This window comes from Scyliorhinus torazame, chromosome 25 (assembly GCF_047496885.1).
Source record: "Scyliorhinus torazame isolate Kashiwa2021f chromosome 25, sScyTor2.1, whole genome shotgun sequence".
NCBI classification, from domain to species: Eukaryota; Metazoa; Chordata; class Chondrichthyes; order Carcharhiniformes; family Scyliorhinidae; genus Scyliorhinus; species Scyliorhinus torazame.
This window is the reverse complement of record NC_092731.1, coordinates 44,156,504-44,300,682: the sequence shown is the minus strand read 5'-3', so window position 1 is coordinate 44,300,682 and position 144,179 is coordinate 44,156,504. Positions and strand designations below refer to the sequence as shown.

At 45.7% G+C, this 144,179-nt stretch overlaps 34 non-coding genes across 34 annotated transcripts; all 34 read left to right on the top strand.

The window, feature by feature from the left end:
* Positions 1-35,997: 35,997 nt before the first annotated feature.
* Positions 35,998-36,069, top strand: trnad-guc (transfer RNA aspartic acid (anticodon GUC)). The gene has a single exon. It is a non-coding gene; the product is annotated as a tRNA-Asp (tRNA).
* Positions 36,070-38,554: 2,485 nt separating this feature from the next.
* On the top strand, positions 38,555-38,626 carry trnad-guc (transfer RNA aspartic acid (anticodon GUC)). The gene has a single exon. It is a non-coding gene; the product is annotated as a tRNA-Asp (tRNA).
* A 1,291-nt stretch (positions 38,627-39,917) lies between these two features.
* Positions 39,918-39,989, top strand: trnad-guc (transfer RNA aspartic acid (anticodon GUC)). Its single transcript has one exon. It is a non-coding gene; the product is annotated as a tRNA-Asp (tRNA).
* Positions 39,990-44,944: 4,955 nt separating this feature from the next.
* Positions 44,945-45,016, top strand: trnad-guc (transfer RNA aspartic acid (anticodon GUC)). The gene has a single exon. It is a non-coding gene; the product is annotated as a tRNA-Asp (tRNA).
* Positions 45,017-46,308: 1,292 nt separating this feature from the next.
* Positions 46,309-46,380, top strand: trnad-guc (transfer RNA aspartic acid (anticodon GUC)). The gene has a single exon. It is a non-coding gene; the product is annotated as a tRNA-Asp (tRNA).
* Positions 46,381-47,671: 1,291 nt separating this feature from the next.
* Positions 47,672-47,743, top strand: trnad-auc (transfer RNA aspartic acid (anticodon AUC)). The gene has a single exon. It is a non-coding gene; the product is annotated as a tRNA-Asp (tRNA).
* Positions 47,744-50,392: 2,649 nt separating this feature from the next.
* Positions 50,393-50,464, top strand: trnad-guc (transfer RNA aspartic acid (anticodon GUC)). The gene has a single exon. It is a non-coding gene; the product is annotated as a tRNA-Asp (tRNA).
* A 2,335-nt stretch (positions 50,465-52,799) lies between these two features.
* Positions 52,800-52,871, top strand: trnad-guc (transfer RNA aspartic acid (anticodon GUC)). The gene has a single exon. It is a non-coding gene; the product is annotated as a tRNA-Asp (tRNA).
* Positions 52,872-54,161: 1,290 nt separating this feature from the next.
* On the top strand, positions 54,162-54,233 carry trnad-guc (transfer RNA aspartic acid (anticodon GUC)). The gene has a single exon. It is a non-coding gene; the product is annotated as a tRNA-Asp (tRNA).
* Positions 54,234-55,206: 973 nt separating this feature from the next.
* trnad-guc (transfer RNA aspartic acid (anticodon GUC)) lies at positions 55,207-55,278 on the top strand. The gene has a single exon. It is a non-coding gene; the product is annotated as a tRNA-Asp (tRNA).
* Positions 55,279-59,229: 3,951 nt separating this feature from the next.
* On the top strand, positions 59,230-59,301 carry trnad-guc (transfer RNA aspartic acid (anticodon GUC)). Its single transcript has one exon. It is a non-coding gene; the product is annotated as a tRNA-Asp (tRNA).
* Positions 59,302-60,593: 1,292 nt separating this feature from the next.
* Positions 60,594-60,665, top strand: trnad-guc (transfer RNA aspartic acid (anticodon GUC)). Its single transcript has one exon. It is a non-coding gene; the product is annotated as a tRNA-Asp (tRNA).
* Positions 60,666-61,948: 1,283 nt separating this feature from the next.
* On the top strand, positions 61,949-62,020 carry trnad-guc (transfer RNA aspartic acid (anticodon GUC)). Its single transcript has one exon. It is a non-coding gene; the product is annotated as a tRNA-Asp (tRNA).
* A 1,292-nt stretch (positions 62,021-63,312) lies between these two features.
* Positions 63,313-63,384, top strand: trnad-guc (transfer RNA aspartic acid (anticodon GUC)). Its single transcript has one exon. It is a non-coding gene; the product is annotated as a tRNA-Asp (tRNA).
* Positions 63,385-64,677: 1,293 nt separating this feature from the next.
* Positions 64,678-64,749, top strand: trnad-guc (transfer RNA aspartic acid (anticodon GUC)). The gene has a single exon. It is a non-coding gene; the product is annotated as a tRNA-Asp (tRNA).
* Positions 64,750-65,394: 645 nt separating this feature from the next.
* Positions 65,395-65,466, top strand: trnad-guc (transfer RNA aspartic acid (anticodon GUC)). Its single transcript has one exon. It is a non-coding gene; the product is annotated as a tRNA-Asp (tRNA).
* Positions 65,467-66,758: 1,292 nt separating this feature from the next.
* trnad-guc (transfer RNA aspartic acid (anticodon GUC)) lies at positions 66,759-66,830 on the top strand. Its single transcript has one exon. It is a non-coding gene; the product is annotated as a tRNA-Asp (tRNA).
* Positions 66,831-68,122: 1,292 nt separating this feature from the next.
* trnad-guc (transfer RNA aspartic acid (anticodon GUC)) lies at positions 68,123-68,194 on the top strand. The gene has a single exon. It is a non-coding gene; the product is annotated as a tRNA-Asp (tRNA).
* Positions 68,195-69,486: 1,292 nt separating this feature from the next.
* Positions 69,487-69,558, top strand: trnad-guc (transfer RNA aspartic acid (anticodon GUC)). The gene has a single exon. It is a non-coding gene; the product is annotated as a tRNA-Asp (tRNA).
* Positions 69,559-76,301: 6,743 nt separating this feature from the next.
* Positions 76,302-76,373, top strand: trnad-auc (transfer RNA aspartic acid (anticodon AUC)). Its single transcript has one exon. It is a non-coding gene; the product is annotated as a tRNA-Asp (tRNA).
* Positions 76,374-77,665: 1,292 nt separating this feature from the next.
* Positions 77,666-77,737, top strand: trnad-guc (transfer RNA aspartic acid (anticodon GUC)). Its single transcript has one exon. It is a non-coding gene; the product is annotated as a tRNA-Asp (tRNA).
* A 1,292-nt stretch (positions 77,738-79,029) lies between these two features.
* Positions 79,030-79,101, top strand: trnad-guc (transfer RNA aspartic acid (anticodon GUC)). Its single transcript has one exon. It is a non-coding gene; the product is annotated as a tRNA-Asp (tRNA).
* Positions 79,102-82,692: 3,591 nt separating this feature from the next.
* Positions 82,693-82,764, top strand: trnad-guc (transfer RNA aspartic acid (anticodon GUC)). The gene has a single exon. It is a non-coding gene; the product is annotated as a tRNA-Asp (tRNA).
* Positions 82,765-101,485: 18,721 nt separating this feature from the next.
* On the top strand, positions 101,486-101,559 carry trnad-guc (transfer RNA aspartic acid (anticodon GUC)). Its single transcript has one exon. It is a non-coding gene; the product is annotated as a tRNA-Asp (tRNA).
* A 1,290-nt stretch (positions 101,560-102,849) lies between these two features.
* On the top strand, positions 102,850-102,923 carry trnad-guc (transfer RNA aspartic acid (anticodon GUC)). Its single transcript has one exon. It is a non-coding gene; the product is annotated as a tRNA-Asp (tRNA).
* A 1,273-nt stretch (positions 102,924-104,196) lies between these two features.
* Positions 104,197-104,268, top strand: trnad-guc (transfer RNA aspartic acid (anticodon GUC)). Its single transcript has one exon. It is a non-coding gene; the product is annotated as a tRNA-Asp (tRNA).
* Positions 104,269-106,919: 2,651 nt separating this feature from the next.
* Positions 106,920-106,991, top strand: trnad-guc (transfer RNA aspartic acid (anticodon GUC)). Its single transcript has one exon. It is a non-coding gene; the product is annotated as a tRNA-Asp (tRNA).
* Positions 106,992-108,282: 1,291 nt separating this feature from the next.
* On the top strand, positions 108,283-108,354 carry trnad-guc (transfer RNA aspartic acid (anticodon GUC)). The gene has a single exon. It is a non-coding gene; the product is annotated as a tRNA-Asp (tRNA).
* Positions 108,355-109,646: 1,292 nt separating this feature from the next.
* trnad-guc (transfer RNA aspartic acid (anticodon GUC)) lies at positions 109,647-109,718 on the top strand. The gene has a single exon. It is a non-coding gene; the product is annotated as a tRNA-Asp (tRNA).
* Positions 109,719-110,992: 1,274 nt separating this feature from the next.
* trnad-guc (transfer RNA aspartic acid (anticodon GUC)) lies at positions 110,993-111,064 on the top strand. The gene has a single exon. It is a non-coding gene; the product is annotated as a tRNA-Asp (tRNA).
* A 1,293-nt stretch (positions 111,065-112,357) lies between these two features.
* On the top strand, positions 112,358-112,429 carry trnad-guc (transfer RNA aspartic acid (anticodon GUC)). Its single transcript has one exon. It is a non-coding gene; the product is annotated as a tRNA-Asp (tRNA).
* A 1,291-nt stretch (positions 112,430-113,720) lies between these two features.
* Positions 113,721-113,794, top strand: trnad-guc (transfer RNA aspartic acid (anticodon GUC)). The gene has a single exon. It is a non-coding gene; the product is annotated as a tRNA-Asp (tRNA).
* Positions 113,795-115,084: 1,290 nt separating this feature from the next.
* Positions 115,085-115,156, top strand: trnad-guc (transfer RNA aspartic acid (anticodon GUC)). The gene has a single exon. It is a non-coding gene; the product is annotated as a tRNA-Asp (tRNA).
* Positions 115,157-116,447: 1,291 nt separating this feature from the next.
* On the top strand, positions 116,448-116,521 carry trnad-guc (transfer RNA aspartic acid (anticodon GUC)). The gene has a single exon. It is a non-coding gene; the product is annotated as a tRNA-Asp (tRNA).
* Positions 116,522-144,179: the final 27,658 nt, after the last annotated feature.

Below are 144,179 nucleotides of genomic sequence, written 5' to 3'. Positions count from 1 at the left end.
AAAGATGTGCAGGGTAGGTGGATTGGCCATGATAAATTGCCCTTAGTGTCCAAAATTGCCCTTGGTGTTGGGTGGAGGTGTTGAGTTTGGGTAGGGTGCTCTTTCCAAGAACCGGTGCAGACTCAGGGGGCCGAATGGCCTCCTTCTGCACCGTAAATTCAATGATAATCTATGATTAATCTAGGACAACGGTTCGGCACAACATTGTGTGCTGAAGGGCCTGTTCTGTGCTGTATTTTCTATGTTCTATGTTCTATGAGCTGTAGGGAAATTAAATTCACATAAAAATACCCACTTTGCAAGGTTGTATTCTTTCTCCGTATTCACTGTCACTCCAATTTGTTTTAGTCTGCAAACTGTGCAATTATAATTCGACTTTCCTTCCAATTTGCAACCCTCTTTCACCTTTACAGGGTCCATTTCCGACAATTCCCAAGCCTTTCTTCACCTGACTATTTCTTATGACGCAATTAGGGTAGGCGGTGGAGTAGCGGTATTGTCATGAGAATAGCAATCCAGTGACCCAGAGTAATGATAGTGTCCTGGGTTCGAATCTCCCCATGGCAGATGGTGACAATTGAAATCAAAAGTAAAAGCCGATCTGGATCACTCATCAAGCAATGGCCTGCATGACTGCAGAAACATACCGCGAAGAATGTAACTCGTAACTGCTCCCCCACCCCACTCGGAAACGATCTGAGGAACCACTAAGATCAAGGGCAATTAGGGATGAGTAACAAATGCTGACTCATGCAGCAGCAGACACATTTCAAGAACAAATAAGGAAAGCCCACCGAATCCGAAGTTACCTTGTAGCCTCCTCTGATACGGAATCCCATTCCCGCAGTCTCTCCATCGTTCTCACGATGCCATGTTCGAAAGTAACCCTTCCGGCATGTCTTCCTTTTCCAATACCAGGACTCTCAACCGTATTCACTTCATTTCTGGCACCTATGCCCCCTCACACATTCCCTTCTCTCCCGGAAATATAACTGGATTCCCCTATCCTCACCTTCCACACCATCGGCCTCCGCATTCAAAGGATCATACTCCACCGGTTGTGCAACCTCCAGCATGATGCTGCCACAAAACACATATTTACCCCAGGTGAGATCCCAGATGACTGTAGAATAACTAATGCGGTACCCTGTTTTAGAAGGGAAGCAGGGATAATCCTGGAAAATATAGGCCGGTGAGCCTCACGTCGGTAGCAGGTAAATTATTGCAGAGAATTCTCAGGGACAGGCTTGATACCCATTTAGAAACAAGTGGATTCATAAACGATAGACGGCGTGGTTTTGCGAAGGGAATGTCGTGCCTCAATTACTTGATCAAGATTTTTGAGGAGGTAAAGAAGATGATTCATGAGGGGGGGGCGGTGGATGTTGTTTACATGGACTTTAGTAAAGCATTTGACAAGATGCCTCATGGCAGACTGGTATGAAAGGTGGAGTCACACGGGATCAGAGGTGTGATGGTAAGATGGATACTGAACTGGCTCAGTCACAGAAGGCAAAGAGTAGCAGGAGACGGGAGTTTTTTGAATGGAAGGTTGTGGCTAGTGGTGTTCCGTAGGGCTCTTTGCTTGGGCCTCTGTTGTTTGTGATGTACATAAACGATTTGGAGGAAAATGTAGCCGGTTTGATTCGTAATTTCGCGAATGATACCAGGGTTGGTGGAGTGGCAACTAGTGATGAGGATTGTCAGAAGATACAACAGAACATTGATTGGTTGGAGACTTGGGCAGCAAAATGGCAACAGGAGTTTAATCCGGACCAATGTGAGGAAATGCATTTTGGTGAGTCGAAATATATGGTAAATGATAAAACTGTCAGGAATATATAAAGTCAGAGAGATCTGGTCGTGCAGGTCCACAGATCTTTGAAGGTGGCAGCACAAGTGGACAAGGTAGTCAATAAAGCATGCAGAATGCTTGCCTTCATTGGACTGGAAATCGAGCACAAAAACTGGCATGTTATGCTGCAGTTGTATAGAACCTTGGCAAGGCCGCACTTGGAATATTGCGCACAATCTTGGTCGCCACACCACCAGAAGGATGTGGGATCTTTGGAGAGGGCGCAGAGGACATTTACCAGGATGTTGCCTGGCCTGGAGGGTGTTAGCTATGTGGAGAGACTGAATAGACCTGGACTGTTGTCATTTGAAAGACGGAGGTTGAGGGGTGACCTGATAGAGGTCTACATAATTATGTGGGGCTTGGATATAGTGGATGGGTAGGCATTCTTTCCCAGGGTGGAGGGGCCAGTCACCAGGGGGCATAGTTTAAAGTCCGTGGGGCAATGTTTAGAGGATATGTGCGAGGCAGGTTTGTTTACGCTGAGGATAGTGAGTGCCTGGAATGCGTTGCCAGGGAAGGTAGTGGAAGCAGATATATTAATGGTGTTCAAAAGGCATGTTGAGAAACACATGGATAGGATGGGTATAGAGGGATACGGCACAAGGAAGTGCTGAGGGTTTTGGCAAAAGTTGGTACTGCTTGGAAGGCAGAAGGGCCAGTTCCTTGTGCTGGATTGTTCTTTGTTCTTGTTCTCTCGCCAACACGACATTGTTTTGCATTCCTCAGATACTGCTCCCTCTTTGTCACCGTTGTCCACTTCTCCATCACAACAACACCCCATCCTCTTACAGCCGGTAGCACAAGTGGATAGCACTGTGGCTTCACAGCGCTAGGGTCCCAGCTTCGATTCCCCGCTGGGTCACTGTCTGTGTGGAGTCTGCACGTTCTCCCCGTATCTGCGTGGGTTTCCTCCGGGTGCTCCGGTTTCCTCCCACAGTCCAAAGATGTGCAGGTTACGTGGATTGGCCATGATAAATTGCCCTTAGTGACCAAGGCTAAGGTTAGGAGGGGTTATTGGGTTCCGGGGATAGGTTGGAAGTGATAGCTTAAGTGGGTCAGTGCAGTCTCGATGGGCCGAATGACCTCCTTCTGCCCTCTATGTTCTATGTTCTCCCTACGGCACCTACCTTTGCATTCACAGAGCGTGAAATATTTGTCGCTTTACGTCCTCCCGTCTCATAATTCTTGGCAGCAAACTGTCCTTTCTGGTGAAGCAGCTTTTCACTTGTGTTTCTTCAATTTGGTCTGCAGACTTCACTGTGCCCAATACCGTCTCCACTACATTCGGGAGTCTAAACATAGACTGGGAGACCGTTTTGCAGGACACCTTTACTCTGACCACAAGCATGACCCCAGCCTTTCTGTTGCGGCCATTTTAACTCAGCACCTTGCCATCATATCCACATGTTTGTCCTTGGCCTGCTGCAAGGATCCAGTGAAGCACAACGCAAGCTGCAGGAGCAGCATCTCATCTTCCAATTAGGATGTTACGGCCCTCAGGCCTCAACTTAAAGCTCAGCAACTTTAGACGTGGAACTTTTGAATCCATCTTTTTAAGCAAATGCAGTCTGGAGAGATTATATTTCTGGCAAGTGAATCCTGGGGAATGTCCAATGGCAGAGAGGGAAAATTCCTGAGAAATGCTTGTCCGGAATTCTTTCCAAACCGGGAGAGCATTCATCCCTGAGAATAATGTGATCTGTGGGTGTTTGGAACATGACAATGGAGTATTCCTGGGAGAGGGTGCATTACCAACGACTGAGCATGGAAAGGGTTTGCCGGGCGAATTTCCTGGACACTGAACAATCTTTATGCGTCTCATAATTATAAACGAGGGAGGACCTGCGCTGGTTTAATTTTTTCGATTGATCGTGGAGGATTGCAATAATCCAGGAGTGGTGTCGCACTACTTCAGGAATTTAGCACAGGGAACAGTCAAATCAGGGTGTGTTGCAATAATTGGGAGTGAGGAGGGATGACAATCTCTGATATATTTGTGTCCGATTTTGGAAACCCGCTCAGTCTGAGTTAATCATATATTTCAGAATAAATGAGAAATGTAACCTCTTCCAAAGCTATTTGAATTCTGAGCATTTTCCTCCCACTGCCATCAATCTGACAGGGTGGCAACTCACATTTTTCCCCGTCCCATGTCTTAAACACTCGGGGTACATTTGCTGTTACTTCCCTCTCTGCAATGTTAATCTCTGTGCCCACTCCGCTGCCAACACTCCCACCCACCCACTGCCCATTATATTGACACTGAAATCCTGTCCCGGTTCAGACACAGAGAATGTTTCATCAGTAATTTCCAGACACTTCTTCCTTCTCTCTGACAGCGAATTTACTGGGAATTGCGATTCTGAGTCGGGGCAAGTGTGGCCTCGCTACCTGCACCACTCGCTACCTGGTGGCCATGGCGGCGGCAGATCTGATGTTTATGATCACTCGTCCCATACTGAACAAGATCAATCGCTATTATTTCCCCTGGAATTTCCTGGACCTTACTTATGTGTGCCGTGTTAACGGTGTTCTGATGCCTGCAGCCGCGGACTGTTCTGTCTGGTTCACCCTCACATTCTCCTTTGATCGATTTGTGGCCATTCGCTGCCAGAAACTGAAAAGACACTATTGCACCGGGAAAACAGCGGCTGTGGTCCTGTCAATGAGCGGCCTCTTGCTCTGTATAAAAAACATCCCACGGTACTTTACAAATTAACCTGTACAGATAATCGACAATGTGCCGTGGTTCTGTCAGACAATGAGCAGCTATTACACTGATCCCGGATGGGTTGTATACAACTGGTTTGATCAGATTTTAACCCCATTGATCCCATTCTTTTTAATCCTGTTGATCAACACTCTGACAGTCAGACACATTTTAATCACAAGTCGAAGCCGGAAGGCACTGAGGGCTCAGAGTCAGGGAGACAATCGTAAAGACCCAGAGATGGAGAGCAGAAGGAAGTCAATGATTTTACTCTTCAGCATCTCCGGAGCTTTCATTCTCCTCTGGACTGTGTTTGTTATTAAATTTTTCTATATTGATTTGAGAGGATTATATTACCTCACCATTCCACAATATAATTTACAAGAAGTCGGATTTATGATGCGGGATTTAAATTGCTGCACAAACACATTTATTTATGTGGTGACTCAGTCCAGGTTCAGGGAGCAGATCAAGATCGCGGTGAAATATCCGGTTACAACAATTATCAAATTAACCAATAAATAAAACTGACCTACAGCCCCTCAGCCAATCAGGATCTCCAGCCGCTGCCGGACAGCCTTTCAGCCAATCAGGAGGTCCAACCACAGAATGATGCCCCCTGAGCCAATCGGCAAGTTCAGAACACTGACTAACTGAAATCCCAAACAATCAGAGACTCCGCTTGGATATGGTGATGTCCGCAGTTGACAAGCTTTAATCACCCCCAATTGAACAAAACGGCAACACTTTCTAATGCTGCTGTTTCCTCTTCTTTCGTCTTAATTTCCAACCCAAAGAAAAATGGTTCTGAGATATTCTGATCAATTCAGCAAACTGGAGGGAAGTTCCACATTCTGTTTAGTAAGTGGTGATAAACATGCTGCTGTATTTCGAGAGGAAATTATTAGTTTTACTCTCATCTTGTTTTCTTATCTAGATTTAGTCTGACTACAATTGGGAATATCTGGAGCTCTTCCCTAGAAATTGTGCGGCATGCGAACACTGTCATCAGATTACCCCTGTCCTTCCCTTTTCACCGTTTACACTTCATGAAATGCGCTGCCTCACATCTGAAATTGTGTTTGTGGATTTCGTTTGCACCTCAGCCAATGCATTTGCATTATTGCTACTCCTGTTATTAAAGTATAATCAGTAGTGCTATTAGTGGTATTGTTATAAGGAGACGGAGCACTCAAACAACGTACCCACCTTTTCAAGCACGTCATACGAAAGTGCTGATCAATGTTCATCTTCAATGCTTGCCATTGTTATCCCCCGAGAATCATATTTATAATGTTTTGAGCTTTATTAGGCTTGATCGACATATATTGGCTTGAACGCTGTTTGCTTTTTTCTATATTATGCTCTGAAAATGCTTTTCTCCATTCATTCATCTAAGCTCTTTTGTTCCAAATAAACATGTGGTCTCCATTTTCTTCATACCAATCTGCTCCATTTCCTTCAATATATATTGAGTGGCATTGAGGGAGTAAGTTGGATGGTGATGATAACACATCTGCTCTATGCAAATATACTTCCGATAAACAGCTGTATTCAATCACAATACCACTCAATTGCTGAGCTCCCATGGTCCTCTGGCATAGAAAATTTTGATTATTCAACAATCTTTTGAGTAAATATCGTCACCTTTCTACTAAATGGGTTGCTGCTTTTTGCTTTTGCTATTGTCCCACCGGTTCCAAACTCACAAACAATGGTTAACATTTTACCTGCAGCTAAGCTGTCTACCCTTATAAGTATTTTATATTTCTCAATCTTATCACCTTACTGCTCAAAATAAGAGGGAGCGGGAGAGAGAGAGTGAGAGAGAGTGTGTTTGTCAGAAATAAACTGTGCAAAATACCGGCCTAGCTTCTTCCATCTATCTTGATAGGACACTCAAAAAATTCCTGGAGCAAATCTGATGAAACTTCATTAAGAGAGAGCGAGAGATGGAGTGTGTCTGCGTCAGAAAGAGTGGATGACTGTCTGTGTGTATGAGAGGGAGAAAGATTGAAAGATAGAGGGAGTCAGAAAGTGTTTGTGTGTGTGGGCGAGAGAGGGAGGGAGGTAGGGGGAGATCGGGTGTGTCAGAAAGAGTCTCTGTGTACGTATGAGTGCGTGTGCGCGAGAAAGAGTGATTGTATATTTCAGAAAGCGTCTGTGTGTGAGTGTGTTTGTGTGAGAGGGAGAGAGAGGGGGGAAGAGAGCAAGAGAGTGTGTCAGAAAGAGTCTGTGCCTGTGTGTGAGAGGGATTAAGAGAGAGTGAGTGTGTGTCAGAAAGAGTTTGTGTGCGTGGGTTTGCGCTGGAGAGAGACGATGTGTGCCAGAAAGAGTCTGTGTCTGTGTCTGTGAGAGAGAGAGTAAGAGAGACGGAGAGCATTGTGTCAGAAATTGTGTGTCTGCGAGAGGGAGAGCATGTGTGTCAGAAATAGAGTGTGTGTGTGTGCGAGGGGGCGAGCATTTGCGTCAGGAATAGTCTGTGTGTGCAGGAGAGAGAGATGTGCATCAGACATAGTCTGTGTCTGTGTGCGAGAGAGAGAGAGATGTCCGTCAGAAATCGTCTGTGTTTATGTGCAAGAGAGAGAGATGTGCGTCAAAAGTGGTCTGTTTGTGTGTGTGTCCAAGTGTGTGCGCGGGCGAGAGAGATGTGCGTCAGAAATAGTCTGTGTGTGCGAGAGAGTGAATTTGTGAGTCAAAAGTAGTCTGTGTGTGTGCAAGTGTGTGTGCGGGAGAGAGAGATGTGCGTCAGAAATAGTCTGTGCGTTTGCGAGAGAGGGAGAGATTGTGCATCAGAAATAGTCTGTGTGTGCGAGTGTGTGTGCGAGAGAGTGAATTTGTGAGTCAAAAGTAGTCTGTGTGTGTGCAAGTGTGTGTGCGGGAGAGCGAGATGTGCATCAGAAATAGTCTGCGTGCGTATGCAAGAGGGAGAGCATGTGCGTCAGAAATAGTCTGTGTGTGCGTGCGAGAGAGATGTGTGCGTCAAAGGTAGTCTCTCTGTGTGTTTCTGTGCGAGAGAATGAACCTGTGACTCAAAGTTAGTCTGTGTGTCTGAGCGCAAGTGTGTGTGCGAGAGAGAGTTGTGCGTCAGAAATAGTCTGTGTGTGTGCAAGAGCGAGATGTGCGTCAGAAATAGTCTATCTGTGTGTGCGCAAGAGAGTGAACCTGTACGTCAAAAGTAGTCTGTGCATGCGTGTGTGTGCATGAAAGTGTGAACGCGCACGTCCAAAGTAGTATATGCATGTGTGTGTGCGAGTGTGTGCGAGAGAATGAACGTGTGCGTCAAAAGTAGTCTGTGCGTGCGAGCGTCAAAAGTAGTCTGTGTGTGCCAGAGAGTGCGTGTGCGTGTCAAAAGTAGCCTGTGTGTGCGCATGCATTAAAAGTAGTCTGTGTGTGTGAGCGAGTGTGTGCGTGCGTCAAAACTAGTCTGTGTATGCGAGCGAGTGTGTGCGTGCGTCTAAAGTAGTCTGTGTGTCATCAGCACTCCTATGCTCCTCAGCAAGATGCACAACGAGCCCATTGGCGACACTGGGCGAAGTGATGAGGAAGTGGACACTCGGAAAAGGACAGGAATTGAGACACTTCCAAATAAAACACCTCCTCCGCAAAGAGACTGTAGGGTACCCCGGGCCCCCAGAAAACACACGACTGGAGGACCTGAGAGGCACCAGCAGCGAGACGGGGTGGATGTTTATGTCAAAATATTCGGATAGCTACTGGATGGAGCTAGAACTCCACTGGACGAGACCAGACAAAAATGGGAGTAGGCCGAACTGGGGAGAGATAGAGATAGTGATGGAGACAGAGGCAGAGGCAGAGAGAGATAGAGAGGTAGAATGTGCCAGAAAGAGTGTGTGGAGGAGAGAGAGAGTGAGAGTGTTTGTGTCAGAAAAACGTTTTTGAGAGTCTGTGACAGTGTGTATGTGAGAGAGAGATTGAAAGAGATATAGCGAGGTAGAGAGAGAGATAAGGACAGCGAGAGAGAGCCAGAAAGAGTTTGTGTGTGTGCGTTTGAGAGAGAGAGAGCGTGTGACAGAACGGTCCTTGTCTGTCTGTGTGTGTGTGTGTGTGAAAGAGAGACACAGAGAGATAGGCAAACTCAGAAGCAATTTGTGTCTGTGTGTCTGAGGCAGAGAGCTAGAGGGAGTGCGTGTGTATCAGAGAATATGTGCATATGTGTGAGAGGGAGACAGAAAAAGAGAATGTGTTTTGGAAATAGTTTATGCTAAGCGCGTGCCTGAGGGAGAGATCGTTTGTCTCTGAAAAAGTCTGTGACTGTGTATGTGTGGCAGCTAAACGTTCCAGGATTTAGATGTTTCAGGCGGGATAGAGGGGGATGTAAAAGGGGAGGCGGAGTTGTGCTACTGGTTAGGGAGAATATCACAGCTGTACTGCGGGAGGACACCTCAGAGGGCAGTGAGGCTATATGGGTAGAGATCAGGAATAAGAAGGGTGCAGTTACAATGTTGGGGGGGTTCCTACAGGCGTCCCAACAGCCAGCGGGAGATAGAGGAGCAGATAGGTAGACAGATTTTGGAAAAGAGTAAAAACAACAGGGGTGTGGTGATGGGAGACTTCAACTTCACCAATATTGACTGGGACTCACTTAGTGCCAGGGGCCTAGACGGGGCGGAGTTTGTAAGGAGCATCCAGGAAGACTTCTTAAAACAATATGTAGACAGTCCAACTAGGGAAGGGACGGTACTGGACCTGGTATTGGGGAATGAGCCCGGCCAGGTGGTAGATGTTTCAGTAGGGGAGCATTTCGGTAACAGTGACCACAATTCAGTAAGTTTTAAAGTACTGGTGGACAAGGATAAGAGTGGTCCTAGGATGAATGTGCTAAATAGGAGGAAGGCTAATTATAACAATATTAGGCGGGAACTGAAGAACCTAGATTGGGGGCAGATGTTTGAGGGCAAATCAACATCTGACATGTGGGAGGCTTTCAAGTGTCAGTTGAAAGGAATTCAGGACCGGCATGTTCCTGTGAGGATGAAGGATATATACTGCAATTTTCGGGAATCTTGGTTGACGAGAGATATTGTAGGCCTCGTCAAAAAGAAAAAGGAGGCATTTGTCAGGGCTAAAAGGCTGGGAACAGATGCAGCCTGTGTGGAATATAAGGAAAGTAGGAAGGAACTTAAGCAAGGAGTCAGGAGGGCTAGAAGGGGTCATGATACGTCATTGGAAAATAGGGTGAAGGAAAATCCCAAGGCTTTTTACACGTACATAAATAGCAAGAGGGTAGCAAAAGGGGAAGGAAAGCTCATTGACAGTGTACTGAATATCATAATTGCCCCACGCAGACCCAGTCCCGCAGACACTGTGCCCTGGGCCGACACACTTCTGACACGAATGTAACCAGCGTCGACGTGATTCGTGATTTTGGAACCTGCCGATCCCACCTCTCTTCATACTGTGTCCTGATGGTGAACAAGACAGTTTAATTCAATGTGTTTTCTGGGAAAAGCAAAAATTCGCATCTCCTGATTTGCACAAAAGTCTGATGTATAATGTTGCTTGCTGACTATATAAGTAGTGGCCCTGTTCGGCAACGGGTTAATTGAAATCGTTTTTACTTTACATGGAGCCAAATATAATTTCCGATCTAATTTCTGCGGAATCTCATGCCACTGGAACTGATCGCGTGAATATTGCTGCCATGAGCCCGCCTGCAGATTTCAGGGTCTGAAGTGAACAACCGCCTCAATATTTACAGCTTAATACACGCGGAAGAGTTTGGGTGATCCTGCATCCAGTCTTCCAAAGTTAACACGGGACGATCTTCATTTCCACATGGTATTGAGTTGCTGCGATTGTACTGATTTCACAGACAAATCGAGCATCTTCAGTAAATGGAGTGATTTCAGAGGCACAGAAACCCTCAGTTGGCCAAGCGGGGCTCACAAAATAGCATTTACTCGTTAGTATAGTGGTTAGTATCCCTGCCTGTCACGTGGGAGACCAGGGTTCAAATTCCCGACTGGGAGAGTTTGTACCTTCCCAGAAAAATATTGCGAATTATTTTTTAGAATTGGTACATCGGCTGTCGAATCCGCCAAGGCACATCGCCCCAGAGATGCAATCAACAGGGCGGAATTGAGACTGCTCATCAAAACCGCCCGCACCAATATTTCTGTGCAATGCGTGGGTCAGCGAACCGGACACATTACCTTCTTCATTTCCCATATTTGACCCTGTAAAAGAAAAACGCTGCCTTCAACATGCGCCATTTGTCGCACACGATATGCACACGCAAAAACGATACAATTCAAAGAGATTTCTCCAATGGTCAACTCAAACAACTCGTGAATAATAAGACAATCGAGCAGGATCGGACAGTGACTCGCAGCTACTGGTTAGGACCAGATTCGCCGATACAGATGACCTGCACCCCGCGATATTAAACAACGACCTTCGAACCGCGATGAAAATGCAAAAACTGGACACAAAATGTATAAATTTGATGAACCGAATCATCTCTCAACACGCATCAGCCTCATTCCAAGAAATGTCTTGTAAAGTGACGCATAGTGGACCCTTCTGAACCGTGGTTCCTGAAATTGTCTTTCATGTCTTCTTTGCTTCACTACTCTGTCTATTATTACGAAGTAAAGGGGAACGAAATCTCATTGACAGTGTCCTGAATATCATAATTGCCCCACGCAGACCCAGTCCCTCAGACACTGTGCCCTGGGCCGACACACGTCTGACACGAATGTAACCACCGTCGACGTGATTCGTGATTTTAAAGCCTGCCGATCCCATCTCTCTTCATACTGTGTCGTGATGGTGAACAAGACAGTTTAATTCAATGTGTTTTCTGGGAAAAGCAAAAATACACATCTCCTGATTTGCACAAAAGTCTGATGTATAATGTTGCTTGCTGACTATATAAGTAGTGGCCCTGTTTAGGCAACTGGTTAAATGAAATTGTTTTTACTTTACATGGAGCCAAACATAATTTCCGATATAATTTCTGCGGAATCTCATGCCACTGGAACTGATCGCGTGAATATTGCTGCCATTAGCCCACCTGCAGATGTCAGGGTCTGTAGTGAACAACCGCCTCAATATTTACAGCTCACTACACGCGGAAGTGTTTGGGTGATCCTGCATCCAGTCTTCCAAAATTATCATGGGACGATCTTCCTTTCCACATGGTATTGAGTTGCCGCGATTTTACTGATTTCACAGACAAATCGAGAATCTTCAGTAAATGGAGTGATTTCAAAGGCGCAGAAACCCTCAGTTGGCCAAGCGTGTCTAGCGAAAGCAAAGTTCCTCGTTAGTATAGTGGTTAGTATCCCTGCCTGTCACGTGGGAGACTGGGGTTCAATTCCCCGACGGGGAGAGTTTTACCTTACAAGAAAAAAATTGAGAATGATTTTTTAGAATTGGTACATCGGCTGTCGAATCCGCCAAGGCACACCGCCCCAGAGATGCAATGAACAGTGCGGAATTGAGACCGCTCATCAAAACCGCCCGCACCAATAATTCTGTGCAATGCGTGGGTCAGCGAAACGGACGCATACCTTCTTCATTTCCCATATTTGCCCCTGTAAAAGAAAAACGCTGCCTTCAACATGCGCCATTTGTCGCACACCATATGCACTCGCAAAAACGATACAATTCAAAGAGATTTCTCCAACGGTCAACTCAACCAACTCGTGAATAATAAGACAATCAAGCAAGATCGGACAGTGACTCGCAGCTACTGGTTAGGAACAGATTCGCCGATACAGATGACCTGCACCCGGCGATATTAAACAACGGCCTTCGAACCGCGATGAAAATGCAAAAACTGGACACAAAATGTATAAATTTGATGAACCGGATCATCTCCCAACACGCATCAGCCTCATTCCAAGAAATGTCTTGTAAAGTGACGCATAGTGGACCCTTCTGAACCGTGGTTCCTGAATTTGTCTTTCATGTCTTCTTTGCTTCACTACTCTGTCTATTATTACGAAGTAAAGGGGAACGAAACCTCATTGACAGTGTACTGAATATCATAATTGCCCCACGCAGACCCAGTCCCTCAGACACTGTGCCCTGGGCCGACACACATCTGACACGAATGTAACCACCGTCGACGTGATTCGTGATTTTGGAACCTGCCGATCCCACCTCTCTTCATACTGTGTCCTGATGGTGAACAAGACAGTTTAATTCAATGTGTTTTCTGGGAAAAGCAAAAATACACATCTCCTCATTTGCACAAAAGTCTGATGTATAATGTTGCTTGCTGACTATATAAGTAGTGGCCCTGTTTAGGCAACTGGTTAATTGAAATCGTTTTTACTTTACATGGAGCCAAACATAATTTCCGATCTAATTTTTGTGGAATCTCATGCCACTGGAACTGATCGCGTGAATATTGCTGCCATTAGCCCGCCTGCAGATGTCAGGGTCTGAAGTGAAGAACCGCCTCAATATTTACAGCTCAATACACGTGGAAGTGTTTGGGTGATCCTGCATCCAGTCTTCCAAAATTAACATGGGACGATCTTCCTTTCCACATGGTATTGAGTTGCCGCGATTTTACTGATTTCACAGACAAATCGAGCATCTTCAGTAAATGGAGTGATTTCAGAGGCGCAGAAACCCTCAGTTGGCCAAGCGTGGCTCACCAAATTGAAGTTTCTCGTTAGTATAGTGGTTAGTATCCCCGCCTGTCACGCCAGAGACCGGGGTTCAATTCCCCGACGGGGTGAGTTTGTACCTTAACAGAAAAAAATTGGGGATTATTTTTTAGAATTGGTACATCGGCTGTCAAATCCGCCAAGGCACACCGCCCCAGAGATGCAATCAACAGGGCGGAATTGAGACCGCTCGTCAAAACCGCCCGCACCAATATTTCTGTGCAATGCGTAGGGTCAGCTAAACGGACACATTACCTTCTTCATTTCCCACATTTGCCCCTGTAAAAGAAAAACGCTGCCTTCAACATGCGCCATTTGTCGCACACGATATGCACTCGCATAAACGATACAATTCAAAGAGATTTCTCCAACGGTCAACTCAACCAACTCAGGCAGGATCGGACAGTGACTCGCAGCTCCTGGTTAGGAACAGATTCGCCGATACAGATGACCTGCACGCGGCGATATTAAACAACGGCCTTCGAACCGCGATGAAAATATAAAAACTGAACACAAAATGTATAAATTTGATGAACCGGATCATCTCTCAACACGCATCAGCCTCATTCCAAGAAATGTCTTGTAAAGTGACGCATAGTGGACCCTTCTGAACCGTGGTTCCTGAATTTGTCTTTCATGACTTCTTTGCTTCACTACTCTGTCTATTATTACGAAGTAAAGGGGAACGAAATCTCATTGACAGTGTACTGAATATCATAATCGCCCCACGCAGACCCAGTCCCTCAGACACTGTGCCCTGGGCCGATACACTTCTGACACGAATGTAACCATCGTCGACGTGATTCGTGATTTTGGAACCTGCCGATCCCATCTCTCTTCATACTGTGTCGTGATGGTGAACAAGACAGTTTAATTCAATGTGTTTTCTGGGAAAAGCAAAAATACACATCTCCTGATTTGCACAAAAGTCTGATGTATCATGTTGCTTGCTGACTATATAAGTAGTGGCCCTGTTTAGGCAACTGGTTAATTGAAATCATTTTTACTTTACATGGAGCCAAACATAATTTCCGATATAATTTTTGCGGAATCTCATGCCACTGGAACTGATCGCGTGAATATTGCTGCCATTAGCCCGCCTGCAGATGTCAGGGTCTGAAGTGAAGAACCGCCTCAATATTTACAGCTCAATACACGCGGAAGTGTTTGGGTGATCCTGCATCCAGTCTTCCAAAATTAACATGGGACGATCTTCCTTTCCACATGGTATTGAGTTGCCGCGATTTTACTGATTTCACAGACAAATCGAGCATCTTCAGTAAATGGAGTGATTTCAGATGCGCAGAACCCTCAGTTGGCCAAGCGTGGCTCGCCAAATCGAAGTTCCTCATTAGTATAGTGGTTAGTATCCCTGCCTGTCCCGCGGGAGACCGGGTTTCAATTCCCCGACGGGGAGAGTGTGTACCTTACCAGAAAAAAATGTGGAATGATTTTTTAGAATTGGTACATCGGCTGTCGAATCCGCCAAGGCACACCGCCCCAGAGATGCAATCAACAGTGCGGAATTGAGACCGCTCATCAAAACCGCCCGCACCAAAATTTCTGTGCAATGCTTGGGTCAGCGAAACGGACACATTACCTTCTTCATTTCCCACACTTGCCCCGTAAAAGAAAAACGCTGCCTTCAACATGCGCCATTTGTCGCACACGATATGCACTCGCAAAAACGATACAATACAAAGAGATTTCTCCAACGGTCAACTCAACCAACTCAGGCAGGATCCGACAGTGACTCGCAGCTACTGGTTAGGAACAGATTCGCCGATACAGATGACCTGCACGCCGCGATATTAAACAACGGCATTCGAACCGTGATGAAAATGCAAAAACTGGACACAAAATGTATAAATTTGATGAACCGGATCATCTCTCAACTCGCATCAGCCTCATTCCAAGAAATGTCTTGTAAAGTGACGGTTGTGGTTCCTGAATTTGTCTTTCATGTCTTCTTTGCTTCACTACTCTGTCTATTATTACGAAGAAAAGGGGAACAAAATCTCATTGACAGTGTACTGAATATCATAATTGCCCCACGCAGGCCCAGTCCCTCAGACAATGTGCCCTTGGCCGACACACGTCTGACACGAATGTAACCACCGTCGACGTGATTCGTGATTTTGGAGCCTGCCGATCCCATCTCTCTTCATACTGTGTCGTGATGGTGAACAAGACAGTTTAATTCAATGTGTTTTCTGGGAAAAGCAAAAAAACACATCTCCTGATTTGCACAAAAGTCTGATGTATAATGTTGCTTGCTGACTATATAAGTAGTGGCCCTGTTTAGGCAACTGGTTAATTGAAATTGCTTTTACTTTACATGGAGCCAAACATAAATTCCGATATAATTTTTGCGGAATCTCATGCCACTGGAACTGATCGCGTGAATATTGCTGCCATTAGCCCGCCTGCAGATGTCAGGGTCTGAAGTGAAGAACCGCCTCAATATTTACAGCTCAATACACGCGGAAGAGTTTGGGTGATCCTGCATCCAGTCTTCCAAAATTAACATGGGACGATCTTCCTTTCCACATGGTATTGAGTTGCCGCGATTTTACTGATTTCACAGACAAATCGAGCATCTTCAGTAAATGGAGTGATTTAAGATGCGCAGAAACCCTCAGTTGGCCAAGCGTGTCTCACCAAACCAAAGTTCCTCATTAGTATAGTAGTTAGTATCCCTGCCTGTCACGCGGGAGACCGGGGTTCAATTCCCCGACGGGGAGAGTGTGTACCTTACCAGAAAAAAATGTGGAATGATTTTTTAGAATTGGTACATCGGCTGTCGAATCCGCCAAGGCACACCGCCCCAGAGATGCAATCAACAGTGCGGAATTGAGACCGCTCATCAAAACCGCCCGCACCAAAATTTCTGTGCAATGCTTGGGTCAGCGAAACGGACACATTACCTTCTTCATTTCCCACACTTGCCCCGTAAAAGAAAAACGCTGCCTTCAACATGCGCCATTTGTCGCACACGATATGCACTCGCAAAAACGATACAATACAAAGAGATTTCTCCAACGGTCAACTCAACCAACTCAGGCAGGATCCGACAGTGACTCGCAGCTACTGGTTAGGAACAGATTCGCCGATACAGATGACCTGCACGCCGCGATATTAAACAACGGCATTCGAACCGTGATGAAAATGCAAAAACTGGACACAAAATGTATAAATTTGATGAACCGGATCATCTCTCAACTCGCATCAGCCTCATTCCAAGAAATGTCTTGTAAAGTGACGGTTGTGGTTCCTGAATTTGTCTTTCATGTCTTCTTTGCTTCACTACTCTGTCTATTATTACGAAGAAAAGGGGAACAAAATCTCATTGACAGTGTACTGAATATCATAATTGCCCCACGCAGGCCCAGTCCCTCAGACAATGTGCCCTTGGCCGACACACGTCTGACACGAATGTAACCACCGTCGACGTGATTCGTGATTTTGGAGCCTGCCGATCCCATCTCTCTTCATACTGTGTCGTGATGGTGAACAAGACAGTTTAATTCAATGTGTTTTCTGGGAAAAGCAAAAAAACACATCTCCTGATTTGCACAAAAGTCTGATGTATAATGTTGCTTGCTGACTATATAAGTAGTGGCCCTGTTTAGGCAACTGGTTAATTGAAATTGCTTTTACTTTACATGGAGCCAAACATAAATTCCGATATAATTTTTGCGGAATCTCATGCCACTGGAACTGATCGCGTGAATATTGCTGCCATTAGCCCGCCTGCAGATGTCAGGGTCTGAAGTGAAGAACCGCCTCAATATTTACAGCTCAATACACGCGGAAGAGTTTGGGTGATCCTGCATCCAGTCTTCCAAAATTAACATGGGACGATCTTCCTTTCCACATGGTATTGAGTTGCCGCGATTTTACTGATTTCACAGACAAATCGAGCATCTTCAGTAAATGGAGTGATTTAAGATGCGCAGAAACCCTCAGTTGGCCAAGCGTGTCTCACCAAACCGAAGTTCCTCATTAGTATAGTAGTTAGTATCCCTGCCTGTCACGCGGGAGACCGGGGTTCAATTCCCCGATGGGGAGAGTTTGTACCTTACCAGAAAAAAATTGGGAATGATTTTTTAGAATTGGTACATCGGCTGTCGAATCCGCCAAGGCACACCGCCCCAGAGATGCAATCAACAGTGCGGATTTTAGACCGCTCATCAAAACCGCCCGCACAAATATTTCTGTGCAATGCGTGGGTCATCGAAACAGACGCATTACCTTCTTCATTTCCCATATTTGCCCCTGTAAAAGAAAAACGCTGCCTTCAACATGCGCCATTTGTCGCACACAGTATGCACTCGAAAAATGATACAATTCAAAGAGATTTCTCCAACGGTCAACTCAACCAACTCGTGAATAATAAGACAATCAAGCAAGATCGGACAGTGACTCGCAGCTACTGGTTAGGAACAGATTCGCCGATACAGATGACCTGCACCCGGCGATATTAAACAACGGCCTTCGAACCGCGATGAAAATGCAAAAACTGGACACAAAATGTATAAATTTGATGAACCGGATCATCTCCCAACACGCATCAGCCTCATTCCAAGAAATGTCTTGTAAAGTGACGCATAGTGGACCCTTCTGAACCGTGGTTCCTGAATTTGTCTTTCATGTCTTCTTTGCTTCACTACTCTGTCTATTATTACGAAGAAAAGGGGAACAAAATCTCATTGACAGTGTACTGAATATCATAATTGCCCCACGCAGACCCAGTCCCTCAGACACTGTGCCCTGGGCCGACACACATCTGACACGAATGTAACCACCGTCGACGTGATTCGTGATTTTGGAACCTGCCGATCCCACCTCTCTTCATACTGTGTCCTGATGGTGAACAAGACAGTTTAATTCAATGTGTTTTCTGGGAAAAGCAAAAATACACATCTCCTCATTTGCACAAAAGTCTGATGTATAATGTTGCTTGCTGACTATATAAGTAGTGGCCCTGTTTAGGCAACTGGTTAATTGAAATCGTTTTTACTTTACATGGAGCCAAACATAATTTCCGATCTAATTTTTGTGGAATCTCATGCCACTGGAACTGATCGCGTGAATATTGCTGCCATTAGCCCGCCTGCAGATGTCAGGGTCTGAAGTGAAGAACCGCCTCAATATTTACAGCTCAATACACGTGGAAGTGTTTGGGTGATCCTGCATCCAGTCTTCCAAAATTAACATGGGACGATCTTCCTTTCCACATGGTATTGAGTTGCCGCGATTTTACTGATTTCACAGACAAATCGAGCATCTTCAGTAAATGGAGTGATTTCAGAGGCGCAGAAACCCTCAGTTGGCCAAGCGTGGCTCACCAAATTGAAGTTTCTCGTTAGTATAGTGGTTAGTATCCCCGCCTGTCACGCCAGAGACCGGGGTTCAATTCCCCGACGGGGTGAGTTTGTACCTTAACAGAAAAAAATTGGGGATTATTTTTTAGAATTGGTACATCGGCTGTCAAATCCGCCAAGGCACACCGCCCCAGAGATGCAATCAACAGGGCGGAATTGAGACCGCTCGTCAAAACCGCCCGCACCAATATTTCTGTGCAATGCGTAGGGTCAGCTAAACGGACACATTACCTTCTTCATTTCCCACATTTGCCCCTGTAAAAGAAAAACGCTGCCTTCAACATGCGCCATTTGTCGCACACGATATGCACTCGCATAAACGATACAATTCAAAGAGATTTCTCCAACGGTCAACTCAACCAACTCAGGCAGGATCGGACAGTGACTCGCAGCTCCTGGTTAGGAACAGATTCGCCGATACAGATGACCTGCACGCGGCGATATTAAACAACGGCCTTCGAACCGCGATGAAAATATAAAAACTGAACACAAAATGTATAAATTTGATGAACCGGATCATCTCTCAACACGCATCAGCCTCATTCCAAGAAATGTCTTGTAAAGTGACGCATAGTGGACCCTTCTGAACTGTGGTTCCTGAATTTGTCTTTCATGACTTCTTTGCTTCACTACTCTGTCTATTATTACGAAGTAAAGGGGAACGAAATCTCATTGACAGTGTACTGAATATCATAATCGCCCCACGCAGACCCAGTCCCTCAGACACTGTGCCCTGGGCCGATACACTTCTGACACGAATGTAACCATCGTCGACGTGATTCGTGATTTTGGAACCTGCCGATCCCATCTCTCTTCATACTGTGTCGTGATGGTGAACAAGACAGTTTAATTCAATGTGTTTTCTGGGAAAAGCAAAAATACACATCTCCTGATTTGCACAAAAGTCTGATGTATCATGTTGCTTGCTGACTATATAAGTAGTGGCCCTGTTTAGGCAACTGGTTAATTGAAATCATTTTTACTTTACATGGAGCCAAACATAATTTCCGATATAATTTTTGCGGAATCTCATGCCACTGGAACTGATCGCGTGAATATTGCTGCCATTAGCCCGCCTGCAGATGTCAGGGTCTGAAGTGAAGAACCGCCTCAATATTTACAGCTCAATACACGCGGAAGTGTTTGGGTGATCCTGCATCCAGTCTTCCAAAATTAACATGGGACGATCTTCCTTTCCACATGGTATTGAGTTGCCGCGATTTTACTGATTTCACAGACAAATCGAGCATCTTCAGTAAATGGAGTGATTTCAGATGCGCAGAAACCCTCAGTTGGCCAAGCGTGGCTCGCCAAATCGAAGTTCCTCATTAGTATAGTGGTTAGTATCCCTGCCTGTCCCGCGGGAGACCGGGTTTCAATTCCCCGACGGGGAGAGTGTGTACCTTACCAGAAAAAAATGTGGAATGATTTTTTAGAATTGGTACATCGGCTGTCGAATCCGCCAAGGCACACCGCCCCAGAGATGCAATCAACAGGGCGGAATTGAGACCGGTCGTCAAAACCGCCCGCACCAATATTTCTGTGCAATGCGTAGGGTCAGCTAAACGGGCACATTACCTTCTTCATTTCCCACATTTGACCCTGTAAAAGAAAAACGCTGCCTTCAACATGCGCCATTTGTCGCACACGATATGCACTCGCATAAACAATACAATTCAAAGAGATTTCTCCAACGGTCAACTCAACCAACTCAGGCAGGATCGGACAGTGACTCGCAGCTACTGGTTAAGAACAGATTCGCCGATACAGATGACCTGCACGCGGCGATATTAAACAACGGCCTTCGAACCGCGATGAAAATATAAAAACTGAACACAAAATGTATAAATTTGATGAACCGGATCATCTCTCAACACGCATCAGCCTCATTCCAAGAAATGTCTTGTAAAGTGACGCATAGTGGACCCTTCTGAACCGTGGTTCCTGAATTTGTCTTTCATGTCTTCTTTGCTTCACTACTCTGTCTATTATTACGAAGTAAAGGGAGGCGAAATCTCATTGACAGTGTACTGAATATCATAATTGCCCCACGCAGACCCAGTCCCTCAGACACTGTGCCCTGGGCCGATACACTTCTGACACGAATGTAACCATCGTCGACGTGATTCGTGATTTTGGAACCTGCCGATCCCATCTCTCTTCATACTGTGTCGTGATGGTGAACAAGACAGTTTAATTCAATGTGTTTTCTGGGAAAAGCAAAAATACACATCTCCTGATTTGCACAAAAGTCTGATGTATCATGTTGCTTGCTGACTATATAAGTAGTGGCCCTGTTTAGGCAACTGGTTAATTGAAATCATTTTTACTTTACATGGAGCCAAACATAATTTCCGATATAATTTTTGCGGAATATCATGCCACTGGAACTGATCGCGTGAATATTGCTGCCATTAGCCCGCCTGCAGATGTCAGGGTCTGAAGTGAAGAACCGCCTCAATATTTACAGCTCAATACACGCGGAAGTGTTTGGATGATCCTGCATCCAGTCTTCCAAAATTAACATGGGACGATCTTCCTTTCCACATGGTATTGAGTTGCCGCGATTTTACTGATTTCACAGACAAATCGAGCATCTTCAGTAAATGGAGTGATTTCAGATGCGCAGAAACCCTCAGTTGGCCAAGCGTGGCTCGCCAAATCGAAGTTCCTCGTTAGTATCGTGGTTAGTATCCCTGCCTGTCCCGCGGGAGACCGGGGTTCAATTCCCCGACGGGGAGAGTGTGTACCTTACCAGAAAAAAATGTGGAATGATTTTTTAGAATTGGTACATCGGCTGTCGAATCCGCCAAGGCACACCGCCCCAGAGATGCAATCAACAGGGCGGAATTGAGACCGCTCATCAAAACCGCCCGCACCAATATTTCTGTGCAATGCGTGGGTCAGCGAAACGTACACATTACCTTCTTCATTTCCCATATTTGCCCCTGTAAAAGAAAAACGCTGCCTTCAACATGCGCCATTTGTCGCACACGATATGCACTCGCAAAAACGATACAATTCAAAGAGATTTCTCCAACGGTCAACTCAACCAACTCGTGAATAATAAGACAATCAAGCAGGATCGGACAGTGACTCGCAGCTCCTGGTTAGGAACACATTCGCCGATACAGATGACCTGCACCCCGCGATATGAAACAACGGCCTTCGAACCGCGATGAAAATGCAAAAACTGGACACAAAATGTATAAATTTGATGAACCGGATCATCTCTCAACTCGCATCAGCCTCATTCCAAGAAATGTCTTGTAAAGTGACGCATAGTGGACCCTTCTGAACCGTGGTTCCTGAATTTGTCTTTCATGTCTTCTTTGCTTCACTACTCTGTCTATTATTACGAAGTAAAGGGGAACAAAATCTCATTGACAGTGTACTGAATATCATAATTGCCCCACGCAGACCCAGTCCCTCAGACACTGTGCGCTGGGCCGACACACTTCTGACACGAATGTAACCATCGTCGACGTGATTCGTGATTTTGGAACCTGCCGATCCCACCTCTCTTCATACTGTGTCCTGATGGTGAACAAGACAGTTTAATTCAATGTGTTTTCTGGGAAAAGCAAAAATACGCATCTCCTGATTTGCACAAAAGTCTGATGTATAATGTTGCTTGCTGACTATATAAGTAGTGGCCCTGTTTAGGCAACGGGTTAATTGAAATCGTTTTTACTTTACATGGAGCCAAATATAATTTCCGATCTAATTTCTGCGGAATCTCATGCCACTGGAACTGATCGCGTGAATATTGCTGCCATTAGCCCACCTGCAGATGCCAGGGTCTGAAGTGAAGAACTGCCTCAATATTTACAGCTTAATACACGCGGAAGAGTTTGGGTGATCCTGCATCCAGTCTTCCAAAGTTAACATGGGTCGATCTTCATTTCCACATGGTATTGCGTTGCCGCGATTGTACTGATTTCACAGACAAATCGAGCATCTTCAGTAAATGGAGTGATTTCGCTCCTTGTGAAGTTCCTTGTTAGTATAGTGGTTAATATCCCCGCCTGTCACGCGGTAACCGGGGTTCAATTCCCCGACGGGGAGAGCTTGTACCTTACCAGAAAAAAATTGGGAATGATTTTTTAGAATTGGTACATCGGCTGTCGAATCCGCCAAGGCACACCGCCCCAGAGATGCAATCAACAGTGCGGAATTGAGACCGCTCATCAAAACCGCTGTGGTAGTATGTATACCGCAGGCCATTCTACTATCGAGCTGCGGGGGAACAGACACGCTTAATAAAGCCTCATCGACTTCACTCTATTCGTCCCACGGAGTCTTTGTGCGCTACAATTTATTAAGCGTGCCTAAAAAGGACTATGGAGCTCAGGATCATTCCGGAATGCCTGAGGATCAGCCCCCACGCAGTGAATGTGGCAGCAGCCTTCAAGCACTGGCAGACTTGCTTCGAGGCCTACCTCAGAACGGCCACCGGCCAGGTCACAGAAGACCAAAAACTGCAGGTCCTGCACTCGAGGGTGAGCACGGAGATCTTCTCCGTCATCGAAGACTCGGAGGATTTCCAGACGGCGTTCGCAGCAACATGTGTCCCATGTTTCATCCCCGACGCCATCTTGGACGGCAACAACGGACCCCACTCCACTACTACAACCACGTCTCGCTTCAATTACGCTCGATCAAGCTCGGCCCCGGACACTCCAGACGACGACCACAACGGTGCTAATAAACGGCCACGAGACACCATGCCTAGTCGACTCCGGGAGCACGGAGAGCTTTATCCACCCCGACACGTTAAGACGCTGTTCCTTGACCACCTACCCCAGCGCACAAAAGATTTCCCTAGCTGCAGGATCCCACTCCGTACAGATCCAAGGATTCTGCATAGTTACCCTAACGGTGCAGGGGAGGGAGTTCAAAAACTACAAACTAAACGTCCTTCCCCAACTCTGCGCCCCCACCTTACTGGGATTAGATTTCCAATGCAATCTACAGAGCCTTACGTTCAAATTCGGCTGCCAAATACCCCCACTCACTATCTGCGGCCTCGCAACCCTCAAGGTGCAACCCCCGTCCTTGTTTGCGAACCTCACCCCGGATTGCAAACCCGTCGCCACTAGGAGCAGACGGTACAGCGCCCAGGACCAGACCTTCATTCGGTCCGAAGTCCAGCGGCTACTAAAGGAGGGCATAATCCAGGCCAGCAATAGTCCCTGGAGAGCGCAGGTGGTAGTAGTGAAGACAGGGGAGAAACAAAGGATGGTCATAGACTATAGCCAGACCATCAATAGGTACACACAACTAGACGCGTACCCTCTCCCCCGCATATCCGACATGGTCAATCGGATTGCCCAATATAAAGTCTTCTCCACCGTGGACCTCAAGTCCGCCTACCATCAGCTCCCTATCCACCCAAGTGACCGCAAGTACACAGCCTTTTAGGCAGACGGGCGATTATACCATTTCCTAAGGGTCCCATTTGGCGTCACAAACGGGGTCTCGGTCTTCCAACGGGAGATGGACCGAATGGTTGACCAACACGGGTTGCGGGCCACATTCCCGTATCTCGACAATGTAACCATCTGCGGCCACGACCAGCAGGACCACGACGCCAACCTCCAAAAATTCCTCCAGACCGCCAAAGCCTTGAACCTCACGTACAACGAGGACAAGTGCGTTTTTAGCACCAATCGGCTAGCCATTCTGGGCTACGTAGTGCGCAATGGGATAATAGGCCCCGACCCCAAACGTATGCGCGCCCTCATGGAATTCCCCCTCCCGCACTGCCCAAAAGCCCTGAAACGCTGCCTGGGGTTCTTTTCATACTACGCCCAGTGGGTCCCCCAGTACGCAGACAAGGCCAGCCCCCTAATACAGACCACGACCTTCCCTCTGTCGACAGAGGCTTGCCAGGCCTTCAGCCGCATCAAAGCGGATATCGCAAAGGCCACGATGCGCGCCATCGACGAGTCCCTCCCCTTCCAGGTCGAGAGCGACGCCTCCGACGTAGCTCTAGCGGCCACCCTTAACCAAGCGGGCAGACCCGTGGCCTTTTTCTCCCGGACCCTCCGCGCCTCAGAAATCCGCCACTCCTCAGTGGAAAAGGAAGCCCAAGCCATAGTGGAAGCTGTGCGACATTGGAGGCATTACCTGGCCGGCAGGAGATTCACTCTCCTCACTGACCAACGGTCGGTAGCCTTCATGTTCGATAATGCACTGCAGGGCAAAATCAAAAACGACAAGATCTTAAGATGGAGGATCGAGCTCTCCACCTTCAACTACGAGATTTTGTATCGTCCCGGAAAGCTGAATGAGCCGTCCGATGCCCTATCCCGCGGCACATGTGCCAACACACAAATTAACCGCCTCCAAACCCTCCACGAGGACCTCTGCCACCCGGGGGTCACACGGTTTTTCCACTTCATCAAGTCCCGCAACCTCCCATACTCTTTAGAGGAGGTCCGTACAGTCACAAGGGACTGCCACATCTGGGCGGAATGCAAACCGCATTTTTTCAGGCCGGATGGTACGCACCTGATTAAGGCTTCCCGCCCCTTTGAACGCCTTAGTCTCGATTTCAAAGGGCCCCTCCCCTCCACCGACCGCAACACATATTTTCTTAATGTGATGGACTAATACTCCCGCTTCCCATTCGCCATTCCCTGCTCTGACATGACCGCGGCCACAGTCATTAAAGCCCTGAACACCATCTTCACACTGTTCGGTTGCCCCGCATACGTCCACTCTTTCATGAGTGACGAGCTGCGCCAGTTCCTGCTCAGTAAGGGCATAGCCTCAAGCAGGACGACCAGCTACAACCCCCGGGGGAACAGGCAAGTAGAGAGGGAGAACGGCACGGTCTGGAAGACCGTCCTACTGGCCCTACGGTCCAGGGACCTCCCAGTTTCACGGTGGCAGGAGGTCCTCCCGGACGCTCTCCATTCCATCCGGTCGTTATTATGTACGAGCACTAATCAAATGCCTCATGAGCGTCTCCTTGTCTTCCCTAGGAGGTCCTCCTCTGGAACGTCGCTGCCGACCTGGCTGGCGGCCCCAGGACCCATCTTGCTCCGAAAGCATGTGCGGGCACATAAGGCGGACCCGTTGGTTGAAAGGGTTCACCTCCTCCACGCGAACCCGCAGTACGCTAACGTGGAGTCCCCGACGGCCGACAGGACACGGTCTCCCTGCGGGATCTGGCGCCCGCCGGCAACACACACACCCCCCCGACACCATTCACCCAACCCCCCCTCTTCCTGCCACCGCCGCACCCCACGACCGCCCCCTTCCCAGGAGGATCGGTTCCCCTCCCCTCAGGCCCGACCAAGAATAAAGCCCAAGCTGAAACCGTAAGGCTCCCGGAGACGACAACACCGGTACAAGCACCACCACCACCACGGGGGCCGAGGCGATCGACACGGACGACCAGACCGCCCGACCGACTCGTGGCGTCGATCTAAATCAAAATATAGAATTTTCAGAAGAACATTTTGCTTTTCTCCCTATACCCTCTGTAAATAGTTCAAACAGGACAAAAGTGTACATACTGTATTACCATGTGAATGTTTTTTTTTCCTCCCAGGACCAGCCCTGTAAACCCTTACCACCATACGAAGCATCACCCCGCCGGGTTCATTTTTGACAAGGGGTGAATGTGGTAGTATGTATTGGGGGTCATGTGGCACTGGAAGCCCTAATGTTATTGGCTGACAGATCTTGGGTCCTGGTTGGCCGTTGACATCTAGCTCCGCCCTGAAGGCGGAGTATAAGAAGCCGGAGTCCTCCCCCGCAGGCCATTCTACTATCGAGCTGCGGGGGAACAGACACGCTTAATAAAGCCTCATCGATTTCCCTCTATTCGTCTCACGGAGTCTTTGTGCGCTACAACCGCCCGCACCAAAATTTCTGTGCAATGCGTGGGTCAGCGAAACGGACACATTACCTTCTTCATTTCCCACATTTGCCCCTGTAAAAGAAAAACGCTGCCTACAACATGCGCCATTTGTCGCACACGATATGCACTCGCAAAAATGATACAATTCAGAGAGATTTCTCCAACGGTCAACTCAACCAACTCAGGCAGGATCGGACAGTGACCCGCAGCTACTGGTTAGGAACAGATTTGCCGATACAGATGACCTGCACCCCGCGATATTAAACAACGGCCTTCGAACCGCGATGAAAATGCAAAAACTGTACACAAAATGTATAAATTTGATGAACCGGATCATCTCCCAACACGCATCAGCCTCATTCCAAGAAATGTCTTGTAAAGTGACGCATAGTGGACCCTTCTGAACCGTGGTTCCTGAATTTGTCTTTCATGTCTTCTTTGCTTCACTACTCTGTCTATTATTACGAAGTAAAGGGGAACAAAATCTCATTGACAGTGTACTGAATATCATAATTGCCCCACGCAGACCCAGTCCCTCAGACACTGTGCCCTGGGCCGACACACTTCTGACACGAATGTAACCACCGTCGACGTGATTCGTGATTTTGGAACCTGCCGATCCCATCTCTCTTCATACTGTATCGTGATGGTGAACAAGACAGTTAAATTCAATGTGTTTTCTGGGAAAAGCAAAAATACACATCTCCTGATTTGCACAAAAGTCTGATGTATCATGTTGCTTGCTGACTATATAAGTAGTGGCCCTCTTTAGGCAACTGGTTAATTGAAATCGTTTTTACTTTACATGGAGCCAAATATAATTTCCGATCTAATTTCTGCGGAATCTCATGCCACTGGAACTGATCGCGTGAATATTGCTGCCATTAGCCCGCCTGCAGATGTCAGGGTCTGAAGTGAACAACCGCCTCAATATTTACAGCTCAATACACGCGGAAGTGTTTGGATGATCCTGCATCCAGCCTTCCAAAATTAACATGGGACGATCTTCCTTTCCACATTGTATTGAGTTGCCGCGATTTTACTGATTTCACAGACAAATCGAGCATCTTCAGTTAATTGAGTGATTTCAGAGGCGCAGAAACCCTCAGTTGGCCAAGCGGGGCTCACAAAATCAAAGTTCCTCGTTAGTATAGTGGTTAGTACCCTGCCTGTCACGCGGGCGACCGGGGTTCTATTCCTTGATGGGGAGAGCTTGTACCTTACCAGAAAAAAAATGGGAATTAGTTTTTAGAATTGGTACATCGGCTGTCAAATCCGCCAAGGCACACCGCCCCAGAGATGCAATCAACAGGGCGGAATTGAGACCGCTCATCAAAACCGCCCACACCAATATTTCTGTGCAATGCGTGGGTCAGCGAAACGGGCACATTACCTTCTTCATTTCCCACATTTGCCCCTGTAAAAGAAAAACGCTGCCTTCAACATGCGCCGTTTGTCGCACACGATATGCACTCGCTAAAACGATACAATTCAAAGAGATTTCTCCAACGGTCAACTCAACCAACTCGTGAATAATAAGACAATCAAGCAGGATCGGACAGTGACTCGCAGCTACTGGTTAGGAACAGATTCGCCGATACAGATGACCTGCACCCCGCGATATTAAACAACGGCCTTCGAACCGCGATGAAAATGCAAAAACTGGACATAAAATGTATAAATTTGATGAACCGGATCATCTCTCAACACGCATCAGCCTCATTCCAAGAAATGTCTTGTAAAGTGACGCATAGTGGACCCTTCTGAACCGTGGTTCCTGAATTTGTCTTTCATGTCTTCTTTGCTTCACTACTCTGTCTATTATTCCGAAGTAAAGGGGAACGAAATCTCATTGACAGTGTACTGAATATCATAATTGCCCCACGCAGACCCAGTCCCTCAGACACTGTGCCCTGGGCCGACACACTTCTGACACGAATGTAACCACCGTCGACGTGATTCGTGATTTTGGAACCTGCCGATCCCATCTCTCTTCATACTGTGTCGTGATGGTGAACAAGACAGTTTAATTCAATGTGTTTTCTGGGAAAAGCAAAAATACACATCTCCTGATTTGCACAAAAGTCTGATGTATAATGTTGCTTGCTGACTATATAAGTAGTGGCCCTCTTTAGGCAACTGGTTAACTGAAATCGTTTTTACTTTACATGGAGCGAAATATAATTTCCAATCTAATTTCTGCGGAATCTCATGCCACTGGAACTGATCGCGTGAATATTGCTGCCATTAGCCCGCCTGCAGATGTCAGGGTCTGAAGTGAAGAACCGCCTCAATATTTACAGCTCAATACACGCGGAAGAGTTTGGGTGATCCTGCATCCAGTCTTCCAAAATTAACATGGGACGATCTTCCTTTCCACATGGTATTCAGTTGCCGCGATTTTACTGATTTCACAGACAAATCGAGCATCTTCAGTAAATGGAGTGATTTCAGAGGCGCAGAAACCCTCAGTTGGCCAAGCGGGGCTCACAAATTTGAAGTTCCTCGTTAGTATAGTGGTTCGTATCCCCGCCTGTCACGTGGGAGACCGGGGTTCAATTCCCCGATGGGAAGAGTTTGTACTTCAACAGAAAAAATTTGGGAATTATTTTTTAGAATTGGTACATCGGCTGTCGAATCCGCCAAGGCACACCGCCCCAGGGATGCAATCAACAGGGCGGAATTGAGGCCGCTCATCAAAACCGCTGGCACCAATATTTCTGTGCAATGCGTGGGTCAGCGAAACGGGCACATTACCTTCTTCATTTCCACATTTGCCCCTGTAAAAGAAAAACGCTGCCTTCAACATGCGCCATTTGTCGCACACGATATGCACTCGCAAAAACGATACAATTCAAAGAGATTTCTCCAACGGTCAACTCAACCAACTCGTGAATAATAAGACAATCAAGCAGGATCGGACAGTGACTCGCAGCTCCTGGTTAGGAACAGATTCGCCGATACAGATGACCTGCACCCCGCGATATTAAACAACGGCCTTCGAACCGCGATGAAAATGCAAAAACGGGACACAAAATGTATAAATTTGATGAACCGGATCATCTCTCAACACGCATCAGCCTCATTCCAAGAAATGTCTTGTAAAGTGACGCATAGTGGACCCTTCTCAACCGTGGTTCCTGAATTTGTCTTTCATGTCTTCTTTGCTTCACTACTCTGTCTATTATTACGAAGTAAAGGGGAACGAAATCTCATTGACAGTGTACTGAATATCATAATTGCCCCAAGCAGACCCAGTCCCTCAGACACTGTGCCCTGGGCCGACACACTTCTGACACGAATGTAACCACCGTCGACGTGATTCGTGATTTTGGAGCCTGTCGATCCCATCTCTCTTCATACTGTGTCGTGATGGTGAACAAGACAGTTTAATTCAATGTGTTTTCTGGGAAAAGCAAAAATACACATCTCCTGATTTGCACTAAAGTCTGATGTATAATTGACGAATGTGATATAAAATAGTTACTTTAGAGTTACTAGTTAATGTATGTAGAAATAAGCCACTTTGATTCTGGCAGTTAGGGACAAAGGGGTTTGAGACCGCATGGAAAAAGCAGGAAGAGGTGTGTCTATGAGAGTGATGCTGCATTGATAGGGGCCAGAGAAGGGGATTGGAAGTGAGCCAATCAGAATAGATCGAACAGGTCAGGAGGGACATAGGCTGACCTATGTCCGTCGAGTATGTGAAACTTGATACCATTTGAATTGATTTTGCAGAGATCCCTTTGTCTTTTAGTTCAGTCGTTTTCTGGGGTGTAAGAGGCTGGATGTCTCTTACGTTTCTGTAAGATGATTCAAGCTTGCAAGCTAAATAAATAACTTCTTTTTACGTGCGAATCCATCTCAACTTTTATTGAGGCCAGACTGACAGATAAAGAAATTTGCGGATCTACATTTGGTGCCGAAAACCGGGATTTCTCTGGGCGATCCTGATCCAACTGCGAAATCAGAATTAGACTGATTATGAACAGGAGGATGGGGAACAAAGGGCCCTCAATGTAGAACTGGAAAACGACCGCGCATTGATTGTTCCCCTCTTCTTATCGTCTGATTAGTCTGGTCACTCGCGGTTGGCACAGAAAGACCGCCTCGACGAAATCACAGGTCAGTCTGGGGATTAGCACTTTAATTGATGGGATTTCATATTGTTGTTTCGGCTTGGGTTAGGGTTTTGGGCTGATGGGACTTTAATAATGAAAGTTCAGTCTATTATATGGGTTCAGAGGCTGATGTGACTTCATTAATGAAGGTTCAGTCCAGTATAACTGTTTTTAAATCTGAAGATGGTTCAACTCTATGTGTGAGTGTTTTAAAATATATAGTTGATTAAGCTAAAATTGTCTCCTTGGACTGTAAAGTTCCAAGGTCTAGTTGAGATTGTGAGGAATGCTGCATATTGGTTGAAGCAGAAGTCTCTCAAAGGGTTAACAGCAGCAGGCGGAGTTGAAAACAGACAGTGCTTCTCACTCAGGCTTTGAGATAACAGCAGCAGCCGTAGTGTAATCGGATACCTTTCCTTTGAGTCAGTGAACACCAGCAAAGTTACGTTTTGAATTAATTAAAGGAAACCAGTGGGTTTCTCCACCTCTTTGATAAAAGTTATTATTTTCGAAAGCAATTGATTGAAATTGCCAGAATCTTAAGTTTTACTTACTTGAAATAAGGTTTATCTCATTTTATCTGGAGATTAATAGAAACTTAAAGAAGGTCATGGACACCATTTTAAAAAGTGTCAATCTGGAGATGATAGTTGATTTTGCTAATACTTATGTGTATGTAAAAGAAAAAAAAAACTTGTTCAAAGAAAAATTGTGAAGATAAAGAAATAATTAAGTTGTAAATGTTATACAAGTTTGTGTTAAGCAAATTGTAAATTTAGTTCTGAGTTGAGATCAGAGCTAAGCTTGCAAGTTGCAGTAATTCAATTTGAATTTTCAAACATTTTTAAGTTTTAAAAAAAAAGAGAGCAAATAGAGAAAAGAAGGACACAGATCTTGAATGCGTTGAATAGCACATTTCAAAGGCCCATAAATCTTTCTGTTATCTTAGACCTAAAACCTAGGAAGATCGACGAGCCAGAGGAATTTCTGGAGCGTTTTAATGAAATCCACCGGGGGCAGTCAGGCGATTTGCTGTATCAAAATGGTCAGAATTCCCCTCAATACTGTGCTATGTTAATGCATTGCCTACCACCTTCTGTGGTTACTGCTGTGAAATGTAATAACATGAATTGGATAGAGAACGACCCTTCCCAGATGGCAAGGGCAGTCAGATTTTAATGGAAGGAGGGTGTAGGCCAAGAAGGAGGCTCAGTTACAAAGGTTAAGACTGAGTATGTAATGAAAAAGGATGATCTGCGACCCCAACAAGCGGCAGAAATGGTAGTTTACCAGCAGGAGCTCCAATATAGTGACTTTGGGTGGGTGGATCAGCGAAGAGGAGGATGAGACAACAGTGCTATATTTCTATCACCCCCCCAGTGGTGGACGTTAGACGTTGAACAGTCACTGCATCACGTTACCCTGGCCTATGACAGAACTGGACGAAACAGGGAGTTGGAGGACAAATACCGGCCATTACTTGAGACCGAATGGCCAGTCAAGGTTACAGCCACAGTCACGGGAAAAGAAGGTACAGCCGATTTTGGTACAATATCACCACATTTATGGCCACAGTCAGCTTCGGTAAGCCCTCATATTACACGTCAGGTCCATGACCAGTACCATGCCAGGGATATGGGGCGAATGGTCAGCATCTTACCGCAGCTCGTCAGAATAGGTATGAGATATACCTTTTGAACAATCCACATCTGACATTTAAATACTGCACCACCATCAATCCAGCCTGTTTTCTTAGTGGTCCCCCTGTCCATGAAGACGCACCTGGCCACGACTGTTTAGCCTTGATTCAGGAAACTACCACAATAAGGGGCGATTTGAGTGACATTTCGTCAGAACAACCTGACATGATTATGTGTGGTCAAATATCCCACCGGGGTTTAGTTAATGACCTACTGCAGGCCCTCCTTATGCCCGCGCAGATTTCCGTTATTAAATGCGCTGCCCACACGAATGGTACAACCCCAGTTGACGTTGGTAATGAACGAGCAGATCGTGCAGCGCGCACAGCCGCACAAATTCAGCAAGTGATGGTGCCTAAAATGTTAAGTCAGACTAAACGATCTACTATGAATATGTCTGCTTCTGACAAGCCAATGCCAACCACCCAAGACGTCATAAGGTTACAGGAGGACGCTCCTGAGAGTGATAAACAAATGTGGAAACGGTTAGGTTGTATATATGATTCTGTTTCCTCTTTATGGATCACGCCTGCACATCAGACTTGTATGTCTGATGCGCTGGCTTTATGGGTCATTGAATGTGTACACTTTGCAACTCATTGTGGGGCTCGAGGGACTAGTGATTTGTTGCTGGACACTTGGTGGCACCCTAAAATGCAGGGGTTGGCCCAAAGTATCAGTAATCGGTGTTTGATTTGTCAGCAATATAACACCGGAAAAGGTATCCCTTGTGGGAAGGGGCAAACCCCGTTGCCCAGTGGTCCCTTTGAGACGCTCCAAATGGATTAAATTGAGTTGGAAAGGTGTCAATGTTACAAATATGTTTTGGTCATTGTGGATGTGATCAGCAGATGGGTCGAGGCGTATCCGACTATCTATAGTAAAGCTGATCCTGTGGTTAAAGTCTTGATGAGGGAAATCATACCCCGGTACGGTATACCAGCGCAGTTAAGTTCTGATAATGGGCCTCATTTTATAGTATAGTGGTTAGTATCCCTGCCTGTCACGCGGGCGACCGGGGTTCAATTCCCCGACAGATAGAGTTTGTACCTTACCAGAAAAAAATTGCGGATGATTTTTTAGAATTGATACATCGGCTGTCGAATCCGCCAAGACACACCGCCCCAGAGATGCAATCAACAGTGCGGAATTGTGACCGCTCATCAAAACCGCCTGCAGCAATATTTCTGTGCAATGCGTGGGTCAGCGAAACAGACACATTACCTTCTTCATTTCCCATATTTGCCCCTGTAAAAGAAAAACGCTGCCTTCAACATGCGCCATTTGTCGCACACGATATGCACTCGCAAAAACGATACAATTCAAAGAGATTTCTCCAACGGTCAACTCAACCAACTCGTGAATAGTAAGACAATCAAGCAGGATCGGACAGTGACTCGCAGCTCCTGGTTAGGAACACATTCGCCGATACAGATGACCTGCACCCCGCGATATTAAACAACGGCCTTCGAACTGCGATGAAAATGCAAAAACTGGACACAAAATGTATAAATTTGATGAACCGGATCATCTCTCAACACGCATCAGCCTCATTCCAAGAAATGTCTTGTAAAGTGACGCATAGTGGACCCTTCTGAACCGTGGTTCCTGAATTTGTCTTTCATGTCTTCTTTGCTTCACTACTCTGTCTATTATTACGAAGTAAAGGGGAACGAAATCTCATTGACAGTGTACTGAATATCATAATTGCCCCACGCAGACCCAGTCCCTCAGACACTGTGCGCTGGGCCGACACACTTCTGACACGAATGTAACCATCGTCGACGTGATTCGTGATTTTGGAACCTGCCGATCCCATCTCTCTTCATACTGTGTCGTGATGGTGAACAAGACAGTTTAATTCAATGTGTTTTCTGGGAAAAGCAAAAATACACATCTCCTGATTTGCACAAAAGTCTGATGTATAATGTTGCTTGTTGACTATATAAGTAGTGGCCCTGTTTAGGCAACTGGTTAATTGAAATCGTTTTTACTTTACATGGAGCCAAACATAATTTCCGACATAATTTTTGCGGAATCTCATGCCACTGGAACTGATCACGTGAATATTGCTGCCATTAGCCCGCCTGCAGATGTCAGGGTCTGAAGTGAACAACCGCCTCAATATTTACAGCTCAATACACGTGGAAGTGTTTGGGTGATCCTGCATCCAGTCTTCCAAAATTAACATGGGACGATCTTCCTTTCCACATGGTATTGAGTTGCCGCGATTTTACTGATTTCACAGACAAATCGAGCATCTTCAGTAAATGGAGTGATTTCAGAGGCGCAGAAACCCTCAGTTGAACAAGCGTGTCGCGTTAAACCGAAGTTCCTCGTTAGTATAGTGGTTAGTAACCCCGCCTGTCACGCGGGAGACCGGGGTTTAATTCCCCGACGGGGAGAGTTTGTACCTTACCAGAAAAAAATTGGGAGAGATTTTTTAGAATCGGTACATCGGCTGTCGAATCCGCCAAGGAATACCGCCCCAGAGATGCAATCAACAGTGCGGAATTGAGATCGCTCTTCAAAACCGCCCGCACCAATATTTCTGTGCAATGCGTGGGTCGGCGAAACAGACACATTACCTTCTTCATTTCCCGTATTTGCACCTGTAAAAGAAAAACGCTGCCTTCAACATGCGCCATTTGACGCACACGATATGCACTCGCAAAAACGATACAATTCAAAGAGATTTCTCCAACGGTCAACTCAACCAACTTGTGAATAATAAGACAATCAAGCAGGATCGGACAGTGACTCGCAGCTACTGGTTAGGAACAGATTCGCCGATACAGATGACCTGCACCCCGTGATATTAAACAACGACCTTCGAATCGTGATGAAAATGCAAAAACTGTACACAAAATGTATAAATTTGATGAACCGGATCATCTCTCAACACGCATCAGCCTCATTCCAAGAAATGTCTTGTAAAGTGACGCATAGTGGACCCTTCTGAACCGTGGTTCCTGAATTTGTCTTTCATGTCTTCTTTGCTTCACTACTCTGTCTATTATTACGAAGTAAAGGGGAACAAAATCTCATTGACAGTGTACTGAATATCATAATTGCCCCACGCAGACCCAGTCCCTCAGACACTGTGCCCTTGGCCGACACACTTCTGACACGAATGTAACCAGCGTCGACGTGATTCGTGATTTTGGAACCTGCCGATCCCATCTCTCTTCATACTGTGTCGTGATCGTGAACAAGACAGTTTAATTCAATGTGTTTTCTGGGAAAAGCAAAAATACACATCTCCTCATTTGCACAAAAGTCTGATGTATAATGTTGCTTGCTGACTATATAAGTAGTGGCCCTGTTTAGGCAACAGGTTAATTGAAATCGTTTTTACTTTATATGGAGCCAAACATAATTTCCGATCTAATTTTTGCGGAATCTCATGCCACTGGAACTGATCGCGTGAATATTGCTGCCATTAGACCACCTGCAGATGTCAGGGTCTGAAGTGAACAACAGCCTCAATATTTACAGCTCAATACACGTGGAAGTGTTTGGGTGATCCTGCATCCAGTCTTCCAAAATTAACATGGGACGATCTTCCTTTCCACATGGTATTGAGTTGCCGCGATTTTGCTGTTTTCACAGACAAATCGAGCATCTTCAGTAAATGGAGTGATTTCAGAGGCGCAGAAACCCTCAGTTGGCCAAGCGTGGCTCACCAAATTGAAGTTCCTCGTTAGTATAGTGGTTAGTATCCCCGCCTGTCATGTGGGAGACCGGGGTTCAATTCCCCGACGGGGAGAGTTTGTACCTGACCAGAAAAAAATTGGGAATGGTTTTTTAGAATTGGTACATCGGCTGTCGAATCCGCCAAGGCACACCGCCCCAGAGATGCAATTAGCAGTGCGGAATTGAGACCGCTCATCAAAACCGCCCACACCAATATTTCTGTGCAATGCGTGGGTCAGCGAAACGGACACATGACCTTCTTCATTTCCCATATTTCCACCTGTAAAAGAAAAGCGCTGCCTTCAACATGCGCCGTTTGTCGCACACGATATGCACTCGCAAAAACGACACAATTCAAAGAGATTTCTCCAACGGTCAACTCAACCAACTCGTGAATAATAAGACAATCAAGCAGGATCGGACAGTGACTCGCAGCTACTGGTTAGGAACAGATTCGCCGATACAGATGACCTGCACCCCGCCATAGAACATAGAACAATACAGCGCAGTACAGGCCCTTCGGCCCACGTTGTTGCACCGAAACAAAAGCCATCCAACCTACACTATGCCATTATCATCCATATGTTTATCCAATAAACTTTTAAATGCCCTCAATGTTGGCGAGTTCACCACTGTAGCAGGTAGGGCATTCCACGGCCTCACTACTCTTTGCGTAAAGAACCTACCTCTGACCTCTGTCCTATATCTATTATCCCTCAGTTTAAAGTTATGTCCCCTCGTGCCAGCCATATCCATCCGCGGGAGAAGGCTCTCACTGTCCACCCTATCCAACCCCCTGATCATTTTGTATGCCTCTATTAAGTCTCCTCTTAACCTTCTTCTCTCCAACGAAAACAACCTCAAGTCCATCAGCCTTTTCTCATAAGATTTTCCCTCCATACCAAGCAACATCCTGGTAAATCTCCTCTGCACCCGCTCCAAAGCCTCCACGTCCTTCCTATAATGCGGTGACCAGAACTGTACGCAATACTCCAAATGCGGCCGTACCAGAGTTCTGTACAGCTGCAACATGACCTCCCGACTCCGGAACTCAATCCCTCTACCAATAAAGGCCAACACTCCATAGGCCTTCTTCACAACCCTATCAACCTGGGTGGCAACTTTCAGGGATCTATGTACATGGATACCTAGATCCCTCTGCTCATCCACACTTTCAAGAACTTTACCATTAGCCAAATATTCCGCATTCCTGTTATTCCTTCCAAAGTGAATCACCTCACACTTCTCTACATTAAACTCCATTTGCCACCTCTCGGCCCAGCTCTGCAGCTTATCTATATCCCTCTGTAATCTGCTACATCCTTCCATACTATCGACAACACCACCGACTTTAGTATCGTCTGCAAATTTACTCACCCACCCTTCTGCGCCTTCCTCTAGGTCATTGATAAAAATGACAAACAGCAACGGCCCCAGAACAGATCCTTGTGGTACTCCACTTGTGACTGTACTCCATTCTGAACATTTCCCATCAACCACCACCCTCTGTCTTCTTTCAGCTAGCCAATTTCTGATCCACATCTCTAAATCACCCTCAATCCCGAGCCTCCGTATTTTTTGCAATAGCCTATCGTGGGGAACCTTATCAAACGCTTTGCTGAAATCCATATACACCACATCAACTGCTCTACCCTCGTCTACCTGTTCAGTCACCTTCTCAAAGAACTCAATAAGGTTTGTGAGGCATGACCTACCCTTCACAAAGCCATACTGACTATCCCTGATCATATTATTCCTATCTAGATGATTATAAATCTTGTCTCTTATAATCCCCTCCAAGACTTTACCCACTACAGACGTGAGGCTCACCGGCCTATAGTTGCCGGGGTTGTCTCTGCTCCCCTTTTTGAACAAAGGGACTACATTTGCTGTCCTCCAGTCCTCTGGCACTATTCCTGTAGACAATGATGACATAAAAATCAAAGCCAAAGGTCCAGCAATCTCTTCCCTGGCCTCCAATAGAATCCTAGGATAAATCCCATCAGGTCCCGGGGACTTATCTATTTTCAGCCTGTCCAGAATTGCCAACACCTCTTCCCTACGTACCTCAATGCCATCTATTCTATTAGCCTGTGGCTCAGCATTCTCCTCCACAACATTATCTTTTTCCTGAGTGAATACTGACGAAAAATATTCATTTAGTATCTCGCCTATCTCTTCAGACTCCACACACAATTTCCCATCCCTGTCCTTGACTGGTCCTAATCTTTCCCTAGTCATTCGCTTATTCCTGACATACCTATAGAAAGCTTTTGGGTTTTCCTTGATCCTTCCTGCCAAATACTTCTCATGTCCCCTCCTTGCTCGTCTTAGCTCTCTCTTTAGATCCTTCCTCGCTACCTTGTAACTATCCATCGCCCCAACCGAAACTTCACACGTCTTCCAAAATTAACATGGGACGATCTTCCTTTCCACATGGTATTGAGTTGCCGCGATTTTACTGATTTCACAGACAAATCGAGCATCTTCAGTAAATGGAGTGATTTCAGAAGAGCAGAAACCCTCAGTTGGCCAAGCGTGTCTCGCCAAACCGAAGTTCCTCGTTAGTATAGTGGTTAGTATCCCCGCTTGTCACGCGGGAGACCGGGGTTCAATTCCCCGACGGGGAGAGTTTGTACTTTAACAGAAAAAAATTGGGAATGATTTTTTAGAATTGGTACATCGGCTGTCGAATCCGCCAAGACACACCGCCCCAGAGATGCAATCAACAGGGCGGAATTGAGACCGCTCATCAAAACCGCCCGCACCAATATTTCTGTGCAATGCGTGGGTCAGCGAAACGGACACATTACCTTCTTCATTTCCCACATTTGCCCCTGTGAAAGAAAAACGCTGCCTTCAACATGCGCCATTTGTCGCACCCGATATGCACTCGCAAAAACGATACAATTCAAAGAGATTTCTCCAATGGTCAACTCAACCAACTCGTGAATAATAAGACAATCAAGCAGGATCGGACAGTGACTCGCAGCTACTGGTTAGGAACAGATTCGCCGATAAAGATGACCTGCACCCCGCGATATTAAACAACGACCTTCGAACCGCGATGAAAATGCAAAAACTGGACACAAAATGTATAAATTTGATGAACCGGATCATCTCTCAACACGCATCAGCCTCATTCCAAGAAATGTCTTGTAAAGTGACGCATAGTGGACCCTTCTGAACCGTGGTTCCTGAATTTGTCTTTCATGTCTTCTTTGCTTCACTACTCTGTCTATTATTACGAAGTAAAGGGGAACGAAATCTCATTGACAGTGAACTGAATATCATAATTGCCCCAAGCAGACCCAGTCCCTCAGACACTGTGCGCTGGGCCGACACACTTCTGACACGAATGTAACCAGCGTCGACGTGATTCGTGATTTTGGAACTTGCCGATCCCATCTCTCTTCATACTGTGTCGTGATGGTGAACAAGACAGTTTAATTCAATGTGTTTTCTGGGAAAAGCAAAAATACACATCTCCTCATTTGCACAAAAGTCTGATGTATAATGTTGCTTGCTGACTATATAAGTAGTGGCCCTGTTTAGGCAACTGGTTAATTGAAATCGTTTTTACTTTACATGGAGCCAAACATAATTTCCGATCTAATTTTTTGGAATCTCATGCCACTGGAACTGATCGCGTGAATATTACTGCCATTAGCCCGCCTGCAGATGTCAGGGTCTGAAGTGAACAACCGCCTCAATATTTACAGCTCAATACACGCGGAAGTGTTTGGGTGATCCTGCATCCAGTCTTCCAAAATTAACATGGGACGATCTTCCTTTCCACATGGTATTGAGTTGCCGCGATTTTACTGATTTCACAGACAAATCGAGCATCTTCAGTAAATGGAGTGATTTCAGAAGAGCAGAAACCCTCAGTTGGCCAAGCGTGTCTTGCCGAACGGAAGTTCCTCGTTAGTATAGTGGTTAGTATCCCCGCCTGTCACGCGGGAGACCGGGGTTCAATTCCCCGACGGGGATAGTTTGTACCTTACCAGAAAAAAATTGGGAATGATTTTTTAGAATTGGTACATCGGCTGTCGAATCCGCCAAAGCACACCGCCCCAGAGATGCAATCAACAGTGCGGAATTGAGACCGCTCATCAAAACCGCCTGCACCAATATTTCTGTGCAATGCATGGGTCAGCGAAACGGACACATTACCTTCTTCATTTCCCACATTTGCCCCTGTAAAAGAAAAACACTGCCTTCAACATGCGCCATTTGTCGCACACGATATGCACTCGCAAAAATGATACAATTCAAAGAGATTTCTCCAACGGTCAACTCAACCAACTCGTGAATAATAAGACAATCAAGCAGGATCGGACAGTGACTCTCAGCTACTGGTTAGGAACACATTCGCTGATACAGATGACCTGCACCCCGCGATATTAAACAACGGCCTTCGAACCGCGATGAAAATGCAAAAACTGGACACAAAATGTATAAATTTGATGAACCGGATCATCTCCCAACTCGCATCAGCCTCATTCCAAGAAATGTCTTGTAAAGTGACGCATAGTGGACCCTTCTGAACCGTGGTTCCTGAATTTGTCTTTCATGTCTTCTTTGCTTCACTACTCTGTCTATTATTACGAAGTGAAGGGGAACGAAATCTCATTGACAGTGTACTGAATATCATAATTGCCCCACGCAGACCCAGTCCCTCAGACACTGTGCCCTTGGCCGACACACTTCTCACACGAATGTAACCAGCGTCGACGTGATTCGTGATTTTGGAACCTGCCGATCCCATCTGTCTTCATACTGTGTCGTGATGGTGAACAAGACAGTTTAATTCAATGTGTTTTCTGGGAAAAGCAAAAATACACATCTCCTCATTTGCACAAAAGTCTGATGTATAATGTTGCTTGCTGACTATATAAGTAGTGGCCCTGTTTAGGCAACAGGTTAATTGAAATCGTTTTTACTTTATATGGAGCCAAACATAATTTCCGATCTAATTTTTGCGGAATCTCGTGCCACTGGAACTGATCGCGTGAATATTGCTGCCATTAGCCCACCTGCAGATGTCAGGGTCTGAAGTGAACAACAGCCTCAATATTTACAGCTCTATACACGTGGAAGTGTTTGGGTGATCCTGCATCCAATCTTCCAAAATTAACATGGGACGATCTTCCTTTCCACATGGTATTGAGTTGCCGCGATTTTACTGATTTCAGAGACAAATCGAGCATCTTCAGTAAATGGAGTGATTTCAGATGCGCAGAAACCCTCAGTTGGCCAAGCGTGGCTCGCCAAATCGAAGTTCCTCGTTAGTATAGTAGTTAGTATCCCCGCCTGTCACGCGGGAGACCGCGGTTCAATTCCCCGACGGGGAGAGTTTGTACCTTACCAGAAAAAAATTGGGAATGATTTTTTAGAATTGGTACATCGGCTGTCGAATCCGCCAAGGCACAGCGCCCCAGAGATGCAATCAACAGTGCGGAATTGAGACCGCTCATCAAAACCGCCTGCACCAATATTTCTGTGCAATGCATGGGTCAGCGAAACGGACACATTACCTTCTTCATTTCCCATATTTGCCCCTGTAAAAGAAAAACGCTGCCTTCAACATGCGCCATTTGTCGCACACGATATGCACTCGCAAAAATGATACAATTCAAAGAGATTTCTCCAACGGTCAACTCAACCAACTCGTGAATAATAAGACAATCAAGCAGGATCGGACAGTGACTCTCAGCTACTGGTTAGGAACACATTCGCCGATACAGATGACCTGCACCCCGCGATATTAAACAACGGCCTTCGAACCGCGATGAAAATGCAAAAACTGGACACAAAATGTATAAATTTGATGAACCGGATCATCTCTCAACACGCATCAGCCTCATTCCAAGAAATGTCTTGTAAAGTGACGCATAGTGGACCCTTCTGAACCGTGGTTCCTGAATTTGTCTTTCATGGATTTGGTTTTGGGTAATGAACCAGGCCAGGTGTTGGATTTGGAGGTAGGAGAGCACTTTGGAGACAGTGACCACAATTCGGTGACGTTTACGTTAATGATGGAAAGGGATAAGTATACACCGCAGGGCAAGAGTTATAGCTGGGGGAAGGGCAATTATGATGCCATTAGACGTGACTTGGGGGGGATAAGGTGGAGATGTAGGCTGCAAGTGTTGGGCACACTGGATAAGTGGGGCTTGTTCAAGGATCAGCTACTGCGTGTTCTTGATAAGTATGTACCGGTCAGACAGGGAGGAAGGCGTCGAGCGAGGGAACCGTGGTTTACCAAGGAAGTGGAATCTCTTGTTAAGAGGAAGAAGGAGGCCTATGTGAAGATGAAGTGTGAAGTTTCGGTTGGGGCGATGGATAGTTACAAGGTAGCGAGGAAGGATCTAAAGAGAGAGCTAAGACGAGCAAGGAGGGGACATGAGAAGTATTTGGCAGGAAGGATCAAGGAAAACCCAAAAGCTTTCTATAGGTATGTCAGGAATAAGCGAATGACGAGGGAAAGAGTAGGACCAGTCAAGGACAGGGATGGGAAATTGTGTGTGGACTCTGAAGAGATAGGCGAGATACTAAATGAATATTTTTCGTCAGTATTCACTCAGGAAAAAGATAATGTTGTGGAGGAGAATGCTGAGCCCCAGGCTAATAGAATAGATGGCATTGAGGTACGTAGGGAAGAGGTGTTGGCAATTCTGGACAGGCTGAAAATAGATAAGTCCCCGGGACCTGATGGGATTTATCCTAGGATTCTATGGGAGGCCAGGGAAGAGATTGCTGGACCTTTGTCTTTGATTTTTATGTCATCATTGGCTACAGGAATAGTGCCAGAGGACTGGAGGACAGCAAATGTGGTCCCTTTGTTCAAAAAGGGGAGCAGAGACAACCCCGGCAACTATAGGCCGGTGAGCCTCACGTCTGTAGTGGGTAAAGTCTTGGAGGGGATTATAAGAGACAAGATTGATAATCATCTAGATAGGAATAATATGATCAGGGATAGTCAGCATGGCTTTGTGAAGGGTAGGTCATGCCTCACAAACCTTATTGAGTTCTTTGAGAAGGTGACTGAACAGGTAGACGAGGGTAGAGCAGTTGATGTGGTGTATATGGATTTCAGCAAAGCGTTTGATAAGGTTCCCCACGGTAGGCTATTGCAAAAAATACGGAGGCTGGGGATTGAGGGTGATTTAGAGATGTGGATCAGAAATTGGCTAGCTGAAAGAAGACAGAGGATGGTGGTTGATGGGAAATGTTCAGAATGGAGTACAGTCACAAGTGGAGTACCACAAGGATCTGTTCTGGGGCCGTTGCTGTTTGTCATTTTTATCAATGACCTAGAGGAAGGCGCAGAAGGGTGGGTGAGTAAATTTGCAGACGATACTAAAGTCGGTGGTGTTGTCGATAGTGTGGAAGGATGTAGTAGATTACAGAGGGATATAGATAAGCTGCAGAGCTGGGCCGAGAGGTGGCAAATGGAGTTTAATGTAGAGAAGTGTGAGGTGATTCACTTTGGAAGGAATAACAGGAATGCGGAATATTTGGCTAATGGTAAAGTTCTTGAAAGTGTGGATGAGCAGAGGGATCTAGGTGTCCATGTACATAGATCCCTGAAAGTTGCCACCCAGGTTGATAGGGTTGTGAAGAAGGCCTATGGAGTGTTGGCCTTTATTGGTAGAGGGATTGAGTTCCGGAGTCGGGAGGTCATGTTGCAGCTGTACAGAACTCTGGTACGGCCGCATTTGGAGTATTGCGTACAGTTCTGGTCACCGCATTATAGGAAGGACGTGGAGGCTTTGGAGCGGGTGCAGAGGAGATTTACCAGGATGTTGCCTGGTATGGAGGGAAAATCTTATGAGGAAAGGCTGATGGACTTGAGGTTGTTTTCGTTGGAGAGAAGAAGGTTGAGAGGAGACTTAATAGAGGCATACAAAATGATCAGGGGGTTGGATAGGGTGGACAGAGCCTTCTCCCGCGGATGGATATGGCTGGCACGAGGGGACATAACTTTAAACTGAGGGGTAATAGGTATAGGACAGAGGTCAGAGGTAGGTTCTTTACGCAAAGAGTAGTGAGGCCGTGGAATGCCCTACCTGCTACAGTGGTGAACTCGCCAACATTGAGGGCATTTAAAAGTTTATTGGATAAACATATGGATGATAATGGCATTGTGTAGGTTGGATGGCTTTTGTTTCGGTGCAACATCGTGGGCCGAAGGGCCTGTACTGCGCTGTATTGTTCTATGTTCTATGTTCTATGTCTTCTTTGCTTCACTACTCTGTCTATTATTACGAAGTAAAGGGGAACAAAATCTCATTGACAGTGTACTGAATATCATAATTGCCCCAGGCAGACCCAGTCCCTCAGACACTGTGCCCTGGGCCGACACACTTCTGACACGAATGTAACCAGCGTCGACGTGATTCGTGATTTTGGAACCTGCCGATCCCATCTCTCTTCATACTGTGTCGTGATCGTGAACAAGACAGTTTACTTCAATGTGTTTTCTGGGAAAAGCAAAAATACACATCTCCTCATTTGCACAAAAGTCTGATGTATAATGTTGCTTGCTGACTATATAAGTAGTGGCCCTGTTTAGGCAACAGGTTAATTGAAATCGTTTTTACTTTATATGGAGCCAAACATAATTTCCGATCTAATTTTTGCCAAATTTCATGCCACTGGAACTGATCGTGTGAATATTGCTGCCATTAGCCCACCTGCAGATGTCAGGGTCTGAAGTGAACAACAGCCTCAATATTTACAGCTCAATACACGTGGAAGTGTTTGGGTGATCCTGCATCCAGTCTTCCAAAATTAACATGGGACGATCTTCCTTTCCACATGGTATTGAGTTGCCGCGATTTTACTGATTTCACAGACAAATCGAGCATCTTCAGTAAATGGAGTGATTTCAGAAGCGCAGAAACCCTCAGTTGGCCAAGCGTATCGTGCCAAACCGAAGTTCCTCGTTAGTATAGTGGTTAGTATCCCCGCCTGTCACGCGGGAGACCGGGGTTCAATTCCCCGACGGGGAGAGTTTGTACCTTACCAGAAAAAAATTGGGAATGATTTTTTAGAATTGGTACATCGGCTGTCGAATCCGCCAAGGCACACCGCCCCAGAGATGCAATCAACAGTGCGGAATTGAGACCGCTCATCAAAACCGCCTGCACCAATATTTCTGTGCAATGCATGGGTCAGCGAAGCGGACACATTACCTTCTTCATTTCCCATATTTGCCCCTGTAAAAGAAAAACGCTGCCTTCAACATGCGCCATTTGTCGCACACGATATGCACTCGCAAAAATGATACAATTCAAAGAGATTTCTCCAACGGTCAACTCAACCAACTCGTGAATAATAAGACAATCAAGCAGGATCGGACAGTGACTCTCAGCTACTGGTTAGGAACACATTCGCCGATACAGATGACCTGCACCCCGCGATATTAAACAACGGCCTTCGAACCGCGATGAAAATGCAAAAACTGGACACAAAATGTATAAATTTGATGAACCGGATCATCTCCCAACACGCATCAGCCTCATTCCAAGAAATGTCTTGTAAAGTGACGCATAGTGGACCCTTCTGAACCGTGGTTCCTGAATTTGTCTTTCATGTCTTCTTTGCTTCACTACTCTGTCTATTATTACGAAGTAAAGGGGAACGAAATCTCATTGACAGTGTACTGAATATCATAATTGCCCCACGCAGACCCAGCCCCTCAGACACTGTGCCCTGGGCCGACACACTTCTGACACGAATGTAACCATCGTCGACGTGATTCGTGATTTTGGAACCTGCCGATCCCATCTCTCTTCATACTGTGTCGTGATGGTGAACAAGACAGTTTAATTCAATGTGTTTTCTGGGAAAAGCAAAAATACACATCTCCTCATTTGCACAAAAGTCTGATGTATAATGTTGCTTGCTGACTATATAAGTAGTGGCCCTGTTTAGGCAACAGGTTAATTGAAATCGTTTTTACTTTATATGGAGCCAAACATAATTTCCGATCTAATTTTTGCCAAATTTCATGCCACTGGAACTGCTCGTGTGAATATTGCTGCCATTAGCCCTCCTGCAGATGTCAGGGCCTGAAGTGAACAACAGCCTCAATATTTACAGCTCAATACGCGTGGAAGTGTTTGGGTGATCCTGCATCCAGCCTTCCAAAATTAACATGGGACGATCTTCCTTTCCACATGGTATTGAGTTGCCGCGATTTTACTGATTTCACAGACAAATCGAGCATCTTCAGTAAATGGAGTGATTTCAGAGGCGCAGAAACCCTCAGTTGGCCAAGCGTGGCTCACCAAATCGGAGATCCTCGTTAGTATAGTGGTTAGTATCCCCGCCTGTCACGTGGGAGACCGGGGTTCAATTCCCTGACGGGGAGAGTTTGTACCTTACCAGAACAAAATTGGGAATGGTTTTTTAGAATTGGTACATCGGCTGTCGAATCCGCCAAGGCACACCGCCCCAGAGATGCAATCAAAAGTGCGGAATTAAGACCGCTCATCAAAACCGCCCGCATCAATATTTCTGTGCAATGCGTGGGTCAGCGAAACGTTACACATTACCTTCTTCATTTCCCATATTTGCCCCTGTAAAAGAAAACGCTGCCTTCAACATGCGCCGTTTGTCGCACACGATATGCACTCGCAAAAACGATACAATTCAAAGAGATTTCTCCAACGGTCAACTCAACCAACTCGTGAATAATAAGACAATCAAGCAGGATCGGACAGTGACTCGCAGCTACTGGTTAGGAACAGATTCGCCGATACAGATGACCTGCACCCCGCGATATTAAACAACGACCTTCGAATCGCGATGAAAATGCAAAAACTGGACACAAAATGTCTAAATTTGATGAACCGGATCATCTCTCAACACGCATCAGCCTCATTCCAAGAAATGTCTTGTAAAGTGACGCATAGTGGACCCTTCTGAACCGTGGTTCCTGAATTTGTCTTTCATGTCTTCTTTGCTTCACTACTCTGTCTATTATTACGAAGTAAAGGGGAACGAAATCTCATTGACAGTGTACTGAATATCATAATTGCCCCAGGCAGACCCAGTCCCTCAGACACTGTGCCCTTGGCCGACACACTTCTGACACGAATGTAACCAGCGTCGACGTGATTCGTGATTTTGGAACCTGCCGATCCCATCTCTCTTCATACTGTGTCGTGATGGTGAACAAGACAGTTTAATTCAATGTGTTTTCTGGGAAAAGCAAAAATACACATCTCCTCATTTGCACAAAAGTCTGATGTATAATGTTGCTTGCTGACTATATAAGTAGTGGCCCTGTTTAGGCAACAGGTTAATTGAAATCGTTTTTACTTTACATGGAGCCAAACATAATTTCCGATATAATTTTTGCGGAATCTCATGCCACTGGAACTGATCGCGTGAATATTGCTGCCATTAGCCCGCCTGCAGATGTCAGGGTCTGAAGTGAACAACCGCCTCAATATTTACAGCTCAATACACGCGGAAGTGTTTGGGTGAATTGCATCCAGTGTTCCAATATTAACATGGGACGATCTTCCTTTCCACATGGTATTGAGTTGCCGCGATTTTACTGATTTCACAGACAAATCGAGCACCTTCAGTAAATGGAGTGATTTCAGAAGCGCAGAAACCCTCAGTTGGCCAAGCGTATCGTGCCAAACCGAAGTTCCTCGTTAGTATAGTGGTTAGTAGCCCCGCCTATCACGCGGGAGACCGGGGTTCAATTCCCCGATGGGGAAAGTTTGTACCTTACCAGAAAAAAATTGGGAATGATTTTTTAGAATTGGTACATCGGCTGTCGAATCCGCCAAGACACACCGCCCCAGAGATGCAATCAACAGTGCGGAATTGAGACCGCTCATCAAAACCGCCTGCACCAATATTTCTGTGCAATGCATGGGTCAGCGAAGCGGACACATTACCTTCTTCATTTCCCATATTTGCCCCTGTAAAAGAAAAACGCTGCCTTCAACATGCGCCATTTGTCGCACACGATATGCACTCGCAAAAATGATACAATTCAAAGAGATTTCTCCAACGGTCAACTCAACCAACTCGTGAATAATAAGACAATCAAGCAGGATCGGACAGTGACTCGCAGCTACTGGTTAGGAACAGATTCGCCGATACAGATGACCGGCACCCCGCGATATTAAACAACGGCCTTCGAACCGCGATGAAAATGCAAAAACTGTACACAAAATCTATAAATTTGATGAACCGGATCATCTCCCAACACGCATCAGCCTCATTCCAAGAAATGTCTTGTAAAGTGACGCATAGTGGACCCTTCTGAACCGTGGTTCCTGAATTTGTCTTTCATGTCTTCTTTGCTTCACTACTCTATCTATTATTACGAAGTAAAGGGGAACAAAATCTCATTGACAGTGTACTGAATATCATAATTGCCCTACGCAGACCCGGTCCCACAGACACTGTGCGCTGGGCCGACACACTTCTGACACGAATGTAACCATCGTCGACGTGATTCGTGATTTTGGAACCTGCCGATCCCATCTCTCTTCATACTGTGTCGTGATGGTGAACAAGACAGTTTAATTCAATGTGTTTTCTGGGAAAAGCAAAAATACACATCTCCTGATTTGCACAACAGTCTGATGTATAATGTTGCTTGCTGACTATATAAGTAGTGGCCCTGTTTAGGCAACTGGTTAATTGAAATCGTTTTTACTTTACATGGAGCCAAACATAATTTCCGATCTAATTTTTGCGGAATCTCATGCCACTGGAACTGATCGCGTGAATATTGCTGCCATTAGCCCGCCTGCAGATGTCAGGGTCTGAAGTGAACAACCGCCTCAATATTTACAGATCAATACACGCGGAAGTGTTTGGGTGATCCTGCATCCAGTCTTCCAAAATTAACATGGGACGATCTTCCTTTCCACATGGTATTGAGTTGCCGCGATTTTACTGATTTCACAGACAAATCGAGCATCTTCAGTAAATGGAGTGATTTCAGAAGCGCAGAAACCCTCAGTTGGCCAAGCGTATCTTGCCAAACCGAAGTTCGTCGTTAGTATAGTGGTTAGTATCCCTGCCTGTCACGTGGGAGACCGGGGTTCAATTCCCCGACGGGGAGGGTTTGTACCTTACCAGAAAAAAATTGGGAATGATTTTTTAGAATTGGTACATCGGCTGTCGAATCCGCCAAGACACACCGCCCCAGAGATGCAATCAACAGTGCGGAATTGAGACCGCTCATCAAAACCGCCTGCACAAATATTTCTGTGCAATGCATGGGTCAGCGAAGCGGACACATTACCTTCTTCATTTCCCATATTTGCCCCTGTAAAAGAAAAACGCTGCCTTCAACATGCGCCATTTGTCGCACACGATATGCACTCGCAAAAATGATACAATTCAAAGAGATTTCTCCAACGGTCAACTCAACCAACTCGTGAATAATAAGACAATCAAGCAGGATCGGACAGTGACTCTCAGCTACTGGTTAGGAACACATTCGCCGATACAGATGACCTGCACCCCGCGATATTAAACAACGGCCTTCGAACCGCGATGAAAATGCAAAAACTGGACACAAAATGTATAAATTTGATGAACCGGATCATCTCCCAACACGCATCAGCCTCATTCCAAGAAATGTCTTGTAAAGTGACGCATAGTGGACCCTTCTGAACCGTGGTTCCTGAATTTGTCTTTCATGTCTTCTTTGCTTCACTACTCTGTCTATTATTACGAAGTAAAGGGGAACGAAATCTCATTGACAGTGTCCTGAATATCATAATTGCCCCACGCAGACCCAGTCCCTCAGACACTGTGCCCTGGGCCGACACACTTCTGACACGAATGTAACCAGCGTCGACGTGATTCGTGATTTTGGAACCTGCCGATCCCATCTCTCTTCATACTGTGTCGTGATCGTGAACAAGACAGTTTAATTCAATGTGTATTCTGGGAAAAGCAAAAATACACATCTCCTGATTTGCACAAAAGTCTGATGTTGCTTGCTGACTATATAAGTAGTGGCCCTGTTTAGGCAACTGGTTAATTGAAATCGTTTTTACTTTACATGGAGCCAAACATAATTTCCGATATAATTTTTGCGGAATCTCATGCCACTGGAACTGATCGCGTGAATATTGCTGCCATTAGCCCGCCTGCAGATGTCAGGGTCTGAAGTGAACAACCGCCTCAATATTTACAGATCAATACACGCGGAAGTGTTTGGGTGATCCTGCATCCAGTCTTCCAAAATTAACATGGGACGATCTTCCTTTCCACATGGTATTGAGTTGCCGTGATTTTACTGATTTCACAGACAAATCGAGCATCTTCTGTAAATGGAGTGATTTCAGAAGCGCAGAAACCCTCAGTTGGCCAAGCGTATCTCGCCAAACCGAAGTTCCTCGTTAGTATAGTGGTTAGTATCCCCGCCTGTCACGCGGGAGACCGGGGTTCAATTCCCCGACGGGGAGAGTTTGTACCTTACCAGAAAAAAGTTGGGAATGATTTTTTAGAATTGGTACATCGGCTGTCGAATCTGCCAAGACACACCGCCCCAGAGATGCAATCAACAGTGCGGAATTGAGACCGCTCATCAAAACCGCCTGCACCAATATTTCTGTGCAATGCATGGGTCAGCGAAGCGGACACATTACCTTCTTCATTTCCCATATTTGCCCCTGGAAAAGAAAAACGCTGCCTTCAACATGCGCCATTTGTCGCACACGATATGCACTCGCAAAAATGATACAATTCAAAGAGATTTCTCCACCGGTAAAGGGGAACGAAATCTCATTGACAGTGTACTGAATATCATAATTGCCCCACGCAGACCCAGTCCCACAGACACTGTGCCCTGGGCCGACACACTTCTGACACGAATGTAACCGGCGTCGACGTGATTCGTGATTTTGGAACCTGCCGATCCCATCTCTCTTCATACTGTGTCGTGATGGTGAACAAGACAGTTTAATTCAATGTGTTTTCTGGGAAAAGCAAAAATACACATCTCCTCATTTGCACAAAAGTCTGATGTATAATGTTGCTTGCTGACTATATAAGTAGTGGCCCTGTTTAGGCAACAGGTTAATTGAAATCGTTTTTACTTTACATGGAGCCAAACATAATTTCCGATCTAATTTTTGCGGAATCTCGTGCCACTGCAACTGATCGCATGAATATTGCTGCCATTAGCCCAACTGCAGATGTCAGGGTCTGAAGTGAACAACAGCCTCAATATTTACAGCTCAATACACGTGGAAGTGTTTGGGTGATCCTGCATCCAGCCTTCCAAAATTAACATGGGACGATCTTCCTTTCCACATGGTATTGAGTTGCCGCGATTTTACTGATTACACAGACAAATCGTGCATCTTCAGTAAATGGAGTGATTTCAGAGGCGCAGGAACCCTCAGTTGGCCAAGCGTGGCTCACCAAATAGGAGTTCCTCGTTAGTATAGTGGTTAGTATCCCCGCCTGTCACGTGGGAGACCGGGGTTCAATTCCCCGCCGGGGAGAGTTTGTACCTTACCAGAACAAAATTGGGAATGATTTTTTAGAATTGGTACATCGGCTGTCGAATCCGCCAAGGCACACCGCCCCAGAGATGCAATCAAAAGTGCGGAATTGAGACCGCTCATCAAAACCGCCCGCATCAATATTTCTGTGCAATGCGTGGGTCAGCGAAACGTACACATTACCTTCTTCATTTCCCATATTTGCCCCTGTAAAAGAAAAACGCTGCCTTCAACATGCGCCGTTTGTCGCACACGATATGCACTCGCAAAAACGATACAATTCAAAGAGATTTCTCCAACGGTCAACTCAACCAACTCGTGAATAATAAGACAATCAAGCAGGATCGGACAGTGACTCGCAGCTACTGGTTAGGAACAGATTCGCCGATACAGATGACCTGCACCCCGCGATATTAAACAACGACCTTCGAATCGCGATGAAAATGCAAAAACTGGACACAAAATGTATAAATTTGATGAACCGGATCATCTCCCAATACGCATCAGCCTCATTCCAAGAAATGTCTTGTAAAGTGACGCATAGTGGACCCTTCTGAACCGTGGTTCCTGAATTTGTCTTTCATGTCTTCTTTGCTTCACTACTCTATCTATTATTACGAAGTAAAGGGGACGAAATCTCATTGACAGTGTACTGAATATCATAATTGCCCCACGCAGACCCAATCCCTCAGAAACTGTGCGCTGGGCCGACACACTTCTGACACGAATGTAACCATCGTCAACGTGATTCGTGATTTTGGAACCTGCCGATCCCATCTCTCTTCATACTGTGTCGTGATGGTGAACAAGACAGTTTAATTCAATGTATTTTCTGGGAAAAGCAAAAATACACATCTCCTGATTTGCACAAAAGTCTGATGTATAATGTTGCTTGCTGACTATATAAGTAGTGGCCCTGTTTAGGCAACTGGTTAATTGAAATCGTTTTTACTTTACATGGAGCCAAACATAATTTCCGATATAATTTTTGCGGAATCTCGTGCCACTGCAACTGATCGCATGAATATTGCTGCCATTAGCCCACCTGCAGATGTCAGGGTCTGAAGTGAACAACAGCCTCAATATTTACAGCTCAATACACGTGGAAGTGTTTGGGTGATCCTGCATCCTGTCTTCCAAAATTAACATGGGACGATCTGCCTTTCCACATGGTATTGAGTTGCCGCGATTTTACTGATTTCACAGACAAATCGAGCATCTTCAGTAAATGGAGTGATTTCAGACGCGCAGAAACCCTCAGTTGGCCAAGCGTGGCTCCCCAAATTGAAGTTTCTCGTTAGTATAGTGGTTAGTATCCCCGCCTGTCACGCGGGAGACCAGGGTTCAATTCCCTGACGGGGAGAGTTTGTACCTTACCAGAAAAAAATTGGGAATTATTTTTTAGAATTGGTACATCGGCTGTCGAATCAGCCAAGGCACTCCGCCCCAGAGATGCAATCAACAGGGCGGAATTGAGACCGCTCATCAAAACCGCCCGCACCAATATTTCTGTGCAATGCGTGGGTCAGCGAACCGGACACATACCTTCTTCATTGCCCACATTTGCCCCTTAAATGAAAAACGCTGCCTTCAACATGCGCCATTTGTCGCACACGATATGCACTCGCAAAAACGATACAATTCAAAGAGATTTCTCCAACGGTCAACTCAACCAACTCGTGAATAATAAGACAATCAAGCAGGATCGGACAGTGACTCGCAGCTACTGGTTAGGAACAGATTCGCCGATACAGATGACCTGCACCCCGCGATATTAAACAACGACCTTCGAACCGCGATGAAAATGCAAAAACTGGACACAAAATGTATAAATTTGATGAACCGGATCATCTCCCAACTCGCATCAGCCTCATTCCAAGAAATGTCTTGTAAAGTGACGCATAGTGGACCCTTCTGAACCGTGGTTCCTGAATTTGTCTTTCATGTCTTCTTTGCTTCACTACTCTGTCTATTATTACGAAGTAAAGGGGAACGAAATCTCATTGACAGTGTACTGAATATCATAATTGCCCCACGCAGACCCAGTCCCTCAGACACTGTGCGCTGGGCCGACACACTTCTGACACGAATGTAACCACCGTCGACGTGATTCGGGATTTTGGAACCTGCCGATCCCATCGCTCTTCATGCTGTGTCGTGATGGTGAACAAGACAGTTTAATTCAATGTGTTTTCTGGGAAAAGCAAAAATACACATCTCCTGATTTGCACAAAAGTCTGATGTATAATGTTGCTTGCTGACTATATAAGTAGTGGCCCTGTTTAGGCAACTGGTTAATTGAAATCGTTTTTACTTTACATGGAGCCAAACATAATTTCCGATATAATTTTTGAGGAATCTCATGCCACTGGAACTGATCGCGTGAATATTGCTGCCATTAGCCCGCCTGCAGATGTCAGGGTCTGAAGTGAAGAACCGCCTCAATATTTACAGCTCAATACACGCGGAAGTGTTTGGGCGATCCTGCATCCAGCCTTCCAAAATTAACATGGGACGATCTTCCTTTCCACATGGTATTGAGTTGCCGCGATTTTACTGATTTCACAGACAAATCGAGCATCTTCAGTAAATGGAGTGATTTCAGAGGCGCAGAAACCCTCAGTTGGCCAAGCGTGTCTTGTCAAACCTAAGTTCCTCGTTAGTATAGTGGTTAGTATCTCCGCCTGTCATGCGGGAGACCGGGGTTCAATTCCCCGACGGGGAGAGTTTGTACCTTACCAGAAAAAAATTGGGTATGTTTTTTTAGAATTGGTACATCGGCTGTCGAATCCGCCAAGGCACACCGCCCCAGAGATGCAATCAAAAGTGCGGAATTGAGACCGCTTATCAAAACCGCCCACACCAATATTTCTGTGCAATGCGTAGGGTCAGCGAAACGGACACATTACCTTCTTCATTTCCCACATTTGCCCCTGTAAAAGAAAAACGCTGCCTTCAACATGCGCCATTTGTCGCACACGATATGCACTCGCAAAAACGATACAATTCAAAGAGATTTCTCCAACGGTAAAGGGGAACGTAATCTCATTGACAGTGTACTGAATATCATAATTGCCCCACGCAGACCCAGTCCCACAGACACTGTGCCCTGGGCCGACACACTTCTGACACGAATGTAACCGGCGTCGACGTGATTCGTGATTTTGGAGCCTGCCGATCCCATCTCTCTTCATACTGTGTCGTGATAGTGAACAAGACAGTTTAATTCAATGTATTTTCTGGGAAAAGCAAAAATACACATCTCCTGATTTGCACAAAAGTCTGATGTATAATGTTGCTTGCTGACTATATAAGTAGTGGCCCTCTTTAGGCAACTGGTTAATTGAAATCGTTTTTACTTTACATGGAGCCAAACATAATTTCCGATATAATTTTTACGGAATCTCATGCCACTGGAACTGATCGCGTGAATATTGCTGCCATTAGCCCACCTGCAGATGTCAGGGTCTGAAGTGAACAACCGCCTCAATATTTACAGCTCAATACACGCGGAAGTGTTTGGGTGATCCTGCACCCAGTCTTCCAAAATTAACATGGGACGATCTTCCTTTCCACATGGTATTGAGTTGCCGCGATTTTACTGATTTCACAGACAAATCGAGCATCTTCAGTAAATGGAGTGATTTCAGAAGCGCAGAAACCCTCAGTTGGCCAAGCGTGTCTCACTAAACCGAAGTTCCTCGTTAGTATAGTGGTTAGTATCCCCGCCTGTCACGCGAGAGACCGGGGTTCAATTCCCCGACGGGGAGAGTTTGTACCTTAACAGAAAAAAATTGGGTATGATTTTTTAGATTTGGAACATCGGCTGTCGAATCCGCCAAGACACACCGCCCCAGAGATGCAATCAACAGTGCGGAATTGAGACCGCTCATCAAAACCGCCCGCATCAATATTTCTGTGCAATGCGTGGGTCAGCGAAACGTACACATTACCTTCTTCATTTCCCATATTTGCCCCTGTAAAAGAAAAACGCTGCCTTCAACATGCGCCGTTTGTCGCACACGATATTCACTCGCAAAAACGATACAATTCAAAGAGATTTCTCCAACGGTCAACTCAACCAACTCGTGAATAATAAGACAATCAAGCAGGATCGGACAGTGACTCGCAGCTACTGGTTAGGAACAGATTCGCCGATACAGATGACCTGCACCCCGCGATAGAACATAGAACATAGAACAATACAGCGCAGTACAGGCCCTTCGGCCCACGATGTTGCACCGAAACAAAAGCCATCCAACCTACACTATGCCATTATCATCCATATGTTTATCCAATAAACTTTTAAATTCCCTCAATGTTGACGAGTTCACCACTGTAGCAGGTAGGGCATTCCACAGCCTCACTACTCTTTGCGTAAAGAACCTACCTCTGACCTCTGTCCTATATCTATTACCCCTCAGTTTAAAGTTATGTCCCCTCGTGCCAGCCATATCCATCCGCGGGAGAAGGCTCTCACTGTCCACCCTATCCAACCCCCTGATCATTTTGTATGCCTCTATTAAGTCTCCTCTTAACCTTCTTCTCTCCAACGAAAACAACCTCAAGTCCATCAGCCTTTCCTCATAAGATTTTCCCTCCATACCAGGCAACATCCTGGTAAATCTCCTCTGCACCCGCTCCAAAGCCTCCACGTCCTTCCTATAATGCGGTGACCAGAACTGTACGCAATACTCCAAATGCGGCCGTACCAGAGTTCTGTACAGCTGCAACATGACCTCCCGACTCCGGAACTCAATCCCTCTACCAATAAAGGCCAACACTCCATAGGCCTTCTGCACAACCCTATCAACCTGGGTGGCAACTTTCAGGGATCTATGTACAGGGACACCTAGATCCCTCTGCTCAGCCACACTTTCAAGAACTTTACCATTAGCCAAATATTCCGCATTCCTGTTATTCCTTCCAAAGTGAATCACCTCACACTTCTCTCCATTAAACTCCATTTGCCACCTCTCGGCCCAGCTCTGCAGCTTATCTATATCCCTCTGTAATCTGCTACATCCTTCCACACTATCGACAACACCACCGACTTTAGTATCGTCTGCAAATTTACTCACCCACCCTTCTGCGCCTTCCTCTAGGTCATTGATAAAAATGACAAACAGCAACGGCCCCAGAACAGATCCTTGTGGTACTCCACTTGTGACTGTACTCCATTCTGAACATTTCCCATCAACCACCACCCTCTGTCTTCTTTCAGCTAGCCAATTTCTGATCCACATCTCTAAATCACCCTCAATCCCCAGCCTCCGTATTTTTTGCAATAGCCTACCGTGGGGAACCTTATCAAACACTTTGCTGAAATCCATATACACCACATCAACTGCTCTACCCTCATCTACCTGTTCAGTCACCTTCTCAAAGAACTCAATAAGGTTTGTGAGGCATGACCTACCCTTCACAAAGCCATACTGACTATCCCTGATCATATTATTCCTATCTAGATGATTATAAATCTTGTCTCTTATAATCCCCTCCAAGACTTTACCCACTACAGACGTGAGGCTCACCGGCCTATAGTTGCCGGGGTTGTCTCTGCTCCCCTTTTTGAACAAAGGGACTACATTTGCTGTCCTCCAGTCCTCTGGCACTATTCCTGTAGACAATGATGACATAAAAATCAAAGCCAAAGGTCCAGCAATCTCTTCCCTGGCCTCCGATAGAATCCTAGGATAAATCCCATCAGGTCCCGGGGACTTATCTATTTTCAGCCTGTCCAGAATTGCCAACACCTCTTCCCTACGTACCTCAATGCCATCTATTCTATTAGCCTGTGGCTCAGCATTCTCCTCCACAACATTATCTTTTTCCTGAGTGAATACTGACGAAAAATATTCATTTAGTATCTCGCCTATCTCTTCAGACTCCACACACAATTTCCCATCCCTGTCCTTGACTGGTCCTACTCTTTCCCTAGTCATTCGCTTATTCCTGACATACCTATAGAAAGCTTTTGGGTTTTCCTTGATCCTTCCTGCCAAATACTTCTCATGTCCCCTCCTTGCTCGTCTTAGCTCTCTCTTTAGATCCTTCCTCGCTACCTTGTAACTATCCATCGCCCCAACCGAAACTTCACACTTCATCTTCACATAGGCCTCCTTCTTCCTCTTAACAAGAGATTCCACTTCCTTGGTAAACCACGGTTCCCTCGCTCGACGCCTTCCTCCCTGTCTGACCGGTACATACTTATCAAGAACACGCAGTAGCTGTTCCTTGAACAAGCCCCACTTATCCAGTGTGCCCAACACTTGCAGCCTACTTCTCCACCTTATCCCCCCAAGTCACGTCTAATGGCATCATAATTGCCCTTCCCCCAGCTATAACTCTTGCCCTGCGGTGTATACTTATCCCTTTCCATCATTAACGTAAACGTCACCGAATTGTGGTCACTGTCCCCAAAGTGCTCTCCTACCTCCAAATCCAACACCTGGCCTGGTTCATTACCCAAAACCAAATCCAACGTGGCCTCGCCTCTTGTTGGCCTGTCAACATATTGTTTCAGGAAACCCTCCTGCACACACTGTACAAAAAACGACCCATCTATTGTACTCGAACTATATCTTTTCCAGTCAATATTTGGAAAGTTAAAATCTCCCATAATAACTACCCTGTTACTTTCGCTCATATCCAGAATCATCTTCGCCATCCTTTCCTCTACATCACTAGAACTATTAGGAGGCCTATAAAAAACTCCCAACAGGGTGACCTCTCCTTTCCTGTTTCTAACTTCAGCCCATACTACCTCGGCAGAAGAGTCCCCATCTAGCATCCTCTCCGCCACCGTAATACTGCTCTTGACTAGCAGCGCCACATTATTATTAAACAACGACCTTCGAACCGCGATGAAAATGCAAAAACTGGACACAAAATGTATAAATTTGATGAACCGGATCATCTCTCAACACGCATCAGCCTCATTCCAAGAAATGTCTTGTAAAGTGACGCATAGTGGACCCTTCTGAACCGTGGTTCCTGAATTTGTCTTTCATGTCTTCTTTGCTTCACTACTCTGTCTATTATTACGAAGTAAAGGGGAACGAAATCTCATTGACAGTGTACTGAATATCATAATTGCCCCACGCAGACCCAGTCCCTCAGACACTGTGCCCTGGGCCGACACACTTCTGACACGAATGTAACCACCGTCGACGTGATTCGTGATTTTGGAACCTGCCGATCCCATCTCTCTTCATACTGTGTCGTGATCGTGAACAAGACAGTTTAATTCAATGTGTTTTCTGGGAAAAGCAAAAATACACATCTCCTTATTTGCACAAAAGTCTGATGTATAATGTTGCTTGCTGACTATATAAGTAATGGCCCTGTTTAGGCAACAGGTTAATTGAAATCGTTTTTACTTTACATGGAGCCAAACATAATTTCCGATCTAATTTTTGCGGAATCTCATGCCACTGGAACTGATCGCGTGAATATTGCTGCCATTAGCCCACCTGCAGATGTCAGGGTCTGAAGTGAACAACAGCCTCAATATTTACAGCTCAATACACGTGGAAGTGTTTGGGTGATCCTGCATCCAGTCTTCAAAAATTAACATGGGACGATCTTCCTTTCCACATGGTATTGAGTTGCCGCGATTTTACTGATTTCACAGACAAATCGAGCATCTTCAGTAAATGGAGTGATTTCAGAGGCGCAGAAACCCTCAGTTGGCCAAGCGTGGCTAGCCCAACCAAAGTTCCTCGTTAGTATAGTGGTTAGTATCCCTGCTTGTCACGCGGGAGACCGGGGTTCAATTCCCCGACGGGGAAAGTTTGTACCTTCCCAGAAAAAAATTGGAAATGATTTTTTAGAATTGGTACATTGGCTGTCGAATCCGCCAAGAAACACCGCCCCAGAGATGCAATCAACAGTGCGGAATTGAGACCGCTCATCAAAACCGCTCGCACCAATATTTCTGTGCAATGCGTGGGTCAGCGAAACGGACACATTACCTTCTTCATTTCCCATATTTGCCCCTGTAAAAGAAAAACGCTGCCTTCAACATGCGCCATTTGTCGCACACGATATGCACTCGCAAAAATGATACAATTCAAAGAGATTTCTCCAACGGTCAACTCAACCAACTCGTGAATAATAAGACAATCAAGCAGGATCGGACAGTGACTCTCAGCTACTGGTTAGGAACACATTCGCCGATACAGATGACCTGCACCCCGCGATATTAAACAACGGCCTTCGAACCGCGATGAAAATGCAAAAACTGGACACAAAATGTATAAATTTGATGACCCGGATCATCTCTCAACACGCATCAGCCTCATTCCAAGAAATGTCTTGTAAAGTGACGAATAGTGGACCCTTCTGAACCGTGGTTCCTGAATTTGTCTTTCATGTCTCCTTTGCTTCACTACTCTGTCTATTATTACGAAGTAAAGGGGAACAAAATCTCATTGACAGTGTACTGAATATCATAATTGCCCCAGGCAGACCCAGTCCCTCAGACACTGTGCCCTTGGCCGACACACTTCTGACACGAATGTAACCAGCGTCGACGTGATTCGTGATTTTGGAACCTGCCGATCCCATCTCTCTTCATACTGTGTCGTGATCGTGAACAAGACAGTTTAATTCAATGTGTTTTCTGGGAAAAGCAAAAATACACATCTCCTCATTTGCACAAAAGTCTGATGTATAATGTTGCTTGCTGACTATATAAGTAGTGGCCCTGTTTAGACAACAGGTTAATTGAAATCGTTTTTTCTTTATATGGAGCCAAACATAATTTCCGATCTAATTTTTGCCAAATTTCATGCCACTGGAACTGATCGTGTGAATATTGCTGCCATTAGCCCACCTGCAGATGTCAGGGTCTGAAGTGAACAACAGCCTCAATATTTACAGCTCAATACACGTGGAAGTGTTTGGGTGATCCTGCATCCAGTCTTCCAAAATTAACATGGGACGATCTTCCTTTCCACATGGTATTGAGTTGCCGCGATTTTACTGATTTCACAGCCAAATCGAGCATCTTCAGTAAATGGAGTGATTTCAGAGGCGCAGAAACCCTCAGTTGGCCAAGCGTGGCTCACCAAACCGGAGTTCCTCGTTAGTATAGTGGTTAGTATCTCCGCCTGTCACGTGGGAGACCGGGGTTCAATTCCCCGACGGGGAGAGTTTGTACCTTACCAGAACAAAATTGGGAATGATTTTTTAGAATTGGTACATCGGCTGTCGAATCCGCCAAGGCACACCGCCCCAGAGATGCAATCAACAGTGCGGAATTGAGACCGCTCATCAAAACCGCCCGCATCAATATTTCTGTGCAATGCGTGGTTCAGCGAAACGTACACATTACCTTCTTCATTTCCCATATTTGCCCCTGTAAAAGAAAAACGCTGCCTTCAACATGCGCCGTTTGTCGCACACGATATGCACTCGCAAAAACGATACAATTCAAAGAGATTTCTCCAACGGTCAACTCAACCAACTCGTGAATAATAAGACAATCAAGCAGGATCGGACAGTGACTCGCAGCTACTGGTTCGGAACAGATTCGCCGATACAGATGACCTGCACCCCGCGATATTAAACAACGACCTTCGAATCGCGATGAAAATGCAAAAACTGGACACAAAATGTATAAATTTGATGAACCGGATCATCTCCCAACACGCATCAGCCTCATTCCAAGAAATGTCTTGTAAAGTGACGCATAGTGGACCCTTCTGAACCGTGGTTCCTGAATTTGTCTTTCATGTCTTCTTTGCTTCACTACTCTGTCTATTATTACGAAGTAAAGGGGAACAAAATCTCATTCACAGTGTACTGAATATCATAATTGCCCCAGGCAGACCCAGTCCCTCAGACACTGTGCCCTTGGCCGACACACTTCTGTAACCAGCGTCGACGTGATTCGTGATTTTGGAACCTGCCGATCCCATCTCTCTTCATACTGTGTCGTGATGGTGAACAAGACAGTTTAATTCAATGTGTTTTCTGGGAAAAGCAAAAATACACATCTCCTCATTTGCACAAAAGTCTGATGTATAATGTTGCTTGCTGACTATATAAGTAGTGGCCCTGTTTAGGCAACAGGTTAATTGAAATCGTTTTTACTTTACATGGAGCCAAACATAATTTCCGATCTAATTTTTGCCAAATTTCATGCCACTGGAACTGCTCGTGTGAATATTGCTGCCATTGGCCCACCTGCAGATGTCAGGGTCTGAAGTGAACAACAGCCTCAATATTTACAGCTCAATAAGCGTGGAAGTGTTTGGGTGATCCTGCATCCAGTCTTCCAAAATTAACATGGGACGATCTTCCTTTCCACATGGTATTGAGTTGCCGCGATTTTACTGATTTCACAGACAAATCGTGCATCTTCAGTAAATGGAGTGATTTCAGAGGCGCAGAAACCCTCAGTTGGCCAAGCGTGGCTCACCAAATCGGAGTTCCTCGTTAGTATAGTGGTTAGTATCCCCACCTGTCACGTGGGAGACCGGGGTTCAATTCCCCGACGGGGAGTGTTTGTACCTTACCAGAACAAAATTGGGAATGGTTTTTTAGAATTGGTACTTCGGCTGTCGAATCCGCCAAGGCACACCGCCCCAGAGATGCAATCAAAAGTGCGGTATTGAGACCGCTCATCAAAACCGCCCGCATCAATATTTCTGTGCAATGCATGGGTCAGCGAAGCGGACACATTACCTTCTTCATTTCCCATATTTGCCCCTGTAAAAGAAAAACGCTGCCTTCAACATGCGCCATTTGTCGCACACGATATGCACTCGCAAAAATGATACAATTCAAAGAGATTTCTCCAACGGTCAACTCAACCAACTCATGAATAATAAGACAATCAAGCAGGATCGGACAGTGACTCTCAGCTACTGGTTAGGAACACATTCGCCGATACAGATGACCTGCACCCCGCGATATTAAACAACGGCCTTCGAACCGCGATGAAAATGCAAAAACTGGACACAAAATGTATAAATTTGATGAACCGGATCATCTCCCAACACGCATCAGCCTCATTCCAAGAAATGACTTGTAAAGTGACGCATAGTGGACCCTTCTGAACCGTGGTTCCTGAATTTGTCTTTCATGTCTTCTTTGCTTCACTACTCTGTCTATTATTACGAAGTAAAGGGGAACAAAATCTCATTGACAGTGGACTGAATATCATAATTGCCCCACGCAGACCCAGTCCCTCAGACACTGTGCGCTGGGCCGACACACTTCTGACACGAATGTAACCACCGTCGACGTGATTCGTGATTTTGGAACCTGCCGATCCCATCTCTCTTCATACTGTGTCGTGATGGTGAACAAGACAGTTTAATTCAATGTGTTTTCTGGGAAAAGCAAAAATACACATCTCCTGATTTGCACAAAAGTCTGATGTATAATGTTGCTTGCTGACTATATAATAAGTGGCCCTGTTTAGGCAACAGGTTAATTGAAATCGTTTTTACTCTATATGGAGCCAAACATAATTTCCGATCTAATTTTTGCCAAATTTCATGCCACTGGAACTGATCGCGTGAATATTGCTGCCATTAGCCCGCCTGCAGATGTCAGGGTCTGAAGTGAACAACCGCCTCAATATTTACAGCTCAATACACGCGGAAGTGTTTGGGTGATCCTGCATCCAGTCTTCCAAAATTAACATGGGACGATCTTCCTTTCCACATGGTATTGAGTTGCCGCGATTTTACTGATTTCACAGACAAATCGAGCATCTTCAGTAAATGGAGTGATTTCAGAAGCGCAGAAACCCTCAGTTGGCCAAGCGTATCGTGCCAAACCGAAGTTCCTCGTTAGGATAGTGGTTAGTATCCCCGCCTGTCACGCGGGAGACCGGGGTTCAATTCCCCGACGGGGAGAGTTTGTACCTTACCAGAAAAGAATTGGGAATGATTTTTTAGAATTGGTACATCGGCTGTCGAATCCGCCAAGACACATCGCCCCAGAGATGCAATCAACAGTGCGGAATTGAGACCGCTCATCAAAACCGCCTGCACCAATATTTCTGTGCAATGCATGGGTCAGCGAAGCGGACACATTGCCTTCTTCATTTCCCATATTTGCCCCTGTAAAAGAAAAACGCTGTCTTCAACATGCGCCATTTGTCGCACACGATATGCACTCGCAAAAATGATACAATTCAAAGAGATTTCTCCAACGGTCAACTCAACCAACTCGTGAATAATAAGACAATCAAGCAGGATCGGACAGTGACTCTCAGCTACTGGTTAGGAACACATTCGCCTATACAGATGACCTGCACCCCGCGATATTAAACAACGGCCTTCGAACCGCGATGAAAATGCAAAAACTGGACACAAAATGTATAAATTTGATGAACCGGATCATCTCTCAACACGCATCAGCCTCATTCCAAGAAATGTCTTGTAAAGTGACGCATAGTGGACCCTTCTGAACCGTGGTTCCTGAATTTGTCTTTCATGTCTTCTTTGCTTCACTACTCTGTCTATTATTACGAAGTAAAGGGGAACGAAATCTCATTGACAGTGGACTGAATATCATAATTGCCCCACGCAGACCCAGTCCCTCAGACACTGTGCGCTGGGCCGACACACTTCTGACACGAATGTAACCATCGTCGACGTGATTCGTGATTTTGGAACCTGCCGATCCCATCTCTCTTCATACTGTGTCGTGATGGTGAACAAGACAGTTTAATTCAATGTGTTTTCTGGGAAAAGCAAAAATACACATCTCCTGATTTGCACAAAAGTCTGATGTATAATGTTGCTTGCTGACTATATAAGGAGTGGCCCTGTTTAGGCAACTGGTTAATTGAAATCGTTTTTACTTTACATGGAGCCAAACATAATTTCCGATATAATTTTTGCGGAATCTCATGCCACTGGAACTGATCGCGTGAATATTGCTGCCATTAGCCCGCCTGCAGATGTCAGGGTCTGAAGTGAACAACCGCCTCAATATTTACAGCTCAATACACGCGGAAGTGTTTGGGAGATCCTGCATCCAGTCTTACAAAATTTATAATGGGACGATCTTCCTTTCCACATGGTATTGAGTTGCCGCGATTTTACTGATTTCACAGACAAATCGAGCATCTTCAGTAAATGGAGTGTTTTCAGAAGCGCAGAAACCCTCAGTTGGCCAAGCGTATCGTGCCAAACCGAAGTTCCTCGTTAGTATAGTGGTTAGTATCCCCGCCTGTCACGCGGGAGACCGGGGTTCAATTCCCCGACGGGGAGAGTTTGTACCTTACCAGAAAAAAATTGGGAATGATTTTTTAGAATTGGTACATCGGCTGTCGAATCCGCCAAGACACATCGCCCCAGAGATGCAATCAACAGTGCGGAATTGAGACCGCTCATCAAAACCGCCTGCACCAATATTTCTGTGCAATGCATGGGTCAGCGAAGCGGACACATTACCTTCTTCATTTCCCATATTTGCCCCTGTAAAAGAAAAACGCTGCCTTCAACATGCGCCATTTGTCGCACACGATATGCACTCGCAAAAATGATACAATTCAAAGAGATTTCTCCACCGGTCAACTCAACCAACTCATGAATAATAAGTTGCACCGAAACAAACGCCATCTCATGCCACTGGAACTGATCGCGTGAATATTGCTGCCATTAGCCCGCCTGCAGATGTCAGGGTCTGAAGTGAACAACCGCCTCAATATTTACAGCTCAATACACGCGGAAGTGTTTGGGTGATCCTGCATCCAGTCTTCCAAAATTAACATGGGACGATCTTCCTTTCCACATGGTATTGAGTTGCCGCGATTTTACTGATTTCACAGACAAATCGAGCATCTTCAGTAAATGGAGTGATTTCAGAAGCGCAGAAACCCTCAGTTGGCCAAGCGTATCGTGCCAAACCGAAGTTCCTCGTTAGTATAGTGGTTAGTATCCCCGCCTGTCACGCGGGAGACCGGGGTTCAATTCCCCGACGGGGAGAGTTTGTACCTTACCAGAAAAAAATTGGGAATGATTTTTTAGAATTGGTACATCGGCTGTCGAATCCGCCAAGACACATCGCCCCAGAGATGCAATCAACAGTGCGGAATTGAGACCGCTCATCAAAACCGCCTGCACCAATATTTCTGTGCAATGCATGGGTCAGCGAAGCGGACACATTACCTTCTTCATTTCCCATATTTGCCCCTGTAAAAGAAAAACGCTGCCTTCAACATGCGCCATTTGTCGCACACGATATGCACTCGCAAAAATGATACAATTCAAAGAGATTTCTCCACCGGTCAACTCAACCAACTCATGAATAATAAGACAATCAAGCAGGATCGGACAGTGACTCGCAGCTCCTGGTTAGGAACACATTCGCCGATACAGATGACCTGCACCCCGCGATATTAAACAACGGCCTTCGAACCGCGATGAAAATGCAAAAACTGGACACAAAATGTATAAATTTGATGAACCGGATCATCTCCCAACACGCATCAGCCTCATTCCAAGAAATGTCTTGTAAAGTGGCGCATAGTGGACCCTTCTGAACCGTGGTTCCTGAATTTGTCTTTCATGTCTTCTTTGCTTCACTACTCTGTCTATTATTACGAAGTAAAGGGGAACGAAATCTCATTGACAGTGTACTGAATATCATAATTGCCCCACGCAGACCCAGTCCCTCAGACACTGTGCGCTGGGCCGACACACTTCTGACACGAATGTAACCATCGTCGACGTGATTCGTGATTTTGGAACCTGCCGATCCCATCTCTCTTCATACTGTGTCGTGATGGTGAACAAGACAGTTTAATTCAATGTGTTTTCTGGGAAAAGCAAAAATACACATCTCCTGATTTGCACAAAAGTCTGATGTATAATGTTGCTTGCTGACTATATAAGTAGTGGCCCTGTTTAGGCAACTGGTTAATTGAAATCGTTTTTACTTTACATGGAGCCAAACATAATTTCCGATATAATTTTTGCGGAATCTCATGCCACTGGAACTGATCGCGTGAATATTGCTGCCATTAGCCCGCCTTTTGATGTCAGGGTCTGAAGTGAAGAACCGCCTCAATATTTACAGCTCAATACACGCGCAAGTGTTTGGGTGATCCTGCACCCAGTCTTCCAAAATTAACATGGGACGATCTTCCTTTCCACATGGTATTGAGTTGCCGCGATTTTACTGATTTCACAGACAAATCGAGCATCTTCAGTAAATGGAGTGATTTCAGAAGCGCAGAAACCCTCAGTTGGCCAAGCGTATCGCGCCAAACCGAAGTTCCTCGTTAGTATAGTGGTTAGTATCCCCGCCTGTCACGCGGGAGACCGGGGTTCAATTCCCCGACGGGGAGAGTTTGTACCTTACCAGAAAAAAATTGGGAATGATTTTTTAGAATTGGTACATCGGCTGTCGAATCCGCCAAGACACATCGCCCCAGAGATGCAATCAACAGTGCGGAATTGAGACCGCTCATCAAAACCGCCTGCACCAATATTTCTGTGCAATGCATGGGTCAGCGAAGCGGACACATTACCTTCTTCATTTCCCATATTTGCCCCTGTAAAAGAAAAACGCTGCCTTCAACATGCGCCATTTGTCGCACACGATATGCACTCGCAAAAATGATACAATTCAAAGAGATTTCTCCACCGGTCAACTCAACCAACTCGTGAATAATAAGACAATCAAGCAGGATCGGACAGTGACTCGCAGCTACTGGTTAGGAACAGTTTCGCCGATACAGATGACCTGCACCCCGCGATATTAAACAACGACCTTCGAATCGCGATGAAAATGCAAAAACTGGACACAAAATGTATAAATTTGATGAACCGGATCATCTCCCAACACGCATCAGCCTCATTCCAAGAAATGTCTTGTAAAGTGACGCATAGTGGACCCTTCTGAACCGTGGTTCCTGAATTTGTCTTTCATGTCTTCTTTGCTTCACTACTCTATCTATTAATACGAAGTAAAGGGGAACGAAATCTCATTGACAGTGGACTGAATATCATAATTGCCCCACGCAGACCCAGTCCCTCAGACACTGTGCGCTGGGCCGACACACTTCTGACACGAATGTAACCATCGTCGACGTGATTCGTGATTTTGGAACCTGCCGATCCCACCTCTCTTCATACTGTGTCGTGATGGTGAACAAGACAGTTTAATTCAATGTGTTTTCTGGGAAAAGCAAAAATACACATCTCCTGATTTGCACAAAAGTCTGATGTATAATGTTGCTTGCTGACTATATAAGTAGTGGCCCTGTTTAGGCAACTGGTTAATTGAAATCGTTTTTACTTTACATGGAGCCAAACATAATTTCCGATATAATTTTTGCGGAATCTCATGCCACTGGAACTGATCGCGTGAATATTGCTGCCATTAGCCCGCCTGCAGATGTCAGGGTCTGAAGTGAACAACCGCCTCAATATTTACAGCTCAATACACGCGGAAGTGTTTGGGTGATCCTGCATCCAGTCTTCCAAAATTAACATGGGACGATCTTCCTTTCCACATGGTATTGAGTTGCCGCGATTTTACTGATTTCACAGACAAATCGAGCATCTTCAGTAAATGGAGTGATTTCAGAAGCGCAGAAACCCTCAGTTGGCCAAGCGTATCGTGCCAAACCGAAGTTCCTCGTTAGTATAGTGGTTAGTATCCCCGCCTGTCACGCGGGAGACCGGGGTTCAATTCCCCGACGGGGAGAGTTTGTACCTTACCAGAAAAAAATTGGGAATGATTTTTTAGAATTGGTACATCGGTTGTCGAATCCGCCAAGACACACCGCCCCAGAGATGCAATCAACAGTGCGGAATTGAGACCGCTCATCAAAACCGCCTGCACCAATATTTCTGTGCAATGCATGGGTCAGCGAAGCGGACACATTACCTTCTTCATTTCCCATATTTGCCCCTGTAAAAGAAAAACGCTGCCTTCAACATGCGCCATTTGTCGCACACGATATGCACTCGCAAAAATGATACAATTCAAAGAGATTTCTCCACCGGTCAACTCAACCAACTCGTGAATAATAAGACAATCAAGCAGGATCGGACAGTGACTCTCAGCTACTGGTTAGGAACACATTCGCCGATACAGATGACCTGCACCCCGCGATATTAAACAACGGCCTTCGAACCGCGATGAAAATGCAAAAACTGGACACAAAATGTATAAATTTGATGAACCGGATCATCTCTCAACACGCATCAGCCTCATTCCAAGAAATGTCTTGTAAAGTGACGCATAGTGGACCCTTCTGAACCGTGGTTCCTGAATTTGTCTTTCATGTCTTCTCTGCTTTACTACTCTATCTATTAATACGAAGTAAAGGGGAACGAAATCTCATTGACAGTGGACTGAATATCATAATTGCCCCACGCAGACCCAGTCCCTCAGACACTGTGCGCTGGGCCGACACACTTCTGACACGAATGTAACCATCGTCGACGTGATTCGTGATTTTGGAACCTGCCGATCCCATCTCTCTTCATACTGTGTCGTGATGGTGAACAAGACAGTTTAATTCAATGTGTTTTCTGGGAAAAGTAAAAATACACATCTCCTCATTTGCACAAAAGTCTGATGTATAATGTTGCTTGCTGACTATATAAGTAGTGGCCCTGTTTAGGCAACTGGTTAATTGAAATCGTTTTTACTTTACATGGAGCCAAACATAATTTCCGATATAATTTTTGCGGAATCTCATGCCACTGGAACTGATCGCGTGAATATTGCTGCCATTAGCCCGCCTGCAGATGTCAGGGTCTGAAGTGAACAACCGCCTCAATATTTACAGCTCAATACACGCGGAAGTGTTTGGGTGATCCTGCATCCAGTCTTCCAAAATTAACATGGGACGATCTTCCTTTCCACATGGTATTGAGTTGCCGCGATTTTACTGATTTCACAGACAAATCGAGCATCTTCAGTAAATGGAGTGATTTCAGAAGCGCAGAAACCCTCAGTTGGCCAAGCGTATCGTGCCAAACCGAAGTTCCTCGTTAGTATAGTGGTTAGTATCCCCGCCTGTCACGCCGGAGACCGGGGTTCAATTCCCCGACGGGGAGAGTTTGTACCTTACCAGAAAAAAATTGGGAATGATTTTTTAGAATTGGTACATCGGCTGTCGAATCTGCCAAGACACACCGCCCCAGAGATGCAATCAACAGTGCGGAATTGAGACCGCTCATCAAAACCGCCTGCACCAATATTTCTGTGCAATGCATGGGTCAGCGAAGCGGACACATTACCTTCTTCATTTCCCATATTTGCCCCTGTAAAAGAAAAACGCTGCCTTCAACATGCGCCATTTGTCGCACACGATATGCACTCGCAAAAATGATACAATTCAAAGAGATTTCTCCAACGGTCAACTCAACCAACTCGTGAATAATAAGACAATCAAGCAGGATCGGACAGTGACTCGCAGCTACTGGTTAGGAACAGATTCGCCGATACAGATGACCTGCACCCCGCGATATTAAACAACGGCCTTCGAACCGCGATGAAAATGCAAAAACTGGACACAAAATGTATAAATTTGATGAACCGGATCATCTCCCAACACGCATCAGCCTCATTCCAAGAAATGTCTTGTAAAGTGACGCATAGTGGACCCTTCTGAACCGTGGTTCCTGAATTTGTCTTTCATGTCTTCTTTGCTTCACTACTCTATCTATTATTACGAAGTAAAGGGGAACGAAATCTCATTGACAGTGTACTGAATATCATAATTGCCCCACGCAGACCCAGTCCCTCAGACACTGTGCGCTGGGCCGACACACTTCTGACACGAATGTAACCATCGTCGACGTGATTCGTGATTTTGGAACCTGCCGATCCCATCTCTCCTCATACTGTGTCGTGATGGTGAACAAGACAGTTTAATTCAATGTGTTTTCTGGGAAAAGCAAAAATACACATCTCCTGATTTGCACAAAAGTCTGATGTATAATGTTGCTTGCTGACTATATAAGTAGTGGCCCTGTTTAGGCAAGTGGTTAATTGAAATCGTTTTTCCTTTACATGGAGCCAAACATAATTTCCGATATAATTTTTGCGGAATCTCATGCCACTGGAACTGATCGCGTGAATATTGCTGCCATTAGCCCGCCTGCAGATGTCAGGGTCTGAAGTGAACAACCGCCTCAATATTTACAGCTCAATACACGCGGAAGTGTTTAGGTGATCCTGCATCCAGTCTTCCAAAATTAACATGGGACGATCTTCCTTTCCACATGGTATTGAGTTGCCGCGATTTTACTGATTTCACAGACAAATCGAGCATCTTCAGTAAATGGAGTGATTTCAGAAGCTCAGAAACCCTCAGTTGGCCAAGCTTATCTTGCCAAACCGAAGTTCCTCGTTGTATAGTGGTTAGTATCCCCGCCTTTCACGCGGGAGACCGGGGTTCAATTCCCAGACGGGGAGAGTTTGTACCTTACCAGAAAAAAATTGGGAATGATTTTTTAGAATTGGTACATCGGCTGTCGAATCCGCCGAGACACACCGCCCCAGAGATGCAATCAACAGTGCGGAATTGAGACCGCTCATCAAAACCGCCTGCACCAATATTTCTGTGCAATGCGTGGGTCAGCGAAACGTACACATTACCTTCTTCATTTCCCATATTTGCCCCTGTAAAAGAAAAACGCTGCCTTCAACATGCGCCGTTTGTCGCACACGATATGCACTCGCAAAAACGATACAATTCAAAGAGATTTCTCCAACGGTCAACTCAACCAACTCGTGAATAATAAGACAATCAAGCAGGATCGGACAGTGACTCTCAGCTACTGGTTAGGAACACATTCGCCGATACAGATGACCTGCACCCCGCGATATTAAACAACGGCCTTCGAACCGCGATGAAAATGCAAAAACTGGACACAAAATGTATAAATTTGATGAACCGGATCATCTCTCAACACGCATCAGCCTCATTCCAAGAAATGTCTTGTAAAGTGACGCATAGTGGACCCTTCTGCACCGTGGTTCCTGAATTTGTCTTTCATGTCTTCTTTGCTTCACTACTCTGTCTATTATTACGAAGTAAAGGGGAACAAAATCTCATTGACAGTGTACTGAATATCATAATTGCCCCAGGCAGACCCAGTCCCTCAGACACTGTGCCCTTGGCCGACACACTTCTGACACGAATGTAACCAGCGTCGACGTGATTCGTGATTTTGGAACCTGCCGATCCCATCTCTCTTCATACTGTGTCGTGATCGTGAACAAGACAGTTTAATTCAATGTGTTTTCTGGGAAAAGCAAAATACACATCTCCTCATTTGCACAAAAGTCTGATGTATAATGTTGCTTGCTGACTATATAAGTAGTGGCCCTGTTTAGGCAACAGGTTAATTGCAATCGTTTTTACTCTATATGGAGCCAAACATAATTTCCGATCTAATTTTTGCCAAATTTCATGCCACTGGAACTGATCGTGTGAATATTGCTGCCATTAGCCCACCTGCAGATGTCAGGGTCTGAAGTGAACAACCGCCTCAATATTTACAGCTCAATACGCGTGGAAGTGTTTGGGTGATACTGCATCCAGTCTTCCAAAATTAACATGGGACGATCTTCCTTTCCACATGGTATTGAGTTGCCGCGATTTTACTGATTTCACAGACAAATCGAGCATCTTCAGTAAATGGAGTGATTTCAGAAGCGCAGAAACCCTCAGTTGGCCAAGCGTATCTTGCCAAACGGAAGTTCCTCGTTGGATAGTGGTTAGTATCCCCGCCTGTCACGCGGGAGACCGGGGTTCAATTCCCTGACGGGGAGAGTTTGTACCTTACCAGAAAAAAATTGGGAATGATTTTTTAGAATTGGTACATCGGTTGTCGAATCCGCCAAGACACACCGCCCCAGAGATGCAATCAACAGTGCGGAATTGAGACCGCTCATCAAAACCGCCTGCACCAATATTTCTGTGCAATGCATGGGTCAGCGAAGCGGACACATTACCTTCTTCATTTCCCATATTTGCCCCTGTTAAAGAAAAACGCTGCCTTCAACATGCGCCATTTGTCGCACACGATATGCACTCGCAAAAACGATACAATTCAAAGAGATTTCTCCACCGGTCAACTCAACCAACTCGTGAATAATAAGACAATCAAGCAGGATCGGACAGTGACTCTCAGCTACTGGTTAGGAACACATTCGCCGATACAGATGACCTGCACCCCGCGATATTAAACAACGGCCTTCGAACCGCGATGAAAATGCAAAAACTGGACACAAAATGTATAAATTTGATGAACCGGATCATCTCTCAACACGCATCAGCCTCATTCCAAGAAATGTCTTGTAAAGTGACGCATAGTGGACCCTTCTGAACCGTGGTTCCTGAATTTGTCTTTCATGTCTTCTCTGCTTTACTACTCTATCTATTAATACGAAGTAAAGGGGAATGAAATCTCATTGACAGTGTACTGAATATCATAATTGCCCCACGCAGACCCAGTCCCTCAGACACTATGCGCTGGGCCGACACACTTCTGACACGAATGTAACCATCGTCGACGTGATTCGTGATTTTGGAACCTGCCGATCCCATCTCTCTTCATACTGTGTCGTGATGGTGAACAATACAGTTTAATTCAATGTGTTTTCTGGGAAAAGCAAAAATACACATCTCCTGATTTGCACAAAAGTCTGATGTATAATGTTGCTTGCTGACTATATAAGTAGTGGCCCTGTTTAGGCAACTGGTTAATTGAAGTCGTTTTTACTTTACATGGAGCCAAACATAATTTTCGATATAATTTTTGCGGAATCTCATGCCACTGGAACTGATCGCGTGAATATTGCTGCCATTAGCCCGCCTTTTGATGTCAGGGTCTGAAGTGAACAACCGCCTCAATATTTACAGCTCAATACACGCGGAAGTGTTTGTGTGATCCTGCATCCAGTCTTCCAAAATTAACATGGGACGATCTTCCTTTCCACATGGTATTGAGTTGCCGCGATTTTACTGATTTCACAGACAAATCGAGCATCTTCAGTAAATGGAGTGATTTCAGAAGCGCAGAAACCCTCAGTTGGCCAAGCGTATCTTGCCAAACGGAAGTTCCTCGTTGGATAGTGGTTAGTATCCCCGCCTGTCACGCGGGAGACCGGGGTTTAATTCCCTGACGGGGAGAGTTTGTACCTTACCAGAAAAAAATTGGGAATGATTTTTTAGAATTGGTACATCGGTTGTCGAATCCGCCAAGACACACCGCCCCAGAGATGCAATCAACAGTGCGGAATTGAGACCGCTCATCAAAACCGCCTGCACCAATATTTCTGTGCAATGCATGGGTCAGCGAAGCGGACACATTACCTTCTTCATTTCCCATATTTGCCCCTGTAAAAGAAAAACGCTGCCTTCAACATGCGCCATTTGTCGCACACGATATGCACTCGCAAAAACGATACAATTCAAAGAGATTTCTCCACCGGTCAACTCAACCAACTCGTGAATAATAAGACAATCAAGCAGGATCGGACAGTGACTCTCAGCTACTGGTTAGGAACACATTCGCCGATACAGATGACCTGCACCCCGCGATATTAAACAACGGCCTTCGAACCGCGATGAAAATGCAAAAACTGGACACAAAATGTATAAATTTGATGAACCGGATCATCTCTCAACACGCATCAGCCTCATTCCAAGAAATGTCTTGTAAAGTGACGCATAGTGGACCCTTCTGAACCGTGGTTCCTGAATTTGTCTTTCATGTCTTCTCTGCTTTACTACTCTATCTATTAATACGAAGTAAAGGGGAACGAAATCTCATTGACAGTGTACTGAATATCATAATTGCCCCACGCAGACCCAGTCCTTCAGACACTGTGCGCTGGGCCGACACACTTCTGACACGAATGTAACCATCGTCGACGTGATTCGTGATTTTGGAACGTGCCGATCCCATCTCTCTTCATACTGTGTCGTGATGGTGAACAAGACAGTTTAATTCAATGTGTTTTCTGGGAAAAGCAAAAATACACATCTCCTGATTTGCACAAAAGTCTGATGTATAATGTTGCTTGCTGACTATATAAGTAGTGGCCCTGTTTAGGCAAGTGGTTAATTGAAATCGTTTTTCCTTTACATGGAGCCAAACATAATTTCCGATATAATTTTTGCGGAATCTCATGCCACTGGAACTGATCGCGTGAATATTGCTGCCATTAGCCCGCCTGCAGATGTCAGGGTCTGAAGTGAACAACCGCCTCAATATTTACAGCTCAATACACGCGGAAGTGTTTGGGTGATCCTGCATCCAGTCTTCCAAAATTAACATGGGACGATCTTCCTTTCCACATGGTATTGAGTTGCCGCGATTTTACTGATTTCACAGACAAATCGAGCATCTTCAGTAAATGGAGTGATTTCAGAAGCGCAGAAACCCTCAGTTGGCCAAGCGTATCTTGCCAAACGGAAGTTCCTCGTTGGATAGTGGTTAGTATCCCCGCCTGTTACGCGGGAGACCGGGGTTCAATTCCCTGACCGGGAGAGTTTGTACCTTACCAGAAAAAAATTGGGAATGATTTTTTAGAATTGGTACATCGGTTGTCGAATCCGCCAAGACACACCGCCCCAGAGATGCAATCAACAGTGCGGAATTGAGACCGCTCATCAAAACCGCCTGCACCAATATTTCTGTGCAATGCATGGGTCAGCGAAGCGGACACATTACCTTCTTCATTTCCCATATTTGCCCCTGTAAAAGAAAAACGCTGCCTTCAACATGCGTCATTTGTCGCACACGATATGCACTCGCAAAAATGATACAATTCAAAGAGATTTCTCCAACGGTCAACTCAACCAACTCGTGAATAATAAGACAATCAAGCAGGATCGGACAGTGACTCTCAGCTACTGGTTAGGAACACATTCGCCGATACAGATGACCTGCACCCCGCGATATTAAACAACGGCCTTCGAACCGCGATGAAAATGCAAAAACTGGACACAAAATGTATAAATTTGATGAACCGGATCATCTCCCAACACGCATCAGCCTCATTCCAAGAAATGTCTTGTAAAGTGACGCATAGTGGACCCTTCTGAACCGTGGTTCCTGAATTTGTCTTTCATGTCTTCTTTGCTTCACTACTCTATCTATTAATACGAAGTAAAGGGGAACGAAATCTCATTGACAGTGTACTGAATATCATAATTGCCCCACGCAGACCCAGTCCCTCAGACACTATGCGCTGGGCCGACACACTTCTGACACGAATGTAACCATCGTCGACGTGATTCGTGATTTTGGAACCTGCCGATCCCATCTCTCTTCCTACTGTGTCGTGATGGTGAACAATACAGTTTAATTCAATGTGTTTTCTGGGAAAAGCAAAAATACACATCTCCTGATTTGCACAAAAGTCTGATGTATAATGTTGCTTGCTGACTATATAAGTAGTGGCCCTGTTTAGGCAACTGGTTAATTGAAGTCGTTTTTACTTTACATGGAGCCAAACATAATTTCCGATATAATTTTTGCGGAATCTCATGCCACTGGAACTGATCGCGTGAATATTGCTGCCATTAGCCCGCCTGCAGATGTCAGGGTCTGAAGTGAACAACCGCCTCAATATTTACAGCTCAATACACGTGGAAGTGTTTGGGTGATCCTGCATCCAGTCTTCCAAAATTAACATGGGACGATCTTCCTTTCCACATGGTATTGAGTTGCCGCGATTTTACTGATTTCACAGACAAATCGAGCATCTTCAGTAAATGGAGTGATTTCAGAAGCGCAGAAACCCTCAGTTGGCCAAGCGTATGGTGCCAAACCGAAGTTCCTCGTTAGTATAGTGGTTAGTATCCCCGCCTATCATGCGGGAGACCGGGGTTCAATTCCCCGACGGGGAGAGTTTGTACCTTACCAGAAAAAAATTGGGAATGATTTTTTAGAATTGGTACATCGGCTGTCGAATCCGCCAAGACACATCGCCCCAGAGATGCAATCAACAGTGTGGAATTGAGACCGCTCATCAAAACCGCCCGCACCAATATTTCTGTGCAATGCATGGGTCAGCGAAGCGGACACATTACCTTCTTCATTTCCCATAGTTGCCCCTGTAAAAGAAAAACGCTGCCTTCAACATGCGCCATTTGTCGCACACGATATGCACTCGCAAAAATGATACAATTCAAAGAGATTTCTCCACCGGTCAACTCAACCAACTCGTGAATAATAAGACAATCAAGCAGGATCGGACAGTGACTCTCAGCTACTGGTTAGGAACACATTCGCCGATACAGATGACCTGCACCCCGCGATATTAAACAACGGCCTTCGAACCGCGATGAAAATGCAAAAACTGGACACAAAATGTATAAATTTAATGAACCGGATCATCTCTCAACACGCATCAGCCTCATTCCAAGAAATGTCTTGTAAAGTGACGCATAGTGGACCCTTCTGAACCGTGGTTCCTGAATTTGTCTTTCATGTCTTCTTTGCTTCACTACTCTGTCTATTATTACGAAGTAAAGGGGAACGAAATCTCATTGACAGTGGACTGAATATCATAATTGCCCCACGCAGACCCAGTCCCTCAGACACTGTGCGCTGGGCCGACACACTTCTGACACGAATGTAACCATCGTCGACGTGATTCGTGATTTTGGAACCTGCCGATCCCATCTCTCTTCATACTGTTTCGTGATGGTGAACAAGACAGTTTAATTCAATGTGTTTTCTGGGAAAAGCAAAAATACACATCTCCTGATTTGCACAAAAGTCTGATGTATAATGTTGCTTGCTGACTATATAAGTAGTGGCCCTGTTTAGGCAACTGGTTAATTGAAATCGTTTTTACTTTACATGGAGCCAAACATAATTTCCGATATAATTTTTGCGGAATCTCATGCCACTGGAACTGATCGCGTGAATATTGCTGCCATTAGCCCGCCTGCAGATGTCAGGGTCTGAAGTGAACAACCGCCTCAATATTTACAGCTCAATACACGCGGAAGTGTTTGGGTGATCCTGCATCCAGTCTTCCAAAATTAACATGGGACGATCTTCCTTTCCACATGGTATTGAGTTACCGCGATTTTACTGATTTCACAGACAAATCGAGCATCTTCAGTAAATGGAATGATTTCAGAAGCGCAGAAACCCTCAGTTGGCCAAGCGTACCATGCCAAACCGAAGTTCCTCGTTAGTATAGTGGTTAGTATCCCCGCCTGTCACGCGGGAGACCCGGGTTCAATTCCCCGACGGGGAGAGTTTGTACCTTACCAGAAAAAAATTGGGAATGATTTTTTAGAATTGGTACATCGGCTGTCGAATCTGCCAAGGCACACCGCCACAGAGATGCAATCAACAGTGCGGAATTGAGACCGCTCATCAAAACCGCCTGCACCAATATTTCTGTGCAATGCATGGGTCAGCGAAGCGGACACATTACCTTCTTCATTTCCCATATTTGCCCCTGTAAAAGAAAAACGCTGCCTTCAACATGCGCCATTTGTCGCACACGATATGCAGTCGCAAAAATGATACAATTCAAAGAGATTTCTCCACCGGTCAACTCAACCAACTCGTGAATAATAAGACAATCAAGCAGGATCGGACAGTGACTCGCAGCTACTGGTTAGGAACAGATTCGCCGATACAGATGACCTGCACCCCGCGATATTAAACAACGAACTTCGAATCGCGATGAAAATGCAAAAACTGGACACAAAATGTATAAATTTGATGAACCGGATCATCTCCCAACACGCATCAGCCTCATTCCAAGAAATGTCTTGTAAAGTGACGCATAGTGGACCCTTCTGAACCGTGGTTCCTGAATTTGTCTTTCATGTCTTCTTTGCTTCACTACTCTGTCTATTATTACGAAGTAAAGGGGAACGAAATCTCATTGACAGTGTACTGAATATCATAATTGCCCCACGCAGACCCAGTCCCTCAGACACTGTGCGCTGGGCCGACACTCTTCTGACACGAATGTAACCATCGTCGACGTGATTCGTGATTTTGGAACCTGCCTATCCCACCTCTCTTCATACTGTGTCGTGATGGTGAACAAGACAGTTTAATTCAATGTGTTTTCTGGGAAAAGCAAAAATACACATCTCCTGATTTGCACAAAAGTCTGATGTATAATGTTGCTTGCTGACTATATAAGTAGTGGCCCTGTTTAGGCAACTGGTTAATTGAAATCGTTTTTACTTTACATGGAGCCAAACATAATTTCCGATATAATTTTTGCGGAATCTCATGCCACTGGAACTGATCGCGTGAATATTGCTGCCATTAGCCCGCCTGCAGATGTCAGGGTCTGAAGTGAACAACCGCCTCAATATTTACAGCTCAATACACGCGGAAGTGTTTGGGTGATCCTGCATCCAGTCTTCCAAAATTAACATGGGACGATCTTCCTTTCCACATGGTATTGAGTTGCCGCGATTTTACTGATTTCACAGACAAATCGAGCATCTTCAGTAAATGGAGTGATTTCAGAGGCGCAGAAACCCTCAGTTGGCCAAGCGTGTCTCGCCAAACCGACGTTCCTCGTTAGTATAGTGGTTAGTATACCCGCCTGTCACGCGGGAGACCGGGGTTCAATTCCCCGACGGGGAGAGTTTGTACCTTACCAGAAAAAAATTGGGTATGATTTTTTAGAATTGGTACATCGGCTGTCGAATCCGCCAAGACACACCGCCCCAGAGATGCAATCAACAGTGCGGAATTGAGACCGCTCATCAAAACCGCCTGCACCAATATTTCTGTGCAATGCATGGGTCAGCGAAACGGACACATTACCTTCTTCATTTCCCATATTTGCCCCTGTAAAAGAAAAACGCTGCCTTCAACATGCGCCATTTGTCGCACACGATATGCACTCGCAAAAATGATACAATTCAAAGAGATTTCTCCAACGGTAAACTCAACCAACTCGTGAATAATAAGACAATCAAGCAGGATCGGACAGTGACTCTCAGCTACTGGTTAGGAACACATTCGCCGATACAGATGACCTGCACCCCGCGATATTAAACAACGGCCTTCGAACCGCGATGAAAATGCAAAAACTGGACACAAAATGTATAAATTTGATGAACCGGATCATCTCCCAACACGCATCAGCCTCATTCCAAGAAATGTCTTGTAAAGTGACGCATAGTGGACCCTTCTGAACCGTGGTTCCTGAATTTGTCTTTCATGGATTTGGTTTTGGGTAATGAACCAGGCCAGGTGTTGGATTTGGAGGTAGGAGAGCACTTTGGAGACAGTGACCACAATTCGGTGACGTTTACGTTAATGATGGAAAGGGATAAGTATACACCGCAGGGCAAGAGTTATAGCTGGGGGAAGGGCAATTATGATGCCATTAGACGTGACTTGGGGGGGATAAGGTGGAGAAGTAGGCTGCAAGTGTTGGGCACACTGGATAAGTGGGGCTTGTTCAAGGATCAGCTACTGCGTGTTCTTGATAAGTATGTACCGGTCAGACAGGGAGGAAGGCGTCGAGCGAGGGAACCGTGGTTTACCAAGGAAGTGGAATCTCTTGTTAAGAGGAAGAAGGAGGCCTATGTGAAGATGAAGTGTGAAGTTTCGGTTGGGGCGATGGATAGTTACAAGGTAGCGAGGAAGGATCTAAAGAGAGAGCTAAGACGAGCAAGGAGGGGACATGAGAAGTATTTGGCAGGAAGGATCAAGGAAAACCCAAAAGCTTTCTATAGGTATGTCAGGAATAAGCGAATGACTAGGGAAAGAGTAGGACCAGTCAAGGACAGGGATGGGAAATTGTGTGTGGACTCTGAAGAGATAGGCGAGATACTAAATGAATATTTTTCGTCAGTATTCACTCAGGAAAAAGATAATGTTGTGGAGGAGAATGCTGTGCCCCAGGCTAATAGAATAATAATAGGCATTGAGGTACGTAGGGAAGAGGTGTTGGCAATTCTGGACAGGCTGAAAATAGATAAGTCCCCGGGACCTGATGGGATTTATCCTAGGATTCTATGGGAGGCCAGGGAAGAGATTGCTGGACCTTTGGCTTTGATTTTTATGTCATCATTGGCTACAGGAATAGTGCCAGAGGACTGGAGGACAGCAAATGTGGTCCCTTTGTTCAAAAAGGGGAGCAGAGACAACCCCGGCAACTATAGGCCGGTGAGCCTCACGTCTGTAGTGGGTAAAGTCTTGGAGGGGATTATAAGAGACAAGATTTATAATCATCTAGATAGGAATAATATGATCAGGGATAGTCAGCATGGCTTTGTGAAGGGTAGGTCATGCCTCACAAACCTTATTGAGTTCTTTGAGAAGGTGACTGAACAGGTAGACGAGGGTAGAGCAGTTGATGTGGTGTATATGGATTTCAGCAAAGCGTTTGATAAGGTTCCCCACGGTAGGCTATTGCAAAAAATACGGAGGCTGGGGATTGAGGGTGATTTAGAGATGTGGATCAGAAATTGGCTAGCTGAAAGAAGACAGAGGATGGTGGTTGATGGGAAATGTTCAGAATGGAGTACAGTCACAAGTGGAGTACCACAAGGATCTGTTCTGGGGCCGTTGCTGTTTGTCATTTTTATCAATGACCTAGAGGAAGGCGCAGAAGGGTGGGTGAGTAAATTTGCAGACGATACTAAAGTCGGTGGTGTTGTCGATAGTGTGGAAGGATGTAGCAGATTACAGAGGGATATAGATAAGCTGCAGAGCTGGGCCGAGAGGTGGCAAATGGAGTTTAATGTAGAGAAGTGTGAGGTGATTCACTTTGGAAGGAATAACAGGAATGCGGAATATTTGGCTAATGGTAAAGTTCTTGAAAGTGTGGATGAGCAGAGGGATCTAGGTGTCCATGTACATAGATCCCTGAAAGTTGCCACCCAGGTTGATAGGGTTTTGAAGAAGGCCTATGGAGTGTTGGCCTTTATTGGTAGAGGGATTGAGTTCCGGAGTCGGGAGGTCATGTTGCAGCTGTACAGAACTCTGGTACGGCCGCATTTGGAGTATTGCGTACAGTTCTGGTCACCGCATTATAGGAAGGACGTGGAGGCTTTGTAGCGGGTGCAGAGGAGATTTACCAGGATGTTGCCTGGTATGGAGGGAAAATCTTATGAGGAAAGGCTGATGGACTTGAGGTTGTTTTCGTTGGAGAGAAGAAGGTTGAGAGGAGACTTAATAGAGGCATACAAAATGATCAGGGGGTTGGATAGGGTGGACAGTGAGAGCCTTCTCCCGCGGATGGATATGGCTGGCACGAGGGGACATAACTTTAAACTGAGGGGTAATAGATATAGGACAGAGGTCAGAGGTAGGTTCTTTACGCAAAGAGTAGTGAGGCCGTGGAATGCCCTACCTGCTACAGTGGTGAACTCGCCAACATTGAGGGCATTTAAAAGTTTATTGGATAAACATATGGATGATAATGGCATAGTGTAGGTTGGATGGCTTTTGTTTCGGTGCAACATCGTGGGCCGAAGGGCCTGTACTGCGCTGTATTGTTCTATGTTCTATGTCTTCTTTGCTTCACTACTCTGTCTATTATTACGAAGTAAAGGGGAACAAAATCTCATTGACAGTGTACTGAATATCATAATTGCCCCACGCAGACCCAGTCCCTCAGACACTGTGCCCTGGGCCGACACACTTCTGATACGAATGTAACCAGCGTCGACGTGATTCGTGATTTTGGAACCTGCCGATCCCATCTCTCTTCATACTGTGTCGTGATCGTGAACAAGACAGTTTAATTCAATGTGTTTTCTGGGAAAAGCAAAAATACACATCTCCTCATTTGCACAAAAGTCTGATGTATAATGTTGCTTGCTGACTATATAAGTAGTGGCCCTGTTTAGGCAACAGGTTAATTGAAATCGTTTTTACTTTATATGGAGCCAAACATAATTTCCGATCTAATTTTTGCCAAATTTCATGCCACTGGAACTGATCGTGTGAATATTGCTGCCATTAGCCCACCTGCAGATGTCAGGGTCTGAAGTGAACAACAGCCTCAATATTTACAGCTCAATACACGTGGAAGTGTTTGGGTGATCCTGCATCCAGTCTTCCAAAATTAACATGGGACGATCTTCCTTTCCACATGGTATTGAGTTGCCGCGATTTTACTGATTTCACAGACAAATCGAGCATCTACAGTAAATGGAGTGATTTCAGAGGCGCAGAAACCCTCAGTTGGCCAAGCATGGCACACCGAATCGGAGTTCCTCGTTAGTATAGTGGTTAGTATCCCCGCCTGTCACGTGGGAGACCGGGGTTCAATTCCCCGACGGGGAGAGTTTGTACCTTACCAGAACAAAATTGAAAATGGTTTTTTAGAATTGGTACATCGGCTGTCGAATCCGCCAAGGCACACCGCCCCAGAGATGCAATCAAAAGTGCGGAATTGAGACCGCTCATCAAAACCGCCTGCACCAATATTTCTGTGCAATGCATGGGTCAGCGAAGCGGACACATTACCTTCTTCATTTTCCAGATTTGCCCCTGTAAAAGAAAAACGCTGCCTTCAACATGCGCCATTTGTCGCACACGATATGCACTCGCAAAAATGATACAATTCAAAGAGATTTCTCCAATGGTCAACTCAACCAACTCGTGAATAATAAGACAATCAAGCAGGAACGGACAGTGACTCGCAGCTCATGGTTAGGAACAGATTCGCCGATACAGATGACCTGCACCCCGCGATATTAAACAACGGCCTTCGAACCGCGATGAAAATGCAAAAACTGGACACAAAATGTATAAATTTGATGAACCGGATCATCTCCCAACACGCATCAGCCTCATTCCAAGAAATGTCTTGTAAAGTGACGCATAGTGGACCCTTCTGAACCTTGGTTCCTGAATTTGTCTTTCATGTCTTCTTTGCTTCACTACTCTGTCTATTATTACGAAGTAAAGGGGAACGAAATCTCATTGACAGTGTACTGAATATCATAATTGCCCCACGCAGACCCAGTCCCTCAGACACTGTGCCCTGGGCCGACACACTTCTGACACGAATGTAACCAGCGTCGACGTGATTCGTGATTTTGGAACCTGCCGATCCCATCTCTCTTCATACTGTATCGTGATGGTGAACAAGACAGTTTAATTCAATGTGTTTTCTGGGAAAAGCAAAAATACACATCTCCTCATTTGCACAAAAGTCTGATGTATAATGTTGCTTGCTGACTATATAAGTAGTGGCCCTGTTTAGGCAACTGGTTAATTGAAATCGTTTTTACTTTACATGGAGCCAAACATAATTTCCGATCTAATTTTTGCGGAATCTCATGCCACTGGAACTGATCGCGTGAATATTGCTGCCATTAGCCCGCCTGCAGATGTCAGGGTCTGAAGTGAAGAACCGCCTCAATATGTACAGCTCAATACACGCGGAAGAGTTTGGGTGATCCTGCATCCAGTCTTCCAAAATTAACATGGGACGATCTTCCTTTCCACATGGTATTGAGCTGACGCGATTTTACTGATTTCACAGACAAATCGAGCATCTTCAGGAAATGGAGTGATTTCAGAGGCGCAGAAACCCTGAGTTGGCCAAGCGGGGCTCACAAGCTCAAAGTTCCTCGTTAGTATAGTGGTTAGTATCCCCACCTGTCACGTGGGAGACCGGGGTTCAATTCCCCGAGGAGGAGAGTTTGTTCTTTGCAAAAAATAAATTGGTCATTTTTTTTTAGAATTGGTACATCGGCTGTCGAATCCGCCAAGGCACACCGCCCCAGAGATGCAATCAACAGTGCGGAATTGAGACCGCTCATCAAAACCGCCCGCACCAATATTTCAGTGCAATGCGTGGGTCAGCGAAACAGACACATTACCTTCTTCATTTCCCATATTTGCCCCGTAAAAGAAAAACGCTGCCTTCAACATGCGCCATTTGTCGCACACGATATTCACTCGCAAAAACGATACAATTCAAAGAGATTTCTCCAACGGTCAACTCAACCAACTCATGAATAATAAGACAATCAAGCAGGATCGGACAGTGACTCGCAGCTCCTGGTTAGGAACAGATTCGCCGATACAGATGACCTGCACCCCGCGATATTAAACAACGGCCTTCGAACCGCGATGAAAATGCAAAAACTGGACACAAAATGTATAAATTTGACGAACCGGATCATCTCTCAACACGCATCAGCCTCATTCCAAGAAATGTCTTGTAAAGTGGCGCATAGTGGACCCTTCTGAACCGTGGTTCCTGAATTTGTCTTTCATGTCTTCTTTGCTTCACTACTCTGTCTATTATTACGAAGTAAAGGGGAACGAAATCTCATTGACAGTGTACTGAATATCATAATTGCCCCACGCAGACCCAGTCCCTCAGACACTGTGTTCTGGGCCGACACACTTCTGACACGAATGTAACCACCGTCGACGTGATTCGTGATTTTGGAGCCTGCCGATCCCATCTCTCTTCATACTGTGTCGTGATGGTGAACAAGACAGTTTAATTCAATGTGTTTTCTGGGAAAAGCAAAAATACACATCTCCTGATTTGCACAAAAGTCTGATGTATAATGTTGATTGCTGACTATAAAAGTAGTGGCCCTGTTTAGGCAACTGGTTAATTGAAATTGTTTTTACTTTACATGGAGCCAAACATTCTTTCCGATATAATTTTTGCGGTATCTCATGCTACCGGAACTGGTCGCGTGAATATTGCTGCCATTAGCCCGCCTGCAGATGTCAGGGTCTGAAGTGAACAACCGCCTCAATATTTACAGCTCAATACACGCGGAAGTGTTTGGGTGATCCTGCATCCAGTCTTCCAAAATTAACATGGGACGATCTTCCTTTCCACATGGTATTGCGTTGCCACGATTTTACTGATTTCACAGACAAATCGAGCATATTCAGTAAATGGAGTGATTTCAGAGGCGCAGAAACCCTCTCTGTTAATCTCTGTGCCCACTCCGCTGCCAACACTCCCACCCACCCACTGCCCATTATATTGACACTGAAGTCCTGTCCCGGTTCAGACACAGAGAATGTTTCATCAGTAATTTCCAGACACTTCTTCCTTCTCTCTGACAGCAAATTTACTGGGAATTGCGATTCTGAGTCGGGGCAAGTGTGGCCTCGCTACCTGCACCTCTCGCTACCTGGTGGCCATGGCGGCGGCAGATCTGATGTTTATGATCACACGTCCCATACTGAACAAGATCAATTGCTATTATTTCCTCTGGAATTTCCTGGACATTACTTATGTGTGCCGTGTTAACGGTGTTCTGATGCCTGCAGCCGCGGACTGTTCTGTCTGGTTCACCCTCACATTCTCCTTTGATCGATTTGTGGCCATTCGCTGCCAGAAACTGAAAAGACACTATTGCACCGGGAAAACAGCGGCTGTGGTCCTGTCAACGAGCGGCCTCTTGCTCTGTATAAAAAACATCCCACGGTACTTTACAAATGAACCTTTACAGATAATCGACAATGTGCCGTGGTTCTGTCTGACAAAGAGCAGCTATTACACTGATACCGGATGGGTTGTATATAACTGGTTTGATCAGATTTTAACCCCATTGATCCCATTCTTTTTAAACCTGTTGATCAACACTCTGACAGTCAGACACATTTTAATCACAAGTCGAAGCCGGAAGGCACTGAGGGCTCAGAGTCAGGGAGACAATCGTAAAGACCCAGAGATGGAGAGCAGAAGGAAGTCAATGATTTTACTCTTCAGCATCTCCGGTGCTTTCATTCTCCTCTGGACTGTGTTTGTTATTAAATTTTTCTATATTGATTTGAGAGGATTATATTACCTCACCATTCCACAATATAATTTACAAGAAGTCGGATTTATGATGCGGGATTTAAATTGCTGCACAAACACATTTATTTATGTGGTGACTCAGTCCAGGTTCAGGGAGCAGATCAAGATCGCGGTGAAATATCCGGTTACAACAATTATCAAATTAACCAATAAATAAAACTGACCTACAGCCCCTCAGCCAATCAGGATCTCCAGCCGCTGCCGGACAGCCTTTCTGCCAATCAGGAGGTCCAACCACAGAATGATGCCCCCTGAGCCAATCGGCAAGTTCAGAACACTGACTAACCGAAATCCCAAACAATCAGAGACTCCGCTTGGATATGGTGATGTCCGCAGTTGACAAGCTTTAATCACCCCCAATTGAACAAAACGGCAACACTTTCTAATGCTGCTGTTTCCTCTTCTTTCGTCTTAATTTCCAACCCAAAGAAAAATGGTTCTGAGATATTCTGATCAATTCAGCAAACTGGAGGGAAGTTCCACATTCTGTTTAGTAAGTGGTGATAAACATGCTGCTGTATTTCGAGAGGAAATTATTAGTTTTACTCTCATCTTGTTTTCTTATCTAGATTTAGTCTGACTACAATTGGGAATATCTGGAGCTCTTCCCTAGAAATTGTGCGGCATGCGAACACTGTCATCAGATTGCCCCTGTCCTTCCCTCTTCACCGTTTACACTTCATGAAATGCGCTGCCTCACATCTGAAATTGTGTTTGTGGATTTCGTTTGCACCTCAGCCAATGCATTTGCATTATTGCTACTCCTGTTATTAAAGTATAATCAGTAGTGCTATTAGTGGTATTGTTATAAGGAGACGGAGCACTCAAACAACGTACCCACCTTTTCAAGCACGTCATACGAAAGTGCTGATCAATGTTCATCTTCAATGCTTGCCATTGTTATCCCCCGAGAATCATATTTATAATGTTTTGGGCTTTATTAGGCTTGATCGACATATATTGGCTTGAACGCTGTTTGCTTTTTTTCTATATTATGCTCTGAAAATGCTTTTCTCCATTCATTCATCTAAGCTCTTTTGTTCCAAATAAACATGTGGTCTCCATTTTCTTCATACCAATCTGCTCCATTTCCTTCAATATATATTGAGTGGCATTGAGGGAGTAAGTTGGATGGTGATGATAACACATCTGGTCTATACAAATATACTTCCGATAAACAGCTGTATTCAATCACAATACCACTCAATTGCTGAGCTCCCATGGTCCTCTGGCATAGAAAATTTTGATTATTCAACAATCTTTTGAGTAAATATCGTCACCTTTCTACTAAATGGGTTGCTGCTTTTTGCTTTTGCTATTGTCCCACCGGTTCCAAACTCACAAACAATGGTTAACATTTTACCTGCAGCTAAGCTGTCTACCCTTATAAGTATTTTATATTTCTCAATCTTATCACCTTACTGCTCAAAATAAGAGGGAGCGGGAGAGAGAGAGTGAGAGAGAGTGTGTGTGTCAGAAATAAACTGTGCAAAATACCGGCCTAGCTTCTTCCATCTATCTTGATAGGACACTCGAAAAATTCCTGGAACAAATCTGATGAAACTTCATTAAGAGAGAGCGAGAGATGGAGTGTGTCTGCGTCAGAAAGAGTCGATGACTGTATGTGTGTATGAGAGGGAGAAAGATTGAAAGATAGAGGGAGTCAGAAAGTGTTTGTGTGTGTGGGCGAGAGAGAGAGGGAGCTAGGGGTGATCGGGTGTGTCAGAAAGAGTCTCTGTGTGCGTATGAGTGCGTGTGCGCGAGAAAGAGTGATTGAATATTTCAGAAAGCGTCTGTGTGTGAGTGTGTTTGTGTGAGAGGGAGAGAGAGGGGGGAAGAGAGCGAGAGAGTGGTGTCAGAAAGAGTCTGTGCCTGTGTGTGAGAGGGATTAAGAGAGAGTGAGTGTGTGTCAGAAAGAGTTTGTGTGTGTGGGTTTGCGCTGGAGAGAGACGATGTGTGCCAGAAAGAGTCTGTGTCTGTGTCTGTGAGAGAGAGAGTAAGAGAGACGGAGAGCATTGTGTCAGAAATTGTGTGTCTGCGAGAGGGAGAGCATGTGTGTCAGAAATAGAGTGTGTGTGTGTGCGAGGGGGCGAGCATGTGCGTCAGGAATAGTCTGTGTGTGCAGGAGAGAGAGATGTGCATCAGACATAGTCTGTGTCTGTGTGCGAGAGAGAGAGAGATGTCCGTCAGAAATCGTCTGTGTTTATGTGCAAGAGAGAGAGATGTGCGTCAAAAGTGGTCTGTTTGTGTGTGCGTCCAAGTGTGTGCGCGGGCGAGAGAGATGTGCGTCAGAAATAGTCTGTGTGTGCGAGAGAGTGAATTTGTGAGTCAAAAGTAGTCTGTGTGTGTGCAAGTGTGTGTGCGGGAGAGAGAGATGTGCGTCAGAAATAGTCTGTGCGTTTGCGAGATAGGGAGAGATTGTGCATCAGAAATAGTCTGTGTGTGCGAGTGTGTGTGCGAGAGAGTGAATTTGTGAGTCAAAAGTAGTCTGTGTGTGAGCAAGTGTGTGTGCGGGAGAGCGAGATGTGCATCAGAAATAGTCTGCGTGCGTATGCAAGAGGGAGAGCATGTGCGTCAGAAATAGTCTGTGTGTGCGTGCGAGAGAGATGTGTGCGTCAAAGGTAGTCTCTCTGTGTGTTTCTGTGCGAGAGAATGAACCTGTGACTCAAAGTTAGTCTGTGTGTCTGAGCGCAAGTGTGTGTGCGAGAGAGAGTTGTGCGTCAGAAATAGTCTGTGTGTGTGCAAGAGCGAGATGTGCGTCAGAAATAGTCTATCTGTGTGTGCGCAAGAGAGTGAACCTGCACGTCAAAAGTAGTCTGTGCATGCGTGTGTGTGCATGAAAGAGTGAACATGCACGTCCAAAGTAGTATATGCATGTGTGTGTGCGAGTGTGTGCGAGAGAATGAACGTGTGCGTCAAAAGTAGTCTGTGCGTGCGAGCGTCAAAAGTAGTCTGTGTGTGCCAGAGAGTGCGTGTGCGTGTCAAAAGTAGCCTGTGTGTGCGCATGCATTAAAAGTAGTCTGTGTGTGTGAGCGAGTGTGTGCGTGCGTCAAAACTAGTCTGTGTATGCGAGCGAGTGTGTGCGCACGTCTAAAGTAGTCTGTGTGTCATCAGCACTCCTATGCTCCTCAGCAAGATGCACAACGAGCCCATTGGCGACACTGGGCGAAGTGATGAGGAAGTGGACACTCGGAAAAGGACAGGAATTGAGACACTTCCAAATAAAACACCTCCTCCGCAAAGAGACTGTAGGGTACCCCGGACCCCCAGAAAACACACTACTGGAGGACCTGAGAGGCACCAGCAGCGAGACGGGGTGGATGTTTATGTCAAAATATTCGGATAGCTACTGGATGGAGCTAGAACCCCACTGGACGAGACCAGACAAAAATGGGAGTAGGCCGAACTGGGGAGAGATAGAGATAGTGATGGAGACAGAGGCAGAGGCAGAGAGAGATAGAGAGGTAGAATGTGCCAGAAAGAGTGTCTGGAGGAGAGAGAGAGTGAGAGTGTTTGTGTCAGAAAAACGTTTTTGAGAGTCTGTGACAGTGTGTATGTGAGAGAGAGATTGAAAGAGATATAGCGAGGTAGAGAGAGAGATAAGGACAGCGAGAGAGAGCCAGAAAGAGTTTGTGTGTGTGCGTCTGAGAGAGAGAGAGCGTGTGACAGAACGGTCCTTGTCTGTCTGTGTGTGTGTGTGTGTGAAAGAGAGACACAGAGAGATAGGCAAACTCAGAAGCAATTTGTGTCTGTGTTTCAGAGGCAGAGAGCTAGAGGGAGTGCGATTGTATCAGAGAATATGTGCATATGTGTGAGAGGGAGACAGAAAAAGAGAATGTGTTTTGGAAATAGTTTATGCTAAGCGCGTGCCTGAGGGAGAGATCGTTTGTCTCTGAAAAAGTCTGTGACTATGTATGTGTGGCAGCTAAACGTTCCAGGATTTAGATGTTTCAGGCGGGATAGAGGGGGGTGTAAAAGGGGAGGCGGAGTTGTGCTACTGGTTAGGGAGAATATCACAGCTGTACTGCGGGAGGACACCTCAGAGGGCAGTGAGGCTATATGGGTAGAGATCAGGAATAAGAAGGGTGCAGTTACAATGTTGGGGGGGTTCCTACAGGCGTTCCAACAGCCAGCGGGAGATAGAGGAGCAGATAGGTAGACAGATTTTGGAAAAGAGTAAAAACAACAGGGGTGTGGTGATGGGAGACTTCAACTTCACCAATATTGACTGGGACTCACTTAGTGCCAGGGGCCTAGACGGGGCGGAGTTTGTAAGGAGCATCCAGGAAGACTTCTTAAAACAATATGTAGACAGTCCAACTCGGGAAGGGACGGTACTGGACCTGGTATTGGGGAATGAGCCCGGCCAGGTGGTAGATGTTTCAGTAGGGGAGCATTTCGGTAACAGTGACCACAATTCAGTAAGTTTTAAAGTACTGGTGGACAAGGATAAGAGTGGTCCTAGGATGAATGTGCTAAATAGGAGGAAGGCTAATTATAACAATATTAGGCGGGAACTGAAGAACCTAGATTGGGGGCAGATGTTTGAGGGCAAATCAACATCTGACATGTGGGAGGCTTTCAAGTGTCAGTTGAAAGGAATTCAGGACCGGCATGTTCCTGTGAGGATGAAGGATATATACTGCAATTTTCGGGAATCTTGGTTAACGAGAGATATTGTAGGCCTCGTCAAAAAGAAAAAGGAGGCATTTGTCAGGGCTAAAAGGCTGGGAACAGATGAAGCCTGTGTGGAATATAAGGAAAGTAGGAAGGAACTTAAGCAAGGAGTCAGGAGGGCTAGAAGGGGTCATGATACGTCATTGGAAAATAGGGTGAAGGAAAATCCCAAGGCTTTTTACACGTACATAAATAGCAAGAGGGTAGCAAAAGGGGAAGGAAAGCTCATTGACAGTGTACTGAATATCATAATTGCCCCACGCAGACCCAGTCCCGCAGACACTGTGCCCTGGGCCGACACACTTCTGACACGAATGTAACCAGCGTCGACGTGATTCGTGATTTTGGAACCTGCCGATCCCACCTCTCTTCATACTGTGTCCTGATGGTGAACAAGACAGTTTAATTCAATGTGTTTTCTGGGAAAAGCAAAAATACGCATCTCCTGATTTGCACAAAAGTCTGATGTATAATGTTGCTTGCTGACTATATAAGTAGTGGCCCTGTTTAGGCAACGGGTTAATTGAAATCGTTTTTACTTTACATGGAGCCAAATATAATTTCCGATCTAATTTCTGCGGAATCTCATGCCACTGGAACTGATCGCGTGAATATTGCTGCCATGAGCCCGCCTGCAGATTTCAGGGTCTGAAGTGAACAACCGCCTCAATATTTACAGCTTAATACACGCGGAAGAGTTTGGGTGATCCTGCATCCAGTCTTCCAAAGTTAACACGGGACGATCTTCATTTCCACATGGTATTGAGTTGCCGCGGTTGTACTGATTTCACAGACAAATCGAGCATCTTCAGTAAATGGAGTGATTTCAGAGGCACAGAAACCCTCAGTTGGCCAAGCGGGGCTCACAAAATAGCATTTACTCGTTAGTATAGTGGTTAGTATCCCTGCCTGTCACGTGGGAGACTGGGGTTCAATTCCCCGACGGGGAGAGTTTTACCTTACAAGAAAAAAATTGAGAATGATTTTTTAGAATTGGTACATCGGCTGTCGAATCCGCCAAGGCACACCGCCCCAGAGATGCAATGAACAGTGCGGAATTGAGACCGCTCATCAAAACCGCCCGCACCAATATTTCTGTGCAATGCGTGGGTCAGCGAAACGGACACATACCTTCTTCATTTCCCATATTTGCCCCTGTAAAAGAAAAACGCTGCCTTCAACATGCGCCATTTGTCGCACACGATATGCACTCGCAAAAACGATACAATTCAAAGAGATTTCGCCAACGGTCAACTCAACCAACTCGTGAATAATAAGACAATCAAGCAGGATCGGACAGTGACTCGCAGCTACTGGTTAGGAACAGATTCGCCGATACAGATGACCTGCGCCCCGCGATATTAAACAACGGCCTTCGAAGCGCGATGAAAATGCAAAAACTGGACACAAAATGTATAAATTTGATGAACCGGATCATCTCTCAACACGCATCAGCCTCATTCCAAGAAATGTCTTGTAAAGTGACGCATAGTGGATCCTTCTTCACCGTGGTTCCTGAATTTGTCTTTCATGTCTTCTTTGCTTCACTACTCTGTCTATTGTTACGAAGTAAAGGGGAACGAAATCTCATTGACAGTGTACTGAATATCATAATTGCCCCACGCAGACCCAGTCCCGCAGACACTGCGCCCTGGGCCGACACACTTCTGACACGAATGTAACCACCGTCGACGTGATTCGTGATTTTGGAGCCTGCGGACCCCATCTCTCTTCATACTGTGTCGTGATGGTGAACAAGACAGTTTAATTCAATGTGTTTTCTGGGAAAAGCAAAAATACGCATCTCCTGATTTGCACTAAAGTCTAATGTTGCTTGCTGACTATATAAGTAGGGGCCCTGTTTAGGCAAGTGGTTAATTGAAATCGTTTTTCCTTTACATGGAGCCAAACATAATTTCCGATATAATTTTTGCGGAATCTCATGCCACTGGAACTGATCGCATGAATAATCGCATGAATCACATCTCCTGATTTGCACAAAAGTCTGATGTATGATGTTGCTTGCTGACTGTCTAAGTAGTGGCCCTGTTTAGGCAACTGGTTAATTGAAATGGTTTTTACTTTACATGGAGCCAAACATAATTTGCGATATAATTTTTGCGGAATCTCATGGCACTGGAACTGATCGCGTGAATATTGCTGCCATTAGCCCGCCTGAAGATGTCAGGGTCTGAAGTGAACAACCGCCTCAATATTTACAGCTCAATACACGCGGAAGTGTTTGGGTGATCCTGCGTCCAGTCTTCCAAAATTAACACGGGACGATCTTCCTTTCCACATGGTATTGAGTTGCCGCGATTTTACTGATTTCACAGACAAATCGAGCATCTTCAGTAAATGGAGTGATTTCAGAGGCGCAGAAACCCTCAGTTGGCCAAGCGTGTCTGGCCAAACCGAAGTTCCTCGTTAGTATAGTGGTTAGTATCCCCGCCTGTCACGCGGGAGACCGGGGTTCAATTCCACGACGTGGAGAGTTTGTACCTTACCAGAAAAAAATGGGGAATGATTTTTTAGAATAGGTACATCGGCTGTCGAATCCGCCAAGGCACACCGCCCCAGAGATGCAATCAACAGTGCGGAATTGAGACCGCTCATCAAAACCGCCCGCACCAATATTTCTGTGCAATGCGTGGGTCAGCGAAACGGACACATTACCTTCTTCATTTCCCATATTTGCCCCGTAAAAGAAAAACGCTGCCTTCAACATGCGCCATTTGTCGCACACGATATGCACTCGCAAAAACGATACAATTCAAAGAGATTTCTCCAACGGTCAACTCAACCAACTCGTGAATAATAAGACAATGAAGCAGGATCGGACAGTGACTCGCAGCTACTGGTTAGGAACAGATTCGCCGATACAGATGACCTGCACCCCGCGATATTAAACAACGGCCTTCGAACCGCGATGAAAATGCAAAAACTGGACACAAAATGTATAAATTTGATGAACCGGATCATCTCTCAACACGCATCAGCCTCATTCCAAGAAATGTCTTGTAAAGTGACGCATAGTGGACCCTTCTGAACCGTGGTTCCTGAATTTGTCTTTCATGTCTTCTTTGCTTCACTACTCTGTCTATTATTACGAAGTAAAGGGGAACAAAATCTCATTGACAGTGTACTGAATATCATAATTGCCCCACGCAGACCCAGTCCCTCAGACACTGTGCCCTGGGCCGACACACTTCTGACACGAATGTAACCACCGTCGACGTGATTCGTGATTTTGGAACCTGCCGATCCCATCTCTCTTCATACTGTGTCGTGATGGTGAACAAGACAGTTGAATTCAATGTGTTTTCTGGGAAAAGCAAAAATACACATCTCCTGATTTGTACAAAAGTCTGATGTATAATGTTGCTTGCTGACTATATAAGTAGCGGCCCTGTTTAGGCAACTGGTTAATTGAAATTGTTTTTACTTTACATGGAGCCAAACATAATTTCCGATATAATTTTTGCGGAATCTCATGCCACTGGAACTGATCGCGTGAATATTGCTGCCATTAGCCCGCCTGCAGATGTCAGGGTCTGAAGTGAAGAACCGCCTCAATATTTACAGCTCAATACACGCGGAAGTGTTTGGGTGATCCTGCATCCAGTCTTCCAAAATTAACATGGGACGATCTTCCTTTCTACATGGTATTGAGTTGCCGCGATTTTACTGATTTCACAGACAAATCGAGCATCTTCAGTAAATGGAGTGATTTCAGAGGCGCAGAAACCCTCAGTTGGCCAAGCGTGTCTCGCCAAACAGAAGTGCCTCGTTAGTATAGTGGTTAGTATCCCCGCCTGTCACGCCAGAGACCGGGGTTCAATTCCCCGACGGGGAGAGTTTGTACCTTACCAGAAAAAAGTTGTGAATGATTTTTTAGAATTGGTACATCGGCTGTCGAATCCGCCAAGGCACACCGCCCCAGAGATGCAATCAACAGTGCGGAATTGAGACCGCTCATCAAAACCGCCCGCACCAATATTTCTGTGCAATGCGTGGGTCAGCGAAACGGACACATTACCTTCTTCATTTCCCATATTTGCCCCGTAAAAGAAAAACGCTGCCTTCAACATGCGCCATTTGTCGCACACGATATGCACTCGCAAAAACGATACAATTCAAAGAGATTTCTCCAACGGTCAACTCAACCAACTCAGGCAGGATCAGACAGTGACTCGCAGCTACTGGTTAGGAACAGATTCGCCGATACAGATGACCTGCACCCCGCGATATTAAACAACGGCCTTCGAACCGCGATGAAAATGCAAAAACTGGACACAAAATGTATAAATTTGATGAACCGGATCATCTCTCAACACGCATCACCTCATTCCAAGAAATGTCTTGTAAAGTGACGCATAGTGGACCCTTCTGAACCGTGGTTCCTGAATTTGTCTTTCATGTCTTCTTTGCTTCAATATTCTGTCTATTATTACGAAGTAAAGGGGAACGAAATCTCATTGACAGTGTACTGAATATCATAATTGCCCCACGCAGACCCAGTCCCTCAAACACTGTGCCCTGGGCCGACACACTTCTGATACGAATGTAACCATCGTCAACGTGATTCGTGATTTTGGAACCTGCCGATCCCATCACTCTTCATACTGTGTCTTGATGGTGAACAAGACAGTTTAATTCAATGTGTTTTCTGGGAAAAGCAAAAATACACATCTCCTGATTTGCACTAAAGTCAGATGTATAATGTTGCTTGCTGACTATATAAGTAGTGGCCCTCTTTAGGCAACTGGTTAATTGAAATCGTTTTTACTTTACATGGAGCCAAACATAAATTCCGATATAATTTTTGCGGAATCTCATGCCACTGGAACTGATCGCGTGAATATTGCTGCCATTAGCACGCCTGCAGATGTCAGGGTCTGAAGTGAACAACCGCCTCAATATTTACAGCTCAATACACGCGGAAGAGTTTGGGTGATCCTGCATCCAGTCTTCCAAAATTAACATGGGACGATCTTCCTTTCCACATGGTATTGCGTTGCCGCGATTTTACTGATTTCACAGACAAATCGAGCATCTTCAGTAAATGGAGTGATTTCAGATGCGCAGAAACCCTCAGTTGGCCAAGCGTGTCTCGCCAAACCAAAGTTCCTCATTAGTATAGTGGTTAGTATCCCTGCCTGTCATGCGGGAGACCGGGGTTCAATTCCCCGATGGGCAGAGTTTATACCTTACCAGAATAAAATTGGGAATGACTTTTTAGAATTGGTACATCGGCTGTCGAATCCGCCAAGGCACACCACCCCAGAGATGCAATCAACAGTGCGGAATTGAGACCGCTCATCAAAACCGCCCACACCAATATTTCTGTGCAATGCGTGGGTCAGCGAAACGGACACATTACCTTCTTCATTTCCCACATTTGCCCCTGTAAAAGAAAAACGCTGCCTTCAACATGCGCCATTTGTCGCACACGATATGTACTCGCAAAAACGATACAATTCAAAGCGATTTCTCCAACGGTCAACTCAACCAACTCAGGCAGGATCGGACAGTGACTCGCAGCTACTGGTTAGGAACAGATTCGCCGATACAGATGACCTGCACCCCGCGATATTAAACAACGGCCTTCGAACCGCGATGAAAATGCAAAAACTGGACACAAAATGTATAAATTTGATGAACCGGATCATCTCTCAACACGCATCAGCCTCATTCCAAGAAATGTCTTGTAAAGTGACGCATAGTGGACCCTTCTGAACCGTGGTTCCTGAATTTGTCTTTCATGTCTTCTTTGCTTCACTACTCTGTCTATTATTACGAAGTAAAGGGGAACGAAATCTCATTGACAGTGTACTGAATATCATAATTGCCCCACGCAGACCCAGTCCCGCAGACACTGCGCCCTGGGCCGACACACTTCTGACACGAATGTAACCACCGTCGACGTGATTCGTGATTTTGGAACCTGCCGGTCCCATCTCTCTTCATACTGTGTCGTGATGGTGAACAAGACAGTTTAATTCAATGTGTTTTCTGGGAAAAGCAAAAATACGCATCTCCTGATTTGCACTAAAGTCTAATGTTGCTTGCTGACTATATAAGTAGTGGCCCTGTTTAGGCAACTGGTTAATTGAAATTGTTTTTACTTTACATGGAGCCAAACATAATTTCCGATATAATTTTTGCGGAATCTCATGCCACTGGAACTGATCGCATGAATATTGCTGCCATTAGCCCGCCTGCAGATGTCAGGGTCTGAAGTGAACAACCGCCTCAATATTTACAGCTCAATACACGCGGAAGTGTTTGGGTGATCCTGCATCCAGTCTTCCAAAATTAACATGGGACGATCTTCCTTTCCACATGGTATTGAGTTGCCGCGATTTTACTGATTTCACAGACAAATCGAGCATCTTCAGTAAATGGAGTGATTTCAGAGGCGCAGAAACCCTCAGTTGGCCAAGCGTGTCTCGCCAAACAGAAGTTCCTCGTTAGTATAGTGGTTAGTATCCCCACCTGTCACGCGGGCGACCGGGGTTCAATTCCCCGACAGGGAGAGTTTGTACCTTACCAGAAAAAAATTGGTAGTGATTTTTTAGAATTGGTACATCGGCTGTCGAATCCACCAAGGCACAGCGCCCCAGAGATGCAATCAACAGTGCGGAATTGAGACCGCTCATCAAAACCGCCTACACCAATATTTCTGTGCAATGCGTGGGTCAGCGAAACGGACACATTACCTTCTTCATTTCCCACATTTGCACCTGTAAAAGAAAAACGCTGCCTTCAACATGCGCCATTTGTCGCACACGATATGCACTCGCAAAAACGATGCAATTCAAAGAGATTTCTCCAACGGTCAACTCAACCAACTCGTGAATAATAAGACAATCAAGCAGGATCGGACAGTGACTCGCAGCTACTGGTTAGGAACAGATTCGCCGATACAGATGACCTGCACCCCGCGATATTAAACAATGGCCTTCGAACCGCAATGAAAATGCAAAAACTGGACATAAAATGTATAAATTTGATGAACCGGATCATCTCTCAACACGCATCAGCCTCATTCCAAGAAATGTCTTGTAAAGTGACGCATAGTGGACCCTTCTGAACCGTGGTTCCTGAATTTGTCTTTCATGTCTTCTTTGCTTCACTACTCTGTCTATTATTACGAAGAAAAGGGGAACGAAATCTCATTGACAGTGTACTGAATATCATAATTGCCCCACGCAGACCCAGTCCCTCAGACACTGTGCGCTGGGCCGACACACTTCTGACACGAATGTAACCATCGTCGACGTGATTCGTGATTTTGGAACCTGCCGATCCCATCTCTCTTCATACTGTGTCGTGATGGTGAACAAGACAGTTTAACTCAAAGTGTTTTCTGGGAAAAGCAAAAATACACATCTCCTGATTTGCACAAAAGTCTGATGTATGATGTTGCTTGCTGACTGTCTAAGTAGTGGCCCTTTTTAGGCAACTGGTTAATTGAAATTGTTTTTACTTTACATGGAGCCAAACATAATTTGCGATCTAATTTTTGCGGAATCTCATGCTACTGGAACTGATCGCGTGAATATTGCTGCCATTAGCCCGCCTGCAGATGTCAGGGTCTGAAGTGAACAACCGCCTCAATATTTACAGCTCAATACACGCGGAAGTGTTTGGGTGATCCTGCGTCCAGTCTTCCAAAATTAACACGGGACGATCTTCCTTTCCACATGGTATTGAGTTGCCGCGATTTTACTGATTTCACAGACAAATCGAGCATCTTCAGTAAATGGAGTGATTTCAGAGGCGCAGAAACCCTCAGTTGGCCAAGCGTGTCTGGCCAAACCGAAGTTCCTCGTTAGTATAGTGGTTAGTATCCCCGCCTGTCACGCGGGAGACCGGGGTTCAATTCCACGACGTGGAGAGTTTGTACCTTACCAGGAAAAAATGGGGAATGATTTTTTAGAATAGGTACATCGGCTGTCGAATCCGCCAAGGCACACCGCCCCAAAGATGCAATCAACAGTGCGGAATTGAGACCGCTCATCAAAACCGCCCGCACCAATATTTCTGTGCAATGCGTGGGTCAGCGAAACGGACACATTACCTTCTTCATTTCCCATATTTGCCCCGTAAAAGAAAAACGCTGCCTTCAACATGCGCCATTTGTCGCACACGATATGCACTCGCAAAAACGATACAATTCAAAGAGATTTCTCCAACGGTCAACTCAACCAACTCGTGAATAATAAGACAATGAAGCAGGATCGGACAGTGACTCTCAGCTACTGGTTAGGAACAGATTCGCCGATACAGATGACCTGCACCCCGCGATATTAAACAACGGTCTTCGAACCGCGATGAAAATGCAAAAACTGGGCACAAAATGTATAAATTTGATGAACCGGATCATCTCTCAACACGCATCAGCCTCATTCCAAGAAATGTCTTGTAAAGTGACGCATAGTGGACCCTTCTGAACCGTGGTTCCTGAATTTGTCTTTCATGTCTTCTTTGCTTCACTACTCTGTCTATTATTACGAAGTAAAGGGGAACAAAATCTCATTGACAGTGTACTGAATATCATAATTGCCCCACGCAGACCCAGTCCCTCAGACACTGTGCCCTGGGCCGACACACTTCTGACACGAATGTAACCACCGTCGACGTGATTCGTGATTTTGGAACCTGCCGATCCCATCTCTCTTCATACTGTGTCGTGATGGTGAACAAGACAGTTGAATTCAATGTGTTTTCTGGGAAAAGCAAAAATACACATCTCCTGATTTGTACAAAAGTCTGATGTATAATGTTGCTTGCTGACTATATAAGTAGCGGCCCTGTTTAGGCAACAGGTTAATTGAAATTGTTTTTACTTTACATGGAGCCAAACATAATTTCCGATATAATTTTTGAGGAATCTCATGCCACTGGAACTGATCGCGTGAATATTGCTGCCATTAGCCCGCCTGCAGATGTCAGGGTCTGAAGTGAAGAACCGCCTCAATATTTACAGCTCAATACACGCGGAAGTGTTTGGGTGATCCTGCATCCAGTCTTCCAAAATTAACATGGGACGATCTTCCTTTCTACATGGTATTGAGTTGCCGCGATTTTACTGATTTCACAGACAAATCGAGCATCTTCAGTAAATGGAGTGATTTCAGAGGCGCAGAAACCCTCAGTTGGCCAAGCGTGTCTCGCCAAACCGAAGTGCCTTGTTAGTATAGTGGTTAGTATCCCCGCCTGTCACGCCAGAGACCGGGGTTCAATTCCCCGACGGGGAGAGTTTGTACCTTACCAGAAAAAAGTTGTGAATGATTTTTTAGAATTGGTACATCGGCTGTCGAATCCGCCAAGGCACACCGCCCCAGAGATGCAATCAACAGTGCGGAATTGAGACCGCTCATCAAAACCGCCCGCACCAATATTTCTGTGCAATGCGTGGGTCAGCGAAACGGACACATTACCTTCTTCATTTCCCATATTTGCCCCGTAAAAGAAAAACGCTGCCTTCAACATGCGCCATTTGTCGCACACGATATGCACTCGCAAAAACGATACAATTCAAAGAGATTTCTCCAACGGTCAACTCAACCAACTCAGGCAGGATCGGACAGTGACTCGCAGCTACTGGTTAGGAACAGATTCGCCGATACAGATGACCTGCACCCCGCGATATTAAACAACGGCCTTCGAACCGCGATGAAAATGCAAAAACTGGACACAAAATGTAGAAATTTGATGAACCGGATCATCTCTCAACACGCATCACCTCATTCCAAGAAATGTCTTGTAAACTGACGCATAGTGGACCCTTCTGAACCGTGGTTCCTGAATTTGTCTTTCATGTCTTCTTTGCTTCAATATTCTGTCTATTATTACGAAGTAAAGGGGAACGAAATCTCATTGACAGTGTACTGAATATCATAATTGCCCCAAGGCAGACCCAGTCCCTCAGACACTGTGCCCTGGGCCGACACACGTCTGACACGAATGTAACCACCGTCGACGTGATTCGTGATTTTGGAACCTGCCGATCCCACCTCTCTTCATACTGTGTCCTGATGGTGAACAAGACAGTTTAATTCAATGTGTTTTCTGGGAAAAGCAAAAATACACATCTCCTCATTTGCACAAAAGTCTGATGTATAATGTTGCTTGCTGACTATATAAGTAGTGGCCCTGTTTAGGCAACTGGTAAATTGAAATCGTTTTTACTTTACATGGAGCCAAACATAATTTCCGATCTAATTTTTGCGGAATCTCATGCCACTGGAACTGATCGCGTGAATATTGCTGCCATTAGCCCGCCTGCAGATGTCAGGGTCTGAAGTGAAGAACCGCCTCAATATTTACAGCTCAATACACGCGGAAGTGTTTGGGTGATCCTGCATCCAGTCTTCCAAAATTAACATGGGACGATCTTCCTTTCCACATGGTAGTGAGTTGCCGCGATTTTACTGATTTCACAGACAAATCGAGCATCTTCAGTAAATGGAGTGATTTCAGAGGCGCAGAAACCCTCAGTTGGCCAAGCGTGGCTCACCAAATCGAAGTTCCTCGTTAGTATAGTGGTTAGTATCCCCGCCTGTCATGCGGGAGACCGGGGTTCAATTCCCCGACGGGTAGAGTTTGTACCTTACCAGGAAAAAATTGGGAATGATTTTTTAGAATTGGTCCATCGGCTGTCGAATCCGCCAAGGCACACCGCCCCAGAGATGCAATCAACAGTGTGGAATTGAGACCGCTCATCAAAACCGCCCGCACCAATATTTCTGTGCAATGCGTGGGTCTGCGAAACGGACACATTACCTTCTTCATTTCCCACATTTGCCCCTGTAAAAGAAAAAAGCTGCCTTAAACATGCGCCATTTGTCGCACACGATATGCACTCGCATAAACGATGCAATTCAAAGAGATCTCTCCAACGGTCAACTCAACCAACTCGTGAATAGTAAGACAATCAAGCAGGATCGGACAGTGACTCGCAGCTACTGGTTAGGAACAGATTCGCCGATACAGATGACCTGCACCCCGCGATATTAAACAACGGCCTTCGAACCGCGATGAAAATGCAAAAACTGGACACAAAATGTATAAATTTGATGAACCGGATCATCTCTCAACACGCATCAGCCTCATTCCAAGAAATGTCTTGTAAAGTGACGCATAGTGGACCCTTCTTCACCGTGGTTCCTGAATTTGTCTTTCATGTCTTCTTTGCTTCACTACTCTGTCTATTATTATGAAGTAAAGGGCGGCGAAATCTCATTGACAGTGTACTGAATATCATAATTGCCCCACGCAGACCCAGTCCCTCAGACACTGTGCCCTGGGCCGACACACTTCTGACACGAATGTAACCAGCGTCGACGTGATTCGTGATTTTGGAACCTGCCGATCCCATCTCTCTTCATACTGTGTCCTGATGGTGAACAAGACAGTTTAATTCAATGTGTTTTCTGGGAAAAGCAAAAATACACATCTCCTGATTTGCACAAAAGTCTGATGTATAATGTTGCTTGCTGACTATATAAGTAGTGTCCCTCTTTAGGCAACTGGTTAATTGAAATCGTTTTTACTTTACATGGAGCCAAACATAATTTCCGATCTAATTTTTGCGGAATCTCATGCCACTGGAACTGATCGCGTGAATATTGCTGCCATTAGCCCGCCTGCAGATGTCAGGGTCTGAAGTGAAGAACCGCCTCAATATTTACAGCTCAATACACGTGGAAGTGTTTGGGTGATCCTGCATCCAGTCTTCCAAAATTAACATGGGACGATCTTCCTTTCCACATGTTATTGAGTTGCCGCGATTTTACTGATTTCACAGACAAATCGAGCATCTTCAGTAAATGGAGTGATTTCAGAGGCGCAGAAACCCTCAGTTGGCCAAGCGTGGCTCACTAAACCGAAGTTCCTCGTTAGTATAGTGGTTAGTATCCCCGCCTGTCACGCGGGAGACCGGGGTTCAATTCCCCGACGGGTAGAGTTTGTACCTTAACAGAAAAAAAATTGGGAATGATTTTTTAGAATTGGTACATCGGCTGTCGAATCCGCCAAGGCACAGCGCCCCAGAGATGCAATCAACAGGGCGGAATTGAGACCGCTCGTCAAAACCGCCCGCACCAATATTTCTGTGCAATGCGTGGGTCAGCGAAACGGACACATTACCTTCTTCATTTCCCACATTTGCCCCTGTGAAAGAAAAACGCTGCCTTCAACATGCGCCATTTGTCGCACACGATATGCACTCGCATAAACGATACAATTCAAAGAGATTTCTCCAACGGTCAACTCAACCAACTCAGGCAGGATCGGACAGTGACTCGCAGCTACTGGTTAGGAACAGATTCGCCGATACAGATGACCTGCACCCCGCGATATTAAACAACGGCCTTCGAACCGCGATGAAAATATAAAAACTGAACACAAAATGTATAAATTTGATGAACCGGATCATCTCTCAACACGCATCAGCCTCATTCCAAGAAATGTCTTGTAAAGTGACGCATAGTGGACCCTTCTGAACCGTGGTTCCTGAATTTGTCTTTCATGACTTCTTTGCTTCACTACTCTGTCTATTATTACGAAGTAAAGGGGAACGAAATCTCATTGACAGTGTACTGAATATCATAATTGCCCCACGCAGACCCAGTCCCTCAGACACTGTGCCCTGGGCTGACACGCTTCTGACACGAATGTAACCATCGTCGACGTGATTCGTGATTTTGGAACCTGCCAATCCCATCTCTCTTCATACTGTGTCGTGATGGTGAACAAGACCGTTTAATTCAATGTGTTTTCTGGGAAAAGCAAAAATACACATCTCCTGATTTGCACAAAAGTCTGATGTATCATGTTGCTTGCTGAATATATAAGTAGTGGCCCTGTTTAGGCAACTGGTTAATTGAAATCATTTTTACTTTACATGGAGCCAAAAATAATTTCCGATATAATTTTTGCGGAATCTCATGCCACTGGAACTGATCGCGTGAATATTGCTGCCATTAGCCCGCCTGCAGATGTCAGGGTCTGAAGTGAAGAACCGCCTCAATATTTACAGCTCAATACACGCGGAAGTGTTTGGGTGATCCTGCATCCAGTCTTCCAAAATTAACATGGGACGATCTTCCTTTCCACATGGTATTGAGTTGCCGCGATTTTACTGATTTCACAGACAAATCGAGCATCTTCAGTAAATGGAGTGATTTCAGATGCGCAGAAACCCTCAGTTGGCCAAGCGTGGCTCGCCAAATCGAAGTTCCTCGTTAGTATAGTGGTTAGTATCCCCGCCTGTCACGCGGGTGACCGGGGTTCAATTCCCCGACGGGGAGAGTTTATACCTTACCAGAAAGAAATTGGGAGTGATTTTTTAGAATTGGTACATCGGCTGTCGAATCCGCCAAGGCACACCGCCCCAGAGATGCAATCAACAGTGCGGAATTGAGACCGCTCTTCAAAACCGCCCGCACCAATATTTCTGTGCAATGCGTGGGTCGGCGAAACAGACACATTACCTTCTTCATTTCCCTTATTTGCCCCTGTAAAAGAAAAACGCTGCCTTCAACATGCGCCATTTGTCGCACACGATATGCACTCGCAAAAACGATACAATTCAAAGAGATTTCACCAACGGTCAACTCAACCAACTCGTGAACAATAAGACAATCAAGCAGGAGCGGACAGTGACTCGCAGCTACTGGTTAGGAACAGATTCGCCGATACAGATGACCTGCACCCCGCGATATTAAACAACGGCCTTCGAACCGCGATGAAAATGCAGAAACTGGACAAAAAATGTATAAATCTGATGAACCGGATCATCTCTCAACACGCATCAGCCTCATTCCAAGAAATGTCTTGTAAAGTGACGCATAGTGGACCCTTCTGAACCGTGGTTCCTGAATTTGTCTTTCATGTCTTCTTTGCTTCACTACTCTGTCTATTATTCCGAAGTAAATGGGAACAAAATCTCATTGACAGTGTACTGAATATCATAATTGCCCCACGCAGACCCAGTCCCTCAGACACTGTGCCATGGGTCGACACACTTCTGACACGAATGTAACCATCGTCAACGTGATTCGTGATTTTGGAACCTGCCGATCCCATCTCTCTTCATAATGTGTCGTGATGGTGAACAAGACAGTTTAATTCAATGTATTTTCTGGGAAAAGCAAAAATACACATCTCCTGATTTGCACAAAAGTCTGATGTATAATGTTGCTTGCTGACTATATAAGAAGTGGCCCTGTTTATGCAACTGGTTAATTGAAATATTTTTACTTTACATGGAGCCAAACATAATTTCTGATATAATTTTTGCGGAATCTCATGCCACTGGAACCGATCGCGTGAATATTACTGCCATTAGCCCGCCTGCAGATGTCAGGGTCTGAAGTGAAGAACCGCCTCAATATTTACAGCTCAATACACGCGGAAGAGTTTGGGTGATCCTGCATCCAGTCTTCCAAAATTAACATGGGACGATCTTCCTTTCCACATGGTATTGAGTTGCCGCGATTTTACTGATTTCACAGACAAATCGAGCATCTTCAGTAAATGGAGTGATTTCAGAGGCGCAGAAACCCTCAGTTGGCCCAGCGTGGCTCACCAAACCGAACTTCCTCGTTAGTATAGTGGTTAGTATCCCCGCCTGTCACGCGGGAGATATTCAATTCCCCGACGGGGAGAGTTTGTACCTTACTAGAAAAAAATTAGGGATGATTTTTTAGAATTGGTACATCGGCTGTCGAATCCGCCAAGGCACACCGCCCCAGAGATGAAATGAACAGTGCGGAATTGAGACCGCTCATCAAAACCGCCCGCACAAATATTTCTGTGCAATGCGTGGGTCAGCGAAACAGACACATTACCTTCTTCATTTCCCTTATTTGCCCCGGTAAAAGAAAAACGCTGCCTTCAACATGCGCCATTTGTCGCACACGATATGCACTTGCAAAAACGATACAATTCAAAGAGATTTCTCCAACGGTCAACTCAACCAACTCGTGAACAATAAGACAATCAAGCAGGATCGGACAGTGACTCGCAGCTACTGGTTAGGAACAGATTCGCCGATACAGATGACCTGCACCCCGCGATATTAAACAACGGCCTTCGAACCGCGATGAAAATGCAGAAACTGGACAAAAAATGTATAAATCTGATGAACCGGATCATCTCTCAACACGCATCAGCCTCATTCCAAGAAATGTCTTGTAAAGTGACGCATAGTGGACCCTTCTGAACCGTGGTTCCTGAATTTGTCTTTCATGTCTTCTTTGCTTCACTACTCTGTCTATTATTACGAAGTAAAGGGGAACAAAATCTCATTGACAGTGTACTGAATATCATAATTGCCCCAGGCAGACCCAGTCCCTCAGACACTGTGCCCTTGGCCGACACACTTCTGACACGAATGTAACCAGCGTCGACGTGATTCGTGATTTTGGAACCTGCCGATCCCATCTCTCTTCATACTGTGTCGTGATGGTGAACAAGACAGTTTAATTCAATGTGTTTTCTGGGAAAAGCAAAAATACACATCTCCTCATTTGCACAAAAGTCTGATGTATAATGTTGCTTGCTGAGTATATAAGTAGTGGCCCTGTTTAGGCAACAGGTTAATTGAAATCGTTTTTACTTTACATGGAGCCAAACATATTTTCCGATCTAATTTTTGCGGAATCTCATGCCACTGGAACTGATCCCGTGAATATTGCTGCCATTAGCCCACCTGCAGATGTCAGGGTCTGAAGTGAACAACAGCCTCAATATTTACAGCTCAATACACGTGGAAGTGTTTGGGTGATCCTGCATCCAGTCTTCCAAAATTAACATGGGACGATCTTCCTTTCCACATGGTATTGAGTTGCCGCGATTTTACTGATTTCACAGACAAATCGAGCATCTTCAGTAAATGGAGTGATTTCAGAGGCGCAGAAACCCTCAGTTGGCCAAGCGTGGCTCACCAAACCGTAGTTCCTCGTTAGTATAGTGGTTAGTATCCCCGCCTGTCACGTGGGAGACCGGGGTTCAATTCCCCGACGGGGAGAGTTTGTACCTTACCAGAACAAAATTGGGAATGGTTTTTTAGAATTGGTACATCGGCTGTCGAATCCGCCAAGGCACACCGCCCCAGAGATGCAATCAACAGTGCGGAATTGAGACTGCTCATCAAAACCGCCCACATCAATATTTCTGTGCAATGCGTGGGTCAGCGAAACGTACACATTACCTTCTTCATTTCCCATATTTGCCCCTGTAAAAGAAAAACGCTGCCTTCAACAGGCGCCGTTTGTCGCACACGATAGGCACTCGCAAAAACGATACAATTCAAAGAGATTTCTCCAACGGTCAACTCAACCAACTCGTGAATAATAAGACAATCAAGCAGGATCGGACAGTGACTCGCAGCTACTGGTTAGGAACAGATTCGCCGATACAGATGACCTGCACCCCGCGATATTAAACAACGGCCTTCGAACCGCGATGAAAATGCAAAAACTGGACACAAAATGTATAAATTTGATGAACCGGATCATCTCCCAACACGCATCAGCCTCATTCCAAGAAATGTCTTGTAAAGTGACGCATAGTGGACCCTTCTGAACCGTGGTTCCTGAATTTGTCTTTCATGTCTTCTTTGCTTCACTACTCTGTCTATTATTACGAAGTAAAGGGGAACGAAATCTCATTGACAGTGTACTGAATATCATAATTGCCCCACGCAGACCCAGTCCCTCAGACACTGTGCCCTGGGCCGACACACTTCTGACACGAATGTAACCACCGTCGACGTGATTCGTGATTTTGGAACCTGCCGATCCCATCTCTCTTCATACTGTGTCGTGATGGTGAACAAGACAGTTGAATTCAATGTGTTTTCTGGGAAAAGCAAAAATCACATCTCCTGATTTGCACAAAAGTCTGATGTATAATGTTGCTTGCTGACTATATAAGTAGTGGCCCTGTTTAGGCAACTGGTTAATTGAAATCGTTTTTACTTTACATGGAGCCAAACATAATTTCCGATATAATTTTTGCGGAATCTCATGCCACTGGAACTGATCGCGTGAATATTGCTGCCATTAGCCCGCCTGCAGATGTCAGGGTCTGAAGTGAACAACCGCCTCAATATTTACAGCTCAATACACGCGGAAGTGTTTGGGTGATCCTGCATCCAGTCTTCCAAAATTAACATGGGACGATCTTCCTTTCCACATGGTATTGAGTTGCCGCGATTTTACTGATTTCACAGACAAATCGAGCATCTTCAGTAAATGGAGTGATTTCAGAGGCGCAGAAACCCTCAGTTGGCCAAGCGTGGCTCACCAAATCGAAGTTCCTCGTTAGTATAGTGGTTAGTATCCCCGCCTGTCACGCGGGAGACCGGGGTTCAATTCCCCGACGGGGAGAGTTTGTACCTTACCAGGAAAAAATTGGGAATGATTTTTTAGAATTGGTCCATCGGCTGTCGAATCCGCCAAGGCACACCGCCCCAGAGATGCAATCAACAGTGTGGAATTGAGACCGCTCATCAAAACCGCCCGCACCAATATTTCTGTGCAATGCGTGGGTCTGCGAAACGGACATATTACCTTCTTCATTTCCCACATTTGCCCCTGTAAAAGAAAAACGCTGCCTTCAACATGCGCCATTTGTCGCACACGATATGCACTCGCATAAACGATGCAATTCAAAGAGATTTCTCCAACGGTCAACTCAACCAACTCGTGAATAATAAGACAATCAAGCAGGATCGGACAGTGACTCGCAGCTACTGGTTGGGAACAGATTCGCCGATACAGATGACCTGCACCCCGCGATATTAAACAACGGCCTTCGAACCGCGATGAAAATGCAAAAACTGGACACAAAATGTATAAATTTGATGAACCGGATCATCTCCCAACACGCATCAGCCTCATTCCAAGAAATGTCTTGTAAAGTGACGCATAGTGGACCCTTCTGAACCGTGGTTCCTGAATTTGTCTTTCATGTCTTCTTTGCTTCACTACTCTGTCTATTATTACGAAGTAAAGGGGAACGAAATCTCATTGACAGTGTACTGAATATCATAATTGCCCCACGCAGACCCAGTCCCTCAGACACTGTGCCCTGGGCCGACACACTTCTGACACGAATGTAACCATCGTCGACGTGATTCGTGATTTTGGAACCTGCCGATCCCATCTCTCTTCATACTGTGTCTTGATGGTGAACAAGACAGTTTAATTCAATGTGTTTTCTGGGAAAAGCAAAAATACACATCTCCTGATTTGCACAAAAGTCTGATGTATAATGTTGCTTGCTGACTATATAAGTAGCGGCCCTCTTTAGGCAACTGGTTAATTGAAATCGTTTTTACTTTACATGGAGCCAAACATAATTTCCGATCTAATTTTTGCGGAATCTCATGCCACTGGAACTGATCGCGTGAATATTGCTGCCATTAGCCCGCCTGCAGATGTCATGGTCTGAAGTGAACAACCGCCTCAATATTTACAGCTCAATACACGTGGAAGTGTTTGGGTCATCCTGCATCCAGTCTTCCAAAATTAACATGGGACGATCTTCCTTTCCACATGTTATTGAGTTGCCGCGATTTTACTGATTTCACAGACAAATCGAGCATCTTCAGTAAATGGAGTGATTTCAGAGGCGCAGAAACCCTCAGTTGGCCAAGCGTGGCTCACCAAACCGAAGTTCCTCATTAGTATAGTGGTTAGTATCCCCGCCTGTCACGCGGGAGACCGGGGTTCAATTCCCCGACGGGGAGAGTTTGTACCTTAACAGAAAAAAAATTGGGAATGCTTTTTTAGAATTGGTACATCGGCTGTCAAATCCGCCAAGGCACAGCGCCCCAGAGATGCAATCAACAGGGCGGAATTGAGACCGCTCGTCAAAACCGCCCGCACCAATATTTCTGTGCAATGCGTGGGTCAGCGAAACGGACACATTACCTTCTTCATTTCCCACATTTGCCCCTGTGAAAGAAAAACGCTGCCTTCAACATGCGCCATTTGTCGCACACGATATGCACTCGCATAAACGATACAATTCAAAGAGATTTCTCCAACGGTCAACTCAACCAACTCAGGCAGGATCGGACAGTGACTCGCAGCTACTGGTTAAGAACAGATTGCCGATACAGATGACATGCACGCGGCGATATTAAACAACGGCCTTCGAACCGCGATGAAAATATAAAAACTGGACACAAAATGTATAAATTTGATGAACCGGATCATCTCCCAACACGCATCAGCCTCATTCCAAGAAATGTCTTGTAAAGTGACGCATAGTGGACCCTTCTGAACCGTGGTTCCTGAATTTGTCTTTCATGTCTTCTTTGCTTCACTACTCTGTCTATTATTACGAAGTAAAGGGGAACAAAATCTCATTGACAGTGTACTGAATATCATAATTGCCCCACGCAGACCCAGTCCCTCAGACACTGTGCCCTGGGCTGACACACTTCTGACACGAATGTAACCATCGTCGACGTGATTCGTGATTTTGGAACCTGCCGATCCCATCTCTCTTCATACTGTGTCGTGATGGTGAACAAGACAGTTTAATTCAATGTGTTTTCTGGGAAAAGCAAAAATACACATCTCCTGATTTGCACAAAAGTCTGATGTATAATGTTGCTTGCTGACTATATAAGTAGTGGCCCTGTTTAGGCAACTGGTTAATTGAAATCATTTTTACTTTACATGGAGCCAAACATAATTTCCGATATAATTTTTGCGGAATCTCATGCCACTGGAACTGATCGCGTGAATATTGCTGCCATTAGCCCGCCTGCAGATGTCAGGGTCTGAAGTGAAGAACCGCCTCAATATTTACAGCTCAATACACGTGGAAGTGTTTGGGTGATCCTGCATCCAGTCTTCCAAAATTAACATGGGACGATCTTCCTTTCCACATGGTATTGAGTTGCCGTGATTTTACTGATTTCACAGACAAATCAAGCATCTTCAGTAAATGGAGTGATTTCAGAAGCGCAGAAACCCTCAGTTGGCCAAGCGTGTCCCAGCAAACCGAAGTTCCTCGTTAGTATAGTGGTTAGTATCCCCGCCTGTCACGCGGGAGACCGGGGTTCAATTCCCCGACGGGGAGAGTTTGTCCCTTACCAGAAAAAAATTGGTAATGATTTTTTAGAATTGGTACATCGGCGGTCGAATCCGCCAAGACACACCGCCCCAGAGATGCAATCAACAGTGCGGAATTGAGACCGCTCATCAAAACCGCCTGCACCAATATTTCTGTGCAATGCATGGGTCAGCGAAACGGACACATTACCTTCTTCATTTCCCATATTTGCCCCTGTAAAAGAAAAACGCTGCCTTCAACATGCGCCATTTGTCGCACACGATATGCACTCGCAAAAATGATACAATTAAAAGAGATTTCTCCAACGGTCAACTCAACCAACTCGTGAATAATAAGACAATCAAGCAGGATCGGACAGTGACTCTCAGCGACTGGTTAGGAACAGATTCGCCGATACAGATGACCTGCACCCCGCGATATTAAACAACGGCCTTCGAACCGCGATGAAAATGCAAAAACTGAACACAAAATGTATAAATTTGATGAACCGGATCATCTCCCAACTCGCATCAGCCTCATTCCAAGAAATGTCTTGTAAAGTGACGCATAGTGGACCCTTCTGAACCGTGGTTCCTGAATTTGTCTTTCATGTCTTCTTTGCTTCACTACTCTGTCTATTATTACGAAGTGAAGGGGAACGAAATCTCATTGACAGTGTACTGAATATCATAATTGCCCCACGCAGACCCAGTCCCTCAGACACTGTGCCCTTGGCCGACACACTTCTGACACGAATGTAACCAGCGTCGACGTGATTCGTGATTTTGGAACCTGCCGATCCCATCTCTCTTCATACTGTGTCGTGATGGTGAACAAGACAGTTTAATTCAATGTGTTTTCTGGGAAAAGCAACAATACACATCTCCGGATTTGCACAAAAGTCTGATGTATAATGTTGCTTGCTGACTATATAAGTAGTGGCCTTGTTTAGGCAACTGGTTAATTGAAATCGTTTTTACTTTACATGGAGCCAAACATAATTTCCGATATAATTTTTGCGGAATCTCATGCCACTAAGAACTGATCGCGTGAATATTGCTGCCATTAGCCCGCCTGCAGATGTCAGGGTCTGAAGTGAACAACCGCCTCAATATTTACAGCTCAATACACGCGGAAGTGTTTGGGTGATCCTGCATCCAGTCTTCCAAAATTAACATGGGACGATCTTCCTTTCCACATGGTATTGAGTTGCCGTGATTTTACTGATTTCACAGACAAATCGAGCATCTTCAGTAAATGGAGTGATTTCAGAAGCGCAGAAACCCTCAGTTGGCCAAGCGTGTCCCGCCAAACCGTAGTTCCTCGTTAGTATAGTGGTTAGTATCCCCGCCTGTCACGCGGGAGTCCGGGGTTCAATTCCCCGACTGGGAGAGTTTGTACCTTACCAGAAAAAAATTGCGAGTGATTTTTTAGAATTGGAACATCGGCTGTCGAATCCGCCAAGACACACCGCCCCAGAGATGCAATCAACAGTGCGGAATTGAGACTGCTCATCAAAACCGCCCACATCAATATTTCTGTGCAATGCGTGGGTCAGCGAAACGTACACATTACCTTCTTCATTTCCCATATTTGCCCCTGTAAAAGAAAAACGCTGCCTTCAACAGGCGCCATTTGTCGCACACGATATGCACTCGCAAAAACGATACAATTCAAAGAGATTTCTCCAACGGTCAACTCAACCAACTCGTGAATAATAAGACAATCAAGCAGGATCGGACAGTGACTCGCAGCTACTGGTTAGGAACAGATTCGCCGATACAGATGACCTGCACCCCGCGATATTAAACAACGGCCTTCGAACCGCGATGAAAATGCAAAAACTGGACACAAAATGTATAAATTTGATGAACCGGATCATCTCTCAACACGCAACAGCCTCATTCCAAGAAATGTCTTGTAAAGTGACGCATAGTGGACCCTTCTGAACCGTGGTTCCTGAATTTGTCTTTCATGTCTTCTTTGCTTCACTACTCTGTCTATTATTCCGAAGTAAAGGGGAACGAAATCTCATTGACAGTGTACTGAATATCATAATTGCCCCACGCAGACCCAGTCCCTCAGACACTGTGCGCTGGGCCGACACACTTCTGACACGAATGTAACCATCGTCGACGTGATTCGGGATTTTGGAACCTGCCGATCCCATCTCTCTTCATACTGTGTCGTGATGGTGAACAAGACAGTTTAATTCAATGTGTTTTCTGGGAAAAGCAAAAATCACATCTCCTGATTTGCACAAAAGTCTGATGTATAATGTTGCTTGCTGACTATATAAGTAGTGGCCCTGTTTAGGCAACTGGTTAATTGAAATCGTTTTTACTTTACATGGAGCCAAACATAATTTCCGATATAATTTTTGCGGAATCTCATGCCACTGGAACTGATCGCGTGAATATTGCTGCCATTAGCCCGCCTGCAGATGTCAGGGTCTGAAGTGAAGAACCGCCTCAATATTTACAGCTCAATACACGCGGAAGTGTTTGGGTGATCCTGCATCCAGTCTTCCAAAATTAACATGGGACGATCTTCCTTTCCACATGGTATTGAGTTGCCGTGATTTTACTGATTTCACAGACAAATCAAGCATCTTCAGTAAATGGAGTGATTTCAGAAGCGCAGAAACCCTCAGTTGGCCAAGCATGTCTCACCAAACCGAAGTTCCTCGTTAGTATAGTGGTTAGTATCCCCGCCTGTCACGCGGGAGACCGGGGTTCAATTCCCCGACGGGCAGAGTTTGTCCCTTACCAGAAAAAAATTGGGACTGATTTTTTAGAATTGGTACATCGGCTGTCGAATCCGCCAAGACACACCGCCCCAGAGATGCAATCAACAGTGCGGAATTGAGACCGCTCATCAAAACCGCCCGCACCAATATATCTGTGCAATGCATGGGTCAGCGAAACGGACACATTACCTTCTTCATTTCCCATATTTGCCCCTGTAAAAGAAAAACGCTGCCTTCAACATGCGCCATTTGTCGCACACGATATGCACTCGCAAAAATGATACAATTAAAAGAGATTTCTCCAACGGTCAACTCAACCAACTCGTGAATAATAAGACAATCAAGCAGGATCGGACAGTGACTCTCAGCGACTGGTTAGGAACAGATTCGCCGATACAGATGACCTGCACCCCGCGATATTAAACAACGGCCTTCGAATCGCGATGAAAATGCAAAAACTGGACACAAAATGTATAAATTTGATGAACCGGATCATCTCCCAACTCGCATCAGCCTCATTCCAAGAAATGTCTTGTAAAGTGGCGCATAGTGGACCCTTCTGAACCGTGGTTCCTGAATTTGTCTTTCATGTCTTCTTTGCTTCACTACTCTGTCTATTATTACGAAGTGAAGGGGAACGAAATCTCATTGACAGTGTACTGAATATCATAATTGCCCCACGCAGACCCATTCCCTCAGACACTGTGCCCTTGGCCGACACACTTCTGACACGAATGTAACCAGCGTCGACGTGATTCGTGATTTTGGAACCTGCCGATCCCATCTCTCTTCATACTGTGTCGTGATGGTGAACAAGACAGTTTAATTCAATGTGTTTTCTGGGAAAAGCAACAATACACATCTCCGGATTTGCACAAAAGTCTGATGTATAATGTTGCTTGCTGACTATATAAGTAGTGGCCTTGTTTAGGCAACTGGTTAATTGAAATCGTTTTTACTTTACATGGAGCCAAACATAATTTCCGATATAATTTTTGCGGAATCTCATGCCACTGGAACTGATCGCGTGAATATTGCTGCCATTAGCCCGCCTGCAGATGTCAGGGTCTGAAGTGAAGAACCGCCTCAATATTTACAGCTCAATACACGCGGAAGAGTTTGGGTGATCCTGCATCCAGTCTTCCAAAATTAACATGGGACGATCTTCCTTTCCACATGGTATTGAGTTGCCGTGATTTTACTGATTTCACAGACAAATCGAGCATCTTCAGTAAATGGAGTGATTTCAGAAGCGCAGAAACCCTCAGTTGGCCAAGCTTGTCCCGCCAAACTGAAGTTCCTCGTTAGTATAGTGGTTAGTATCCCCGCCTGTCACGCGGGAGTCCGGGGTTCAATTCCCCGACGGGGAGAGTTTATACCTTACCAGAAAAAAATTGGGAGTGATTTTTTAGAATTGGAACATCGGCTGTCGAATCCGCCAAGACACACCGCCCCAGAGATGCAATCAACAGTGCGGAATTGAGACCGCTCATCAAAACCGCCTGCACCAATATTTCTGTGCAATGCATGGGTCAGCGAAACGGACACATTACCTTCTTCATTTCCCATATTTGCCCCTGTAAAAGAAAAACGCTGCCTTCAACATGCGCCATTTGTCGCACACGATATGCACTCGCAAAAATGATACAATTAAAAGAGATTTCTCCAACGGTCAACTCAACCAACTCGTGAATAATAAGACAATCAAGCAGGATCGGACAGTGACTCGCAGCTACTGGTTAGGAACAGATTCGCCGATACAGATGACCTGCACCCCGCGATATTAAACAACGGCCTTCGAACCGCGATGAAAATGCAAAAACTGGACACAAAATGTATAAATTTGATGAACCGGATCATCTCTCAACACGCATCAGCCTCATTCCAAGAAATGTCTTGTAAAGTGACGCATAGTGGACCCTTCTGAACCGTGGTTCCTGAATTTGTCTTTCATGTCTTCTTTGCTTCACTACTCTGTCTATTATTACGAAGTAAAGGGGAACAAAATCTCATTGACAGTGTACTGAATATCATAATTGCCCCACGCAGACCCAGTCCCTCAGACACTGTGCGCTGGGCCGACACACTTCTGACACGAATGTAACCATCGTCGACGTGATTCGTGATTTTGGAACCTGCCGATCCCATCTCTCTTCATACTGTGTCGTGATGGTGAACAAGACAGTTTAATTCAATGTGTTTTCTGGGAAAAGCAAAAATCACATCTCCTGATTTGCACAAAAGTCTGATGTATAATGTTGCTTGCTGACTATATAAGTAGTGGCCCTGTTTAGGCAACTGGTTAATTGAAATCGTTTTTACTTTACATGGAGCCAAACATAATTTCCGATATAATTTTTGCGGAATCTCATGCCACTGGAACTGATCGCGTGAATATTGCTGCCATTAGCCCGCCTGCAGATGTCAGGGTCTGAAGTGAACAACCGCCTCAATATTTACAGCTCAATACACGCGGAAGTGTTTGGGTGATCCTGCATCCAGTCTTCCAAAATTAACATGGGACGATCTTCCTTTCCACATGGTATTGAGTTGCCGTGATTTTACTGATTTCACAGACAAATCAAGCATCTTCAGTAAATGGAGTGATTTCAGAAGCGCAGAAACCCTCAGTTGGCCAAGCATGTCTCACCAAACCGAAGTTCCTCGTTAGTATAGTGGTTAGTATCCCCGCCTGTCACGCGGGAGACCGGGGTTCAATTCCCCGACGGGCAGAGTTTGTCCCTTACCAGAAAAAAATTGGGAATGATTTTTTAGAATTGGTACATCGGCTGTCGAATCCGCCAAGACACACCGCCCCAGAGATGCAATCAACAGTGCGGAATTGAGACCGCTCATCAAAACCGCCCGCACCAATATATCTGTGCAATGCATGGGTCAGCGAAACGGACACATTACCTTCTTCATTTCCCATATTTGCCCCTGTAAAAGAAAAACGCTGCCTTCAACATGCGCCATTTGTCGCACACGATATGCACTCGCAAAAATGATACAATTAAAAGAGATTTCTCAATCGGTCAACTCAACCAACTCGTGAATAATAAGACAATCAAGCAGGATCGGACAGTGACTCTCAGCGACTGGTTAGGAACAGATTCGCCGATACAGATGACCTGCACCCCGCGATATTAAACAACGGCCTTCGAATCGCGATGAAAATGCAAAAACTGGACACAAAATGTATAAATTTGATGAACCGGATCATCTCCCAACTCGCATCAGCCTCATTCCAAGAAATGTCTTGTAAAGTGACGCATAGTGGACCCTTCTGAACCGTGGTTCCTGAATTTGTCTTTCATGTCTTCTTTGCTTCACTACTCTGTCTATTATTACGAAGTAAAGGGGAACAAAATCTCATTGACAGTGTACTGAATATCATAATTGCCCCACGCAGACCCAGTCCCTCAGACACTGTGCCCTTGGCCGACACACTTCTGACACGAATGTAACCAGCGTCGACGTGATTCGTGATTTTGGAACCTGCCGATCCCATCTCTCTTCATACTGTGTCGTGATGGTGAACAAGACAGTTTAATTCAATGTGTTTTCTGGGAAAAGCAACAATACACATCTCCTGATTTGCACAAAAGTCTGATGTATAATGTTGCTTGCTGACTATATAAGTAGTGGCCCTGTTTAGGCAACTGGTTAATTGAAATCGTTTTTACTTTACATGGAGCCAAACATAATTTTCGATATAATTTTTACGGAATCTCATGCCACTGGAACTGATCGCGTGAATATTGCTGCCATTAGCCCGCCTGCAGATGTCAGGGTCTGAAGTGAAGAACCGCCTCAATATGTACAGCTCAATACACGCGGAAGAGTTTGGGTGATCCTGCAACCAGTCTTCCAAAATTAACATGGGACGATCTTCCTTTCCACATGGTATTGAGTTGCCGCGATTTTACTGATTTCACAGACAAATCGAGCATCTTCAGTTAATGGAGTGATTTCAGAGACGCAGAAACCCTCAGTTGGCCAAGCGGGGCTCACAAATTCAAAGTTCCTCGTTAGTATAGTGGTTAGTATCCCCACCTGTCACGCGGGAGACCGGGGTTCAATTCCCCGAGGAGGAGAGCTTGTTCTTTGCCAGAAATAAAGTGGTCATTTTTTTTTAGAATTGGTACATCAGCTGTCGAATCCGCCAAGGCATACCGCCCCAGAGATGCAATCAACAGTGCGGAATTGAGACCGCTCATCAAAACCGCCCGCACCAATATTTCTGTGCAATGCGTGGGTCAGCGAAACGGACACATTACCTTCTTCATTTCCCTCATTTGCCCCAGTAAAAGAAAAACGCTGCCTTCAACATGCGCCATTTGTCGCACACGATATGCACTCGCAAAAACGATACAATTCAAAGAGATTTCTCCAACGCTCAACTCAACCAAGTCAGGCAGGATCGGACAGTGACTCGCAGCTACTGGTTAGGAACAGATTCGCCGATACAGATGACCTGCACCCCGCGATATTAAACAACGGCCTTCGAACCGCGATGAAAATGCAAAAACTGTACGCAAAATGTATAAATTTGATGAACCGGATCATCTCTCAACACGCATCAGCCTCATTCCAAGAAATGTCTTGTAAAGTGACGCATAGTGGACCCTTCTGAACCGTGGTTCCTGAATTTGTCTTTCATGTCTTCTTTGCTTCACTACTCTGTCTATTATTACGAAGTAAAGGGAGGCGAAATCTCATTGACAGTGTACTGAATATCATAATTGCCCCACGCAGACCCAGTCCCGCAAACACTGTGCCCTTGGCCGACACACTTCTGACACGAATGTAACCACCGTCGACGTGATTCGTGATTTTGGAACCTGCCGATCCCACCTCTCTTCATGCTGTGTCGTGATGGTGAACAAGACAGTTGAATTCAATGTGTTTTCTGGGAAAAGCAAAAATACACATCTCCTGATTTGCACAAAAGTCTGATGTATAATGTTGCTTGCAGACTATATAAGTTGTGGCCCTCTTTAGGCAACTGGTTAATTGAAATAGTTTTTAATTTACATGGAGCCAAATATAATTTCCGATCAAATTTCTGCGGAATCTCATGCCACTGGAACTGATCGCGTGGATATTGCTGCCATTAGCCCGCCTGCAGATGTCAGGGTCTGAAGTGAACACCCGCCTCAATATTTACAGCTCAATACACGCGGAAGAGTTTGGGTGATCCTGCATCCAGTCTTCCAAAATTAACATGGGACGATCTTCCTTTCCACATGGTATTGAGTTGCCGTTATTTTACTGATTTCACAGACAAATAGAGCATCTTCAGTAAATGGAGTGATTTCAGAGGTGCAGAAACCCTCAGTTGGCCAATCGTGGCTCATCAAACCTAATTTCCTCGTTAGTATAGTGGTTCGTATCCCCGCCTGTCACGCGGGAGACCGGGGAGAGTTTGTAGCTTACCAGAAAAAAATTGGAAATCCTTTTTTACAATTGGTACATCGCCTGTCGAAACCGCCAAGGCACAGCGCCCCAGAGATGCAATCAACAGGGCGGAATTGAGACCGCTCATCAAAACCGCCCACGCCAATATTTTTGTGCAACGCGTGGGTCAGCGAACCGGACACATACCTTCTTCATTTCCCACATTTGCCCCTGTAAAAGAAATACGCTGCCTTCAACGTGCGCCATTTGTCGCACACGATATGCACTCGCAAAAACGATACAATTCAAAGAGATTTCTCCAACGGTCAACTCAACCAACTCGTGAATAATAAGACAATCAAGCAGGATCGGACAGTGACTCGCAGCTATTGGTTAGGAACAGATTCGCCAATACAGATGACCTGCACCCCGCGATATTAAACAACGGCCTTCGAACCGCGATGAAAATGCAGAAACTGTACACAAAATGTATAAATTTGATGAACCGGATCATCTCTCAACACGCATCAGCCTCATTCCAAGAAATGTCTTGTAAAGTGACGCATAGTGGACCCTTCTGAACCGTGGTTCCTGAATTTGTCTTTCATGTCTTCTTCAAGGCACTCTATCATTAACTGAGTAGATCCCGCCCCGATTCGATCAACCAAAATGCATCACTTCACATATTTCTAAATTAAACTCCATCTGCCATTCATTGGCCCACTGGCCCATTGGTCTATACCACGTTACAATACTAGATAACCTTCTTCACTCTCCACTATGTCACCAATATTAATGTCATCTGAAAACCTACGAACCATGCGTCCTAAATCCTCATCCAAATACTTAATAAAACAAACAAATAACAGTAGACCCAGCACTGATCCAAATACTTAATAAAAGAAGCAAATAACAGCAGGCCCAGCACTGATGCATGAGGCACACCGCTGGTTACAGACATCCAGTTTGAAAAACAACCCTCTACAACCACCCTTTGTCTTCTATCGTCAAGCCAAGCGTTTCACCCTATTGGCTACCCCACACTGGATACCGTGCGATTTAAACTTTTGCAACAACCTACCATACAGTATCTTGTTAAAGGCCTTGCTAAAATCCATACAGATAACGTCGAATGCACTGCCCTCATCTACCTTCTTGGTTACCCCTTCAAAATACTGAATCAAATTCGTGACACATGATTTTCCAATCACAAAGCTACTATGACTGGGAGAGAGAGAGAGAGAGAGAGAAATAGATGATAGATAGGTAGATAGACAGACAGACAGACAGACAGATAGATAGATAGGTGGACAGATAGATAGATAGATAAATAGATGATAGATAAATGGATAGGGTAGATAGATAGGTACAGAAAGAGAGAGAGAGAAAAAATGAAACTCCTTCTGTCGTTTTACTCTTTATTTCTCCATCCTCTTGCTCCCCCACCCTCTTTGTCTCTCACTCACTTTCTCTCACGCTCTTACTCTCTCATTCTCTTTCGCGCTCATCCCCTTTCGGTCTCAGCCTCATTCTCTCTCAATTTCTCTATCTCTCGCCCTATTTCTTTACCACCCCTTTACGCCCTTACCCTCATTCTCTCTTGTCCTCTTCCTCTCACACTCTCTCTTTACCTCGTTATTGCTCTCTCATCATCTTTCTCCTCACACTCTTTCTCTCTCACCATCTTTTCTCTCATGCTCTGTTACTCCACCCACTTTCTCTTTCGCCCTCTTCATATTCCACTCTCTCTTTCTCTAATGACATTTATCTGAAATGAAAAATAATGAAAATCGCTTATTGTCACAAGTAGGCTTCAAATGAAGTTACTGTGAAAAGCCCCTAGTCGCCACATTCCGGCGCCTGTTCGGGGAGGTTGGTACGCCCTTTCTTGTGCCAGCACTGTCATGATATTCAAACACACACATCATGATGGACACACTAACAGGCAAATCAGAGTACACAACACCACAACCAATCACAGACAAGAACACCAACCACATAAAAAGCACGAGCACGACACCTGGAGGTCAGTAGGTCTGGGGAGAAGGAAGCATGAAAGAGCTGTTGAAACACCACAAGCAGGGAGCCCCCCACGTGCAGAGTGCAAAGACCAAGTTGTAAATAGTGAGTTTAAATAAACAAGTGTTGTACCATATGCAACTGTGTTGGCTCTTCTGTGTGTTAGAACACCCAACACCACATGGTACAGGAGTGGATCGATACCTGCCTACCAACCTGCCATTCTGGACATGGACCACACCGGCAAACCGCAGCCGATGCAAGTCACGGGGAACCTAGGCACCAACTGGAAGCTCTACAGGCAGCGATTTGACCTGTACATCCGTGCCACCGAAAAACAGAATGTCTCGGATGATTCGAAGATTGCAATGCTCCTCTTCTACGCAGGCCCCCACCCAAATGATGTCTTTAATTCACTGGTGTTCGAGGAAGGCGAAAACCAGGCCAAATATGACACGGTCATCCTCAAAATGGACCAGCACTTTCAAACTGAAGTAAACGAAACTTTCGAAAGATACATCTTTCAGCAACGCCTGCAAGGTAAGGAGGAGCTTTTTCAACCCTTTTTGACGCACCTCCGGATTCTAGCGCAGTCCTGCGGTTACGGCACCACCACAGAGTCCATGATCAGGGACCAGATTGTTTTTGGCGTTGCCTCCAGTGGCCTACGCCAGCAGCTTCTTAAAATAAAGAGCCTCACCTTAGCGTCTGCTGTGGAAGCCTGTGTCCTCCATGAAAATGCGACCTGCCGTTTTGCCCGATTTCAGGCGTCCGAGTTGGCACGGAGGGGGTCCCCAGCCGTCGAATCGGCAAGCCAGGCCGCCCACGACGTTGAACGCATCCAGGCCGTCGATTTCTTCCCGCCCCACGGCCCGGACGACAGCGGCCGCTTCCCGCGCTTTTCGCGGTCTCCCGCGCAGGTGCGCGCCAAGAATAACGGCCACAACGAGGGACGCACTGCGCAGGCGCGCCCACCGCAAGATCGCACTGCGCATGCGCAGTGGCGCAACGAACGCCGTGACGTCATGACGTGCAGCAAGTGTGGAGGTCTACACTTAAAAGGGCAATGTCCTGCAAAATACCAACAGTGCAACAGATGTGCCATGATAGGCCACTACGCAGCCCGCTGTCGTGCGGCTCAACCCATGGATCCGGCGCATCCTCGACAACCTCGCACACGAGTCAGGACCGTCCAGCCCACGCATCAAGACTTCCAGTTAAGTGATGCAGATGACCAGGATGACTTCAGAGTTGCCGTCATTGATGTCAACAAGGTCAATGCCATCAATCCAGACGATGAGTGGTGTGCCACCCTGACGGTCAACCGATCGCGCGTCGCCTTCCGTCTGGACACCGGCGCATCCGCCAACCTGATTGCTTACTCTGCAGTCCAGGCCATGAAGGTCAAACCACTCATCACACCATCCCGGCTTAAGATGGTTGACTATAACGGGAACGTTATCCCGTCCGTAGGATCTTGCCAGCTACAGGTGACTCACAAGGGGTACACGGCCACACTCCCCTTCGAAGTTGTGGGCTCATCAAAGGACTCGTTACTGGGCGCACAAGCGTGTAAGGTCCTTCACCTGGTACAGCGCATCATGTCTCTCTCTCCAGATGAGATATCCGACTTCCCGGATGCTGAGTTCCACGCGAATCTCCATTCCCTCCTCGCTCACAACCAGGAGGTTTTTGAAGGCATGGGGACATTGCCACACACGTACAAGATTCGACTCAGACCGGACGCCATCCCTGTCGTTCACGCACCTCGCAGGGTTCCTGCGCCTCTCAAAGACCGCCTCAAGGCACAACTGCAGATTCTTCAGGACCAAGGGGTCCTATCCAAGGTCACGGAGCCCACGCCATGGGTCAGCTCCATGGTCTGTGTAAAGAAGCCCTCTGGCGAGCTCCGTATATGTATAGATCCAAAAGATCTGAACAACAACATCATGCGGGAACACTATCCCATCCCAAAACGAGAAGACCTCACCAGCGAGATGGCGCGAGCCAACATATTCACTAAATTGGATGCGTCCAAAGGATTCTGGCAGATCCAACTGGACCCGGCCAGCCGAAGACTATGCACATTCAACACCCCTTTTGGCAGATTCTGCTACAACCGGATGCCATTCGGCATCATTTCGGCATCTGAAGTATTCCACCGCATTATGGAGCAGATGATGGAAGGCATCGAAGGGGTACGTGTATATGTGGACGATATCATCATTTGGTCCACCACTCCGCAGGAACACATGCATCGTCTTCGACGTGTCTTCACCCGCATACGGCAAAATGGCCTGCGTCTCAACCGTGCGAAGTGTGCTTTCGGCCAGACGGAGCTGAAATTCCTCGGGGACCACATCTCAAGGTCCGGGGTCCGTCCCGATGCAGACAAGGTTAGCGCCATCACAGCCATGCCACGACCGGCTGACAAGAAGGCTGTCTTAAGATTCCTGGGCATGGTCAACTTCCTTGGGAAGTTCATTCCCAACCTGGCTTCTCATACAACAAACATGCGCCATCTCGTAAAAAAATCGACGGAATTCAACTGGCACCAGTCGCATCAGCAGGAATGGGAGGAGCTCAAGCACAAACTGGTCACGGCACCAGTGCTGGCCTTCTTTGACGCGACTCGCCCTACAAAGATCTCAACAGACGCCAGCCAATCTGGTATTGGAGCGGTACTCCTGCAAAAAGACAGCACGTCATCATGGGCCCCGGTTGCGTATGCCTCACGAGCCATGACCCCTACCGAACAGCGCTACGCGCAAATCGAAAAAGAATGCCTGGGCTTGTTAACTGGACTGGACAAGTTCCACGACTATGTGTATGGCCTGCCACGATTCACGGTCGAAACTGACCACCGCCCCCTGGTCAACATCATTAACAAAGACCTGAACGACATGACTCCTCGCCTCCAGCGCATCTTACTCAAACTCAGGAGGTACGATTTTGAACTGATCTACACTCCGGGGAAGGAACTCATAGTGGCGGACACTCTTTCCCGAGCAGTGAGCACACCACCAGATGCGGAGGGGTTCGTGCGTCAAATTGAGGCACACGTGACTCTGACAGCAGCAAATATGCCAGCTGATGATCCTTGTCTGGCCCACATACGCGCAGAGACGGCGACTGACCCTCTGCTGCAGCGAGTGATGCGCCACATGACGGAAGGGTGGCTAAAAGGGCAGTGCCCCCAGTTTTACAATGTGCGAGATGATCTCACCAATATAGACGGGGTCCTTATGAAATCGCATAGGATCGTCATTCCACACAGTGTGCGCCAGATGATTCTTCGTCAACTACACGAAGGCCACTTGGGTGTCGAAAAATGCAGACGAAGGGCCCGGGCGGCGGTATATTGGCCGGGTATTAATGAAGACATAGCCAACATGGTGCTCAACTGCACAACCTGTCAGAGGTTTCAGCCGGCGCAACCTCCGGAAACACTTCTACCACACGAGATGGTGACGTCCCCCTGGGCGAAGGTGGGTGTTGACCTATTTCACGCGCTCGGCAGAGATTACATTGTTATTATAGACTACTTCTCAAACTACCCGGAAGTCATGCCTCTCCATGATCTGACGTCGTCCGCAGTCATTGGGGCCTGCAAGGAAACGTTTGCTCGCCATGGCATTCCAAGGACTGTCATGTCAGACAATGGACCTTGTTTTGCCAGCCGTGAATGGTCGTCCTTTGCCGCAGCATATGGTTTCACTCATGTGACATCCAGCCCTCTGCATCCACAATCGAACGGGAAGGCTGAAAAGGGTGTCCACATCGCAAAGCGGCTCCTGTGCAAGGCGGCTGATGCCGGATCGGACTTTAACCTTGCCTTGCTGGCCTATCGATCGGCCCCGTTATCCACGGGCCTCTCGCCAGCGCAGCTACTAATGGGTCGCTCCCTCAGGACGACGGTACCTTCCGTCCTGGCACCGACAACAGACCATGAGGCGGTTCTTCGGGACATGCAACTGCAGCGTGATCGCCAGAAAGGTCGGTACGACACACGAGCGACGGACCTGCCCCCCCTGTCCTCCGGAGACAAAGTACGCGTCCATCAACCGTATGGTGGCTGGTCAGCACCGGCCGAAGTCCTCCGACAAGTGGCTCCCCGCTCGTTCCTGGTTCGCATGCCGGATGGTTCCGTGCGTCGCCGCAATCGGCGCGCCCTTCGCCGACTTCCACGTTCACAGCCACACAACACGCCAGATCCTCAACAGGCTTCCGAGGATGACTTTGTGGAGCTGCCGCACATCACGCCCTTTCCATCGCCACCCATGGCCATGCCTGCACAGCAGCCGGTGGTTCTTGATCCACCCTTAAGGCGGTCAACCCGAATTCGTCGCAAACCCATTAGAATGGACTTATAATACAGTTCATATGTTTAATAAGTTGGACAATTTTACATGATAACCTGTTGTTGTTTATCGTTCCAGATGTCGTCTGACTGGACAACTGTTCAAAATTTTTTTTCTTCTTCTCTCGTTCGCATTTCTGTTATGTTATGGTACAACTGGATTCATGTGACGCACTCGACATCGCCCCATGTACATAGTTCCGTCATAGACACATGCTGCACACGACACACACACACTCTTAGATGCACTCACGTCACGATCATATTTATTACCACGTAGGCACATATCTTTGTAAAAAGGGGGGATGTCATGATATTCAAACACACACATCATGATGGACACACTAACAGGCAAATCAGAGTACACAACACCACAACCAATCACAGACAAGAACACCAACCACATAAAAAGCACGAGCACGACACCTGGAGGTCAGTAGGTCTGGGGAGAAGGAAGCATGAAAGAGCTGTTGAAACACCACAAGCAGGGAGCCCCCCACGTGCAGAGTGCAAAGACCAAGTTGTAAATAGTGAGTTTAAATAAACAAGTGTTGTACCATATGCAACTGTGTTGGCTCTTCTGTGTGTTAGAACACCCAACACCACAAGCACATCATAGTTTTAGTGTGTTGTCAGCTGGAGGGGCAGCATCCGTTCGAGGCGCTGTATTAGTTTTCATCGCTTGATTTGCTTTTGCTGCTCGACAACGTGTTGTTTTTTGCATCAGCTGCAGGCTCTCACTCTTCTGATGTGTTCCAATGTTGCAATTCATTGTCTCGGTTTGAGGAGCTGCATTAAATTTACTGTTGCAATAATTTTCTTTGGCGTTTAAACAGTTTGGATATTTAATTCACTGGAATGTGCACTTTATGAACACACTATAATCAAATAAAGGAATTGTTCGAAGTTAGAGAGGCTGCTGCAGCCCACAGTGCAGTAGACCTACCCAGATAAACAAATTAACAATTGGAATTGAATCACTGAATGGTTGCAGTTAAAGAGGCAGCAAGACCTCAGTTTGCAGTGGAACAACGTTGGAAACACACTAACAATTGGAACAGAACCGTCACAGTTAAAGTGCACCTACACCAAGAGTGCAGTCGAAACCCATCCGGAGAAACAAAATAACAATTGAAACTGAATCACTGGGTGGTCACAGTTAAAGGTGCAGCTAACCCCAGAGTGTAATGGAACCACCCAGAAAAACACACTGAGTATTGGGACTGATTCACTGAATGGTCACAGTTAGTGATGATATGGAGATGCCGCCGGAGGAAGGAGCAGTGCTCAGAAAGCTAGTGATTCGAAACAAACCTGTTGGACTTTAACCTCAGTAAGAAGTCTTACAACCCCAGGTTAAAGTCAAACAGGTTTGTTTCGAATCACTAGCTTTCGGAGCACTGCTCCTTCCTCAGGTGCTCCGAAAGCTAGTGATTCAAAACAAACCTATTGGGCATTAACCTGGTGTTGTAAGACTTCTTACTGTTCTCACCCCAGTCCAAAGCCGGCATCTCCACATCAGGACTTTACCCTGGTGTTTTAAGACTTCTTACATCTAGCGGCATTCCTGAGTGCACTAGAACCACTCAGAGAAGCACGCTGGAAATTGCAGCTGAATCATTGAATGGTCATGGTAGCACAATGGCTAGCACATTTGCGTCACAGCTCCAGGGTCCGAGGTACAATTCCCGACTTGGCTCATTGCCTTTGCGCAGTCTACCCGTTCTCCCAGTGTCTGCGTGGGTTTCCTCTGGGTGCTCCGGTTTCCTCCCACAGTCCAAACATGTGTAGGTTAGGTAGATTGGCCATGGTAAATTGCCCTTACGTTTGGTGGGGTTACTGGGGACAGGGTGAGGGTGTGGGCTTAGTTAGGATGCTCATTCCAAGGGCCAGTGCAGATTCGATGGGTCCAATGGCCACCCTCTGCACTGTAAGTTCTATGTTTATGTCACAGTTAAAGAAGGAGCTACACCCCAGAGTGCAGTGGGACCACCCAGAGAAACACACTGACAATTGGAACTGAAGCACCCAGTGGTCACAGTCGAGTGACGAATATCACTGAAACAATCTGAGATCTGGAGAGGGGACTGTTGGTGTATGAGTGGACTCCCTCCTTTCTGTTATTATTTGTTGATCAATGTGATCAACATAGTCCAGTGTTTGGAAAGAGGTCATTCACTCCAAAAGTAATATTTCCTTTCACTGAACTCAATGTCGTAATCTGTTTGCTCCTCTATATTAATTCAATAAGTTAAACGATGTTGCAACCTCAATATCCCTGAGGTAGTCCCTCATGGTATAAATTAAAGGCTTTGGAAATATATGACTTCAGAGTTTAAGACAGAGAGACTGTCAACAGCACAAAGGAGCAGGTGACTTCACATTGAATATGGTTCTTCCAATTGATACATCTGAGAAAATATTCTACCCAATTCTAACAATTGTTGGCGTTAACGGTAAGTTATGATCTCCATTGTTGTCCTAATTTGTGTGTGAGTGGCTCTGTGATATTAAACAGATTGAAAAAGTGTAATGCTGATCTCGTGCTCACTATTCTACAGTCAACTGATGAAGGATAAGGCAAATGTCTATGGTTTCCAACTCATTATTCATCTAACACTAAACCTCTGTTTGTAACTCCGATCAATACAGTTATTACATTCAGTGGAATCTTGTATAATGTTGGATTGGATCTCAGTGAATACAATCTCTCTGAAGGAGGATTTAATGGGAGTCAGAAAGAAATCACACTGAATGAGGGTCTCTAACCGCAGTGGAATATGAGAGAGTGAACAAGGATTGTTGGAAGTATCTGTCAGTGTAGAATTGTACTGAATGTGGGTCTCTCACCAGAGTGTGATATTTGATCCAATTATCCATCTATTACTAGGACTACCTATACGAGTCGGATTGTATTGGGACAGGTACTTGACTGAAATAAGGTGATTCTATTTTGAAATAATGTATTGTGGTGTTGAGTACTCGCTTCATTCTATGGAACTCTCTCTCTCTCTCACGATTATATCGTTGGAATAGATTAAAGGCAGGAATAGTTTAGCTGTGCGTTGAAAATGTTTGATATCTATTGTGTGAAGTGAAATATCTCGATATCTCTGTTTTCCATTGAACTGTTCCAACAGAAACAGATATCACCCAACGTCTGACATTTCTTTAAACCCAGAACAGTACAGTATTCTAATAGGTAGAAACAGAGAAATTTACAGTGCAGAAGGAGGCCATTTGGCCCATCAAGTCTGCACCAACCCCTGGAAAGACCATCCCACTTAAGCACCCTTTCCCCGTAACACAGTAACCCCTCCTAAACCTTTTGGTCACTAAGGGTAAATGTAACATGGCCAATCCACCTAACCTGCACATCTTTGGACTGTGGGAGGAAACTGGTGAACCCGGATGAAACTCACGCAGACACGGGGAGGACGTGCAGACTACGCACAGACAGTGACCCAAGCCGGGAAGCGAACCTGGAACCCTGGAGCTGTGATGGCACAGTGCTAACTATTGTGCCATCGTGTGACATTTCTCGCATTTGTATTAATCCTGATATGAAATCCAATGTTTGTTCAATTTTTCTGGCTGTTTTTAAAGTGTTCCTGTTTCAAACAATTGTGAACATGTTAACTGAACACAGACACCCCACCAGTTGTTTTAAACACTTGTTTTCCAAGAATGTCTGTTGAAATTCCAGCAACGGACAGTGAGCTTGAATTCCAAAGATGTGCAGGGTAGGTGGATTGGCCATGATAAATTGCCCTTAGTGTCCAAAATTGCCCTTGGTGTTGGGTGGAGGTGTTGAGTTTGGGTAGGGTGCTCTTTCCAAGAACCGGTGCAGACTCAGGGGGCCGAATGGCCTCCTTCTGCACCGTAAATTCAATGATAATCTATGATTAATCTAGGACAACGGTTCGGCACAACATTGTGGGCCGAAGGGCCTGTTCTGTGCTGTATTTTCTATGTTCTATGTTCTATGAGCTGTAGGGAAATTAAATTCACATAAAAATACCCACTTTGCAAGGTTGTATTCTTTCTCCGTATTCACTGTCACTCCAATTTGTTTTAGTCTGCAAACTGTGCAATTATAATTCGACTTTCCTTCCAATTTGCAACCCTCTTTCACCTTTACAGGGTCCATTTCCGACAATTCCCAAGCCTTTCTTCACCTGACTATTTCTTATGACGCAATTAGGGTAGGCGGTGGAGTAGCGGTATTGTCATGAGAATAGCAATCCAGTGACCCAGAGTAATGATAGTGTCCTGGGTTCGAATCTCCCCATGGCAGATGGTGACAATTGAAATCAAAAGTAAAAGCCGATCTGGATCACTCATCAAGCAATGGCCTGCATGACTGCAGAAACATACCGCGAAGAATGTAACTCGTAACTGCTCCCCCACCCCCCTCGGAAACGATCTGAGGAAATAGGAATAGAAATAGGAAGATAGAGCAGACAAACACGTGGCTAAACAGCTGGTGTAGGAGGGAGGGTTTCTGTTATCTGGACCACTGGGAGCTCTTCCGGGGCAGGTGTGACCTGTATAAGATGGACGGGTTGCATCTAAACCGGAGAGGCATAAATATCCTGGCCGCGAGGTTTGCTAGTGTCACACGGGAGGGTTTAAACTAGTATGGCAGGGGGGTGGGCACGGGAGCAATAGGTCAGAAGGTGAGAGCATTGAGGGAGAACTAGGGAATAGGGACAGTGTGGCTCTGAGGCAGCGCAGACGGGGAGAAGTTGCTGAACACAGCGGGTCTGGTGGCCTGAAGTGCATATGTTTTAATGCAAGGAGCATTACGGGTAAGGCAGATGAACTTAGAGCTTGGATTACTACTTGGAACTATGATGTTGTTGCCATTACAGAGACCTGGTTGAGGGAAGGGCAGGATTGGCAGCTAAACGTTCCAGGATTTAGATGTTTCAGGCGGGATAGAGGGGGATGTAAAAGGGGAGGCGGAGTTGCGCTACTTGTTCAGGAGAGTATCACAGCTATACAGCGAGAGGACACCTCAGAGGGCAGTGAGGCTATATGGGTAGAGATCAGGAATAAGAAGGGTGCAGTCACAATGTTGGGGGTATACTACAGGCCTCCCAACAGCCAGCGGGAGATAGAGGAGCAGATAGGTAGACAGATTTTGGAAAAGAGTAAAAACAACAGGGTTGTGGTGATGGGAGACTTCAACTTCCCCAATATTGACTGGGACTCACTTAGTGCCAGGGGCTTAGACGGGGCAGAGTTTGTAAGGAGCATCCAGGAGGGCTTCTTAAAACAATATGTAAACAGTCCAACTAGGGAAGGGGCGGTACTGGACCTGGTATTGGGGAATGAGCCCGGCCAGGTGGTAGATGTTTCAGTAGGGGAGCATTTCGGTAACAGTGACCACAATTCAGTAAGTTTTAAAGTACTGGTGGACAAGGATAAGAGTGGTCCGAGGATGAATGTGCTAAATTGGGGGAAGGCTAATTATAACAATATTAGGCGGGAACTGAAGAACATAGATTGGGGGCGGATGTTTGAGGGCAAATCAACATCTGACATGTGGGAGGCTTTCAAGTGTCAGTTGAAAGGAATACAGGACAGGCATGTTCCTGTGAGGAAGAAAGATAAATACGGCAATTTTCGGGAACCTTGGATGACGAGTGATATTGTAGGCCTCGTCAAAAAGAAAAAGGAGGCATTTGTCAGGGCTAAAAGGCTGGGAACAGACGAAGCCTGTGTGGCATATAAGGAAAGTAGGAAGGAACTTAAGCAAGGAGTCAGGAGGGCTAGAAGGGGTCATGAAAAGGCATTGGCAAATAGGGTTAAGGAAAATCCCAAGGCTTTTTACACTTACATAAAAAGTAAGAGGGTAGCCAGGGAAAGGGTTGGCCCACTGAAGGATAGGCAAGGGAATCTATGTGTGGAGCCAGAGGAAATGGGCGAGGTACTAAATGAATACTTTGCATCAGTATTCACCAAAGAGAAGGAATTGGTAGATGTTGAGTCTGGAGAAGGGGGTGTAGATAGCCTGGGTCACATTGTGATCCAAAAAGACGAGGTGTTGGGTGTCTTAAAAAATATTAAGGTAGATAAGTCCCCAGGGCCGGATGGGATCTACCCCAGAATACTGAAGGAGGCTGGAGAGGAAATTGCTGAGGCCTTGACAGAAATCTTTGGATCCTCGCTGTCTTCAGGGGATGTCCCGGAGGACTGGAGAATAGCCAATGTTGTTCCTCTGTTTAAGAAGGGTGGCAGGGATAATCCCGGGAACTACAGGCCGGTGAGCCTTACTTCAGTGGTAGGGAAATTACTGGAGAGAATTCTTCGAGACAGGATCTACTCCCATTTGGAAGCAAATGGACGTATTAGTGAGAGGCAGCACGGTTTTGTGAAGGGGAGGTCGTGTCTCACTAACTTGATAGAGTTTTTCGAGGAGGTCACTAAGATGATTGATGCAGGTAGGGCAGTAGATGTTGTCTATATGGACTTCAGTAAGGCCTTTGACAAGGTCCCTCATGGTAGACTAGTACAAAAGGTGAAGTCACACGGGATCAGGGGTGAACTGGCAAGGTGGATACAGAACTGGCTAGGCCATAGAAGGCAGAGGGTAGCAATGGAGGGATGCTTTTCTAATTGGAGGGCTGTGACCAGTGGTGTTCCACAGGGATCAGTGCTGGGACCTTTGCTCTTTGTAGTATATATAAATGATTTGGAGGAAAATGTAACTGGTCTGATTAGTAAGTTTGCAGACGACACAAAGGTTGGTGGAATTGCGGATAGCGATGAGGACTGTCTGAGGATACAGCAGGATTTAGATTGTCTGGAGACTTGGGCGGAGAGATGGCAGATGGAGTTTAACCTGGACAAATGTGAGGTAATGCATTTTGGAAGGGCTAATGCAGGTAGGGAATATACAGTGAATGGTAGAACCCTCAAGAGTATTGAAAGTCAAAGAGATCTAGGAGTACAGGTCCACAGATCACTGAAAGGGGCTACACAGGTGGAGAAGGTAGTCAAGAAGGCATACGGCATGCTTGCCTTCATTGGCCGGGGCATTGAGTATAAGAATTGGCAAGTCATGTTGCAGCTGTATAGAACCTTAGTTAGGCCACACTTGGAGTATAGTGTTCAATTCTGGTCGCCACACTACCAGAAGGATGTGGAGGCTTTAGAGAGGGTGCAGAAGAGATTTACCAGAATGTTGCCTGGTATGGAGGGCATAAGCTATGAGGAGCGATTGAATAAACTCGGTTTGTTCTCACTGGAACGAAGGAGGTTGAGGGGCGACCTGATCGAGGTATACAAAATTATGAGGGGCATAGACAGAGTGGATAGTCAGAGGCTTTTCCCCAGGGTAGAGGGGTCAATTACTAGGGGGCATAGGTTTAAGGTGAGAGGGGCAAAGTTTAGAGTAGATGTACGAGGCAAGTTTTTTACGCAGAGGGTAGTGGGTGCCTGGAACTCACTACCGGAGGAGGTAGTGGAGGCAGGGACGATAGGGACATTTAAGGGGCATCTTGACAAATATATGAATAGGATGGGAATAGAAGGATACGGACCCAGGAAGTGTAGAAGATTGTAGTTTAGTCGGGCAGTATGGTCGGCACGGGCTTGGAGGGCCGAAGGGCCTGTTCCTGTGCTGTACATTTCTTTGTTCTTTGTTCTTTGTTCTTTGAACCACTAAGATCAAGGGCAATTAGGGATGAGTAACAAATGCTGACTCATGCAGCAGCAGACACATTTCAAGAACAAATAAGGAAAGCCCACCGAATCCGAAGTTACCTTGTAGCCTCCTCTGATACGGAATCCCATTCCCGCAGTCTCTCCATCGTTCTCACGATGCCATGTTTGAAAGTAACCCTTCCGGCATGTCTTCCTTTTCCAATACCAGGACTCTCAACCGTATTCACTTCATTTCTGGCACCTATGCCCCCTCACACATTCCCTTCTCTCCCGGAAATATAACTGGATTCCCCTATCCTCACCTTCCACACCATCGGCCTCCGCATTCAAAGGACCAAACTCCACCGGTTGTGCAACCTCCAGCATGATGCTGCCACAAAACACATGTTTACCCCAGGTGAGATCCCAGATGACTGTAGAATAACTAATGCGGTACCCTGTTTTAGAAGGGAAGCAGGGATAATCCTGGAAAATATAGGCCGGTGAGCCTCACGTCGGTAGCAGGTAAATTATTGCAGAGAATTCTCAGGGACAGGCTTGATACCCATTTAGAAACAAGTGGATTCATAAACGATAGACGGCGTGGTTTTGCGAAGGGAATGTCGTGCCTCAATTACTTGATCAAGATTTTTGAGGAGGTAAAGAAGATGATTCATTAGGGGGGGGCGGTGGATGTTGTTTACATGGACTTTAGTAAAGCATTTGACAAGATGCCTCATGGCAGACTGGTACGAAAGGTGGAGTCACACGGGATCAGAGGTGAGATGGTAAGATGGATACTGAACTGGCTCAGTCACAGAAGGCAAAGAGTAGCAGGAGACGGGAGTTTTTTGAATGGAAGGTTGTGACTAGTGGTGTTCCGTAGGGCTCTTTGCTTGGGCCTCTGTTGTTTGTGATGTACATAAACGATTTGGAGGAAAATGTAGCCGGTTTGATTCGTAATTTCGCGAATGATACCAGGGTTGGTGGAGTGGCAACTAGTGATGAGGATTGTCAGAAGATACAACAGAACATTGATTGGTTGGAGACTTGGGCAGCAAAATGGCAACAGGAGTTTAATCCGGACCAATGTGAGGAAATGCATTTTGGTGAGTCGAAATATATGGTAAATGATAAAACTGTCAGGAATATATAAAGTCAGAGAGATCTGGTCGTGCAGGTCCACAGATCTTTGAAGGTGGCAGCACAAGTGGACAAGGTAGTCAATAAAGCATGCAGAATGCTTGCCTTCATTGGACTGGAAATCGAGCACAAAAACTGGCATGTTATGCTGCAGTTGTATAGAACCTTGGCAAGGCCGCACTTGGAATATTGCGCACAATCTTGGTCGCCACACCACCAGAAGGATGTGGAATCTTTGGAGAGGGCGCAGAGGACATTTACCAGGATGTTGCCTGGCCTGGAGGGTGTTAGCTATGTGGAGAGACTGAATAGACCTGGACTGTTGTCATTTGAAAGACGGAGGTTGAGGGGTGACCTGATAGAGGTCTACATAATTATGTGGGGCTTGGATATAGTGGATGGGTAGGCATTCTTTCCCAGGGTGGAGGGGCCAGTCACCAGGGGGCATAGTTTAAAGTCCGTGGGGCAACGTTTAGAGGATATGTGCGAGGCAGGTTTGTTTACGCTGAGGATAGTGAGTGCCTGGAATGCGTTGCCAGGGAAGGTAGTGGAAGCAGATATATTAATGGTGTTCAAAAGGCATCTTGAGAAACACATGGATAGAATGGGTATAGAGGGATACGGCACAAGGAAGTGCTAAGGGTTTTGGCAAAAGTTGGTACTGCTTGGAAGGCAGAAGGGCCAGTTCCTTGTGCTGGATTGTTCTTTGTTCTTGTTCTCTCGCCAACACGACATTGTTTTGCATTCCTCAGATACTGCTCCCTCTTTGTCACCGTTGTCCACTTCTCCATCACAACAACACCCCATCCTCTTACAGCCGGTAGCACAAGTGGATAGCACTGTGGCTTCACAGCGCTAGGGTCCCAGCTTCGATTCCCCGCTGGGTCACTGTCTGTGTGGAGTCTGCACGTTCTCCCCGTATCTGCGTGGGTTTCCTCCGGGTGCTCCGGTTTCCTCCCACAGTCCAAAGATGTGCAGGTTACGTGGATTGGCCATGCTAAATTGCCCTTAGTGACCAAGGTTAAGGTTAGGAGGGGTTATTGCGTTCCGGGGATAGGTTGGAAGTGATAGCTTAAGTGGGTCAGTGCAGTCTCGATGGGCCGAATGACCTCCTTCTGCCCTCTATGTTCTATGTTCTCCCTACGGCACCTACCTTTGCATTCACAGAGCGTGAAATATTTGTCGCTTTACGTCCTCCCGTCTCATAATTCTTGGCAGCAAACTGTCCTTTCTGGTGAAGCAGCTTTTCACTTGTGTTTCTTCAATTTGGTCTGCAGACTTCACTGCGCCCAATACCGTCTCCACTACATTCGGGAGTCTAAACATAGACTGGGAGACCGTTTTGCAGGACACCTTTACTCTGACCACAAGCATGACCCCAGCCTTTCTGTTGCGGCCATTTTAACTCAGCACCTTGCCATCATATCCACATGTTTGTCCTTGGCCTGCTGCAAGGATCCAGTGAAGCACAACGCAAGCTGCAGGAGCAGCATCGCATCTTCCAATTAGGATGTTACGGCCCTCAGGCCTCAACTTAAAGCTCAGCAACTTGAGACGTGGAACTTTTGAATCCATCTTTTTAAGCAAATGCAGTCTGGAGAGATTATATTTCTGGCAAGTGAATCCTGGGCAATGTCCAATGGCAGAGAGGGAAAATTCCTGAGAAATGCTTGTCCGGAATTCTTTCCAAACCAGGAGAGCATGCATCCCTGAGAATAATGTGATCTGTGGGTGTTTGGAACATGACAATGGAGTATTCCTGGGAGAGGGTGCATTACCAACGACTGAGCATGGAAAGGGTTTGCGGGCGAATTTCGTGGACACTGAACAATCTTTATGCGTCTCATAATTATAAACGAGGGAGGACCTGCGCTGGTTTAATTTTTTCGATTGATCGTGGAGGATTGCAATAATCCAGGAGTGGTGTCGAACTACTTCAGGAATTTAGCACAGGGAACAGTCGAATCAGGGTGTGTTGCAATAATTGGGAGTGAGGAGGGATGACAATCTCTGATATATTTGTGTCCGATTTTGGAAACCCGCTCAGTCTGAGTTAATCATATATTTCAGAATAAATGAGAAATGTAACCTCTTCCAAAGCTATTTGAATTCTGAGCATTTTCCTCCCACTGCCATCAATCTGACAGGGTGGCAACTCACATTTTTCCCCGTCCCATGTCTTAAACACTCGGGGTACATTTGCTGTTACTTCCCTCTCTGCAATGTTAATCTCTGTGCCCAATCCGCTGCCAACACTCCCACCCACCCACTGCCCATTATATTGAAACTGAAATCCTGTCCCGGTTCAGACACAGAGAATGTTTCATCAGTAATTTCCAGACACTTCTTCCTTCTCTCTGACAGCGAATTTACTGGGAATTGCGATTCTGAGTCGGGGCAAGTGTGGTCTCGCTACCTGCACCACTCGCTACCTGGTGGCCATGGCGGCGGCAGATCTGATGTTTATGATCACTCGTCCCATACTGAACAAGATCAATCGCTATTATTTCCCCTGGAATTTCCTGGACCTTACTTATGTGTGCCGTGTTAACGGTGTTCTGATGCCTGCAGCCGCGGACTGTTCTGTCTGGTTCACCCTCACATTCTCCTTTGATCGATTTGTGGCCATTCGCTGCCAGAAACTGAAAAGACACTATTGCACCGGGAAAACAGCGGCTGTGGTCCTGTCAACGAGCGGCCTCTTGCTCTGTATAAAAAACATCCCACGGTACTTTACAAATAAACCTGTACAGATAATCGACAATGTGCCGTGGTTCTGTCAGACAAAGAGCAGCTATTACACTGATCCCGGATGGGTTGTATACAACTGGTTTGATCAGATTTTAACCCCATTGATCCCATTCTTTTTAATCCTGTTGATCAACACTCTGACAGTCAGACACATTTTAATCACAAGTCGAAGCCGGAAGGCACTGAGGGCTCAGAGTCAGGGAGACAATCGTAAAGATCCAGAGATGGAGAGCAGAAGGAAGTCAATGATTTTACTCTTCAGCATCTCCGGAGCTTTCATTCTCCTCTGGACTGTGTTTGTTATTAAATTTTTCTATATTGATTTGAGAGGATTTTATTACCTCACCATTCCACAATATAATTTACAAGAAGTCGGATTTATGATGCGGGATTTAAATTGCTGCACAAACACATTTATTTATGTGGTGACTCAGTCCAGGTTCAGGGAGCAGATCAAGATCGCGGTGAAATATCCGGTTACAACAATTATCAAATTAACCAATAAATAAAACTGACCTACAGCCCCTCAGCCAATCAGGATCTCCAGCCGCTGCCGGACAGCCTTTCAGCCAATCAGGAGGTCCAACCACAGAATGATGCCCCCTGAGCCAATCGGCAAGTTCAGAACACTGACTAACTGAAATCCCAAACAATCAGAGACTCCGCTTGGATATGGTGATGTCCGCAGTTGACAAGCTTTAATCACCCCCAATTGAACAAAACGGCAACACTTTCTAATGCTGCTGTTTCCTCTTCTTTCATCTTAATCTCCAACCCAGAGAAAAATGGTTCTGAGATATTCTGATCAATTCAGCAAACTGGAGGGAAGTTCCACATTCTGTTTAGTAATTGGTGATAAACATGCTGCTGTATTTCGAGAGGAAATTATTAGTTTTACTCTCATCTTGTTTTCTTATCTAGATTTAGTCTCTCTACAATTGGGAATATCTGGAGCTCTTCCCTAGAAATTGTGCGGCATGCGAACACTGTCATCAGATTACCCCTGTCCTTCCCTTTTCACCGTTTACACTTCATGAAATGCGCTGCCTCACATCTGAAATTATGTTTGTGGATTTTGTTTGCACCTCCACCAATGCATTTGCATTATTGCTACTCCTGTTATTAAAGTATAATCAGTAGTGCTATTAGTGGTATTGTTATAAGGAGACGGAGCACTCAAACAACGTACCCACCTTTTCAAGCACGTCATACGAAAGTGCTGATCAATGTTCATCTTCAATGCTTGCCATTGTTATCCCCCGAGAATCATATTTATAATGTTTTGGGCTTTATTAGGCTTGATCGACATATATTGGCTTGAACGCTGTTTGCTTTTTTCTATATTATGCTCTGAAAATGCTTTTCTCCATTCATTCATCTAAGCTCTTTTGTTCCAAATAAACATGTGGTCTCCATTTTCTTCATACCAATCTGCTCCATTTCCTTCAATATATATTGAGTGGCATTGAGGGAGTAAGTTGGACGGTGATGATAACACATCTGCTCTATACAAATATACTTCCGATAAACAGCTGTATTCAATCACAATACCACTCAATTTCTGAGCTCCCATGGTCCTCTGGCATAGAAAATTTCGATTATTCAACAATCTTTTGAGTAAATATCGTCACCTTTCTACTAAATGGGTTGCTGCTTTTTGCTTTTGCTATTGTCCCACCGGTTCCAAACTCACAAACAATGGTTAACATTTTACCTGCAGCTAAGCTGTCTACCCTTATAAGTATTTTATATTTCTCAATCTTATCAACTTACTGCTCAAAATAAGAGGGAGCGGGAGAGAGAGAGTGAGAGAGAGTGTGTTTGTCAGAAATAAACTGTGCAAAATACCGGCCCAGCTTCTTCCATCTAACTTGATAGGACACTCGAAAAATTCCTGGAGCAAATCAGATGAAACTTCATTAAGAGAGAGCGAGATATGGAGTGTGTCTGCGTCAGAAAGAGTCGATGACTGTATGTGTGTATGAGAGGGAGAAAGATTGAAAGATAGAGGGAGTCAGAAAGTGTTTGTGTGTGTGGGCGAAAGAGGGAGGGAGGTAGGGGGAGATCGGGTGTGTCAGAAAGAGTCTCTGTGTACGTATGAGTGCGTGTGCGCGAGAAAGAGTGATTGTATATTTCAGAAAGCGTCTGTGTGTGAGTGTGTTTGTGTGAGAGGGAGAGAGAGGGGGGAAGAGAGCGAGAGAGTGTGTCAGAAAGAGTCTGTGCCTGTGTGTGAGAGGGATTAAGAGAGAGTGAGTGTGTGTCAGAAAGAGTCTGTGTGCGTGGGTTTGCGCTGGAGAGAGACGATATGTGCCAGAAAGAGTTTGTGTCTGTCTGTGAGAGAGAGAGTAAGAGAGACGGAGAGCATTGTGTCAGAAATTGTGTGTCTGCGAGAGGGAGAGCATGTGTGTCAGAACTAGTCTGTGTGTGCAGGAGAGAGAGATGTGCATCAGACATAGTCTGTGTCTGTGTGCGAGAGAGAGAGAGATGTCCTTCAGAAATCGTCTGTGTTTATGTGCAAGAGAGAGAGATGTGCGTCAAAAGTGGTCTGTTTGTGTGTGTGTCCAAGTGTGTGCGCGGGCGAGAGAGATGTGCGTCAGAAATAGTCTGTGTGTGCGGGAGAGTGAATTTGTGAGTCAAAAGTAGTCTGTGTGTGTGCAAGTGTGTGTGCGGGAGAGAGAGATGTGCGTCAGAAATAGTCTGTGCGTTTGCGAGAGAGGGAGAGATTGTGCATCAGAAATAGTCTGTGTGTGCGAGTGTGTGTGCGAGAGAGTGAATTTGTGAGTCAAAAGTAGCCTGTGTGTTTGCAAGTGTGTGTGCGGGAGAGCGAGATGTGCATCAGAAATAGTCTGCGTGCGTATGCAAGAGGGAGAGCATGTGCATCAGAAATAGTCTGTGTGTGCGTGCGAGAGAGATGTGTGCGTCAAAGGTAGTCTCTCTGTGTGTTTCTGTGCGAGAGAATGAACCTGTGACTCAAAGTTAGTCTGTGTGTCTGAGCGCAAGTGTGTGTGCGAGAGAGAGTTGTGCGTCAGAAATAGTCTGTGTGTGTGCAAGAGCGAGATGTGCGTCAGAAATAGTCTATCTGTGTGTGCGCAAGAGAGTGAACCTGTACGTCAAAAGTAGTCTGTGCATGCGTGTGTGTGCATGAGAGTGAACATGCACGTCCAAAGTAGTATATGCATGTGTGTGTGCGAGTGTGTGCGAGAGAATGAACGTGTGCGTCAAAAGTAGTCTGTGCGTGCGAGCGACAAAAGTAGTCTGTGTGTGCCAGAGAGTGCGTGTGCGTGTCAAAAGTAGCCTGTGTGTGCGCATGCATTAAAAGTAGTCTGTGTGTGTGAGCGAGTGTGTGCGTGCGTCTAAAGTAGTCTGTGTGTCATCAGCACTCCTATGCTCCTCAGCAAGATGCACAACGAGCCCATTGGCGACACTGGGCGAAGTGATGAGGAAGTGGACACTAGGAAAAGGACAGGAATTGAGACACTTCCAAATAAAACAGCTCCTCCGCAAAGAGACTGTAGGGTACCCCAGGCCCCCAGAAAACACACTACTGGAGGACCTGAGAGGCACCAGCAGCGAGACGGGGGGGATGTTTATGTCAAAATATTCGGATAGCTACTGGATGGAGCTAGAACCCCACTGGACGAGACCAGACAAAAATGGGAGTAGGCCGAACTGGGGAGAGATAGAGATAGTGATGGAGACAGAGGCAGAGGCAGAGAGAGATAGAGAGGTAGAATGTGCCAGAGAGAGTGTGTGGAGGAGAGAGAGAGTGAGAGTGTTTGTGTCAGAAAAACATTTTTGAGAGTCTGTGACAGTGTGTATGTGAGAGAGAGATTGAAAGAGATATAGAGAGGTAGAGAGAGAGATAAAGACAGCGAGAGAGAGCCAGAAAGAGTTTGTGTGTGTGCGTCTGAGAGAGAGAGAGCGTGTGACAGAACGGTCCTTGTCTGTCTGTGTGTGTGTGTGTGTGAAAGAGAGACACAGAGAGATAGGCAAACTCAGAAGCAATTTGTGTCTGTGTGTCTGAGGCAGAGAGCTAGAGGGAGTGCGATTGTATCAGAGAATATGTGCATAAGTGTGAGAGGGAGACAGAAAAAGAGAATGTGTTTTGGAAATAGTTTATGCTAAGTGCGTGCCTGAGGGAGAGATCGTTTGTCTCTGAAAAAGTCTGTGACTGTGTATGTGTGGCAGCTAAACGTTCCAGGATTTAGATGTTTCAGGTGGGATAGAGGGGGATGTAAAAGGGGAGGCGGAGTTGTGCTACTGGTTAGGGAGAATATCACAGCTGTACTGCGGGAGGACACCTCAGAGGGCAGTGAGGCTATATGGGTAGAGATCAGGAATAAGAAGGGTGCAGTTACAATGTTGGGGGGGTTCCTACAGGCGTCATAACAGCCAGCGGGAGATAGAGGAGCAGATAGGTAGACAGATTTTGGAAAAGAGTAAAAACAACAGGGGTGTGGTGATGGGAGACTTCAACCTCACCAATATTGACTGGGACTCACTTAGTGCCAGGGGCCTAGACGGGGCGGAGTTTGTAAGGAGCATCCAGGAAGACTTCTTAAAACAATATGTAGACAGTCCAACTAGGGAAGGGACGGTACTGGACCTGGTATTGGGGAATGAGCCCGGCCAGGTGGTAGATGTTTCAGTAGGGGAGCATTTTGGTAACAGTGACCACAATTCAGTAAGTTTTAAAGTACTGGTGGACAAGGATAAGAATGGTCCTAGGATGAATGTGCTAAATAGGAGGAAGGCTAATTATAACAATATTAGGCGGGAACTGAAGAACCTAGATTGGGGGCAGATGTTTGAGGGCAAATCAACATCTGACATGTGGGAGGCTTTCAAGTGTCAGTTGAAAGGAATTCAGGACCGGCATGTTCCTGTGAGGATGAAGGATATATACGGCAATTTTCGGGAATCTTGGTTAACGAGAGATATTGTAGGCCTCGTCAAAAAGAAAAAGGAGGCATTTGTCAGGGCTAAAAGGCTGGGAACAGATGAAGCCTGTGTAGAATATAAGGAAAGTAGGAAGGAACTTAAGCAAGGAGTCAGGAGGGCTAGAAGAGGTCATGATACGTCATTGGAAAATAGGGTGAAGGAAAATCCCAAGGCTTTTTACACGTACATAAATAGCAAGAGGGTAGCAAAAGGGGAAGGAAAGCTCATTGACAGTGTACTGAATATCATAATTGCCCCACGCAGACCCAGTCCCGCAGACACTGTGCCCTGGGCCGACACACTTCTGACACGACTGTAACCAGCGTCGACGTGATTCGTGATTTTGGAACCTGCCGATCCCACCTCTCTTCATACTGTGTCCTGATGGTGAACAAGACAGTTTAATTCAATGTGTTTTCTGGGAAAAGCAAAAATACGCATCTCCTGATTTGCACAAAAGTCTGATGTATAATGTTGCTTGCTGACTATATAAGTAGTGGCCCTGTTTAGGCAACGGGTTAATTGAAATCGTTTTTACTTTACATGGAGCCAAATATAATTTCCGATCTAATTTCTGCGGAATCTCATGCCACTGGAACTGATCGCGTGAATATTGCTGCCATTAGCCCGCCTGCAGATTTCAGGGTCTGAAGTGAACAACCGCCTCAATATTTACAGCTTAATACACGCGGAAGAGTTTGGGTGATCCTGCATCCAGTCTTCCAAAGTTAACATGGGACGATCTTCATTTCCACATGGTATTGAGTTGCCGCGATTTTACTGATTTCACAGACAAATCGAGCATCTTCAGTAAATGGAGTGATTTCAGAGGCACAGAAACCCTCAGTTGGCCAAGCGGGACTCACAAAATAGCATTTACTTGTTAGTATAGTGGTTAGTATCCCTGCCTGTCACGTGGGAGACCAGGGTTCAAATTCCCGACGGGGAGAGTTTGTACCTTCCCAGAAAAAAATTGCGAATTATTTTTTAGAATTGGTACATCGGCTGTCGAATCCGCCAAGGCACATCGCCCCAGAGATGCAATCAACAGGGCGGAATTGAGACTGCTCATCAAAACCGCCCGCACCAATATTTCTGTGCAATGCGTGGGTCAGCGAAAAGGACACATTACCTTCTTCATTTCCCACATTTGCCCCTGTAAAAGAAAAACGCTGCCTTCAACATGCGCCATTTGTCGCACACGATATGCACACGCAAAAACGATACAATTCAAAGAGATTTCTCCAACGGTCAACTCAACCAACTCAGGCAGGATCGGACAGTGACTCGCAGCTACTGGTTAGGAACAGATTCGCCGATACAGATGACCTGCACCCCGCGATATTAAACAACGGCCTTCGAACCGCGATGAAAATGCAAAAACTGGACACAAAATGTATAAATTTGATGAACCGGATCATCTCTCAACAGCATCAGCCTCATTCCAAGAAATGTCTTGTAAAGTGACGCATAGTGGACCCATGGTATAGCGATTTTACTGATTTCACAGACAAATCGAGCATCTTCAGTAAATGGAGTGATTTCAGAGGCGCAGAAACCCTCAGTTGGCCAAGCGTGTCGCGCCTAACTGAAGTTCCTCGTTAGTATAGTGGTTAGTATCCCCACCTGTCACGCGGGAGACCGGGGTTCAATTCCCCGACGTGGAGAGTATGTACCTTATCAGAAAAAAATTGGGAATGATTTTTTAGAGTTGGAACATCGGCTGTCGAATCCGCCAAGGCACACCGCCCCAGAGATGCAATCAAAAGTGCGGAATTGAGACCGCTCATCAAAACCGCCCGCACCAATATTTCTGTGCAATGCGTGGGTCAGCGAAACAGACACATTACCTTCTTCATTTCCCATATTTGCCCCTGTAAAAGAAAAACGCTGCCTTCAACATGCGCCATTTGTCGCACACGATATGCACTCGCAAAAACGATACAATTCAAAGAGATTTCTCCAACGGTCAACTGAACCAACTCGTGAATAATAAGACAATCAAGCAGGATCGGACAGTGACACGCAGCTACTGGTTAGGAACAGATTTGCCGATACAGATGACCTGCACCCCGCGATATTAAACAACGGCCTTCGAACCGCGATGAAAATGCAAAAACTGTACA